The sequence below is a fragment of the Tursiops truncatus genome, chromosome 8, assembly GCF_011762595.2.
Source record: "Tursiops truncatus isolate mTurTru1 chromosome 8, mTurTru1.mat.Y, whole genome shotgun sequence".
Taxonomy (NCBI): Eukaryota; Metazoa; Chordata; class Mammalia; order Artiodactyla; family Delphinidae; genus Tursiops; species Tursiops truncatus.
Genome location: NC_047041.1, coordinates 96,472,287 through 96,591,921, shown reverse-complemented (window position 1 = coordinate 96,591,921; position 119,635 = coordinate 96,472,287). Strand labels below are relative to the sequence as shown.

The following is a 119,635-nucleotide window of genomic DNA, read 5'->3' as shown; positions in this document are numbered from 1 at the left end:
CATCCATGCCTGACAAGGGGACAGGAAGCCAACATCCTAACACTGCCCTATTTGGACATGCAGCCCACATGGTCACCTACCCAACCGAGGACTTTTCTATGCTCCACCCTCTAATATGTAATTACCCTTGCCCTACAAACCATGTAAGTATCTTTCATCATCCAACTATTTATCTGCTACAAATGATAGTTTTTTTCATCTGGAAGAGGGGCTGCACATCCCCCCACCCCCACCCAGGGCCGTGTGTGATTAGATGCAGTGCAGAAAGGGGAAAGGATATATGCCTCTGAGTCACACTGACTTGGAGTCAAATCCTGTTTTTCTACTTATTAACTGTCCGGGGGGAACTTAATGTCTCTGAGGAGTCATAGTTTCAGAATCTAATATGGGGGTTGTGCTGTCTCCCCTACAGGGCCATTCTGAGGATTAAGTAAGGCAGGTGAAAAGTACGTAAAATGTGCTTGAAAAGGTAGCAGTTTTTGAGTGGTGATGACTAATTTCTCATAAATTCCAGAAAAAGGAATCATTTTTGTTTCCCATTAGAGTGGTCATAAATTGCGCATTCACGAATGGAGTTTTACATCAAGGCAGGTGTTCGTTCTTGAGCAAATCATCCTTGTAGGCCCACCTAGACTTTTCATTTCGTTTTCCGGTGAAACACATAAGGCACAAGGCATCTGCCATGGCTGCCCAGCGTCTCTGTAACATTAAACAACAGCAACTATAAAGAGTAATTCATAAAGAAAATTACATAAAATAAATGTACAATTTAACAAAATATTATACAGTTCACATCCATGTAACCACAACCCTGTTCAAAAAAATAGATTATTACTGTCAAGCCATAAGCAGCCACCGTTCACCTCTCAATCACAATTCTGTTTCCCTACAGGAAACCATGGTCTGAATGTTATAGTAATTACTTCCTTACCTTTCTTTATACATTTGCCACCTAGGTCACTGTTCCTAAACAATATCGTGGGCTTCCCTGGTGGCGCAGTGGTTGAGAGTCCGCCTGCCGATGCAGGGGACACGGGTTCGTGCCCCGGTCCGGGAAGATCCCACATGCCGCGGAGCGGCTGGGCCCGTGAGCCATGGCTGCTGAGCCTGCGCGTCCGGAGCCTGTGCTCCACAACGGGAGAGGCCACAACGGTGAGAGGCCCGCGTACCGCAAAAAAAAACAAACAAAAAAACAACCAAAAAAAACAATGTTGTTAATTTTGCCCATTTTGGAAGTTTATATAAATGAAATCACGCAGTATGTATTCTTAAACATCTGGCTTCTCTCACTCAACATTACGCTTTTAAGATTTGTCCATATCAGTGCAAGCAGCTGTGGTTTGTTCATTTTCAGTATTCTATAGAATTCCTTTATGTTCATATACCACAATTTTATCTTTTCTAGTATTGGTGGACACTTGTTTCCAGTTTCAGGCTCTCCTGTATAATGCATTTATGAATATAGCTGTGCGTGCGGCCTGTTTCTCTAGGGCCGACGTTGCTGAGTTAAAAGATGTGAGCACCTTCAATTTTTCTACCACATCCAAAGTGATTTTACCAATTTAAACTTTCACAGCGGTTTATAAAACTGTTGTATTAGACCTTGTGATGGTTAATTTTACGTATCAAATTGGCTGGGCCATTGTGCCCAGGTATTTGGTCAAACATTATTCTGGATGTTTGGATGTTTCTGTTGAGGTTGTTTTTTTTTTTCAGAAAAGATTAGCATTTAAGTCAGTGGACTTTGAGTAAAGCAGATCACCCCTATAATGTGGACGGGCCTCATCCAATTAGTTGAAGGTCTTAACTGAACATAGACTGACCACGCCTAAACAAGAAGAAATTCTTCCAGCAGACAGCCCGTGGACTCTAACTGCGATTCTTCCCTGAGTCCACCCTGCCAGCCTATCCCATCAGATTTGGGACTCACCAAGGCTCCACAATCATGTGAATCAATTTCTTTTTTTTTTTTTAATTAATTAATTAATTTATTTTTGGCTGCATTGGGTCTTCATTGTGGTGCACCGGCTTCTCACTTTAGTGGCCTCTCTCGTTCCGGAGCATGGGCTCTAGGCGCACGAGCTTCAGTAGTTATGGCACGCAGGCTCAGTAGTTGTGGCTCGCGGGCTCCAGAGCACAGGCTCAGCGGCCATGGCGCACGGGCTTAGTTGCTCCGCGGCATGTGGGATCTTCCCAGACCAGGGCTCGAACCCGTGTCCCCTGCATTGGCAGGCGGATTTATAGAGAATATTATATATATATATATATTTTTATATATGGAGAGAGAGAGGAAGCCAGTCTTTGTTCTACTGAGGCCTACAGCTGATCAGATGAGGTCCACCCACATTACAGAGGGAAATCTGCTTTACTCCAAGTCCACTGATTTATATTTGTATATGTATGTAGTATACACACACACACACATCCTGTCGGTTCTGTTTCTCTGGATAACGCTGACTTATACAGACCTAAAATTAAGGCTTATTATGCACTGCCTTGGCAGGTGGCAAAACAGAGAGGGCCTTTAGAGGCCTAAGTGCAAGTCCATCTCCTCACTCTGTTCCGTTGGAAAAGGTCCCCTAGCCAAACAACCCTCCTCATCCAGGGGACCAGGCACAGTTCCTGATTACCTCTGAGTACTGGGATCCAGTTTCCTGTCAGCCTGTAGAATTATTCAAACGAATCAATCATATCTTACCAGGGGAGCCAGAGGGCACTCCATCTTCCTGATACCACAAAGCCTGCTTCCCACAGCCCCTCTGCTCTGTGTGGCCCTGTATGGCATGGGAGGTCCTCATCCCTCAGGATGTGAGTATATGTGACCAATAAGCTGCTGTCGATCTTATCTGTCCAAGTGTCAAGTGTTGTGTGTTTAGTGATCCCCCTAACTATAGGGCAGGAATCCCTCCCTCACCAGTGGAATGGGAGGCGTTTAAAACAAAAAGCTAGTATTCCATCAAATTCTCACCAACACCTGGTATTGCCATAATTAAACTTTTAGTCAGTCTATTAATATCTCATTATAGTCTTAATTTTTTTCATTGAAGTAAAGTTGATTTACAATGCTGTACAGCAAAGTGATTCAGTTATACATATATATACATTCTTTTTTTAATATTCTTTTCCATTATGGTTTATCATAGGGTACTGAATATAGTTCTCTGTGTTACACAGTAGGACCTTGTTGTTTATCCAACCTATATATAATAGCTTACATCTGCTGACCCCAACCTCCCACTCCATTCCATCCCCAAACCCCCTCCCCTTGGCAACCACCAGTCTGTTCTTATGTCCGTGATTCTGTTTGTTTCATAGATAGCTTCATTTGTGTCATATTTTAGATTTCACATATAAGTGACAGCATATGGTATTTGTCTTTCTCTTTTTGACTTACTTCACTTAATATTATAATCTCTAGTTGCATCCGTGTTGCTGCAAATGGCATTAGTTCATTCTTTTTTATGGTTGAGTAGTATTCCATCGTATACACATACCACACCTTCTTCGTCCATTCTTTTGTCAATGGACACTTAGGTTGCTTCCATGTCTTGGCTATTGTGAATAGTGCTGCAATGAACATAGGGGTGCATGTATTTTTTTGAATTATAGTTTTCTCTGGATATATGCCCAGGAGTGGGATTGCTGGATCATATGGTAATTCTATTTTTAGTTTTCTGAGGAACCTCCATACTGTTTTCAACAGTGGCGGCACATTATGCTGTTAATTTTTATTTCCTTGATCACTAATGAGACCATACACTTTCTCATGAGCATTGTCCGTTTGTGTTTTTTTCTTTGGTGAAATGTCTTGTGGCAGAAACCGATTGGCTGTTCATCAAAGTTGTTTCCTTTTTCTCCTGACTGTACGGCTCGACTGCATTTCCCTGCTTCCCTTGCAGCTATGTGAGCCAGGTGGCTAAGATCTAGCTAAGGAAATGCTAGCAGAAGTGACATGAGCTATTTCTAGGCCTGGCCTTGAAAAATTCCCCACCCATGAAACTCTCCTTTCTCCCCCATCTACTGGCTAGATGTTGATGTCCAGGTTGCCTTTGGAGACCTCATGATGAAGACAGCTGAGTGTCTGTCAGCCTGGGTACGCAAGTGACTTTGTGGCGCAGAGCCTCCTGCGGTCAAGAACATCAATTTTGGACCTCACCTAAGCAAAAAATAAACTACAACTTCTATTGTATAAAGCACTGAGATTTGGGGGTTGGTCGTCATAGCTGTTAGTCTATCTTTATGGATACTTGCTGATTTATCTATTGAGAATTTTAATTTAGGAGTTCCTTTTGGGTATAAGTCTTTTGTCAGTTACCTGTGTTGCAAATATATTCTCTTCTGTGGTTGGTCTTTTCCTTCTATTAATACTGTCTTTCAAAGAATAAAAATTATTCATTGTAATACGGTCAAATTTATCACTCTTTCCCCTTATGATTAGCATGATTTTGCATTTGTTCATAAAATGTTTCCACATGGGGTTAATAAAGTATTCTCTTGTTTTGTCATCCAAACTTTTTTTTTTTTTTTTAGGTGGGGGAGCTTTCATATTTAAGTTTAGAATCACCTGGGACTCATTTTTTTGGTATGATGTGAAGTAGGTGTACAACTTGCTTGTTTTCCTGTGTGGATCTCAAATTGTGACGTCACTTATAAGTTTTGGTATCTGGTAGACCAAGTCCCCCCACTTTTTTCTCCTTCAAGAGTGTCATTGCAGGGCTTCCCTGGTGGTGCAGTGGTTAAGGATCCGTCTGCCAATGCAGGGGACACGGGTTCAAGCCCTGGTCCAGGAAGTTCCCACATGCCGTGGAGCAACAAAGCCCGTGCACCACAACTACTGAGCCTGCGTTCTAGAGCCCACGAGCCACAACTACAGAAGCCTGCGTGCCTAGAGCCCATGCTCTGCAACAAGAAAAGCCACCACAATGAGAAGCCCACACACCGCAACAAAGAGTAGCTCCCACTCACCACAACTAGAGAAAGCCTGCACGCAGCAATGAAGACCCAATGCAGCCAAAAATAAATAAATAAATTAAAAAAAAAAAAAAAGAGTGTCATTGCTTTTTTTTTTTTTTTGCGGTATGCGGGCCTCTCACTGTTGTGGCCTCTCCTGTTGCAGAGCACAGGCTCCGGACGCACAGGCTCAGCGGCCGTGGCTCACGGGCCCAGCCGCTCTGCGGCATGTGGGATCTTCCTGGACCGGGGCACGAACCTGTGTCCCCTACATCGGCAGGCGGACTCTCAATAACTACGCCACCAGGGAAGCCCCTCATTGCTTTTCTTGATCCCTGCATTTCTATATGTATTTAGAATCTGTTCGTCATGTTCCACGAAAAAAACAAAAAAATCTATTGGGATTTTTGACTGGTATTAATTTACATCTATAGATTATTTGGGAGGATAATTGACAACTCTTCCAATTAATGAATATATTATAGTTTTCCAGTTATTTGGGTCTTCTTTAATATCTCTCAGTATAGCTGTTAATTTTTTTCTGTAGATGTATCCCACCTGTTTTTGTTCATTTTTTTCCTAGGTGCTTGATACATTTTATGCTATTAGACGTAGTTTATATTTTAGTTTGATCAATGTCACTAAAAATCTTATTGTGTCTAGTTTCCCCTTTCTTCTGTTTATGTAACAAGGCCTAGTTTTATCACTGACTAGCAGTCTTAGATTTTGTATCTACTTTACAGCTCCAGTTACATTGAATTTGGTTGGGTTTGGGTCTTCAATCTTAGATCCTAACCAACAAGGACTTACTGTACAGCACAGGGAACTCTGCTCAATATTATGTAACAATCTAAATGGGAAAAGAATTTGAAAAAGAATAGATACATCTGTATGTATAACGGAATCACTTTGCTGTGTACCCGAAACTATCACAACATTGTTAATCAACTATACTCCAATATAAAATAAAAAGGTAAAAAAAATCTTAGGGACTTCCCTGGTGGTCCAGTGGTTCACACTCCATGCTCCCAATGCAGGGGGCCCAGGTTCGATCCCTGGTCAGGGAACTAGAGATCCCGCATGCTGCAACTAAGACCTGGCACAGCCAAATAAACAAATAAATATTAAAAAAAAAAAACCCTTAGATCCTAATTTGAACCCTCTACCTCCACGTCAGGTTCTGTGTGTGAGGCTAGAAGGTGGTAGAAGACTGACTAACCTCTCACCAGAGGGTCTAGGGAAGATTGATCTTTCCTTACATCCAGCCCATTAAGCAAGCCTTCCAGTAACATCAGAATGTATCCTGAATCCACTCCTCTCCTTCTCTGAGGCATGACCCCCAGTCTAGCCACAGTCATACCTCATCTGGACCACTGAATAGCTTCCTAACTGGCTTCCATGCTCCCACTCTGCCTCTTCCATGCATTCGCCATGCCACAACCAGAACTGTAAGAATATGAGTTGATTTTCCATGGGAGACCATTCTGATGGGAAGCCATTTCAAAGGCTTCCTCTCCACACTTCTAATAAAATCGAAATTCTCCAGCCTCTCTGGCCTATGAGACTGGTCCCAGCTTACCTCTGTCTCCCTGTCCAATCTCCTCTTGTGTTTCTCAACACCCCCCTTATTCCATCCGGCCCCCAGCCTTCTGACAGTTTCTAGACTATGCATACTCTTTCCTGCCTCTCTCCTTGTTCTTCCTGTGCCAGGACTTTTCTTTCACCAACTTTCTGTGTGGCTGGTTCATCCTTCAGGTGGGTTTGAACCTTTAAATATTCCTCCTCAGAGCAGGCTTTCTGACCACCTTCACTGTTATTCTCTGCCATACTGCCCTTTCGCTTTCCTCGTTACCTTTATCACAAGAGGGCTATCATTTTGTTTGCTCCTTGTTCCCTTGATCGTTATTTGTCTTCCCCTCTAGACTGTGAACCAGCTGAAGGCAGCGACCCCACCTGTCTTGTTCACCATTCTATTCCTGATACATCATACGGTGCTCACCATCTAGAAGAGATTCAGTAACTGTTTGTTGAGTAAGTGGATACATCTTGCCTAAATTAAAAGACAGAAGTCCTGAGGGTGGGGACTCCTCACAGGAGCTGGATGAGCTGCTGAGAATCTCAGATGATTGTGTGTAGTGATCACTGACAACCGTGTGTGTGACTGGGATAGGAGATGGGTGAATGAGTCTAGTATAAATGTTCTTCACCCAGTGAGAGGGTGCTAACTAAAAATTGACATTCGCCATCTGCCTGTACAAGGATGAAGCCACTAGCCTCTGCAGCTGCTGACCTTCAACACACCCAGAAGGGAGTTCAGGGTGGACATTAGGAGCGAGGCACACTGCTCTGGGAAAAATTGGCAGAGCAGACTTTCAGCAAGTTAGATATTTTCAGGAGAAGATTTTATGAGCCCAATGCTTGCATTTCCTCCTATCTAGAAAAGCACTGAAATCATTAAATGTGACATCTGCTCCTCGTGACAAGCAGCCAGCCTCTGCCAACATGTATCTTGACTGTACGTGCCCCCTTCACTAAAATCATAGAGAACACTGACCTTCCCTCTTTGAATAAAAAATATTGCCGCCATATCTGTAGACAAAGGATGTCGCAGCCATCAAGCTATCGCATTACAGCCGCCCCGGATGGTGAGCCCTGAGGGAACTCAGGATGGAAACAATGCCTGCTAATGCAGCCACCCCCTAACAGTACACCCAGAGGAGACTCAGGATGAGAGAACACAGGATACTGGCCCCAGACAGCCTAGGTGCACACCAGAGGAATGATTTCAATGAGCCCAGATTTTGCATCTTCCCTTTACAAAGAAAAGCACTCAATTCCTTAACTTCAGATACCTGATTTTCTTTAATTAACAGTAATCTTTTGATGTTCTGACTACCTGGTCTTTGTTGCAAAAAGTCCTATGTAACCTTCCCTCGCCCCCTCGCCTCTTCAGAGCAGTCCCTCAGAGTGATCTGAGAGTCCTGTCTCCTGGGCTTGAAGTCCTCAGAATGTCCACCAAATAAAACACAACTCTCAGCTTTTAGGTTGTGCATTTTTTTCAGTCAACACCTTCTGCCTCTTTGGAGCAGTTTCTCAGAGCTATCTGAAATGCTATGTCCCAGGCTACAGTCTTCATTTTTTTTTTTTTTTTTTTTGCTGCACTGCGTGGCTTGTGGATCTTAGTTCCCCAACTAGGGATTGAACCAGATCGGGTTGGAAGCTCAGAGTCCTAACCACTGGGCGGCCAGGGAATTCCCTACAGTCTTCATTTTACCCCAAAGAAAACTTAACTCACATTGAGCTTTTTTTTTTCAATCAACAAGGGGATTCCACCCGTTGGTCCCTAACAATTCCATCTTTCTGATCCCTTTCCATCCTTCATCTCAGTGAGTTAAAGGACGAAAACTACCCACAAACAGGAAGAACGGGCATGAAAAGAAGCACACCAATGGCACACTGGTATCAACGGCTAACTTCTGCTGTGGCTGGGGGCTGATGTGACACAGCCTCAGGGTTTGCAATCACAGTTCTTGCCTGCCTTGTGAGAGGCTCAGATTCCATTTCTGCTTCATGCAACTTCCTTTCAGCCCACCACCCAGCGCACAGCAGAAACTCAACAGATAGTTGTTGACTGATTGGATGACTCCTTTGACATGGGCCATCAAGGACACAGATGAGGGACTTCCTCGGTGGCGCAGTGGATAAGACTCTGTGCTCCCAATGCAGGGGTCCCGGGCTCGATCCCCGGTCAGGGAACTAGATCCCACGTGCATGCCGCAACCACGGAGCCCACGTGACACAACTAAGACCTAGTGCAACCAAATAAATAAATATTAAAAAAAAAAAAAAGGACACAGATGAAATGGTCCTACCATGCCTTCTAGCAGTTATTTCCTCCTGCACACCCACCCAAGTAGGCACCTTTGGCCGCTGCAACCAGGAGGCTGGGGATGCCCATTACCTCCTCTAAAGAAGTGATGAGGCTAAGAGAGGAGAGACACAAAGATATTACATGGAGGTGGGAGTGGAGCAGAGGAGAGCAAGCCCTCTCCCAAATTCCAGAGAAACAGCTACCCCAGGAGCACATTAACCATTCAGTGCTGTGGAGGCAATGCTCTAGATCCCACCCTCACCCCAACATATTTCAGTCATGCTTTCCTTGTAACTGCTAGCCCCAAGTTACTCTCATTTTCATACCTTACTAAATACATAGAAATTTAAACATTAACATTAATTGCCTTCATTTACCTGTGCGCTACCATAAAATGATCTTTTGGTAAAATTTTCTTTAATATTACAAATAGGGCTAGATTGATGCTTTCCATCCATCCTAACTGAATTCTATCATCGCTTCACCTCATCCCAGGGTATTCGTTGGGGATCCAAACCCCGCTGTCTTTTCATTTAGTCAGAAGCTCCCTAGGGCTTCTCTGGGCCACGCTTCCGGCCACGGTGCAGCTCAGACAAGTGGCAAAAGCTCCCACCTCAAAGAACTCTTGTCTTGTTTGCATTTTCAAAGACTACCCTTTCATCCGCAACGCCATTCTGATTTGCCATCCAGAGAGCTGACCCGGAAAGCTGGATCCATCGGTGGATTCTGGCTCTCCTGCTAGGTCTCTGGACCTTCCCCTCAGCCTCTTCTCCTTTAGGCTACAATGGAAAAGGAAGAGGGAACAAAACCCTGGGAGGATGGGGTAGCCAGGGCCCTTCTTTGCACCTCAGGATGTGTGCTCTGATCAGGATGTGGCTACCTGGGTGACCAGAGTCGGCTTTCAGGCCTTTGAAGAGCCCCCTAGTCAGAATGCTGGTTTACTCTTCTTCAAAGCTCCTTCATTTCTTTTTTACTGTTTTTTTAACAAGGTGCCGCCGCCTGGATTTAAAGGGACTTTGTCCTTTTTTGGCCTCTCTGAATGGTTTTTAAAGCAGTGTTCTGATGGAAACAAAACCTATCTCTTTTTTTAAAAAAATATTTATTTATTTGGTTGCTCCAGGTCTTAGCTGTGGCATGCAAACTCTTAGTTGCAGCAGGCATGTGCAACCTAGTTCCCTGACCAGGGATTGAATCCAGGCCCCCTGCATTGGGAGCGCAGAGTCTTATCCACTGCGCCACGAGGGAAGTACCAACAAAACCCATTTCTGATGTAATTTCCTGGTAGGGTCCTCTGGGCAGTGAACTCCCCAGGCCCGAGGGCTTGGCAAGGGCAGGCTGTGGGGTAAGTCCTGCATCCCTGTGCAGACCACCTAAGCCAGTGGGGAAGGGATTATCCTATTCCCAGGAAGTGCCTTGTCACAAATTGTCCTGAAGGGTGGACAAAGCTTAGGAATTCCGGTCCTGGCTCCACAAGGCTTTATATTCCCAGACCTCAGTCTCCTCATCTGTAAAACAGTGGACTTTTTTTTAAAATAAATTTACTTGTTTTATTATTTATTCTTATTTTTGGCTGCATTGGATCTTCATTGCTGCACATGGGCTTTCTCTGGTTACTACGAGTGGGGGCTACTCTTCGTTGTGTTGTGCGGGCTTATTGCGGTGGCTTCTCTTGTTGGGAGCACGGGCTCTAGGAGCGTGGGCTCAGTAGTTGTGGCACACGGGCTTAGTTACACAGCCGCATATGGGATCATCCCGGGCCAGGGGTCGAACCCGTGTCCCTTGCATTGGAAGGTGGATTCTTAATCACTGTGCCACCAGGGAAGCCCCTAAAACAGTGGACTTTTATTTTTGCCATATTCTCACACCGCTGTACTAGTATGTACTTTCATATTTGCTGTGGACTGAATTGTGTCTTCCCGACACCCTCCAAGTTCCTATGTGGAAGCCCTAACCCCAATGTGATTTTATCTGGAGATAGCCTTTAGGAGGTAATTAAAGTTCAGTGAGGTCATAAGGATGGGGTCCTAATCCAATAGGAGGATGGCCTTCTAAGAAGAGGAAGAGACACACACATATGTTAGGGCAAACACTGACTGAAACTGCCTGCCCTGGACAGGCAAGGTAGTAGCCACTTGCATGAGGTATCTTAAACAGGAGGTCCTGGTAAGGAATGCTGAACTAACAAGCTACCACCAACCAGAAGAATTCGGGAAAGGTCAAAAGGAGAGAGGAGACTCCAGTCTATATGTCCTACCAACCTCTAAAAGGCTTCTCGCTGGAATCCATCCTGGCTGAGTGATGTGTGCGCCACCAGGACAGACCCTGAGCCAGAGTCATTGGCCAGAGACAACCCGGAAACTGAGTCCATTCCCATAAACCCGGAGACAGTGAGCCACGTGGCAGAGCAGTCCTCCTGGCTTCCCTTACCCTCCTGGACCCCACCCAGGTTCCGCTTCCCGAAAAAGTCTCCTGCTTTGTCAGCACGTGTGTCTCCTCGGACAATTCATTTTCGAGTGTTAGACAAGAGCCCACTCTTGGGCCCTGGAAGGGGTCCCCCTTCCTGCAACACCTACACCTCCTCCACGTGAAGACACAGAGGAGAGGGACCTCCCTGAACATTCTTCTGTGCTGGCGCCCTGATCTCGGACTTCCAGCCTCCAGGACTGTGAGAAAATGAAATTCTATTGTTTAAGCCACCTAGTCTAGGATATTTTTATGGCAGCCTGAGCTGACTAATGGACTCATTTTGTTTACTTGAATATACCTATATAAAAAGGAAACTTGAATTCTCCTCTGTAAATGGAAAATCGGTAGCCCTCACCATATATAGAATGAATCAGGGCCAACCAGACACAGGGCCTTGAGCCCAGAGTACTTTTAGGGGCCTATGAAAATGCTTTAATTTTAATTTATTTTAAAATCAGAAGAAAAAATAAATGCAATAACGAAACCAGTCTAGATTATATTCTTATTTATACCAATAAAGTCTTGAAATGTAATTTTTAATTTTTTTTAATGCAGGAAGGTGGCTCACCAAGGCAAAAGTGCCTAGGGTCCATGAAAGTCAGAATGCAGCCATGGAATGAACGTACCTATAAGAGAAATGCAATGAAAACAAACGATGTTGCTAAATTCTAGCAGATTCCGCCTGCTGAAGTCTCTGTACTTCCTTCTGTGCCTCCTCATTCCTTGTTAAAAATGGAAATTAACACGTGTTAGGTATTAAACACTGATTAGCACCAAACTGATACTTTGTCCTGGAGAAATCAAGAAGGATCAAAAGAAGTTGAAAAGGGAAATGTTTTCTCAGCTTATGATTTATTGTTATTTAGTACCACCTAAAATTGCTTGACATCCCTTCAGTGGGTTCATCCTGTACAGGCGAGACACTGGCTTTGATGATGATGGTGATGATGATGATGACGTTGACCATCATACTATTGTGGTCCAGGTTTGTTAGGAATGCTTACCATGTGTCAGGTCCTTGGCTAAAAATTTTCATATTCAAATCTCACTTAATGTTCACAGAGACATTGGGAACAAGGTATTATGAGAAAATGTCAGAGCTTTAAATCCAGCCCCGATTGACCCTAAATCCCATATTCTTTTTTGCAGTATGCAGGCCTCTCACTGTTGTGGCCTCTCCCGTTGCGGAGCACAGGCTCCGGACGCGCAGGCTCAGCGGCCATGGCTCACGGGCCCAGCCGCTCCGCAGCATGTGGGATCTTCCCGGACCGGGGCACGAACCCGTGTCCCCTGCATCGGCAGGCGGACTCTCAACCACTGCGCCACCAGGGAAGCCCATAAATCCCATATTCTTAATTCCTAGGTTATACTTCCTATGTTTGTTTCCCTCTTTTTAATTGTCTTTAAAAAACACATTGTATTTGTTTATAGTTTTGAACGGATAGTTATTCACACAGTAGGAAATTTTAAAAATACAAAATAATTGAAATTAAGTCTCCCCACCCCACCCCAAGACACTCAGTTTCTCTCCACAGACTGATAAACCACACATCAGTTGCATCCTTCCAGGTTAGTCTGTAACTGTTTAAAGATAATTTCCAGAAAAAGATAAAACCATGACTTTCATACAGATATAAAATGGACACATGTTAAAGATTTCATTCTACTCATTAATCAACAAGGGAAACAGGCAGGTGTTAAACTCAAAAAGAATCTGGAAACGGACACATTTATAGTTCAAGAGTATTGAAATGAACATACAAATAAAGGCAAAACTGGTTTTTCCATGGAGTGGGAGAAAGAAAGTCAACTAAACCTCTATTGGACAGAAAAAATTTGCATGTCCCTAAGAATTATTTTGCATCAGTTACTACAAATTACAGAATTTCAAAGACAATGAAAGGCAGGCAGTCTGAAAAGGGTATGCTGTTTGTAGATAAAATTTTTTTCCCTCCCAAACTGATAACTATTCTATCAAGTTCTTAAGTATCCTTTCAGGTGAGTCTCTAACCTGCAAACATAAATGTATACACTGTAGTCTTTAAGGAGACAGCTGGGATGTCATACTGTCTATGGTGTCTGAAAAGGTTTTTTTTTTTTAAATTTATTTTTGGCTGTGTTGGGTCTTCGTTGCTGCGCTCGGGCTTTCTCTAGTTGCAGCGAGCTGGGGCTACTCTTCATTGCAGTGCACGGGCTTCTCATTGTGGTGGCTTCTCTTGTTGCAGAGCATGGCTCTAGTTGTGTGGGCTTCAGTAGTTGTGGCATGCAGGCTCAGTAGTTGTGGCTCGCAGACTCCAGAGCGCAGGCTCAGTATTTGTGGCACACGGGCTTAGCTGTTCCACGGCACGTGGGATCTTCCCAGACCAGGGATCGAACCTGTGTCCCCTGCATTGGCAGGCGGATTCTTAACCACTGCACCACGAGGGAAGTCCTGAAAAGGTTTTTTTGTTTTTGTTTTCATTGTTTTTCATGTATTAATGTATTTCCTGACTCTTTTTTCAGATGATCTCTGAGACCCCCTGTCAATGACAGAACTGTCAGGAAGGAAGGTCCTGGCTCTCCCAAGGGTGGAAGATGACTATTCTCACCTGAGAAGTGCCTGGAGGGGTCCTGAGGAGGGACCAGGCACTGTCACACCTCCCAGACAGGTACACATCTATGTCTCTGACCCTGGGGAAGAAAGGAAAGGAGAGGGTCTGCAAGACAGGAAGGTAGCAAATTCAAAGAGACTCCAGAGCAGGGGTCTCTTACAGGGCTAGGCAGCTAAAAAAGCAAGTGAAACTGGCCCAGCCAGGAGCAACAGGGAGTGGTGAGAACTGCAGTAAATGAGGGCAAGTTTTCCTGCTCGAAAGGGGCAGCCCCTACTCAGCTCCAGCCAACCATTGCCATAAGCAGGTGTGGGCCTACATATTGCCAACGGCCTCCTTTTCCAAGAGAAGTCAGAAATAAAAACTTTAATGTAAAAATATTTCCTTTATAAAGAGAGAATATTTTTTATTTATTATTTTCTTAATTAGTATTTTTTAAATTGAAGAATAGTTGATTTACAATGTTGTGTTAATTTCTGCTCTACAGCAAAGTGATTCGGTTATATACATATATGTATTCTTATTTTAAATTATTCTTTTCCATTATAATTTATCATAGGGATATTGAATATAGTTCTCTGTGCTATACAGTAGGACCTTGTTTTTTATCCATCCTATATATAATAGCTTACATCTGCTAATGCCAACCTCCCACTCCATCCCTTCCCAAATCCCCTCCCGTTTGGCAACCACAAGTCTGATCTCTATGTCTGTGATTCTGTTTCTGTTTCATAGATAGGGTCATTTGTGTCATATTTTAGGTTCCCCATATAAGTGATATCATATGATATTTGTCTTTCTCTTTCTGGTTTACTTCACTTAGTATGATAATCTCTAGTTGCATCTATGTTGCTGCAAATGGCATTAGTTCATTCTTTTTTATGGCTGAGTAATATTCCATTGTATATATGTACCACATCTTCTTTATCCATTCATCTTTCGATGGACACTTAGGTTGTTTCCATGTCTTAGCTATTGTGAATAGTGCTGCTATGAACATCGGGGTGCATGTATCTTTTTGAATTAGAGTTTTGTCTGGATATATGCCCAGGAGTGGGATTGCTGGATCATATGGTAATTCTATTTTTAGTTTTCTTTATGGAATCTCCATACTGTTTTCCATAGTGGCTGCACCAGTTTACATTCCTACCAACAATGTAGGAGGGTTCCCTTTCTTCCACACCCTCTTCAGCATTTGTTATTTGTAGACTTTTTGATGATGGCCATTCTGACCGGTATGAGGTGATACCTCATTGTAGTTTTGATTTGCATTTCTCTAAAAATTAGCAGTGTTGAGCATCTTTTCATGTGCCTATTGGTCATCTGTATTTCTTCTTTGGAGCAATCTCTATTAAGGTCTTCTTCCCATTTTTCGATTCGGTTGTTTGTTTTTTTGTTGTTGAGTTGTATGAGCTGTTTATATATTTTGGAAATGAAGCCCTTGTTGGCTGCATCATTTGCAAATATTTTCTCCCATTCTGTAGGTTGTCTTTTCATTTTGTTTGTGGTTTCCTAAAGAGAGAATATTTTTAAATTTAAATGTTATTTATTTTTGAAGAGGTAGTTCATTCACACTGTTCAAAAATTTAAAAGGCAGTAGGGTTTATAATGAAAGGATTTCCTCCCCCTCCCATACCCAGTCACCTAGTTACCCTCCCCAGAGAAAATCAGAATATCTTGTAACCTTCCAGAGATGTTGCAGGCATGCAGAGGCAAATATTATTTTTCCTTTACTTATACAGATCATAACATACTTTTCACTTTGTACTATATTTTGCTTTTTTCCTTAAAATTTATCTTTAAGAGTCTTCTCTATCAATACATAAGCAGCTTCCTCATTTTTTTAAAAAAAATTAATTAACTTATTTGTTTTTATTTTTGGCTGTATTGGGTCTTTGTTGCTGTGCGCAGGTTTTCTCTAGTTGTGGTGAGCGGGGGCTACTCTTCGTTGTGGTGCGCGGGCTTCTCGTTGTCGTGGCTTCTCTTGTTGCAGAGCACAGGCTCTAGGCACGAGGGCTTCAGTAGTTGTGGCTCGCGGGCTCTAGAGCGCAGGCTCAGGAGTTGTGGCACACAGGCTTAGTTGCTCCACGGCCTGTGGGATCTTCCCGGACCAAGGCTCGAACCCGTGTCCCCTGCATGGGCAGGCGGATTCTTAACCACTGCACTACTAGGGAAGCCCCTGCTTCCTTATTCTTGCTTACAGCTGCCTAATATTTCTTTGCATGCATGTACCATAATTAACTTAATCGGACCCCTCTTGATAAATATAGATTGTTTCCAAAATTTTGCTCTCATAAGTAAACCTCTATTTATATTATTTCACACATTGATAACTATATCATCTATAGGCAAAAATCCTAGAAGTAGAACTGATGGATTAAAGAAATGTACATTTATGATTTTGATAGTTACTGACAATTTTCTCATCAGAGAGATTGTACAAATTTACATTTCAACTAGCAATATATGAGAGTGCCTGTTTTTCCAGACTCTCCCAAAGATGTGTATTATCCATCTTTTTTATTTTTCATCAATCTGATAGGTGAAAAATGGTAACTTAGTATTGTACATATGTATTTCTCCTATTGTGAGCATAGTTGCTGGTCTTTCCACATGTTTAAGAATAATCTCTACATGATTTTCATTGAATTATCTTTTCATATCTTTCATCTGTTTTCTACTAGAGTTGTTTTTATTTTTCTTTATTTGTGGGTGCTCTTTATATATTAGGGGAATTAATACTTTGTTTGGAATACATTGCAAATGAGTTTCCTAGTTTGGCGCTTATAGCTCTCATTTTTAAAATGTTGCATTATAGTTAAAAACTGGCACAAACCACACAAACAATACCTGCAAAATCGACCTTGTTTCTGAGCCACCAGTTACCACTTCCATTTGCTAATCCTAAGAAAATGAATGGGAAAACCGAGGTATGGAGGCAGTAAATTGCATTGACCAGAGTCATGTGGCCATGAGCATGGAACTCACCATATTCTGGTCTGGACCAGGGAATGCTTCCTAAATACCAGTTGTCCCTGATGGCAAACCAACAGTGAAGCGTGACCCCTTTGCTCCCATCAAAAGGTTCAATTCAGAAAATGTCAGAGACTGAGGCTGGGGCTGAGACAATTAGAGGAAACCTACAAAGAACTCACTAGACCACGCATAAGGATATCTGGGTTCTGATCCATGACTTGGGTAAGCCATTTCCCCTGTCTGGGCCCCTGTTTTCTCATCCACACTGTGCAACGTTGCAGAGAGTGGAGTGGTTAGACAACCCTAGATAATCTCAAAACTCCTTTCCAGTTCTGGGTTTAAGGGGACCTGAGGCTAATTTGAAGGTCCTGGGGCAGGCACATTCTAGAGGTTGGTCCCTGTTAAGAAAGACAACTTACAAGTACCCATCCCTTTGCAGGAATCAAATTCCTGAGTATAACCTAATGAAGCAGACAGGACAGAAATTTTCACCACCATCTTTAACATGAGAAACTGAGGCCCAGGTAGACATAGTGGTTAAGAAGTGAGAAGTCAGCAGTCTGTGTTTAAGTTCCAGCTTAGAGACTGGACAGATATGTGACATTGGGCCAATAACCTAGCCTCAGTTTTCTTACCTATAAAATGGAGACAATTGGGAATTCCCTGGTGGTCCAGTGGTTAGGACTCCATACTTCCACTGCCAGGGGCCTGGGTTCGATCCCTTGTTGGGGAACTAAGATCCCACAAGCTGTACAGTGCAGCCAAAAAAAAAAAAAAAAAAAACGGAGACAATAAAATAACTTATTTTATACAGTTAGAGTGAAAAGTAAGTGAGAATGATGGGACAGATCAATTATAATAACACATACCAAGCACTTAGCACAATGCCTGTGCTATGGATTGAATGTTTATGTTCCCCTAAAATTCATATGTTGGAGCCCTCACCCCACATGTGGCTGTATTTGGAGATGGAGCCTTTAAGGAAGTAATTAAGATTAAATGAGATCATAAGGGTGGGGCCCTGATTCAACAGGGTTAGTGTCTTTATAAGAAGAGACACAAAACAGCTAATGTTCTGGGACTTCGCTGGTGGTGCAGTGGTTAAGAATCTGCTGCCAATGCAGGGGACGCGGGTTCGTGCCCAGTTACGGGAAGAAACCACCTGCCGCGGAGCGGCTGGGCCCGTGAGCCATGGCCGCTGAGCCTGCGCGTCCGGAGCCTGTGCTCCGCAACGGGAGAGGCCACAACAGTGAGAGGCCCATGTACCGCAAAAAAAAAAAAAAAAAAAAAAATGAAGAGACTGACCACCTGAGCTGAGATGAAAGGAGTACAGGACCTGCACACACCCTAGTCTTGTGAGCAACCCCGCCCTTGGACTATTGCTATAAAGCTCCTCATTAAATCCTCCCAGGTGGACACACACAATTTTGAGAGGCACAAGCCTGCTGGGTCCCCCTTTGCCTGGCAAAGCAATAAAGCTGTTCTTTTCTACTTCACCCAAAACTCTGGCTCTGAGATTTGACTCAGCACCGGTACACAGAGGCTGAGCTTTCGGCCTCACTAGCAAGTGCGTGAGTGGCTGAGCCAGGCTGAGGAAGCGGGTTCCTAGACTCAGCAGGCCATCTTCCTGCTCTTGGGGCAAGAACCGCCCCCCCCCCAGCTCCCCTCCTGGGCCTCCTTGTCTCCATGGCTACCTCTGCTGACGCCCTCCACCTCACCCGCAAGGGCAGGGCTTGCCTTCACGGGGGTGCAGCCTATCAAGAGAGGTTTGTTTGTGTGCGTGTCTGTGCGTGTGTATGAGATTTACCCAGGAGAAGGAGATGTGTGAGGGGGGCAGGAAGAGGGAGTCCTTCCTCAGTCAAAAGAAGCAGGAAATTCCTTTCTGCCTTTGGTTCCTTGAGAACTTCTCTGGGCTGGATGGAGACAAGGGAGGGCTAGGGTGATTCTGAGATTAACCCTCCCTGTCCCAGACAGAAAGGAGCCCAGGGAGAAGGCCTGGAGGACAACAACTGCTCCTTTCTAACCCAATCTTCCCCTCAAAGACGCTCTGAAGGGTCCTGGTCCCTTCTGAACAACTTGAACCTTTGGCCCAGAACTCTGCATTATAAACAGGTAAAGTGCTTTGGTACCTACAAGGTGCCCCTCATGTATACAATCTCATTTTGTTCTTTTTTTTTTTTTGGCCACACCTCTTGGCTTACAGGATCTTAGTTCCCTGGCCAGGGATCCCTCAGCAGTGAAAGCGCCAAGTCCTAACCACTGGCCGCCAGGGAATTCCCTAATCTCATTTTATTCTTACAATAAACAGACAATAAGTCAAACCTAGAGTTTGTTGGGGGTATATCTTCTTTATTAAAAAAAATTTTATTGAGGGCTTCCCTGGTGGCGCAGTGGTTGAGAGTCCGCCTACCGATGCAGGGGACGTGGGTTCGTGCCCCGGTCCGGGAAGATCCCACATGCCGCGGAGCGGCTGGGCCCGTGAGCCTTGGCCGCTGAGCCTGCGCGTCTGGAGCCTGTGCTCCGCAACGGGAGAGGCCACAACAGTGAGAGGCCCGCGTACCAAAAAATATATATATATATTGAGATATAATAGACATATTATACTAGTTTTAGCTATACAACATAATGGCTCACTGTTTGTATGTACTGGGAAATGGTCACCACAATCAGTAAGGCAAGTCACAAATTATTTTTCTTGCGATGAGAACTTTTACCTCGCCCCTGGCGAGCAATCTGTTCTCTGTATCTATGAGCTTGGTTGGTTGTTTGTCTGTTTGTTTAGATTCCATATATAAGTGACTTAGAGGCCTTTCTCCTCCAACTTTTGTTGTCTATACAGACATATGTACCTTCTACTCGATGGTAGAGACAAAGGGTTGGCCTCCCCCTTCCCTGCGTCCCGCAGAGAGCTCAACAGAGGGCCTTGCAGGAGCAGGCGCTTGGAAATTTTTGTGGACTAAATGAATAAATGCCGACTCGATCAGGGAGAAGTAAAAAGAGTTCTCCTACTCAGGAAGATAGTGTTGCCATTGCTCTAAGGGAGCAAACTCAGGCATCTCCGTTCCTCCAACCCAGCACATTCACTCCTGAGCGGGCACTGGACTTCATTTTAATACTGATTATTATTGTTATTACAATATTTTTACTGTTATAACTGTCACTTCTTGTCCAAATATAAGCACATTACTCCTCACATCCACTATTACTAGCCCCATTTTACAGATGAGGCACTGGAGACACAGAGAGGGGAAGTAATTTACCCAAGGTTATTCAGCCAACGATAGTGCAGCTGGGATTCCATCCTGATTATTTATATCTTGAGCTTGAAACTCAGCGGGGCCCAGTGGGGCTCCCAGGCACAGAGGTCTTTTTGTCTCCCATTTCTTGTACGCAAGACTCCAGCCTCCATGACCTTTCCTGAGTTCCAAAGGGCAGATTCTAACACTTGCTAATCAAGGGAGGAGCAGCCAAGAAACCACCTGAGGCGAGATTAAAGGGAGCAGAGGACTTCCCTGGTGGCGCTGTGGTTGAGAATCCACCTGCCAATGCAGGGGACACGGGTTCAAGCCCTGGTCCAGGAAGATCCCACATGCCGCGGAGCAACTAAGCCCGTGTGCCACAGCTACCGAGCCTGCGCTCTAGAGCCCGCGAGCCACAACTACTGAGCCCACGAGCCACAACTACTGAAGCCCGTGTGCCTAGAGCCCTTGCTCCGCAACAAGAGAAGCCACTGCAATGATAAGCCCGCTCGCCACAACCAGATAAAGCTTGCGCAGCAACGAACCATTGCAGCCATAAATAAATAAACAAATAATTTAAAAAGAAAAAAGATTAAAGGGAGCAATCAGGATTAGGAGACTGCCCACCTGAGCTGAGATTAAGGGAGTGCACATCCTGCACACACCCCAGCCTTGTCAGAGACCCCGCCCTTGAACTATTGCTATAAATCCCCGCATCAAATCCTCCCAGGTTGGGACACACAGTTTTGACAGGCATGAGCCTGCTGTGTTCCCCTTTGCCTGGCAAAGCAATAAAGCTCTTCTTTTTAACTTCACCCAAAACTCTGTCTCTGAGGTTCGATTAGACACCGGTGTACAAAGGCTGAGATTTCAGCATCAGACTTACAGTTTTCAAAGTTCCTCCGGGGCTGTGAGCTTAGCCTCGCAGTGGTCCTGGGAAGCAGGTGGCAGTTTCCACAGCTCACCAAAGGCCATGCTGCACTGGGGGGCAGATATGGAACTAGAATCCAGGTCTAATAGGCTCATTCTGACACACAAAGGTCTGCCTTGTGTGAGAATGTGAAGGCCACACCTGTGGGCCTCCCAGCTGGGTGAGGGTTTGGGGTCCACCCCAGGATGGGGAGGCTGGGCTAAGTCCATGATCCTGAATTCACTTTGGGGCCTCGGGGCTTCTGTGAGAGAAAGGAAGGCGAACCACAGAGTGGAGGACAGACTTTGCTCCACATTACGGAACCACTTTGCGTTTCCATATTCACAGCCAGGCACCTTTGCTCATGTTCCCTCTTCTTGGAACGCTCTCATCCCACGTTCTATTCTAGCTATAACTCATCGGGCTTGCAATTCACCTGGATCTTTATCTCTTCTAGGAAACCTCTGCCCCTCTCTGAGGCTGGAACCAGTGACCCTCCTCCCAGCTCCCACAGCATCAGTTGATTGCCTATAGCTTAATGCTGACCACTTTGCATTAGAAATGCAGGGGCTGCATTCTTTCTCTCTGTCCCAATAGCCAGAGAGCTTCTCAAGCGCAGGGACCCCACACTGTGGTCAGTGCCTGGCACTCTGTAGTAAATGCTTATTAACTAGATGAATGACTGGAGGTGGGTTCAAACGCCTTAGTTCTTTCATTGCTACCTATGTTAAGGGATTGTGGACAGTGTCCTATTCATTTTTGCCATATAGAAGATGTCCAGTTTGGGACTTCCCTGGTGGTCCAGTGGTTAGGACTTGGTGCTTTCACTGCTGTGGGCCCGGGGTTTGATCCCTGGTCGGGGAACTAAGATCCCACAAGCCGCTGTGGGGTCTAAAGAAGCAGAAGCAGCAGCAGCAGCAGCCGAAGCCCAGTTAAAGTTTCCTGAATTGGGGCTTCCCTGGTAGTGCAGTGGTTGAGAGTCCGCCTGCCGATGCAGGGGACACGGGTTCGTGCCCCGGTCCGGGAAGATCCCACATGCTGCGGGGCGGCTGGGCCCGTGAGCCATGGCCGCTGAGCCTGCGCGTCCGGAGCCTGTGCTCCGCAACGGGAGAGGCCACAACACTGAGAGGCCCGCGAACCGCCCCCCCCCCAAAAAAAAGTTTCCTGAATTGAATTAAACAGAATTAATCATCCTGCAAATACAGTACATCCCACATCTGAGCAGAGAAGTTGCTTGGTTCCAACACACTTAGATAAAAAGTAAGTGAGGGGACTTCCCTGGTGGCGCAGTGGTTAAGAAGCCGCCTGCCAATGTCAGGGCCATGGTTTCGAGTCCTGGTCCGGGAAGATCCCACATGCCGCAGAGCAACTAAGCCTGTGAGCCACAACTACTGAAGCCCACGTGCCTAGAGCCCGTGCTCTGCAACAAGAGAAGCCACCACAATGAGAAGCCCGCGCATCGCAACGAAAACCCAACGCAGCCCAAATAAATAAATTAATTAAAAAAAAAAAAAGTAAGCGAGGGAGTGCACTCAAAATATTTTCTGATTTCCTTCCTCCTCTGGACTGGGGATGGGGGTGAGGAAGATGGGTTCAGTCCTCCCAAAGAGTCTCATTATTACTAGGAGATTCTTCCCCAGATGCTGCTGCATGCTCTGGGGCTGCTAGTCCACAATGGCCTCAGCTTCGTGCTGGGGAAAAGGCCCTCTGCTCTTGAACAGGGGTGGAGACTCCGGGCTGTGTTTTGGGGCACACAGTAGGCCTGCAGTTTGTAATGGAGTGATGGTAAAATAAGGCAGGCCCCTTAAGTACATCTTGGGGCTCCCAACACCCCAACTGTCTCCCAAATCTAACATATAGTAGGCACTTGCTAAGTATTAAACCTAGTAAAGGATTGAAGGGTCTACCAAACCCCAAAGCAAGAGAACGGATCCAACAGCGCCCCCTTGCGGTGCTCTGCATCAAGAAGTCACCTGGGAGAAACGTCTGCAGTTCCACCACCGAATGCTGGACAGCACAAAGGATTCCAAGCTGCCAGGGGAGGGGTCCTTGTCGCGGATATAGTCTACGCTGTCTCCCACCCATTTTTAGAGATGGGGCACATGGGCCTAGAGAGGGGAAATGATTTGCCCAGGGGGCTCTGGGAATTCGCTAGAGGGGCTTAGGGCGGCGGTCTGACGGCGGAGACCCCCGCGCGACCTGTCGCGGAGCTGCGCGTGCATAGCGAGCATCCTGTATTTGCTTAGAGCTAGTGTGTGTTTGGGGCGGCGGCCGAGAGGAGATGGTGCAGCCCCCGGCTGGGCCTCTAGCGGCGGAGCTGGAACTAGAACCCGGATGGGCGGACCCCGGCCCCGCGCCCCCTCGCGCTCGCTGCCTGGTGCAGGGCGCCGCCTAGCGGGACGCCGGGATCCGGCAACGCCGCGCTCTCCCAGGCCCGCCTGGTCTCACGACAAAAGAGCTCAAGTTCCGGGGATCCGAGCCCACCGCCGTGGGGACCGGGCGGGTCCTCCCCTCGGTGGCCTCGCTGTCTCAGCCGAGGCGGCGGGGAGCAGGTCAACCCGGTCCCCGCGGGTGGAACGGAAAGTGGGCGGGGCTCCCGGAGGTGGTGTCCCCGGGGCGGGGTGCGCGGAGTTCGCAGTCCGGTGCGCACTCTAGCTGGAGTCCGTCGGAGCTTCACACTCGGTCCCGAGATGACGGCGAGCAAGCGGGTGGCGAAGGTAACCGCGAGTAGGATGACCCCTTTGTCACGGTTCCGGTGACTTTCTATTCCGTCCTCCCTCCATCCCTCCTCCAGCTCTCCGAGCGCATTTGTTTGTCTGGGTACCAGGGCTGGCTGAATCCCTGCATCCCTGCCCCCTCCCCAGTGGAAGAGTGGGTCTACGAGAGGGGCCAGAGCTGGAGTTTGGGGAGCTGAGGACGTGTCGAACTGGGGTGTCGCTGGCTCCCTGAGCTGTGCTGGGGATGGGGATGAGCCACCTCCCCCCAGATTGGTTTCAGTTTCATTTCACTGCCAGAAACTTGTGATAACAATTACGTGCGTCTCAGGTGCGGGAAGGGTTGGTTCCTTGGCGTCTTTTTTGGAGCCAGGCGTTCTGTTGGGGGTGGTGGCAGGTGCCTTTTGAACAGAGAGAACCAGGACAGGGTCCTTGCCTTGGAATAGCCCATGGCCCGCCCCATAGTTTCGTACCCACATTAGAGTCCCGAGAAGTATGCGATGCTGAGTGGGAGTTGAAAGCAACGTTCTCAGGGTATTCTCGGGAGGAAAAGATGCCAGGGAGAACCTAGAAGGTGTCCTGGAGCAGGTGGCGTGTATTCATTTGTTCTACAAATGTTGTTGAATGCCTCCTATATGCTGGTTCCTGTTCTAGGAGATACGGAGGCAGAGATAAACAAACCTACCCCTTCTGAGCTTTCATTCCGATCAGAGACACAATTTGAAGTGAGGTCGGGAAGGATGGGGAGTTGACGATTTTCCCCAGGAGGTGGGAAAACCCAAGGTGTTTGGAGGACTGAGATGTGGCTGGGACTGGGGACAGATGGGGAAGGTAGAGCAATCCTGGGTCGGACACCCCTCAGGCTTTGAGGCTCTCAGAAGTGCCCCTCCTATGTGCAGGCTTGAGGGGGGTGAAGAGGGAGTGCTACCCTCAGCCTCTGAGAAGAACATGATCTGAGATTGGGGCACCCAGAGCAGGCTCAGCCCAGAAGGAGTGAAATCTAGAGGTTGGCAGCAAAATAGGGCAGAGAGTCTTTCCAGCCAAGTGGGAAAGAGCTAGGAGCCAGTATTTACAGCACTGGCACCACTAAATGCCAGGTAGTTTACATGAGTTATTTCATCTCATTCTCACAGCAACCCTGTGAGATAAGTCCTACACCCCCATTTTACAGATGGGGAAGTTGAGGCTCAGAGAGAATAACTTGATTGTCCTGGGTCACCCAGTAGGGAGTGATGGGGCTGGGATTAGAGCCCAGATTGGTGGGGCTCCAACCCATAGGCTCTTTCAGTGGCTTCCCTACTTTCATTTTCTGTTCCTCTGAGTCAGGTGATTTCCTAACAGGCCTCTGGAACAAACTGTGTGTCCTAGCTTGGCTTTCAGCAACCCCAAGCTTTGGAAAAGCCTTGAGAGAACTCATATACAACCAGTAAAGTCCAAGTTTTTTCAGTTATAGTAAACTTGGGGAAAATGTCCATTCCAGAGCTTCTCTGTTCAACCTGGGGCTTCATTCTTGCTGAAGAGTCACAGATGATACTGGAACTAGGACTTGTAGTAGCAGATGCTTCTAGTTTGGGGCAAAAGATAAATGACGGGTCATAGATTCTGGGCAGAAGGCGCAAGAAGCAGTTTGTTGGCATGAACAGAGTTGGAGTATGGAAAGATAAGAAACAGGAGATAAGGGTGTGTCTGTATGTTGGGGGGCAGAGAAAGTTTAGATGGTGCGCAGTGGGAAGGGACCTCTCCCCAGCGGTGGACTGGCTTTGGGGACCTTTCTCTCTGCCTTTGTTTATACCAGGGCTTGCCAGCCTTGTCACTATTGACATCCTGGGCCGGATAATTTTCCGTAGAGTGTTTGTCGGCATCCCTGGCCTCTACCCACTAGATGTAGTGGCACTCCTCCATTTGTGACAGCCCAGAATGGTCACAGACATTGCCAAATGTCCTGGGGGCAAGTAGGTAAAGTAACCCCCCAGTTGAGAACCACTGGTTTATACCATTTGGTGTTCCAGAAAAATATGACCTGCCCTTGAAAGTCTTTTTTTAAAAAATACTTTTATTTATTTACTTTTTATTTTGGCTGCACCATGTGACTTACAGGATCTCTGTTCCCAACCAGGGATCGAACCCACGCCCTTGGCAGTGAAAGTGTGGAGTCCTAACCACAGGATTGCCTGGGAATTCCCTGAATGTCTTTTTATCTGTTGCTGTTTTTTTTTTTTTTAAATAAATTTATCTATTTATTTAATTTTGGCTGCTTTGGGTCTTTGTTGCTGCACGCGGGCTTTCTCTAGTTGTGAAAAGCGGGGGCTCCTCTTTGTTGTGGTGCGCGGGCTTCTCATTGTGGTGGCTTCTCTTGTGGCAGAGCACAGGCTGTAGATGCACGGGCTTCAATAGTTGTGGCACATGGGCTCAGTAGTTGTGACGCACGGGCTTAGTTGCTCCGCGACATGTGGGATCTTCCTGGACCAGGGCTCAAATGCGTGTCCCCTGTATGGGCAGGCGGATTCTTAAACACTGCACCACCAGGGAAGTCCCGCTGTTGTTTTTTTTTAAAGGTCTATTACAGTGGGGAGAGGCAGCATAGGGGTAGAGGGGTAAAAGGTACAAATCATTAGGTATAAAATAAGCCACAAGGATATATTGTACAACATGAGGAATGTAGCCAGTATTTTATAATAGCTATAAATGGAGTATAACCTTTAAAAATTGTGAATCACTATATTGTACACCTGTAACATATAATATTGTACAGCAACTATACTTCAATTTTTAAAAATTTTTTTAAAAAGAAAAGGAAGTATATTTTTTAAAAAGTCTATTGTTCCACAAGATGGACCCCAGAATGGAGAGAGGGGTTCTTTGGTCTAATACATTTGAGAAGTACTGCACGCTTGGGCACATACCTTGGAGAATCACAACACACAGTAACGTATTAAAGGCTTTGGGAAGTCCTGCAGGAAAGAAGTCTGTTTAGCCTAGTGTTTCCCAGTGTACTTGACCGTGGAGCCCTTTTCCCGTAATGACTATGAATCTTGCATGGGACGCACCGTATACATTTGCTCTTACTGGGCCCTCTGCCTTGGTACCTCTCCAGTTCTCTGCATGGTAGATAGACTCTTATTCATTCCGCATGACCCAGCTCACAGTGTCACCCTGTGTGAAGCTTTCCTGCTCCCCTCTCCTCTCCTTCCCTATTATGTGTCCACACGTTATTCACATAATCACATCCGTGTTTCTTCCATGACTCCAATGAAGTTCTCGAGGGCTGGGCCATGTCTTAGTCAGGTGTCAGTAGAGGGTGCTATTGAGGAGACGGCTGTTGGGGGAACTCAGTGATGTCCAGTGACTGGGTCACCTTTCTGGGAAAGTGACACTGTTTGTCCTCTTGTTTCTCTGCTTGGTGTGTACAGTTCTCCTCTGCTATGGTCTGCCTGAGGCATTTCCCCTCCCCAGGCCTGGTCTGGAGCAGTTTGACAGGCACAGGGTGATGTCTTTGCTGCCTGTTCTGCCCTGAACACTGTAAAGGCACATCGTCATACTGGGTGCTATGGAAGGGAGGGAGGACCTCGTGACTCTCTAGGAAGAGGACAAGAGGACAGACATTAAGTACCTCGGTTTCAGGAGAAAAGGCTCCTAAGAGAGTTTACTCCCAAGTTGTAATATCTGGAAGCAGTGATGTGCGTGCTCCCTCCACCTGGTACTTACGGAGCTGGGGTGAGGCTAAAATTGGGTGATTCAGTCAAAGCCCTGAGCACGGTGCCTGACACGTACCAAGTGCTCAGTGAATGGGGGCTATGACTCTGCCACCTTCTGTCCCCTGGGCGGTCCTGTTTGGGACTTGGACAGTGTGCTGGGGGGCGGGGGGGAGGGGGCTGAAGTAGGGGAGACGAGGCCAACTGCCCGTGCTCTGTCCCCCTGCAGGAGCTGGAGGACCTTCAGAAGGAGCTCCCCAGGTACCTGCGGAACCTGTTCAGCGATGATGCCAACGTGCTGGTGTGGCACGCTCTCCTCCTGCCTGTGAGTATCCACAGGACCGTGGCGGGGGACTGGGGTCACTTAGGCCAGGAGCCTGGGCAGGGAGGGTTAGGACTGGGCAAGAATCTTCCCTGCCTTCGAATCCTGTTTTGTTTTGTTTTGTTTTGTTTTTGTGGTATGTGGGCCTCACACTGTTGGGGCCCCTCCCGTTGCGGAGCACAGGCTCCGGACGCGCAGGCTCAGCAGCCATGGCTCACGGGCCCAGCCGCTCCGCGGCACGTGGGATCTTCCCGGACCGGGGCACAAACCCGTGTCCCCTGCATCGGCAGGCGGACTCTCCACCACTGCGCCACCAGGGAAGCCCCCTGAATCCTGTTTTTCACTGGAGGTTATCATTGGCAGAGGGGGTCTCTCTCTGGATTGATTGCTTCTGAGGTTCAGGCCGACTGATGAAGAGGCTAAAAGCCTTTTGGATTTAGTAAGGGACCCCTTCTGCAAGCCAGTAGCTACCACGCCCACCATGGAAGCTTCAGTAGACAAAGGGCATTAAAAAAAAAAAAAGAAAAAGAAGAAGAGATCTGTTGGGTCTTTGTCGAAGGATAGGGATGAAGTTCCTGTTTCCCACAGTTGGTAGAATTTGCTGCCTTAGACCTAAAATGTGTTTTGTTCTCTTTTAAAAATTGTATTTCAGAAAATTATTGTTACATATGACAACACAGATAACTCATCTCTACTATTCTGCTTTTTCTCTGTTTATTATTAAAGATCATCTCGATAGAATCTCCCTTTGAAAGTAATATTCCAAAGGACCTATCAAAGTGCAAGATGTCTATTGTATCATCTAATTATTAGTGACCACAGATATTTTCTTTGAGAAGTTCATCTATATACCTTTGGATACTAGGAAATAAAAATGAAAACAATTGAGCTTTTTATTAGCTCTTTGGAATTTAATGGGAACAATTCATTTGATTATTTAGGATTTGAACTTCTTACTGACAAGGCAGTGGCTTGGGTTGTGCCATTTTCCTTTATTTTTTATATTTTTAAATTTATTTATTTATTTATTTTGGCTGTGCTGGGTCTTAGTTGCGGCACACAGGATCTTCGTTGCGGTATGCGGGCTTCTTATTGCGGCATGCATGCGGGATCTAGTTCCCGGACCAGGGATCGAACCCAGACCCCCTGCATTGGGAGCGCAGAGTCTTACCCACTGGACCACCAGGGAAGTCCCTGTGCCATCTTCTCTTTCAACTGACCTGTAGCCCAGAACAATGGAGAACGGCTTGAGTCAGGGCAACCCTTGACCCTCTGTCATGTCCTGTGGGCTGCTGGGTTGAAACAGTCCACCACACCTGCTCTGGGCTGGAAGAATAACAAAATGCTTTATTTAACTCAGGACTTCGGAAGAAGTAGGGCTTTCTCAGCTGACCCTAAGGTGCAGTGTGAAGCCCTCTGTCTGGTCCAACTTCCTCATTTTCATAGATGAGGAAACTGAGCCCCAGAGCTGCTCAAAGCCACACAGCAAGCTCGAGGCGGAGCCAGGATGGGTTCCCAGGACCCAGGGCTCTCACCTTCCTGGCTCCGCCACCTCCTTCCTCTGATAAGACCCGGGCAGCCCAGCCTGCACCCCCTGCAGGACACACAGACGCTCTCTCGTCCTTTTCTGAGGCCTCACCCGTGGCTTTGTGTCTACTTCCCAGGTCCCAGCCTCTTCTTATTATCGAGAACATGAAAGCTAAGGCATTTTCTTTATCTGCCCAGCATTTGCCCCAGCTCTTATCTCAGACACACCCAGGACCCCTACGGCTTCCTTTCTGCCTTCTGCTGAGGAAGAGGAGCTCTCTTAAAACCTTGAGTCTACGCTTGCATACCTGTGTCATTCGGACTGTCTTTGTCCTGTCTTCTCTATCACGAAGGTTCTGGAAGGTTTTGGAGCTTTGGAACCAGCCTGAAGGCCCCTGTGCTCTATGCGGGGGTCACCCAAGTCCTGAGGTTCCGCCCCACTAGGGTTGTAGAGTACTGCCCATGTGTGGAGAAGTCAAGTTGACAGTGCTGAGATCCCATCCTAGCGCTGTCACTGTGGCCCTGGGCAAGTTACTTATATACATTACACTTGAGTTTCCTCATCTGGAAGTGGAGATGCTAATACTCAGGAGTTTTCATAATACTTATCCTAATAGCTGACATGTACATAGTGCTTGCCATGTGCCAGGCCCTATTCTAAGCTCTCAACATAAATTAGCTCATTTAATTCTTACATAAACCCTATGAAGAAGTCTGTTATTTGTTCCATATGGAAAAGCACAGAGAGGTTGAGTTACTTGCCTGAGGTTACACAGCTAGGAAGGGGCAGAGCCAAGAGTCACACTCAGGCAGAGGGGCTCCAAAGTCCACGTAACCCCTACACTGTGCTGTATGGGCTAACGTGTGCGGAGCCCTTAGCACGGGGTGGCACAGAGTAGATGCCCAGGAAAGCCTTCTTGTTGCTGGAAGTCTAGAGCGTCTTCTACTGGCTCCTGGCAACTGGTCACTCCAACTCCCACTTCTTTTTTTTCTTCTTTTAACATGGCAAAATACACATAACAGTATGTACCATCCTCATCATTTTTATGTTCTGAGTTCAATGACACGAAGTACACTCACATTATTGTGCAGCGATCACCACCATCCATCTCTAGAACTGAAATTCTGTGTCTATTAAGCACTGACTCCCCGTCCCTCCTTCCCTCCAGCATCTGGTAACTAATTTTCTAGTTTATGTCTATGAATTTGACTATTCTAGGTACATCACATAAGTGGAATCATACAATATTTGTTTTTTTTTTTTTTTTGGATCTAGCTTATTTCACTTAGCACAATGCCTTCAGAGTTTACTTGTGTTGCGGCATGTCGCCATTCATGATTCTTCCTAGGAGTGGAGCAGAGGATGCCTGGGACCCTGGGGTGGGGGCGGGGAGAGGGGGAAACCAGATCGAGGTCCTAGAAGGAAATGAGCAGCGGTGCCTCGGCACAGAGCTTGATCCCTCTCCTGCACAGGAGAAACCTCCCTACAACCTCAAGGCCTTCAACCTGCGCATCAGCTTCCCTGAGGAGTATCCATTCAAGCCTCCGACAGTGACATTCACAACCAGGATCTACCACCCCAACGTGGACAGCAACGGGCGGGTGTGCTTGCCCCTCATCAGCAAGGAGAACTGGAAGCCTTTCACCAAGACCTGCCAAGGTGGGCCTGGGCCCTGCTAGAGGGAGGGACCTGGACTGGGTGGGGGAGGGGGTCATGGCACCGATTTTCACTTAGAAAAGCCCAGAAGAAAGGAGATAAAAATTGTGAGTTGGGCTTCCCTGGTGGCACAGTGGTTGAGAGTCCGCCTGCCGATGCAGGGGACATGGGTTCGTGCCCCGGTCCAGGAGGATCCCACATGCCGCGGAGCGGCTGGGCCCGTGAGCCATGGCCGCTGAGCCTGCGCGTCCGGAGCCTGTGCTCCGCAACGGGAGAGGCCACAACAGTGAGAGGCCCGCGTACCGCAAAAAAAAAAAAAAAAAAAAAAATTGTGAGTCTCAGCTGAGGCTGTCATCAGATAGAAGGGGTGTGTCCTGAGATCCTGGGCTGGCTGACCTGCTCCTGCCTCTGTTCTCATACCTGGGCAGGTGGGAGAGAGCAGCGTTGCTCTGGGTCAGGGGAGAGAGAAGCAGCTGGGCTATAGAGGGAAGGGCTTGGGATAAGAAGGCCGCATGCCCTGTCTGGGGACCCTGGTGAAGTCTTCCTTTCCAGGGCTCAGTGCCCTAAATGACAGCTGAGGGGACTGGCCTAACAATGATAACATACATCACTTAATTAGGCACCTGGGCACTGTGCTAAGAGCTTCACATGCCTTTTGTTTTTTTTGGCTGTGTTTTGTAGCTTGCGGGATCTTAGTTCCCCGACCAGGGATTGAACCTGGGCCCCCAGCCCAGTGGAAGCTCGGAAGCTCGGAGTCCTAACCACTGGTCTGCCAGGGAATTCCCACATGCCATTTTTTAAAAGTTCACTTTTTTCTTTTTCTAAAACAAATTTATTTATTTATTTTTGGCTGCGTTGGGTCTTCGTTGCTGCACGTGGGCTTTCTCTAGTTGCGGCAAGCGGGGGCTACTCTTCATTGTGGTGCACGGACTTCTCATTGCAGTGGCTTCTCTTGTGGCAGAGCACGGGCTCTAGGCACGCGCACTTCAGTAGTTGTGGCACGTGGGTTCCAGTAGTTGTGGCTCGCGGGCTCTAGAGCGCAGGCTCAGTAGTTGTGGTGCACGGGCTTAGTTGCTCTGCGGCATGTGGGGTCTTCCCGGACCAGGGATGGAATCCGTGTCCCCTGCATTGGCAGGCCGATTCTTAATCACTGCACCACCAGGGAAGCCCCACTTTTTTTCTTTTTAAGATTTATTTATTATTCATTTAATTTATTTTTGGCTGCATCGGCTCTTAGTTGCGGCTCGTGGGATCTTTGTTGCGGCACACGGGATCTTTCCTTGCGGTGTGCGGGCTCTTCGTTGTGGTGCGTGGGCTCCTCTCTAGTTATGGCGTGTGGGTTTTCTCTTCTCTAGTTGTGGCACGTGGGTTCCAGAGCGCGTGGGCTGTGTAGTTCGCGGACACGGGCTCTCTAGTTGAGGCTTGCAAGCTCAGTAGTTGTGGCCGCAGGCTTAGTTGCCCTGTGGCATGTGGGATCTTAGTTCCCTGACCAGGGATCGAACTTGCATCCCCTGCATTGTAAGGTGGATTCTTTGTCACTGGACCACCAGGGAAGTCCCAGAAGTTCACTTTTTTATTTGAAGTGTAGTTGATTTGCAATGTTGTGTTAGTTATACTTATGCACATGTGTTCAGTTATACTTATGTACATATATTCTTTTTCATATTCTTTTCCATTATAGTTTATTACAAGATATTGAATATAGTTCCCTGTGCTATACAGTAGGACCTAGCTGTTTATCTGTTTTATATATAGTAATGTGTATATGTTAATCCCAAACTCCTAATTTATCCCTCCTGCCCCCCTTTTCCCCATGGTAACCATAAGTTTGTTTTCTATGTCCCTAAGTCTGTCTCTGTTTTGTAAATAAGTTCATTTGTATCGTATTTTAGATTCCACATACAAGTGATATCCTATATTTGTCTTTCTCTGTTTGACTTACATTACTTAGTACGATAATCTCCAGATCCATCCATGTTGCTGAAAATGACATTGTTTCATTCTTTTTTATGGCTGAGTAATATTCCATTATATATATGCACCACATCTTCTTTAACCATTCATATGTCGATGGACATTCAGACTGCTTCCATGACTATTGTAAATAGTGCTGCTTGGAACATTGGGGTGCATGTATCTTTTTGAATTAGAGTTTTCTCTGGATATATGCCCAGGAGTAGGATTGCAGGACCATATGGTAGCTCTATTTTTAGTTTTTAAAGAACCTCCCTACTGTTCTCCATAGTGGCTGCACCAATTTACATTCCCCGCCAACAGTGTAGGAGGGTTCCCTTTTCTCCACACCCTCTCCAGTATAAAAATTCACTTTTTTATTCCATATTACGTTTTTGGTATCTATCCATTGATGACAAATTGAAATTATAATGGAGTAAACATAGTTCAGGCACACAAAGATGGAGTTGGGTAGCCATTGAGGACCTGGTCTGAGACATGTCCCTGCACCACTGAGAACTTGAACTTTCTAACTCAGGGACACCAGCCATTTTTAACCCACCAACTTCATTTAATCCCCTCAGAAGCCCCCTGAAACAGTGCTCTCGTTAGCTCCATTTAATAGTTGAGGACACCGAGGCGCATGAGAGGAGAAGCGCTTGCCTGAGCTGGCAGGTGGCAGAGCTGGGATTCGGAGCCTGCTTGGGTGCCTCTGGAACAGCACCGTCCAGCAGAACTTTCTGCGGTGATGGAATCCTTCTGTAGCTGCCCTGTCCAATGCTATGGTCACTAGCCACGTGTAGCTTTCGAGCACTTGAAATGTGGCTGATGTGACTATGAACTGCATTCCTAATTGTAGGGAATTTCCATTAATTTAAATTGAGATAACTCCCTGTGGCTGGTGGCTACCATAGTGCGCACTATGGCTCTAGAGCCTATGGACGTAATCGGTGTGCGATCAATCCTGCCTCTGGACCAGCTCGGGAGTTCTCAACCCTGGAAACAAGAATCCTGGGGGCAGGGATGGGGAGGACTGGTCCTTGGATGCGCTTCAGGAGGTCGGTGAAGTGCTCTGGACCCAGAACCACACGTCTGTGTGTACGCGTATGTGCACGTGCCTGGGGAGGTGGGCCACTGCCTTCACCAGGATTCCAAAGTCGCCCGTGAAAGATTTCCAGCCACGGGGCAGCAGTGGTTTCCAGTCTTAAGCCTCAGAATCCTTTTTCCCAAATAAAAGTTGTTTTAGAATCCTAATAACACAACCGAGAAAAGCAAAATGCTTCTTCTCGAAAAGGGAATAGAACCCAGAAACCCTGTTTATCTCACCAACCCCCATGATGGGTAGCTTCTGTGACACCGTGAAACATAGTTTGAAAAGCACTGATGTAACTGGTTATGGCTTTGGGCATCATCAGTGAATGTGGTAAGAGGCATTTCATTTGGTTGTAGCGTCATCCTAAGACATGGAACCTCCTGGGGGGCTCTCCCAAGGAGTGAGTGTGACGTTTCGGGGGATCTGGGAGTGGGCAGCCATCGCTTCCTTCCCAGGATTTTTTTCCTTCCATCCTGATGTCCTGATCTGACCTCTCTCCCCAGTTTTGGAGGCCCTCAACGTGCTGGTGAATAAACCAGATCTGGGGCAGCCCCTTCGCTTGGAGCTTGCCGACCAGCTGACACAGGACCCGGAGCTATTCAACAGAAGGGCCAAAGAGTTCACCCTCCAGTTTGGAGTGGACCGACCCTCCTAACTCTGCCTCTGGCCCGTCTCTGCACTGGATGCTTTCTGTGTGATGGACGGACACATGTCATGGGCTAGGGGCCAGAGCCCCTTTGTGGTCCATTTCCTGCTCATTTCTTCCAAGTTTTCCTTCTTAGATTGTTAGTCATTTGTGTGTGCGTGTGCGCGTGTGCGTGTGTGCGTGTGTGTGTGTGTGTGTGTGTGTGTGGTGGGGGGGGGCCGCAGTTATGTGTGTGGTACGGGGATCCGCTGGCCTCAGGTGTGCTTTCCCCACTTCCTTTCTCTGCCCCAGAGCCAGGGGCATTTAGGTTTGCGGGGTCGCAGGCCAGCTCTCCAGCGCTCTGTGATGTGGGAAGCCCGATCCTTAGAGACTCAGGCTGCCTTGCAGACCGGCTCGCAGGAAATGAGCCCAGCAGCCAACCAGAATCCGCTGAGGGCCCAGGCATGGGGGGTGCAGGGAGGGCAGAGGGGCAGGGGGGAGTATGGGAGGCAGGCAGGGCACAGGGAGGAGGGACTCCTACTTACGGTTGAGTGTTCTGTTGATTGAGTGATGGAAAACAGCCAGACCGCTGATAGACATGTATAGATGCAAAACCTTTTCTCTTCCACGGATGAATCATAAAGTGAAGAAACTAATCTCCGTCCCAGAAATCTGACTGCATGGGTTTTTTTGTTGTTTTTTTCCTTTTAATTTATTTTTTGGCCACACAACCAGGGATCGCACCCACACCCCCTGCAGTGGAAGCGCGGGGTCTTAACCACTGGACGGCTGGGGAGGTCCCCTGACTCCACGGTTTTTAAACCACTTGCTATCCCATTAGGTTGCTGGTTCCTAGGGACCAGGCTTTAGGCGGGGAGGTGTTTCCCCTCCAGCTTCCAGTCCACGGGAGCCACGGAGACCATGTGTTTGCCCAGCTATTAAAGCCACAGAGGGACCGTGGAGTCCAACAGTGTTCACTGAGGGGACGGGTGGTTAATCGGGAGAAGAGGAGGCTGGGGATTTAGCTGCAGCCTAGCTAAAGGTGTGACCCTGCTCTCCATCAGCTGAGGGCTCGCTGGCCACGAGGACTAGACAACCCTTGGCCTGAGCGGTCGTCGACACGTCCACAAGGATAACATCCCCATTTTTATAGAGGAGGCAGCCAAGGCACAGAGCGCTTCAGTGGGTTGCCAGGTCCACTCTGCTGATCGGGGCAGAGGCCACCCCTCCAGCTGCAGTGCCGAGCTGGTTGGGTTTTGTTTTTGTGTTTTTCATGAACTGTTCTCATCAGCGCACATGCTCCAAATGGCTGATAAAGCCAGACAAGATTGTTAGCGGGAAGCTATACTCAGCTCCAGGGTTCATCTCTAGTGAGCCGCAGAGAGACAAAAACAAGCCAAAACTCTGGCCAGGGTTGGAGGGATTAACTTAGCACAAAGGAGGAGCTTTCTGGGTGCAGTGGTTCTAAGCTCCTAGAAGACCACTGGCTTTTAAGAGACAGAATATGGGGTATCTTTGAGTCAGGGGAATCACTCCAGGCCCCACTAGCCTAGTTGGGGTGAGATTTGTAGAGAATCTTCTACTCTAGTCCCTGCCCTGGAATTCCCTAATCTGGGAGAAGTGTGGAAAAAGGGAAGAGAATTGGGAAAGTGCCACCCATGGCTGGAAATGTAAGATGTGTTGTTACTTTGGGCCACCACTTAAAGAACACTTACGTGACAGGCCCCGGGCCAGGCTGTTTGTCCTTTTCATGATCTCATTTAACGCTCACAGCACCTGCATGATTTTGAGCTCCTATCATCCCCATGCAGACGGTAAACTGAAGCTCAGAGAGGTTCACTCACTGGCCCAGGGACACACAGCTGGTTAGTGGTAGGACCCAGCCCACTCTCCTTTCCCAAATGCCTTTCATGGTTGTTGAGAAAATCATGTCAGATGAGGAACCCTGGCGGCAGGGGTTTATTATCCAAGTGAGAGATGTTCCTGCTGGGTTAGGGAGGGAGCACTAAGGGGCTAGACCGGATTTTACAAAAGAACTTTTCATGTAGTTAAGACTGGTACCATCTGCCCTTGTCTGAGCCCCAGCACTGCTGCCACCATGAGCAGGAGTGAGCCTCTGGGCCACGGCTGGTCAGCTGGGCTCCCTGCCCGCCTCTGCCCACAGGGTTGGTCAGCCCCTCATTTCTTCTTGGTCTTCACCAGTCCCTTCTGCACGAGGCTGCGGTACAGCTCCTGGATGTAGGTGTAGACGCACTTGGAGTCGGGCACTGCCAGCCGCACCATGTCATCCACTTCCAGCAGCTGGGCACAGTCGGCCAGTTTCCTGAGGGGCAGGTTGGGGAGGGGTGAGGAGGGGTGGAGCAGAGAGCCAACGGTGAAGGATGCGGGGCCTAAGGGGACAGCCCGGCGAGGATGAAACCCACAGAACTGTGTGTGGCAGAGCTGGGAGGTCATCTAGGGCAACCATCCCATTGTACAGATTAGATAACTGAGGCCCAACAGAGTCAAGACTCAAACTCAGTGGGGTCTGATTCCTAAGCCCCGGTTTTCATTGCACTGTGTGCCTTCACGTAGGAGCGGAACCTTCTGGTCTATAGTTCTGCGTTAGCCCACCCCTCCCACGTGCTCATATACCTGTCCTCAGGGAGAGTTTAAAAGACAGAACACCAACACTAGCCAGAGTGTTGCCTTGTAGCTGCAACAACTCCAGCTTCAACCAGTTTCCGTGTATGTATTGAGGGGTACTATGTGCTAGGTACTTTTCCAGGGAATTCAGCACCGAACAAAATAAAAATTCCCCACTCTCATGTCACTGACATTCTCACTGCAGTAGACAGTAATCAAACAGAAATCGATGGTACATGAGATGATGAGAGGTGCTGTGGAGAAAAATAAGGCAGGGAAGGGGGACAGGGTATGTTTCTGTGTTCAAGGGGATTTTTAAAAAAAATATTATGTTAGTAATGGCTTTATTTTTTTATTTTTCATCTATTTATTTATTTATTTTGTGCCAGCGCCTCGCAGCTTGTGGGATTTTAGTTCCCCGACCAGGGATTGAACCTGGGTCCTTGGCGGTGAAAATACGGAGTCCTAACCACTGGACCGCCAGGGAATTCTCCAAGGAGAATTTTAATAGGGAGCCCAGGAAAGTTCTCTTAAAGAGTGTAAATTGGGGACATCCCTGGCGGTCCAGTGGTTAAGACTCTGCACTTCCAGTGCAGGGGGCACAGATTCAATCCCTGGTCGTGGAACTAAGATCCCATGTGCCGCGGAGCAGCTAAGCCCGTGCACCACAACTACTGAAGCCCACGCACCTAGAGCCCGTGCTCCGCAACAAGAGAAGCCACCGCAGTGAGAGGCCCGTGCACCACAGCAAGGAGTAGCCCCCGCTCGCCACAACTAGACAAAGCCCGTGCACAGCAACGGAGACCCAACACAGCCAAAAATAAATAAATAAAACAAATTTATTAAACAAAATTTAAAAAGAGAGTACATATCTGCGGGAAGAGGATTCCAGGCAGAGGAAACAGCATGGGCAAAGGTCCTGAGGCAGGAGTGCTTAATGTGTTTGAGCGACCGCATAGAACTTAGCAGCAAGTCCTCTCTTTCTAAATTCCCAGCTGCTCTTTGGGGCCACGTGCTACTCCTGGCTTTGCTAAAGCCGATCTTCTGATCTAACCGCTGTTGGGACCTTGCCGCCATGTGCCAGGAGTTTTATCAAGTGCTTCCCTTCCCCCCTTTTTTTTTGGTTGCGCCACACAGCTTACAGGATCTCAGTTCCCCAACCAGGGATTGAACCCAGGCCACGGCAGTGAAAGCCTGGAATCCTAACCACTAGGCCACCAGGGAACTCCCCAGTGCTTTCCCTTGAATGGTCTCATTTACTCCACTCCTCTGTGTTCAACCAGCAGAAGAGGAGCTGGAGACTCGGAGCATTTTGGTGATTTGCCCAACGTCAAAGTGAGTGACACAGCTGGGACTCCACCGCAGGCCTGCCTGATGCCTCTGGCATCCCTGCCCTGTAGCCGGGTCTCAGCAGTCCCAGCCTGCCAAACCGCCATGGGTGCTGGCGTAGGAGAAACCAGGGTCCCAGCGGAAATCCTCTCTTAGAGCTGAGGCAGCTGGACCGAAACCCAAGCCGGGCTGGCCTGGGAGCGGGAGGCAGGAGCACAGACTGGAGGATTTCGAAGAAGGGGACAAGCTCCCTGCAACCGATGCGGTGATCTTGGCTCCTGGATGTGGGTCGGGGTGCTGTTCCCATGCAGGAGAGGCAAAAGCTTCACTCCCACTGGGCCTGGGGAACGGGGTCAGGCTCCTCGAGCAGCACAGCCGATCAAGCCGCCTGGGGGCCCCAGCGTTGACTGTTCCGTGGGAATCAGAGGCAACTTCTAGAAGGGAGCCAGCTGCAGCAGGGGCTCCCTTACTTTGCACGCTTCATCTGCACCCCAGGCCCTAAAAGAGGTTAAGTCAGCTGCCGAGGTCAAAGAGCTAAGAAGGGGGACTTCCCTGGAGGTCCAGTGGTTGGGACTCTGAGCTTCCGCTGCAGGGGGCACGGGTTCGATCTCTGGTCATCACTGGTCAGGAAACTAAGATCCCGCATGCCTCATGGCGTAGCCAAAAAAAAAAAAAAAAGAAGAGCTAGGAAGAAGGAGGCACCCCCCCCACCTCTTCTCCCTCCAGTCTCCATCCCCACACATCCCCTGCATATCCTTCCCTTTTCACTGCTGCCTGATGCCTCCTCTCAGCCCGTCACCATCACCTGATTATTCCTTCTGCCTTTCTGTGGCTCTGCAGGCTGGCAGCCAAGGCAAGGCAGCTGCGGGAGGACCACGACCCCGCCCCACAGGCCGGGGATACCTGGTCAGGGCCAAGCCACGTGGCCTTCTGATGTTCACCAAGAGCTCTGCCCCGACTAGGAGTTTCACTTTCCAATCCTGGTTCATCACCATTAAAGGTGCTTCTGGGGCTTCCCCAGTGGCACAGTGGTTGAGAGTCCGCCTGCCGATGCAGGGGACACGGGTTCGTGCCCCGGTCCGGGAAGATCCCACATGCCGCGGAGTGGCCAGGCCCGTGAGCCATGGCCGCTGAGCCTGCACGCCCGGAGCCTGTGCTCCGCAGCGAGAGAGGTCACAACAGTGAGAGGCCCGCGTACCGCCAAAAAAAAAAAAGGTGCTTCTGAGCCCAGAGCAGGACATGGTGCTCCGGATGCCCTCAACCCACCACCCCAGGGCACTCCCCCCACCCCTTGGCGGGACCAACTGGAAGGGATCTTCTGTAGCACCAAGTCTGGTGGATTTCAAACGGCATCCCTGGTGCCCTAGGGCCCTATAGACATGCTTCAGGGACCATCTTGGGAAGCAGAGCTGGAGTGCTCCAAGAACCCCTCCCAACCTCAAAAGGCCTCCCTAAAATCTGTCTAATATGTTGGGCATTCATTTAATATTTTGCTTGAGGAATCTGTCAGGGGGGAAAAAGCATCTGAAAAGCACAGATCAATACCGGCCATCTCGTCCATCTCGTCTTGCCGATGGGGACACGCAGGCCCCGAAAGGGGAAGGTTGCTGCCCAGGCTTCCCTGCAGGCTGGCGGCCAGGCCTGGACTAGACCAAAGGGCTCAGCCTCCTGGACCAAGGTGCTGCTAACATCCCCAGTGACTTATTCCCTGCCCCCGGGCTTTAGAAACGCACTCAGCGGGAAATGCATTCCCGGTCTCAGAGCTGTCCTCGTGGACCACTCCCTATGCATAGTCCTATCTCTACCAGGCGGCTCAGAAGCCCCTCCCAGGTGGGAAAGGACGGGCACTCCAGGCGTGAGCTCCTTGGGAGCCCCAAGGCCATCAGGTCATGTCTCTCCGGTGGGCGGAGATGGAGGCCTTTGGCTGAGTCCGGTTTTGGTGCTTTGGTGGGGGGAGTGCCCCCTCCTCCCCCGCCACCTGGCAGCCATGTCCTGGTCTCTTAGGTTCTTCCTTGGGCCACACTGATCCTCGCAGCCCTCCTGCCTGTGTAGTCCACCCCTGTCTCCATCCCTCCACCACCCCGGCACCCAGCTGTGTGAACCCCAGCAATAAATGCCCTCCAGGTCCCACACTGAATAATAATTATCATAACAACTGTGATATCATTCATTATAACATAGGAGCTAAGATTTTTTTTTTGAAGTGTTTGCCATGGGTTAGGCACTGTTTATAGGGACTTTACTTAATTACTTACTTAATTCTCACCATAGCCCTGCCAAAGAGGAAATGTCATGCCCATTTTAAAGGTTAGAATATGGAGGCTCAGAGAGGTGAAGGAGCCTGTCCAAGATCACACAGCTAACAAATGGCAGAGTCAGAATCTGGCCCTAAATCCCAGCAACCACCCTGCCTGCCCCTCCTCTACCCCTTACCCTGCCTGCATTTTCTTCACGGCACCTGTTCCCTTACATTATATTTCACACGTGTGTGTGTTTATGATCTGTCTCTCCCTTTAGAATGTGTCATAGGCACGCAGGGATTTTGTAAGTTCCACCCACTGCTATGTCCTAAAACAGTTCCCAGCAATCAAAAAATATCTGTTGGGGACTTCCCTGGTGGTTCAGTGGTAAAGAGTCTGCCTTCCAATGCAGGGGACGCAGGTTCGATCCCTGGTCAGGGAACTAAGATCCCACAGGCCGTGGGGCAACTAAGCCCACGCGCCACAACTACTGAGCTCGCGCGCCTCAGCTAGAGAGCCCACGTGCCACAAACTACCGAGCCCGCCTGCTCTGGAACCCGCGCGCCACAACTACAGAGCCCACACGCCACAACTAGAGAAGAGAAAACCTGCATGCACAGCTAGAGAGAAGCCCGCGCGCTGCAACAAAAGATCCCGCATACCTCAGTGAAGATCCCGCATGCCGCAACTAAGACCCGATGCAGCCAAAAATAAATAAATAAATCGTAAAGAAATATCTGTTGAATTCATGAATGTGTGGTGACAGCCTCCACCTGACCACCGCACTACCCGACCCCTGTGAATCCGGCCCTCGATTCTGTGTAGGTGAGCCGAGCTCCCACCCGCCTCTGCATCCCCTGGCATGGCTTACTCGGCTGTGGAGAAGGCCAGGGAGAAGTTGTGCCGGCGCTTGGCGGGGTCCAGCGCAGCGTAGTCAAAGGCATCGGGGAAGAACTTGTGGATGAGGGCGCAGAAGGCCATGCCACTGCTCCAGCTTGAGGAGAAGTTCTGGATGTCCACATGCTGCGGGCAAGCGGGGCCCAGAGGCCTCAGTGAGCCTCAGCCAGAGGACCCGGACTTTGCCCCCTCCGGACCTGCCCCCCTCTGGGCTTTGCACCACGCAGAGCCTCCCAGCACTGCCGCCCTGGGGAAGGGTCCCTTGCCCACCATGCACCTCGTAGCTCCTCGTCATGGCCCGACACCACTCCAAGAGCATGTTCTTAACGCCGCCGATGGCTGCCCCCGCGGCCTTGGTGTTCCGGAACAGGGCCGTGGGGCCCGAGGCTGCCCTATGCGTGAGGGACAGAGAAGGTCAGGCCAGAGAGGTGGGAGGGTCCCATCAGGGAGGAGCCCCAGCCCCAGATGTCAGTCCTCCTGCCGGGGCTCGGGCTGTTCCTATTGCCCCTCAGGACTCCCCCCCACCGACTGTCCAACCAACCCAGCCCCACCGCTCCTCGCCCGCATCTTACCCCCCAAACTTGTCTACGATGGCTTTGCGGTTCTGGGCACGGGGCCCCCGGGGCCGGGCAGGGGCTGACACCCTGCGCTCTGGCGCCTTGTCTTCCTTCTTCTCCTGTGAGGGAGGGGGCTCCGTGGGGCTCTGGGACACGTCGCTGGGTGAAGATTCACTGCATGGAAAAGTTCGGAGCAGGGTGAGAGGGGCTGGGACCAGCCACTGAGGAGGGAGGAGGCCGGCTGAGCGCGGCCCCTGCAGTCTCAAGAGGCATACGAAGCTGTGGTCCCTACTCTCGCCACGTTTCCTCTGGGCCCAGCACCGGGAGGGGCTGGGAAGAAATAGTGACGCTCAGTCTCACTTTGGTGAGCACGTGGTCTGGTGGCATGTGTGGACAAACCTAGGGCACATCTGAGGTCTGACCTGGGGCTGGATCCTGCCTTTGCCTCTTAGTTGCTGTGTGATCTTGGGACTGTCGTGTCACTCCTCTGAGCCTCAGCTTCCTCATCTGTAAAATGGGGCAAGAATTGCTACCTGACAGGGTGGTTCTAAGGCCTGCGTGGGAGGGGGAATGTAGCCCACGCTCCACGAACGTTCAATCGGGTACCTTCCTCTAAGAAGGTGACACGGAGGTGAGCTTCAGCTTGAAATAAAGGAAGACTCTTTAATGACGAAAGTTGTGCCCTGGCGAGAGTAAGGCTATCGTGTTATCCAGCACCAGCCAGGCACCAGGCGCTGGGCTGAGGGCTTTACACACAGATGTCGTTTGAGCCTCACAGAAGTCCTACGAGGTAGGTACCGTGACTGTGCCCACTTCACAGGGGAGGAAAGGGGCAGTGATGTGGCCAAGGTCACACAGCTGGTAAGTGGCAGTGTCACTGTCCAAACTCAGGCTTTCTGCTCACTCGCTTATGGGTGAGGCTGACACCGCGGAGGCAAGCAAGACCAGGAGGCTTCAGCAGTGAGTGAGAGACGGACCAGGTGTGCTCCACGGCCCCTTTGCTCCCACACTCCGGCTCCTTTTGTCTCCTGGGCTCTGCCCTGGGCTAGAGGGCTGAAAACCATAATTCCTGGCATATCTTGAGACCAGCACTGGGGAGGCCCAGGCCCAGGGGATGGCAGCCTTTAAAGGAAGCAAGCGGGGGCTTCCCTGGTGGCGCAGGGGTTGAGAGTCCGCCTGCCGATGCAGGGGACACGGGTTCGCGCCCCGGTCCGGGAAGATCCCACGTGCCGCAGAGCGGCTGGGCCTGTGAGCCATGGCCGCTGAGCCTGCGCGTCCGGAGCCTGTGCTCCGCAACGGGAGAGGCCACAACGGTGAGAGCCCCGCGTACCGCAAAAAATAAAAAAAAAAAAAAAAAAAGGAAGCAACTAGTAGCAGGGGCTGGAGCTGGGGCTCCAGAGTCTGACATTACCTGGCTGAAGGACTGGTCTCTCCGGAAGCTGCGGTGTCTGGACTCAGCCCATCTAGGGGAAAGGAACGGGAGGGAGGCAGGCTGGGGTGACCCGTGGTGCGCGGCCCGCGTGCTCCCTCAGGGAGGCCCCTGCGATGTCCGCGGGCTCCTGGGCTCTCACTCACCTGGGCTGAGGCCGCTGCCCTCCTCCGTGGGGCTCTCGGGCCATTCCTCGGCGGACCGGGGAAGCGCTCCTGCCCCTTCCTCTGCCCCTTTCTCCGCGCCCTGGTCCTGCTCTTCATCAGGACAGCCTGGCTCCTGGAATGAACATGGGCTGTGTGGGCCCGCACCTGCCTGAGGCTCTGTGAGGGCTTCAGAAAGATCTGGAAGGCAGCCTGGAGCGCAGCGCTGCATCCCCCACCCCAGGCTCTTGATATCAGTGGGTGGAAGACTGGATTGTCCCAAAGGAATAAAGCAGGGGAGGGGCTTGCTTGGGGGAAGGCTGGGCAGGGGGCTCCGGAGAATCGTGGGGCCTCCTCCCTCCTCTCCTCTCCTCTTCCAAACTCACCACCTCCTCCTTCACCTCCTCCTCCTGTGGTTTAGGCTTGGCCTCATCTTCCACGGCAGTCTTCTGAGAGTCCGACTTGGCCTCTGGGGCACTGGCTTTCTCTTGGGTTTCAGCCTTGGGCTCCTCCGTCTTGTTGCTCACCTCCTGAGAGGCCACTGTGGCCTCCTGCTTCCCAGCAGCCTCCCTGCCTCCAACCTTGGCCTCCTCCTTCCCAGAAGCCTCCCTGTCTCCAGCCTTGGCCTCCTCCTTCCCAGCAGCCTCCCTGCCTCCAGCCATGGTTTCCTCCTTCCCAGCAGCCTCCCTGTCTCCAGCCTTGGCCTCCTCCTTCCCAGCAGCCTCCCTGCCTCCAGCCATGGTTTCCTCCTTCCCAGCAGCCTCCCTGTCTCCAGCCTTGGCCTCCTCCTTCCCAGCAGCCTCCCTGTCTCCAGCCTTGGCCTCCTCCTTCCCTTTGGCCTCCCTGCCTCCAACCTTGGCCTCCTCCTTCCCAGCAGCCTCCCTGTCTCCAGCCTTGGCTTCCTCCTTCCCAGCAGCCTCCCTGTCTCCAGCCTTGGCCTCCTCCTTCCCAGCAGCCTCCCTGTCTCCAGCCTTGGTCTCGTCCTTCCCAGAAGCCTCCCGGTCTCCAGCCTTGGCCTCCTCCTTCCCTTTGGCCTCCCTGCCTCCAACCTTGGCCTCCTCCTTCCCAGCAGCCTCCCTGTCTCCAGCCTTGGCTTCCTCCTTCCCAGCAGCCTCCCTGTCTCCAGCCTTGGCCTCCTCCTTCCCAGCAGCCTCCCTGTCTCCAGCCTTGGCCTCCTCCTTCCCAGCAGCCTCCCTGTCTCCAGCCTTGGCCTCCTCCTTCCCTTTGGCCTCCCTGCCTCCAACCTTGGCCTCCTCCTTCCCAGCAGCCTCCCTGTCTCCAGCCTTGGCCTCCTCATTCCCAGCAGCCTCCCTGTCTCCAGCCTTGGCCTCCTCATTCCCAGCAGCCTGCACCTCATCATTCACATTGGCTTTCTCCCTAGATCCAGGCTTGGCCTCTTTCTCATCAGCCTGCTGCTTCTCAGAGGCCAACGTGATCTCCTCTTTTCCCTCCGTCTCCTTGGGTTCGGAGTTGGTCTCTTCTTTCCAATCAGCCATCTCCTGAGGAGCCACAGTGGTCTCTTTCTTCCTGCTGTCCTCCTTTTGAAGTTCAGCCTCCCCTTTGGATTCCCCCTGGAATTCAGCTGTAATGCTATCCTCAGCTGGTGCCCTCTCCTGCTTTCCTGCTCCGTCTGGAGGCCCCTCTGTGATGGTCCTCTCAGCTGGGCCTGTGGCCTCCTCCTCAGCAGAGGCTCCCCCTCCCACTGTCTCCGGGACCTCCGTGGTTGGGGACACAGGGGTTCCGTCCTCAGAGGGCTTCCCTTCCTTCTGCTCCATCTCTGAAAAGAGAAGACAAGCAGGCCTGGTCATGCCCCCTTTCTGCCGGTGAAGGCCCTGGAGTCTGGAGACGTGCGATTCAGTCCTGGGTCCCCCACTGCTCGGACATGTGACACAAGTATCCACTTTCCCTTCGGCTAAATGAAGCGGTAGAGCACCACGTCCCCCACAATGGGGTGCTGGGCCAGCCACGTTTACCTGATGTTGGGTGACGTTCACCTAAAGGCCCTCTGCAGGTTGTGACTTGGGCTTTAAGGAACACTGGGTTCTGTGATGCCTTGTCAATGATTTGGCCTCTTTTTGAATAAGCCAGTGAGGTGGTTAGAGTCTGACTAGCCTCCTAGACCCCCATGGAGCACTTGCTATTTTCCCCCTTTTTTTTTTTTTTTTGCGGTACGCGGGCCTCTCACTGATGTGGCCTCTCCCGTTGCGGAGCACAGGCTCCGGACGCGCAGGCTCAGCGGCCATGGCTCACGGGCCCAGCCGCTCCGCGGCATGTGGGATCTTCCCGGACCAGGGCACGAACCCGCGTCCCCTGCATCGGCAGGCGGACTCTCAACCACTGCGCCACCAGGGAAGCCCCTATTCTCCCCTTTTGATGGAGATAGCTGCCCTCATGCTCAGAGCCCAAAGCAGACAGAAGTCTCTAGATAGAACTTAATAATACTGTTTTTTGTTTTGTTTTGAGTGTTTACTTTATTTATTTATTTTGGCTGCACCGGGTCTTCATTGAGGCATATGGGACCTTTTAGTTGCGGCATGCATGCAGGATCTAGTTCCCTGACCAGGGATCGAACCCAGGCCCCCTGCCTTGGAAGCTCGGAGTCTTACCCAATGGACCACCAGGGAAGTCCCTAATAATACTGTTTTGATTCAATTGTATTTATTTTTACAGTTACTTTCTGTTTCTGGCCAGTGATATCGAGTTTCCATTTCCAATAGTGATATAAAGTTTATTTTATGAATACATTTATGGAAGTAAAGTAAGTTAATTCAAAGGAAGACATTCAGGAAAGCGGAATACAGGATACAAAATACCTAAATCATGGAGGTGGTGTTAAAATGCCTGAAATTTGGGAAACCCTGGGCCAGCTTGGTCGCTGGGTCTCTGCCAGCACTGCCCGCCTGTGTGTGTGGTTCTCTGAAGAGCTGGGCCTGGGCATGGAAGAATTTCTTTTGGTGAAGAACGGAAGATACTCTCCCTCACTAACCTCTGCAGGGAGATCTGATCCTCCAACTTTATCATGAGGTTTCCTATTCAAGTACTGTGTATACAGTCAGCCTTCCTTTTCCATGGGTTCTGTGGATTCAACCAACCTTGGATGGAAAAAATTTGAAGAAAAAATTCCAGAAAATTCCAAAAGGCCAACTTGAATTTGCTGCCACTTCAACTATTTACATAGCATTTACACTGTTATTAACAACTGTTCACATGACATTTTCATTGTACTGGGTATTATAAGTAATCTAGAGATGATTTAAAGTATTAGAGAGGATTGTAAGGTTCTATGCAAATACAACATTTCATACGAGGCACTTGAGCATCCGCAGATTTTCATATCCACAAGGGAAGCTGGGACTAATCCCCCACAGACATCAAGGGATGATTGTACTGTCCGATCTACAAAAACAGCTGTGTGGGGGGGGGCTTCCCTGGTGGCGCAGTGGTTGAGAGTCCGCCTGCCGATGCAGGGGACACGGGTTCGTGCCCCGGTCCGGGAGGATCCCACATGCTGCGGAGCGGCTGGGCCCGTGAGCCATGGCCGCTGAGCCTGCGCGTCTGGAGCCTGTGCTCCGCAACGGGAGAGGCCACAGCGGTGAGAGACCCGCGTACCGCAAAACAAAAACAAAAACAGCTGGGGGGAGTGTGTGTGTGTGTGGTGCGGACAGGGTCAGCTCCTTCAGCCTTCTGCCCTTCTTGGGGGCGGAGGGTCTGTTTACAGAGAAAATAATCCCCAAATAACGTGTTCAGGGCATGACTCAGGCAGTAAAAGAAGTACACACTCCTTGTCACTGACTAAAAATACCTCCTGCCCTCTGCAGGGCCATCGTTCTGGATACAGTACCCAGGGTACCTGAGTAATTGGGACAGAGGCAAGAAGACAGGCATATGAGGGACAGGGCTCTGTTTCTGCCACCCATTCAGGTCTTACTGCCCCCAGATCGAAGTCCTGGTGTCCCTGGATTTGGTCTCCCACCGTTTCCTAGGAAGTCGGCTGGGATTTTCAAAGATGCTCATGCTGCCCTCCAATTCCACCCCTCCCACCAGAGCCCCTTCATGGTTCAGCAGCTCTGGGAATCTGTTAAAGTTAGAGGGAAACCAATGAGCCTGGGAGATGGAATGCACATCTGCAGGGAGCTAGGAGCATGCCTTGACCCCCACCTCCTGGTCTGAGACCTGAGCATGTCTCTTTGCCTCTCTGGAGAGAGCCTCGGTTTCCAATACAATGACAGGATTGGTCTAGATCAGGTTTGCAAACTGTGTTCTGTGGAAAACTGGGGTCTCCCAAGACCTTATTAAAGGCTGCGGTGGCGGGGGAGGTGTTCTTTGGCTAAGGCTGTTCCAGAAACAGGCTACTCTTGACCCTTTTAGAGTCTTACAACTTCATTAGCACTTAAATAGATTCCAGACACCCCATGGTAAAGGAACCTTAATTTTGCTCAGCTCTATTTAACTCGCTTTTCTCCCAACTCATGTGGCCATGGATTGTTTTTTTCTTGCTTCGTTTTCTTTTCGCTTTATTTTCCCTGAGGTGCATCTATTGCCCTCTTGAGCGATGCCACCTTTAGCGGAAGAAACTATGTCAAGTGCCGGTCTAAACGATCCACACCACCCACCCCTGCCTTGCACTCTTGTTCGGAAGGTGGTATGGAGGAGCGGTGAACGTCATTGATTCCGGAGCTTCCTATGATGGGATCCCAGCTCCCACTTCTTCTCCCACCGTGACCTTGAGCAAGCTACTTACCCTCCCTGTATTTTGATTTCTGGAGATAAAAATAGGTCTCACCTCACAGGGACAGTGGAGGGTTAAGGAAGCCAATGCACAGGAAGTATTTTGGGGTGTGCCTGGCCTGGAAGGAGCACTCAGTATACATCAGCTTGTATGGTGTAGGCTGGCCTCTGCCCAGCCCTGTGCCAGATTAAGGTCCTGACTCAGCCGTGAGGGCATTTAGTTGGTAAAAGACAAGGCAAGCAGAACTGAACACCAATGAGATGATGAGCCCTTTTTTTTTTTTTTGCGGTACGCGGGCCTCTCAGTGTTGTGGCCTCTCCCGTTGCGGAGCACAGGCTCCGGACGCGCAGGCTCAGCGGCCATGGCTCACGGGCCCAGCCGCTCCGCGGCATGTGGGATCCTCCCGGATCGGGGCACGAACCTGTGTCCCCTGCATCGGCAGGCGGACTCTCAACCACTGCGCCACCAGGGAAGCCCAGCCCTTTTTATTTATTTATTAAAAAATTTTTTTTGGCTGCGCCGTGCAGCACGTGGGATCTTAGTTCCCCGACCCGAGATCAAACCCGTGCCCCCTGCATTGGGAGTGCGGAGTCTTAACCACTGGACCGCCAGGGAAGTTCCGACGAGCCCTTTTTATACCTCAAAATGTGGGAGTAGGGCTTCCCTGGTGGCGCAGTGGTTGAGAGTCCGCCTGCCGATGCGGGGGACACGGGCTCGTGCCCCGGTCCGGGAAGATCCCACATGCCGCGGAGCGGCTGGGCCCGTGAGCCATGGCCGCTGAGCCTGCGCGTCCGGAGCCTGTGCTCCGCAACGGGAGAGGCCACAACACTGAGAGGCCCGCGAACCGCCCCCCCCCCCAAAAAAAAAGTTTCCTGAATTGAATTAAACAGAATTAATCATCCTGCAAATACAGTACATCCCACATCTGAGCAGAGAAGTTGCTTGGTTCCAACACACTTAGATAAAAAGTAAGTGAGGGGACTTCCCTGGTGGCGCAGTGGTTAAGAAGCCGCCTGCCAATGTCAGGGACATGGTTTCGAGTCCTGTTCCGGGAAGATCCCACATGCCGCAGAGCAACTAATCCTGTGAGCCACAACTACTGAAGCCTGCGAGCCACAAGACTGGTAAGTCTCCCAAGGCCCTCTGTGCCCGTCAGGTCCACATGGATGGCCACCTGCAGGCTGCTCGGTGGGTGACCTCAAGTTGCCCAGCACCGCAGGGCTGAGTCCCCGAACTCTGGCATTGAAAAAGAGTGGACATAGTGATGGAGAGACTTAGGAAGGAGCCTGGATTTCTCCAACTGTGGGGCCCTGCTTGGAGGCTCCTCAGGTCCTTGGAAGATGGGAGAGGAGTTGGCAGATGGAGGGGGTGCCTTGAAAGGGGCCCAGGGCCTCTCCTACCTGTCGGGCCTCTCCCTGAGGGCTTGCAGTCGTCTCCTTCCTCCAGCTGAGCGGCTGCACTCCCGGGCTGTCTTCAAGCCCCTGTGGCTTCTAGCCCCCAGGTCTTCAGTCCCCGCTTCCCCTCCCCCTTCCCCTCCCCCGGCCCCCCCCCCCCCCCCCCCCCGCAAGATCCTGGGGCTACAGACAAGCATTGTTTACTGCCCTGTTGGTACAACACTCTTCCCTGGACTGGGAGGCTCGGATTTCCCGTGGAGATCTGGCAGGTGGCACCTTTCAATCACAGCCAGTGCCTCCCGCCTGACGCCGGGCAGCACGCATCCTGCGATCATCTCCCTTCCCCATGTACTCGCCTGGCCCTGGCAACTGCCCAGACAACCTGCAGGCCCATTTGGAGCATGGTCACCAGCTGTCTGGCCTCCCCTGCCCATCCAGAGCCCAGGCTAGGCCTTCTCTGCATCCCCACCACCACGTTCCTTTAAATAGTCCCTTTTACCCTTCCTCAGACTAAAGCAGCTGCGGAAGGGTGGGCTAAGGAGGGGTGAAGGGGCCAGCTGCGGAGGTGGCGATGTCTCTCAGGGCTCCCACTGCACGGGGAGCGGCTGGGGAGAGAGAGAAGAGTGATGGCCCAAGCTGATGGGTCGCTGCGCTGAGAGTCTAGGAAATACAAAGCCGAGTTCTATTTGGAGCTGAGGCGACGGGTACACAGGAGGCTCTCAACAGATTTTTGTGCTGAATCGAGATTTTGCTCAGAAAGACGAAACACCTTTACCTCCTGTAGGTGTCCTGTGATCTAAGAAAGGTACTACTTTTGGAGAATGTGTGAGGGGCTTGTGACTCCCCCTCCCCCTCCCCCTCCCCACTGCTTCAGCAACACTGGCCTCCTTCGTATCCCTCCGATGAGTCGATTCCTTTCCATACTCAGGACCGTTCTGCTTCCGCTCTTTGCAAGTCTGGTTCTTTCTCATTCTCCTGCTCTCAGCTGAAATTTCATTTCCACAGAGAGGTCTCCCATGACCTTGAGATCCTCTCCATCGCTTCTGCATATTTTATTTTCTTATGGAATATGGATTGGAATCCAAAGTTTCCTTATTTATTTCCTTGTTACCTGACTTTCTCTCTAGACTCTAAGCTCCATGAGGGCAGGGACTTTGTCATGTTCATGGCTGTATGCCCAGGGCCTAGCAAATTGCCTGGGTCATATGAAGTGCTCGATAAATGGATAGAGAATAAATAAATAATTTAATTAGTTAGTAGAAATATGGAACGGGAATTTGGGGGCCTGTTCCTGGGATGATCTGAAAGCCAGGTTTGGGTACCAATGGTTGAACAGTGCAATATTGTTGATTGCCAGCTGCATTTAGTGATAAGATGTCTGTGATTTTAAGGGCATTGTGGGGGGCTTCCCTGGTGGTGCAGTGGTTGAGAATCCGCCTGCCAATGCAGGGGACACGGGTTCGAGCCCTAGTCTGGGAAGATTCCACATGCCGCGGAGCAACTAAGCCTGTGCACCACGACTACTGAGCCCGCGTGCTGCAGCTACTGCAACCTGTGCTCCTAGAGCCCGTGCTCCACAATGAGAGAAGCCACCACAATGAGAAGCCGGCGCACTGCAATGAACAGTAGCCCCTGCTCACCACAACTAGAGGAAGCCCGCGCGCAGCGAGGACCCAATGCAGCCAAAAAAAAAGAAAGAAAGAAAAACAAAGAAAAAAAATGTCATTGTAGAAAAAAGACTTCATCTGTTAGCGATACAATTAGATGAAGAAAATATGGCTAAATGTTGACAACTGTGAAATCTTGGTGATGGGTGATTAATATGTGGAAGTTCAATATATTGTGCTCTCCACTTCCGTGTACTTTAAAAATTTTCCCTAATAAATAAAAATCTAAAACAAAAAGATTCATTTTTATTGAGCATCTGTCATGGACTAGGTGCTTTAAATACGATATCATTTTTATCTTTTTGTTTGTTCGTTTGTTTTGTAATGATTTTTAAAACTTTATTTTGAAATAATTATAGGTTTATAGGCAGTTGCATAAATAGTACAGAGAGGGTACAGAAGGTTAAATTTTACTTAAGATTTATCCACTGAAGGCTAAATCTTTCATAACTATATGCAATGTCAAAGCCAGGAAACTGGCATTGGTACAATGGCATGTATACTTCTATGACAGCTTAGATTTGAATAAACACCTTCTCCCACAATCAGGGCACAGAACCAATTTCATCAACACAAAGATTTCCCTTGTGCTATCCCCTTAGGCACACCTCCTTCCCTCCCCCCACCAACTCTAACCCTAGGCAACCATTAATCTCTTCTCCCATCTCTATAATATTGTCATTTTGAGAATGTGATTTAAATGGAATCATACAGTATGTAACCTTTCATAAAACCTAATAAAAATCCCATCTAGGAAGCAGATTCCTCTCTTAAGAACCCACCTCCTTTTTCCATGCAATTTCTTAATACTCCATAATATGTTGACTAGATTCTCAAAAGTAAAAACCAGGATAACATATATACAATAATATACGTGGCAGCATTATCATAATAGCCCCAAACTGGAAACAACCCAAAAGTCCATCAGTAGGAGAATAGATAAATGAACTGTGGCTTATATATACAATCAAACACTAGACAGCCATAAAAAAGAATGAATAAGAGATACACACGACAATATGGATGAAATCTTACGGATGCTACACTGAGCTAAAGAAGTGAGGCACAAAACGGAAAACAATGTATAATTTCCTTTACATGAAGTTCAGGAGTAGGCAGAACTAACTGATGGTGATAGAAGTCAGAATAGTGGTTCACTGCAGAAGAGGGAGTATTGACTGGGAAGGAACATGAGATAACTTTTTAAGGTGCTGGAAATATTTTGTATCTTGATCTGGGAGATAGTTATAAAAATGAATATATATTTAAAAAGTAAGCTTGTGTATTTTACTACTTTACTATCTGAATGCTATACCTAAATTTTAAAGTATCAAGGCACAGGGTCTGACAAATAAGTTTGAGTCCTTAGAGCAGTAATGAGGCCGAAATTTAAAATTGGGACTTCCTTAGGGAAGCATATGGTGACCAGCCATATAAAGTGTCTAGCCCACCTTCTGCTATGGGCAGTGTACCACTGCATTATTAATTTGCATCTTCTAAATTTCGTTTACTGGGAAATCCCTTGAAAAATCCAGGGATTGAGGTGGGTTTTTCTTGGGGGGGGGGGTTGCGGGAGGGGGGCGTGCAGACCCGAGGAATACATTAAGTCTTGAAAGATGAAGAGTTCACAAGTACCCTCTGTCTTCCTCACCCAAACACACTAGGTCAGTTCTGGTGGCAGCCACAGTGGCCCTATTCATCTCTTTAGGGCCCAGGGCGTCTAACAGAAGCTGACTAAAACATATTGTATACTTGACTCATCTTTCTGCAAGCAGAAACCGTGCCTCGCTTGTCTCTGCAACCCCAGAGAAAGTTTAGTGACCTACACACAGCTGTGTTCACACAAAGGGCCTCTGAGCATTGGTCCTCAAACTTGGTTGCACATGGGAATCACCTGGGGAGTTTTAAAATGTACTGATGCCTGAGTCCTACTCCCAGGGATTCTGATTTAATTGGTACGAAGTGAGCCCTGGGCTTCGGGATTATTTTAAGCGTCCCAGGTGACCTTAAGTACATCACAAACTGAGAGCTGCAGTTTGGCGGCATTCTTCCTACTCCGCGCCTCATTGGCGCTCTGGCCTCGGCTCTCCGGAGGTGAGGACGAGGTTCACTGAGTTCTGTGGTCCTGCCCCTCTTACAGAACCAATAAACTCAAATCTCTCCGTGACACCCCTAAAGACAAGAATTCTAACCAGTCTGCAGGCGCTCTGCGCCCCGCTCAAGCCTCTATGGTATTTTGGAGTCCTCTCTAGCATTTGGGAGACGCCTTAGGCGGGGCCAGCAGCTCCCTCTCTATGGTAGCGGATTTTCCCGCGCCGCCTCGTTGGTACTTCATTCCGGAAGTGCGTACGGATCAGAGAAGAGGCGGGATTTCCCTCCCGGAAGTGACCCCGGTGCGTCCGACCTATCCTACCTGAGCGCCCGGTGAGTTTGTAGTGTTTACCCGAAGTTGGGGACATAGGGGCCGTTGTGGCAGGCCCCAGGCCGTGGTGAGTGACGTCTGACCTCAAGGTGATCCTGATGATGGCGCCGCCATTTCAGAGGTGTAGACCCTGGGCTGGGGCCCGGGCGCCTTAGTCCCGCGTGTGATCGAATTCTTAGGGCCCCGCAGGTTCATGCTCCGTTCCGGTCTCCCCTTCTTCTCCTGGATAGAGGTGACCTAGAGGGATTGGGAGTCAGGGCTCTGGGGCTCGATTTCCAGACCCGCCATTGACATGTTCTGTGACCTTGGGCTAGGCAGTGTTCCCCTTCTTGGCCTCAGTTCCCACATCTGTGAAATGGGACGTTTGAATTCACTGAGGTCAGTGGCCCCTGCTGGTCTGATGCCCTCTGATTCCTCCACATCCTCCAGCCCCTGCGATGGGAAGGTGAATGGGGGGGCTGGGTGCTGACCATGATGTCTGCCCCCAGGATTAGGAGGCCAGAGGGAGATCTCTTCCACGGTGCAGGGCTGAAATGGACCCGCTTAGGGCCCAGCAGCTGGCGGCAGAACTGGAGGTTGAGATGATGGCTGATATGTACAACAGGTAAGGGCTGATTCTGCGCTGCCTTGTCTTAGAGAATGATCCCAGGTCACTCTTGCCAAGGCAGAGGTGGATAACTTCTGAAGATTATTTTCCTCATTCCGGGGAAACCTGAGGCCCGGGCTTACCCTCCCAGCACCCCCAACTCCCGCCCCATGCTTAAGGGCTAATGCAGACGCAGTGTGGGGTCACTAGAAGGAACTGGGCATTTAGGTTGGGATGGAATTGGCGACGTAGGAGCTGAGCAGGAAGAGAAGGTCCCGCCTCGGCTCTGGTTGTGTTCCAGGAAGAGTAGAGCATTTGCCTTGTGGCAAATAGGACGTAGCCCGCTTAGTAGTCAACATTTCTTAGACTCTTAATCCATCTCAGACACATGCTGAGCATTTTATATGCATTATCTTTTTTTAAAGGTAAGGACATTGAGGTTTCTAGAGGTTAAATAACTCTCAGGGTCCACAGCTGGTCAGTAGCAATGTCAGAACCAGTAACTCAGTCTGACTCCTAACTAGTGCCCATAACCATCTGGCAAATTTGGGAACAAATCGTAGCTGCACCAACCACCACTACTATGGCCTTGGGCAAGTTACATGGACGGTTAGACCAGTGGTTTCCCCATCTGTAAAGTGGAGTTAATAATAGTACCTTCCTCACAGAGACATTAGCAATATGAAATGTAAAAGTATATGACAAGCTCTTAGCGTTAAGCCCAACACAAGTCGAGTAAGCAGTCAACAAATATTTGCTATTTTTATTGGCTTAAGCTCTCTGGTATCCTCCCTAGATTCGTTGTTTTATCTTGGAGGCTATTTATCAGAATAATTTTTAAATGTAGGCTGTAAAGTCAGGCTACCTGGGTTCATAGCCCAGCTTTATGTGGTCCTGAGGCTCTCTGTGCCTTCATTTCCTTATCTGTAAAAAGGGGGATAATGATTGTGCCTACCTCTTAGGATTATCGTAAGAACTGCATGACAGAATCCCTGTCAAGCACTTAGCACGACGTCTGGAACATAGCTGGTACTCAGCTAATGGTTCCTGTTTGATTAGTCATAAACATGGCTAATGGTTCCTACTCTCAAGGATCTTCCAAGATAGTTGAGGTGCAAACTGAGGATTTACACTGCCTTCTCGGGGAGGTGAAATCAGTATAGCAGGGCAGGAATGGCTGAGGGTTCCTGGTATGCCACAGGAGGCTGCTGACCTGACCTTGCCCTTCCTTCTTTCTAGAATGACCAGTGCCTGCCACCGGAAGTGCGTGCCTCCCCACTACAAGGAAGCAGAACTGTCCAAGGGCGAGTCTGTGTGCCTGGACCGGTGTGTCTCCAAGTACCTGGATATCCATGAGCGGATGGGCAAAAAGTTGACAGAATTGTCTATGCAGGACGAAGAGCTGATGAAGAGGGTGCAGCAGAGTTCTGGGCCTGCATGAGGCCCCAGGCAGTACACCGTAAGGTGCACCCTGTCCTTTCCCACTTGTCTAATAAAAGTGCCCCCATTGGGTGTCATCTGTGAAGACTGCCAGGCCTAGGCTCTTTCTGGAAAGTCTCCAGGAGCCCAGGGTATGATGGAGCTCTTTCCCGGTCGGAGAAGGGGTGTTTGTCACACTGGCATGTGACTGTGTGTTTATATATATTATATATTAAAACAAGTTTGTTGACACCTACAGTGTGCAAAGCAGTGTTCCTGGCACTTGGGAGTAAAGGCAGCAGACACAGCCTCTACCAGCAGAGGGAGTCTCACGTAGTGTTTAAAAGCATAGACTGGTACCACGGCTTAAGTTTACCTTCCACGTCAGCCACTTGCTGTGTGACCCTGAACGTGTCATTTCACTGTGCCTAGCTTCCTCATCTGTAAAGTGGGGAGAATCAGGGCTGTTGTGAAGATTAAATGAGTTAATATGAACAAACTATTTAGAATAATGACTAGGCCATAGAAAGTGCCTAGTATATATTATTTATGTCTAACAACTTAAAATCAAGTGCAGGCAGGCATTTTCCTCAATGATATAAAGGAATGATTTAGAGGAGAGAGTGGAAAGTAGATGGAACCTAAGCATGAAGTAGCCACAACCTCTTGGTTCTAAACAGCAGTATCGAAACATGTGAAGGGACCCAGCTTCATGTGTGATGTGTGCGATCCAGGGAGGGGACCGAGTGATAACCACTGCCATTCAGTGTTCACCTGAATCTCAGTCAGGGACTGCGCTCCTCACTCTTCATGGGGTATCCAGTCTCATCCACTCAGCAGGCCAAAGGCCCTGTTAGGGAAAGGGAGCTCAGAGAGGTGGTGGTTTGCTGGAGGTCACAGGCGAGGAGCAATAACGGAGGTCAGGGTTGACTGCTCGTGGAGGAGAGCCCGCATCTACTTCCTGTCCTGAGGGTGCTCTTGCAGAACTGTGCAGTTCTCAAAACGTAGGGTTCACTGCAGAAGGAATTTTGGTTGACGCCAGTGCCCCTGGTAGCAGCGCCTTCGCAGCAGAGGGAGGTGTCTGGGGTGTAACTTCACCAGGTCATTGGGCTCACAGGAAAGGAGACGGTAGAGGCAGTGAGTTTCAGGCTTAAAAGTACAGGTTCAGGGAATTCCCTGGCGGTCCAGTGGTTGGGACTTTGCGCTTTCACTGCCTAGGGCCTGGGTTCATTTCCTGGTCAGGAGCTAGGATCCTACAAGCTGCGCAGTGTGGCCAAAAAAAAAAAAAAAAAATCCAGGTTCAAGTCAGACCACCTGGGATGAAATTTTCTGGCTGTGTGATCTTGGGTGAGGCATTTGACTACTCTGTGCCTCAGTTACCCTATCTATAAAGCGATAAAAGTACCTACTTCATTGAGTGGTTGTGAAGATTAAACGTGTTAATAACTAAAACACTTAGGAAAGTGCCTAATTCTCCCACGTTAAATACTCAATAATGTTAGCTCTTTTTTTTCTTTTTTTTTTAAATTGCTAACTTTGATGTAAGGAGTCTCGAGATAGACCCCCTGAAAACTTCAAAACTTGTCCATCTACCTTAAGCGTGGGCAGAGAGCTAAGGCTCCTTTGTAGGTACTGAAGTGCCAACTTGCGTCAACAGGTGGCGCTGTCTGCCCACGGGAATCAGCACTGCTGTGGCCAGTTCTACAAATGTGTATTATTGGTGTATTCCTTGCGGCCGTTGTACTAGGAAGAGCAGAGTGGTGAGGAAAACAGATATTGTACCTGCCCTCAGGTTTAGCAAGGAACGTCAGGAATTTTCAGAGCACATAGCTGGAACATCTAGAAGGGGTGGTAGAGAATGGAGAGAAGAGGTTCCAGCTCGACAGAGAGCACTTGCAAAAGCTTTGGAGTGGCAGAAAGTGTGGAGCCGTGAAGAAACAAAGCTCTGGCCTGCCTGGAGTGCCAAATGGGAAGGGAGGTAGTGGTGAGAGAGGAGACCTGCCCGAGGGCTGCGCAGGCGCATCTCCAAAGCGCCTGATGAGCTGAGTTAAAAGAGTTTGGATTTTCTCCAAAGGGCATCGGCAAACTGTTGAAGGATGTAAACCCTGGCACTGAAAATGACAGATCTGCATTTTAAAGCTCCCTCTAGCTGTCAGCCAGGTGGATAGTGGTAATGATGGCTTAATGGATTCAGGGGAGACATGCCAGGGAGCTGGTGAGGAAACAGGGGGATGATGCCAGTAAGAATAGCTATCGAGTTGCTACATTGTGCTAATAAGTATATTATTTCAGTTAAAACTCATAACTCTGAGGCAGGTACCATTATTGTTATAGGTGAAGAAATTGAGGCTCTGAAAAGTTAGTAACTTGCTAAAGGTCATACATCAAGCAAGTGCTAGAGCCAGGATTGCAGCTAATTCAGACATGAGCGGCCACTTTCACCCGCCCCTCTAGGACTGGAGCGCGGGTGTGGGTGGGGCACGCTCCCTGATGTCAGCCATGACATATTCTCTTCAGCAGTAGTTACTGTTGGCTTGCTGCGTGCAGAGAGCTGTAGAAAGTGTGCAAGTGAATTAACTAGGTCCCTGCCTTCAGTGAACGAGTGTGGCGGTTGGGAGGGTGGGCATAGGAGAGATGGAACAAACATATAGAGTAGTAGAATAGGTTAGGCCTTTTCTGCCATCGAGAAGAGTCAAAAACTGCTCACATGTGTGTTTGCTAGATTATCAGTTTCATTTATTTATTTTCATAAATTTATGTATTTACTTATTTATTTTTGGCTGTGTTGGGTCTTCGTTGCTGGGCGTGGGCTTTCTCTAGTTGCGGTGAGCGGGGGCTACTCTTCGTTGCGGTGCGCGGGCTTCTCATTGCAGTGGCTTCTCTTGTTGTGGAGCACAGGCTCTAGAGCGCAGGCTCAGTAGTTGTGGCACACGGGCTTAGTTGCTCTGCGGCGATTATCAATTTTAAAAACCGGGAAGTGTCTCATAAAAATCAGGACTTTGGCTTCTTTTGAAAAGTTAGAAGATCTGACAAATCAGCCTACATTCCTGCTTGGCAGTGGTCTGCTGCTGGAGGATGGGTAGAGGCTCAGCTGTCCGCCAAACCTCCCACCTCTCATTTCTTCCCTGTCACCATCTGCTTGACCTGTAGGCATTTGGTCTGCACCTTCTGCTCTTTGGGTTTTCAGATGAGCCAGACACTATATGAGAACACATGTAATGATCCTGCCACTGCTGTTCATTCCTATTCATTCCTAGTATAATCTCCTTCCCTTGAGTGTGCACTAGACCTAAATAGAGACTTGCTTCTAACAAACAGAACAGAGCAAAGGTGATGAAAGCTGCTTCCAAGGTTAAGACACAAAAGATTGTAACGGCCATCTTGTTATTGTCTCTCTCTCTCTCTTCCTCCCTTTCTCCTCTTCTCCTCCTCCTTGCAAGATCTGTTGAAGCAAGCTTCCATGTTGTGAGCTGCCCTTTGAAGAGGCCCATGTGGTGGGGAACTCAGGGCAGCCTCCAGCCCACAGCCAGTGAGGAGCTGAATCCTGCTGGCAACCACATGAGTGAGCTCAGGAGCAGATCCTTCCCCAGTCAAACGTTCAGATGACTACAGCCCTGGCTGGCACTTTAGAGCCCTGTGAGAGACCCTGAAGCAGAGGACCCAACTAAGCTGCACGCTGACTCCCAGCCTAGAGAAACTGAGGTGATAAATGTTGTTTTAAGCCGTTACATTTTGGGGTAATTTGTTATGCAGCAATAGTTAACCACTACACAGTTCTCACAACTGTTACAGTCATCAAAGACTATGTTTGGTCATTCTACACCCACATCTGGAAGGGACCAGGCACCGTTCCAGGCATTTGGGGGTACACCAATGAACAAAATAAAGATTGTTGCCCACTTGGAACTTATATTCTAGGGCAATGGTTTTGCATAGAAGTCGGTTGGCAGGGCTGTTTTGAAGGAAAGACAGCCCCTTCAGCTCCTGGGAGAAGGTTCTTAGCCTTTCACATCTTGGGCCCCTTTGAAACGCCAACAAAAGCCACAGACTGGTTCTTCAGAAAATTGTTCATGCACAGAATTTTGCATGCAGTTTTAGGGATTTTCATAAGAATTCTTGTGGGCTGACCTGGGGGGAGTCTTGTGACAAGCATTTTTTTAAATGCTGGGGCAAAGAGAAACAAGACAGAAAATCAAAGGGGGGAGACATATTAAAATCAGTCACTTTTACAGCTGTGATAAGTGCTGTAAGAGATGCCCAGGGAAGTGTGGGGCTCTGTAAACAGATGACCCCCCCAAGTCTGGGTGCTCAGGGAAGGCTGTCCCCTTGAAAGCGATGTAGGTGAGTGAGATTTGAAGGATGGGTAGGAATTTGCCAGGTTGGGGGCAGTGGTGGGTGGTGGCTTCTTTGTTAAGTGGTGGGAGGATAGTGGTGGGGAAGGTGGGCTCAGGTTCCTATCCTCTGGCCCATACAGTCTATCAGAGGAAACAGACACGTCGTGATGAGTTTTATCAAAGGGTGACTCGAATGTTGTACGAGTCATATAGCAAAGGGGTTTATTGCTGGAGTCAGGCAAGGAGCCTTCCTGTAGGAAGTGCCCGTTAAGTCAAAATCTGAAGGATTAGATAGGCCAGGGTGGGGGAATGTTCCAGCCCAGGTGGGAGAACGCGGGGTTTTAATGGATGAGAACAGGTCACAACAGTGAAAGCATAGAGAAGAGAGAGGCCAGAGGGAGGTGGGGGCAGCAGGAGGGCCCGGATGGACTAGGGGGCATTGTTGGGAGTTTGTACGTTTGCCCAACAGTCGTGGAAACTTCCAAGGGGAGAGGCCTGGTTGAAGCCAGGATCATTCTGACTGGAAGGTGGACTCACTGGCACGAGTGGAATTGGGAAGGCCAGGCTGAAAGGGTCGCTGGAGTCCAGGCGGGAGTTGATGAAACCTAGGCTTGGGGGCCAGCAGAAGATGGAGAGGAGAAGTCTTTAAAGGCAGCAGCCACAAGCTCACTGGTAGGTTGGACGTGGAAAGTAAGGCTGGGAGCCGCGTCTGGATAACTTGGCTTTGAGCTTAAGCAACTGTGTGCAAGGCGGTGCTTCTACCGACACAGGCAGCAACGGAGGTAGAGCGAGTTAGGGAGGAAGGAGGAAGGTCATTTTCTGTCATCATTGAGCACTTCTTTTTATTTTAATTTTTAAATTAAAAAATTTTGGGGGGCTGCGCTGCGCGGCATGTGCAATCTTAGTTCCCCAACCAGGGATGGAACCCACACCCCCTGCATTGGAAGTGTGGCGTCTTAACCACTGGACCACCAGGGAAGTCCCACTGAGCACTTCTTATCATCTTAGAAGGTACGGTGCAATTGGCCTGTATCTACTTTTCCAGCTGCAGCTTCATGCCACAGCCCGCCTCATTCTGTGTGTTCTTCCATTCAGGCCCTCCTTCAGTTCCCTGAATGTCTCAGGCATCCTCCTGTTGTAGGGCCTCTGCATGCTGTGTCCTCCTCTTGGGGGTTGGTAAATCCTACTGATTCAGACATGGGAAGTCTTCTATCTTCAGACTGTGGCACCAACACCTTTAAGGACTCCTCCCTGCCCTCCAGTCTAGATCAATGCCCCTCCCCAATGATATGTTACTTCTCTTCCATGGCGCTTCCTTTATTTTTTTTTAATAAATTTATTTATTTATTTATTTTTGGCTGCATTGGGTCTTCGTTGCTGCGCGTGGGCTTTCTCTGGGTGCGGCGAGTGGGGGCTACTCTTCGTCGTGGTGCGTGGGCTTCTCATTGCGGTGGCTTCTCGTTGTGGAGCATGGGCTCTAGGCGCGTGGGCTTCAGTAGTTGTGGCATGTGGGTTCAGTAGTCGTGGCGCACAGGCTTAGGTGCTCCGCAGCACGTGGGATCTCTCTGGACCAGGGCTCGAACCTGTAACCCCTGCATCGGCGGGTGGATTCTTAGCCACTGAATGGCGTTTCCTTTAGATGTAATTACACTTACTATGTGATAATTTGATTCATCTACTCCTCTCCCCCACTGGACTTTATGTTCTCTGAGGATGGAGTCTGTGTCTTATTCATCCTTCAATCCCTAGTGCCTGATGCATGTGAAAGCGTTTAAAAATTTTTTTTAACTGATATAATTCACATATCATAAAATTCACCCTTTTAAGTGTACAATTAAATGGATTTTAGTACATTCACAGGGTTGTACTGTCATCATCACTATCTAACAGTGTAACATTTTCACCACCCCCAAGAAGGAACCCCATACTCATTAGCAGTCACTTCCCATGTCTCCCTCCTCGTTTTTGGCAACGACTAATCTACGGTCTCAGCATAGCTGCCTATTCTGGGCATTTCCTGAGTGCACCCCTACAATATGGGATCTTTTGCATCTGGCTTTCACTTAGCATAACGTTTTTAAGGTTCATCCATGTTGTAGCATATACCAGTACCTCCTTCCTTTTTATGGCCAAACCATAATACGTTCACTGTTACTATACACATTTTTTTTTTTTTTTTGGTCACACCTCGCGGCTTGTGGGATCTTAGTTCCCCAACCAGGGATTGAACCCGGGCCTTCAGTAGGGAAAGCGCAGAGTCCTAACCACTGGCCCACCAGGGAATTCCCACTATACACATTTTGTTTATCCATTTGTTAACGGACAATTGGGTTGTTTGCACTTTTTGGCTATTATGAATAACAATGTTATTAACATTTGTGTCCAAGTTGTTTTTTTTTTTTGCAGTACGTGGGCCTCTCACCGTTGTGGCCTCTCCCGTTGCGGAGCACAGGCTCCGGATGCGCAGGCTCAGCGGCCATGGCTCACGGGCCCAGCCGCTCCGCGGCATGTGGGATCTTCCCGGACCAGGGCACGAACCCGTGTCCCCTGCGTCGGCAGGCGGACTCTCAACCACTGCGCCGCGAGGGAAGCCCTGTGTCCAAGTTTTTGTGTCCACATGTGTTCTCAGTTCTCTTGGGTATACACCTGGGAGAGGAATTGCTGGGTCATGTGGTGACTCTCTGTATAACTATTTGAGGATCAGCCGAACCGTTTTTCCAAAGTGGCTGCACTATTTATTTACATTCCTCACGCAAGGGTTTACCATGACTATCTGTTAGTCTGAATAAATAATTTCTTCATTGTGAACTGGATACTGTTATTTCCAGCACATGATAGACTAGAAGAGTAAGGCTCGGAGTGTGAGTGCCTTGGGCAAACTGCGCAACTCATCAGCTGCAGAGCCAGGACTGGGACCCAGCCTGTGACTCACGAGCCAGTACTCCTGTTCACTCAGCTGTGAGGCCAACTCCGGCCACCGGCCTGCAGGAGATCCAATGTGATAGCACTGTTCTGCTCAAGCTATGGGTAGTGTCAAGGGAACAGAGTCTAAAAAGGGATTATTTGGGGGGACAGGAGGAGGGGTTGGTAAGTTCTATTGATTCTGATATGGAAGTGTGTCTTAAGTCTCTTTTCTGGGACTTCCCTGGGGGTCCAGTGGTTAAGACTCTGCCCTTCCAATGCAGGGGGCGCAGGTTCAATCCCTGGTGGAGGAACTAAGATCCCACATGCCATGTGGTGTGGCCAAAAAAAAGTCTCTTCTTTCCTCTATTTTTTTTTAAATTATCTGAACTATTACAGTGGCCTCTTAACTGCTTTAAAGTCCCTCTCCTTTCCATTCATTAAACACACAAACCCGACCATATCTGTCTCCTCCCTTAAAAACAAACAAAGTAAACCAAAATAAAACAAGAAAACAAAATCCAGGCATTCCCATCACCTATCTCACAACATGGGAAATCCTTGGCCTGGCAGGGGTCATTCCAAACTGACCACAGCCTACCTTTCCAGCTCCCTCTCCCACTGCCCTCTTCCACTTATTCCATAAATGTTTACCACAGGCTGTTACAGGCCAGGTCCTGGGACGGGTAGCAGACATACAAATCACCTACAATGTGGTTCCCAAGGTGCCCCCCAGAGATTTATAGCTCATGGGGAGGGAGCAGGCAACTAAACTGATGATTCTAGATCAGTGTGAGGGCTTCATTTCAGGACAGAATCGCGTTTGGGGGGAGTACATGGGCAGGACCCCTAACCCAGCCTAAGAGATCAGAGCTTCCAGAAAAAGGTGAAATTGAGGTGAGTTGTGAAGGATGAGTGCATTAGAAATGAAGAAGGAGGGACTTCCCTGGTGGCGCAGTGGTTAAGAATCCGTCTGCCAATTCAGGGGACACGGGTTCGAGCCCTGGTCAGGGAAGATTCCCACGTGCTGTGGAGCTTAGAACTAAGCCCATGTGCCACAACTACTGAAGCCCACGTGCCTAGAGCCCGTGCTCCGCAACAGGAGAAGCCACCGCAATGAGAAACCCACGCATCACAAGGAAGAGTAGCCCCCACTCACCACAACTAGAGAAAGCCCATGTGCAGCAACGAAGACCCAACGCAGCCAAAAATAAATAAATAAATTTGTAGGGAAAAAAAAAGAAATGAAGGAACAGCAGGTGCAAAGGGCAGGAGGTGTGAAACCAGCTGGCTTCACACTTCATTCCACAGGTATTTACTGAATGCGTCTTAGGTGCCAGGTGCTGTTTTTGGTGCTGGAGATACAGCAGTGACCACAGCAGACCAGACCCTTGCCCCCACGGAGCTGACGGTTCACAAGGGGAAAATATCACAATGTGGGTTGGAGATAAGGAGCGGCAAGCATTTCAGCCACGGGGGCCCATGGACCCCTAGAGTCTGTAGAGGGGTTCCACAAAACCCTTGGAAATTAAATGTAAATATATGTGTGTGTTCATGTTCACACAGGCATTTTCATAGGGAATGGACTCATAAAACTTTATTGCATTCTCAAAGGGATCCATCCATGACCGCCTTGGGCATGGGGGTCCTTATTCTAGGGCCCCTTGTGCAAAACTAAGGAGTTTGACCTTGATGTGGAAGTTCTGGGAGCCAGTAGTTCATTTTGAGAAGTGAAAGCATCAGAGCCTGACACTGTGCTCCTGCCAGAGAGAACTCCGTGTGCATTTTCTGCTGCTAAGCCTTTGCTCTTGCTGTTTCTTCCTGACCTGGAGGAATGGAAAGGGCCACACTTTCAAAGCCAGACAGACCTGACTTTGCATCCTGCTTCTGCCCACCATTTTCCAGCTGCCAGCCTCCAGTCTTCTCCCTCTGTGAGAAGCTCGGAGGTTTAGATGAGCCTGTAATGTTTGGACGATTTAATGATAATTTTTGTTTGGAAAGTGCCCAGCATATAGTAGCCACTCGGCAAATGTAAGTTCCTCTCGTGGCTAGGTGGCTCAGCCGTTCAGAGAGCCCCTCCTGTCTGGGGTCTGGAACTTCCTGGGCAGTTGCTCACATGCCCACAGAGCTTTGTGAGTATCACGAATATCACTCTCAACACACTAATAAACTCACATCTGTATTTATTTGCCCTTGACCTCATCCCATTAATCCACACCACAGTTCACCCTCTATTTTACAGATGAGGAAACTGAGGCTCTGGGAGGTTGAGAGATTTACCAGGAATCAGTAAGTGACTGGAAGCATCCCATCACCACATCTTCTAAAATAATAATAATGACAGTAGTAACAACAACAGTGAACATTTATTATGCTTACTTTGTGCCAAGCGCTGTGATGAGCACTTTACCTGCCTCACAACCCCCAATTCCAGCCCCCACCTCTCGGCAGTACTATTGTGGGTACTGCTGTAAGGTAGGTACTATTGTTATGAGAACCGAGGCTCAGAGAGGTTAAGCAACTTGCTCAGGATAACCCAGGCCAGTTTTCAAGTCCACTCTCAGACCTCGATCTAATTCCACAAAGAAACCCGGGTCATTCTGCCTCTCGGAAAACTATACTCCCAAGTGCACAGTTCAAAACCCCACCCAAGGCTGCCCTGCATCGCGGTCAGTCGGCTCCAGCCGAGTTGTTCTTTGTTTTGACCAAGGATACAGAGGGCGCTGCCCCGATTCTGTCTGGGGGGCCGAGGGGGAGGGGAGGGGGAGGGAGTAAGGGTGGACATTTTAGGTGCAGGGGCGTGTGCCGGGGAGAGTATCTGGGGACCAGAGGACGAGTCACGTGCCCGTGAAACTCGACCTAGGGGGAGGGTTAGGGAAGGGAGCCCCCGCCCCTACCTCGGGGTGCAGCCCCGGCCGGTTGTAACTACAACTGTTCACTCCGTCGATCCACTTCGTCCTAGCCTCATTTCGCGGATTGGTGGCGCCCGCCGGGTTCCCGTTCCCCGACTTCTTCCGATGGGACCGAGGCGGTGAGAACACCAGGCGGTCCGGCAGAATCTCCGAGGCCGCCCAGACCCGGCGCGCAGAGAAGCCCCGAGCGCCGCTGCGGTTCCGAGCTGGGCCCGCCGGACGCCGGACGCCGAAATTGTGCACGCGCCGCTCCCCGACCGGTCGGCGGCTACAGGAGGCGCGTTTGCCCCGGATCAGAGGTGAGCAGCGGGTGCGGCTGGGGTCCGGGTCCCGGGCTGAACGTTCTCTGAGAGTCACCCGGCTGGCTCCCACCGACACTTCCAGGCTCCCCAAGAAAGACCCGTTACCTGAGCCCGTGGGTCCCGCCTCTCCAAGCGCGTCCCTCCTTCCCCTTTGGTCTGGCCCCTCGGCGCCCTCTCTTGCCGCACTGCCTCCGTTTAGAGAAACACTCTTGTCGGAGTTCGAACGGACCTGCGGCAACTCCTAAATGCAAAGCCCCATTTCACAGATGAGAGTACTGAGGCCCTCCGGCGAAGGCATTCGTGCTTTGCTCCGCTCCCTCGCGCCCTTTCTCTCTTGCCTTTCCTGTCCCTCTCCTCCCTGCTTTTCTCGGTCTCACCGGCCGCTCTACGCCCCCGCGCCGCCCGCGCCCCGTCTCCTCCCGCGGCGGCGGCCGTGGCCTAGGCGGAGGGGGTGGGGGTGGGTGCTCGGGCTCCTTCTCTCTCCGGTAAACCCACCCTCCCGCCAGCCCCTCCGCCGCCACTGCTCTTATAAAGTCAGCGGCCGTCGGACTTCCTGCGGGTGCCCGAGCCCCCTCCCCGGGCGAGAGAGGGCGGGCATGTTCCCCGGCTCGCAGCTGGGTGCCCGTGTGAGTGGGTGGCGCCGGCGGCGCTGGAGGGCCTGCCTGGGTCTCCTTCCACGTGGCAGCTGTCGGCTTAGACCGAGAGACTGTAGGGACTTGGGTCGCCTAGTGCGGAAAGGGGGAGGGCTTGCTGAAGCCCGGCCCCAGAGAAGAGGAGTGGTCTTATAGGGGCAACAGGAAGAGGGGAGGGTGTCCTTGAGCTAACATCAGACTTCCCCTTCCTCCCCCTGCTTGCTTCTGGGGGTCCTTCCTGGAGCGGGAGGCCGGATACTGGCCAGCGGTTGCTTCAGAGCGCGCCCTGACCCTTGCTGACCTTTGGGGACTTGGGGAAGTGCGGGATTGGTCCCCGGGAGCCGGGCTCTGCGTGCCTTGGCCAGGGTGGAAGAGCCCGGCAGCGCGCCAAGAAGCTGTTGCGCACAGACAGGACCTTCCTTGTCTCTGATAGCGACACGGCGGGAGCCCAGCGCCTCGTGCGCCCCTGGCGCTGCCAGTGCGCCCAGAGCCAGCTCGGCGGCACCCGCTGGGAAGCCCAGGGCTCTATGGGGCCTCCGTGAAGGCCCCCTTGCGGGCTGGCTCGAGGGGTCTCGGGAGCCATCATGATACAGGATGCTTCTCTCGGTCCTCTGGGCCCTTCGCTCAGTGCTCTGCTCCTGGGCAGGCTCGCGACCAGTATGGCCCCCACGCTGGAGGAGGCGTACCGGAGGCGCTGGTGGATGGCGTGCACGGCCGTGCTGGAGAACCTCTTCTTTTCCGCGGTGCTCCTGGGCTGGAGCTCCCTGCTGATCATGCTCAAGAACGAGGGCTTCTATTCCAGCATGTGTTCAGGTATGCCCGAGAAGGGGCCGGTGGGGCTCGGGAGGGGCAGCAGAGGGGGAAGGTGGTCGCCGGCAAAGGAGACAGAAAGCCGGGCTGCTCAAGACCGAGCGCTCCGCAGGGGACTGGGCGGCCCCACTTCTTGACCTCTTCAAACTTCCTCTAGAGAATGACCCACTCTACCTCATTCTTCGAATCCAGTTTTCACTGAACGCCAGGTGTCCTGCGGGCGTCCAGATCCTGGGACTGATCCCTTTGCAGCCTCAGGTCTCGAGCAAGGTGGCGACTCCCAGAAGTGCAGCAGCTACTAGCTGGGTGAGGGATTTCTTTCTATTGTAAGGCTGAGTGAGGCAAAGGAGAGCCTGCAAGCTGGATTTGATTGTAAAGGGAGGGGGAGGCAGTGTGCTTCTCCTTTTCCAGGCCACTTGAGCCCCCAGGTCTTCAAGGAACCATTTGTACAAAGTTAATGGCCTCATTTCCTCCAGGCCCCCACTTGTGGACGGTCCCTGTTTTCCACTTTGGTCACCTCGGCTTTGAATCAGGGGCTGTGGATGCAGGAGTGAGAATTCTAACAATCCTTGGGAGCAGTAGCCACATCCCTGCTGTCTTCAGGTGCCTGGAGGCAAGGAGTCGCCCTTCCTAGTGTCTGGGACTTGAGGCTCTCGTGATCTGATAGGTATCTTTCTTTTCTGGGAAGGAGAGAGCTGTGTGGACAAGCTCAGCCTAAGGAGCTCGAGGGATGTGGAGTTTGGCCCTCCCCACCCCCCATCCTCTTCCTCCAACCTCCTTGCTGTGGAACAGGCTTTGGAAGGAGGCCAGCTTGGGTTAGAATCCCAGCTTCCACCACTTTTAGCAGCTGGGTGACATTGGCGAGTTCCCTAAAACATTGAGCTTCAGTCGCCCGGCCTGCAAAATGGGAAGAAGAGTAAGTTATCTGTGCTGAGTGTCAACAGCGCTTGATCCATGTTAGGGTCATTCCTGGCTTCTGCTGGCTTCTCCGAGCTTGTCCCAACTCCTCAACTCCACTCCCTGCAGGCGTCTGCCTTGGCTGTGGGAGAAAACCGTTGCCTTGGGGGGTGGAGCTGGGGTGCTCTTGATCTCTGGGCAGCACCCACTCTGCTCCAGCCCCCCGCCAACCTTATCTGTAAGGAAGCAGCAGGTGGCCCCAAGGGTGCAAGGATGCACGTGCATCTCCTGGCCCCAGTGACAGGGCGCTGCGGAGCCTGAGGAGGTGGAGATTAGAGTTGGCAGCTGGCCAGGGAGGCAGGTTGGGTCGGGAGGAGCTGGCTTGGGGCGAAATGCTGGGTGCCCCAGGGTGGCTGAGAGAACCAAACAGAGGGGTGTGGGATCCCTTTGCCAACAGAGGCCAGGAGTCCAGGCCCCCTCTGCGTTGTTTACCCTGGAGGCTGGAGAGACCTGCCCTGTGCCGCCTGCTGCTGCCCATCCGGTGGCTTCTTCCTGCCTTCTCCACCTGTTGTTTTTTTTTGCGGTACGCGGGCCTCTCACTGTTGTGGCCTCTCCCGTTGCGGAGCACAGGCTCCGGATGCGCAGGCTCAGCGGCCACGGCTCACGGGCCCAGCCGCTTCGCGGCATGTGGGATCCTCCCCAGACCAGGGCACGAACCCGTGTCCCCTGCATCGGCCGGCGGACTCTCAACCACTGCGCCACCAGGGCAGCCCCACCTGTTTTTTTAATCAACTTTATTGAAGATTAATTTACATCACACATTTTGAGGAGGTTTGACAAATTTACACACCTCAGGAACCGTCACCACAGTCAATATTTAGAATATTTCCATCATCCCCAAAGCTCCTTCCTTTTTGCTGCCCACCCTTCCACCTTTTTAAAAATATGGATAAGAGCTAGATTAAGATACAAGTCACATATGTTACAATTCACCCATTTAAAGTATACAAGTTAATGGTTTTTAGTTTATTCAGAGTTGTACCACCATCACCACAACCAATTTTAGGACATTTTCTCTACCCCAAAAAGTCACCCTGGACGCACTAGCAGTACCTCTCCCCCAACCTGTTCTTTTACCCTCAAGCACTAGGCAACCAATCCTCTACTTTCTGTTACAGGTTTGCCCATGACAAAAATAGATTTGCCTATTCTGAACATTTCATATAAATGGCATCTTATAATAGGTGATCTTTTATAACTGGCTTTTTGTCACTTAGCATGATGTTTTAAAGGTTCATTCATGTTGGCAAACGTATCAAGCCTTGGTTCCTTTCCAAGTCCTTTGCTACCACATTTTATTTATCCACTCAACAGTTGATAGACATGTGGGTTGTTTCCACTTTTTGGCTATTATGAGTAATGCTCCTGTGAACACTCATGTTCAAGTTCTGTGTGGACATATGCTTTCCTTCCATATGGAATTGCTGGGCCAGAGGGTAAGTCTATGTTTAACATTTTGAGGAACTGCTAGACTGTTTTCCAAAGTGGCTGGGCCATTTTACATTCCCACCAGCAGTGTAGGAGGGTTCCAGTTTCTCCACAGTCTAGACAACACTTGTTATTGTTTATCTTTTTTATTACAGCCCTTCTCGTGGACATAAAGTGTTATATTTTCGTGGCTTTGATTTGCATTTCCCTAGTGGCTAATGATGGTGAGCAGCTTTTTCATGTATTTATTGGCCATTGGTATTTCTTCCTTGGAGAAATATCTATTCAGATCCTTTGCCCATTTTTTTTTTTTTTTTTTTTTTTGCGGTACGCGGGCCTCTCACTGTTGTGGCCTCTCCCGTTGCGGAGCACAGGCTCCGGACGCGCAGGCTCAGTGGCCATGGCTCACGGGCCCAGCCGCTCTGCGGCATGTGGGATCTTCCCAGACCGGGGCACGAACCCGTGTCCCCTGCATCGGCAGGCAGACTCTCAACCACTGCGCCACCAGGGAAGCCCCCTTTGCCCATTTTTAACTTGGGTTATTTTTATTATTGAGTTGTAAGAGTTCTTTGTATTGTAGATACGAGTCCCTTATCAGATACAGTTTTTGCAACATTTTTCTCCCACCGTGGGTTTCTTTTCATATTCTTCATGGTGTCCTTAGGAGCACAAAAGTTTCTTTCTTGTTTTGGATTATTTTTTAAAAATTGAAGTATAGTTGATTTACAATGTTGTGTTAGTTTCTGGTGTGCAGCAAAGTGATTCATATATATATATGTATATATATGTACACACACATATATGTACATATTCTTTTTCATATTCTTTTCCATTATGGTTCATTGCAGGATATTGAATATAGTACCCTGTGCTATACAGTAGGTCCCTGTTGTTTATCTGTTTTATCTATAGTAGTTTGTATCTGCTAATCTTAAACTCCTAATTTGTCCCTCCCCTCCTTTACCCTTTGGTAACCGTAAGTTTGTTTTCTAGGTCTGGAGCATAAAGGTTTTTAATATTGATGAAGTCCAAGCTGTCTTTTCTTTTGCCGTTTGTGTTTTGGTGTCACGTTTAAGAAACCATTGCCTAATCTAAGGTCACAAAGATTTACGCCTGTGTTTTCTTCTAAGAGTTTTAAGGTTTAAGCTCTTATATTTAAACCTTTGATCCATTTGGAGTTCATTTTTGTATGACCAGGGATTGAACCTGTGCCCCCTACAATGGAAGCGTGGCATCTTAACTGCTGGACCACCAGGGAAGTCCCAAGTTCATTACTGAGGTGCTCATTAGTGTCGCCTTTGGGGTTCCCTGGCCATACCCTCTGTCTTCTCAGGTTTCTGCTCTCCCTCTTTTGAGGTACACCCTGGGGTAGATGGTTGACCCACCTGTTGGGGCATCACAGCTAAAGAGGACTCTTACTCAGAAGTAGGCAGGGGCAATTCAGCTTCTCACACACAACTGCATATCCAGCATAAGTGCCAAAATAATAAAACAGTAGCTAAAGTTCATCAAGCATTGACTATTTGCTAGTTAGATCTTTAGTCCTCACAACAACTCTTTTTATAGAAGGGAAAGCTGAAGCTCAGAGACGCTAAGTAATTTCCCCAAGGTCACACAGCTAATAAATAAGGAGCCGAGTGAGTATTCAGCCCCAGAACCTTTCTCCGAGGCCTTAGGATTAAGAGTTCCCCTGGGGGAGCCCCGTCACAGAGAAGACAAGTAGCCAGAGCCCAGTTCTGCGGGTGTTGTGGTGAATGTGGCTATGTCAGCTGTAGGAGAATGAATGATGGGGCAAGGGTGGGGGATGGTGAGGAAGGGCTCAGAGACCTGGGATCATTTTGTGAGTACTGTGTGTGTGCAGCAGTCCTTAGAGCCCACCTTTTACATGGCTGCAGTCACTATCCCCATTTCACAGATGGGATAGCAGAACCTCTGAGTTTCAGCAGCACAGCCAGTGGAGCCAGAATTTGGACACGAAGAATGCTTAACCATGATCCTCTCTCCCATGTTTCCTAGACCTAGTCATTTGCAGTTCACCTTCATGATTTTACCATTTCTGTGTGCCATAGGTACTATTATTTACTTAATACTTCCTTTTAAATCAATCCACTTTTTAAAAAATAAAAAGCCTCATTTTAAAGTGTTTAAAGTGTTTAAAGTATTCTTGGGACTTCCCTGGCGGTCCAGTGGTTAGGAGTCTGCGCTTCCACTGCAGGGGGTGAGGGTTCATTCCCTAGTCGGGGAACTAAGATCCTGAAAGCTGTGCGGCGTGGCCAAAAAATAATTAACTAATTAATTAAATTAAATTAAACTAAAGATCCTGTTTAAAAAAAAATGTGTACTACTCTTGGAACCTTGAGTTTGATGTTACTCAGACACACATACATCATACGTATATATTTCTAATACATACATATATGTATATATGTGTCTGATACACATTCAAATAACTAATAACTATGAAACATCAAAAACCATTACCTGTACAGTTGACCCTTGAACATGGGTTTGAACTGCTTAGGATTTTTTCCAACAGTAAATAGTACAGGACTACACGCTCCGTGGCTGGTTGAATCTGCAGCTGCAGAAACGCAGATACGGAGGGACCCCACAAAGGGACGGCTGACTAAATTACAGGCGGATTTTCCAAAGCACGGGGGAAGGGTTGAGGCCCCTAACCCCCTGAGGTTCAAGGGTCATCTGTACCTCTAAACCCATCTTGAGTGCGCACATGCTGTGCGTACCACACTTTGAGAAACGCTATTTTCTCTGGCTTCTAAGCCCACCTCTATCACTAACTTACTGCATATGTTTTCCCTGTTGCACCCCATGCTTCACCTGTCTATAAAATGGGAGAGGTTAGGTGTCAGAGACCTCTCCTGTTGTAATGGACATGGACAGAGGTCTTTGCATGCTGGCTTGGCTTCCCTCTTGGTTCAGAAGTCTGGCTTCATCTATAAAAAGGTACAAATGAACTTATTTACAAAACAGAAATAGAGTCACAGATGTAGAAAACAAACTTATGGTTACCAAGGGGGAAAGGGAGGGGGAGGGATAAATCGGGAAGTTTGGATCGACACATACACACTACTATATATAAAATAGATAACTAATAAGGACCGATGTGACATTGTAAATCAACTATACTCTAATAAAAATTAATAAAAAATAAAAAGTACAGGGCTTCCCTGGTGGCGCAGTGGTTGAGAGTCCGCCTGCCGATGCAGGGGACACGGGTTCGTGCCCCGGTCCGGGAAGATCCCACATGCCGCGGAGCGGCTGGGCCCGTGAGCCATGGCCGCTGAGCCTGCGCATCCGGAGCCTGTGCTCCGCAACGGGAGAGGCCACAACAGTGAAAGGCCCGCGTACCGCAAAAAAAAAAAAAAAAAAAAAAAGTACATTGCAAAAAAAAAAGAAGTCTGGCTTTATCCAACCACTCAGAGTCATCAGGCCTTAGGAACTAGCTCTTATTAGTCAAACTCACAAGAGGCTGATCAATTTAAACCAGAGAAGTGAATGCATTCATTGACCTTGGGTTATTCGCCATACACTAGGCTGGAGTTCTCCACCAATAGAAGAACACATTTCCTCGCCAGCACTAGCGCAGGCTTTGAAAACTTACTAAGCTGCCCTGTTCAGGATAGAGGGGCCCACTGGGGGAACGGGGAAGTGTTGGCTTTGGAGCGGGTCTTGAGTGTGAATCTAGGCCTGCCTGTAAGAAGTTGTGTAACTGACGTACCTTGCTTCTTGGAGCTTCATCATCTATAAAATGGGGATCATTACACTCACTTCGTAGGTTGTGAAGATTAAATGATATACTATATGGAAAAGCGTGGCACAAAGTAGGTATTAATTAGTTGAGGGCTAGTGAGGGAAAGTGTCATTTGATTGTGAAAGACTGAGGAGCAGGGACCGTGTCTAATTCAGGGGCTGCAAACTCAGATGCCAACAGGGGCCGGGCAGTTAATAACAATTGGGTGGTAATGTCCAATATGAGAATACAGTCAGTAATAGTACATCTGGTGGGTAACTAGACTTACTGTCGTGATCATTTTGTAATGTATACAAACATCAAATTACTATGTTGTACACATGAAACTAATATATTACGTGTCAAATATACTTCAATAGAAAACCTAATAATAATAGGGCCAATCAGGGCAGATAGAAGATGGCAGATGTCTGAGAGCTCATGAAGAGGTGAGGACGTGGGTGACTTAGAGAGGGCAAGCCCTGGTGGAAAGGAGTGGTCTCTCCTCGGCTCCAGCGATGGCCAGATCTTCGGACTTACTAAAGAGAAGCCAGACTTCTGGATTTTTGGGTGATAACTCCTGATTTTAAACTGGCACCCAATTAAAATTTGCAAGCCAAGCAAAATATGGGTGGGGTTCATTGCTGGTCACCTGTTTGTAGCCTCTGGTCTAAATTAGCATTGCGCTTCTTCCTGCTTTACCCAGTGTCCCGACACAGTGCCTGTCGTACAGTAGATGTCGCTTAAGTGTATGTAGATTGAATGAACAGGTGCAGACAAACCTGGTGGAGAAATGAACAGTGACGATGAAGATCACTAAATTTGGGGGGGGTGGCTAGCCTGAACCCCAGAGGCTGTGTGCTTTAAACCCCTAACCCCTTCTTTCAGGTACCTGAGCACCCCATTGCCCAAGGGGCTTTCTCCTCTGGTTGGCCAGCACTCATGCTTTGAAAAGAATTCATTCTCTTCTTCCTTATGTCAGCTTTCTGCCGTCTGCATGCCCTTTGGATACCTGAAGTCAGGGGTCGCTGTCACCACGGAGGGCAGATACTTCCCCTTCCCAGCATTCAGCACTATCACATCTTCCTGTTTTGTTCTCTTCATAGCACCTGTGACTCTATATCCGTGTCCATTTGTTTCCTTGTTTATTATCTAATACAAGCCCCAGGAGAGCTGAGAGCTTCCTGTCTTACTCACCGTGAGTTCCCCGGCACCTAGAGAAGAGGCTCGCCACACCGTGGCTCCCCCAGGGGGCCATCATCTACCCCTTCATCAGCTGTTTCAGGACACCCTCTCTGGGCCAGGACCCTTCTCCAACTGAATCTCCTAAGGAGCCTGGGTTAGGCATTCTCTGCTCCGTTTTACAGGCAAGGGGCCTGAACCTCAAAGAGAGGAAGTTACTTGTCCAAGGTTGCACAGCTAGTAGGGATGGTGGTGGGAATTCAGACCCTGGTCTGTCCACCTTCCAGGTGCACCCTGACTTTGCCCTTGGCAGTGATGCCTAAGTAACAAGTAGGAGGCAGGGGAGCCGCCACCTCGTGACTCACCGAGCATGGGGTGAAATGAAACCCGCCTCCTTCCCACGCCGCCAGCCTTTTTCATTAACTTGACACAACTCCAAGTTGGCCTTTCACCTGGAGGACGCGTCTTCTCGGAGGGGGACTTGCAGAGGAGCACCGGAGGGCAGTGCCGTGGTCCTAATTCTGCGCCTCAGTTTCATTACCTGGAGAGTGGGGACACTTTATTAGCTGACTCCTGGGGCTGTCGTGAGTTAACACAGTGACCGCTGAGAACGTGCCTAGAACACAGTTAAATGCTCAACAAACAGTAGCTCTTATTTTATCAGAACGTCATGTATGGGGAAGCGTCCTCTAAGTTTTAAGGGAATTCTTGTTACATCATTTGAGCATCACCCACTGATGTTGTCCTGGATTCGAGGGTGCTTCCTATTGGATCCTATTGGAGATCCTCAACCCCTTAAGCTTGGACACTGAGTGAATATTTCAGTTTGGTAAATACTTCGATGTCCGTGATTCCATGTGAGCTAGTTGAGGCCTCAGGTTGGGTGTATGACTCTCCCTGGGTCAGATACTGATTGCTGCCGCTTATGGAGCCCCTTCCCCACCAGAGGAGGCATAATTCCAAAGTCACCAGTTAGCAGCCAAGCAGAGGCATGCGACTTGAGTGCAGGACCCCCGATCCCAGGCCTCTGTCCTGTGCCCAGCTGCTCCCGCGGTCACGTGCTGCCTTTCCCTCCCCCTCCTCAGCTGTGAACACCACCAACACCAGCCAGGAAGAGCAGCACCCGTGGCTGAGCTGTAACCAGCAGGAAGAGATGCTCAACCTGGGCTTCACCATCGGCTCCTTCGTGCTCAGCGCCACCACCCTGCCGCTGGGGATCCTCATGGACCGCTTCGGGCCCCGGCCCATGCGGCTGATTGGCAGGTGAGGTGGCTGGGCTGTGGGGAACTGGAAGGGGCTTTGGGGAGCTGCAGGGCAGGACTGGTGCGGCAGGGGGAGGGGAGGCACAGAGTGTTCAGCCCCTCCCCCTTCCCCTGCATCTCCACAGCGCCTGCTTCGCTGCATCCTGCACCCTCATGGCCCTGGCCTCTTGGGACACCAAAGGTGAGATGTCTGGCCTCTCGTGTCCCCACAGGAAGAGAATGGGTGGGATGAAGGTGGGTGTTACCCCAGCTCCTGCCTTTAGCCTCCCACAGCTCCCCAGTGCCTCATTCATCCCTCTCCGCTTCCCAGTTCTGTCTCCGTTGATATTCCTGGCCCTGTCCCTGAATGGTTTTGGTGGCATCTGCCTAACATTCTCTTCACTCACAGTGAGTATGACAGGTCCCGACTTGGCAGCAGGTCACCCAGGAGTGAGTGAGAGTGAGGGTGGGAGAAGGGCCTGTGGACGCAGATCAAATGCACGTGTGTGTGTGTGTGTGTGTGTGTGTGTGTGTGTCCCAGGCCCATACATCTGTTGAACTCTGTCCTGGGGCCACAGCACAGAAAGAACTGACAACTTCTTCACCTTTCTGGAACTTATATTCAGGAATTGGGGGAACAGACAACCCTAAAAACAAGTAAACTAATAAATGATATCCCTAGTCGTAAGTGCTGGAAAGAATAAGACTGGGTAATGCGAAAGTAAGGGCGGTGGGCAGCTTGAGACAGTGGGCGTGTGTTTGTTTGCCACGTGTATATGTGGTGCTGTCCATGGGTAGGTAGCTGTATTTGTGAGTGTGTTAGGTTGAGCCATATGATACTGCCGACACTTGACTGTGCTTGACCTACAGAAAGGGCTTTTTCACTTGGCTTGACCTCTTACATGTGTTACTCTAAGTGTATATGCGAGTGAGTGTGCAGAAGGGTTAAGGGCTTCAGCGTGTGTGGTGGGAGGAGGGGTTCCTGGCCGGCCAGCCTCGGGCTGTTTATCTCAGAGGAGGGCCGCCTGACCGCCAAACTGGGTGTTTTTTGGCTGGATTTCACCTCGCCCAGCAACTGCCTTTAATTCCAGCCCAGGACATTTCACAACTTTCTAAGGAAGCGGATCGCTTCATCCCCGCCTCCCTCCGCAGCCCCTTCTCCACGCTGCGCACCCTGGCTCAAGGCCCTAAAGCCTTTCTCTCCCCTGCCCTCCGGGGCCTAACCTTGAACCCTGCCCTGGGGCCTAGGGGGCTCTCCGCCCGCAGCCCGCCCCCTGCTCCGCCACCGTAATCTCCAACCAATGACAGGACCCGGCTCCGGTCCCGCCCCCGGCTCCTGTGCCGCCCCCGGGCCTAGGTGCTCGCGGGCCAGGGCCAGGACAGATCCGAGCCGGGACGGCCAGCGCCCTGCCGGTCCAGCCAGGCCGGCCTGGGCCGTGCTGGGCGGAGACAGCGCTCTCGGACCCTGGCGGGGGGTAGTGAGGGGCGCCAAGGCCCCCGCCGCTCCCCCGGCCCTAGCGCTTCTCCATGGCGTCCTTGCAGCCCGCCTCGCACAGACAGGGTGCCAGGGGGTCAGGGCGGCCGCAGCTGTTTTTCATAGCCGCTTCGAGGTTGATGGGTCAGTCCTCTGTGTTTATTCGCCTTCCCCTCCAGAGCTATTTGAGATCCCCTTCTGGAGCCCCGTTCTTCCCTCTGTGGAGAGGGTTTTAGCTTTGCATGGCATCTAAGATGCTTCCAGCCGTGGGATCTGTGGACTGGGGGGAGGAGGGAGAGGTGGGAGCACACAAAGGGCTGGGTGACTTTGCTTTCCCCTCCCCTGAGGGCCCGGCTCAGGCCAGTGAGTAGAACACACGGTCAGTTCTCTACTGGTAGGAATTCTGGGTCTGCCCTGTGGGTCAGAGCCTCCTCTTCTGGACACCTGGCCTGGCCCTGTTTCCCCCCTACTCCCACCCTCACCTCCCTAGTCATCCTGTTACTTGTCCTGGCTCAGTAGAAACCATGGACTGGGGGCCTCTGGGGCCACCGAGAAGGTTAAGGGGCACCATCCTGTTACAGAGCCAGCCATGGTCACAGCCTTGGGTTCTGGGATAGAACTCGGATGGCCAGGACAGGGGAGAAAGTCAGTAACGTGCTCTGTGAGCTTGAGTACGTTCCTTTCCCGCTCCAGGCCTCAGTGTTCTCATCTGTCAAAGGAGTTGCTGTAGGTTAGTGTTTCTTAAACACCTAACCCATGGGTTATTAAGAGGCGAGTCATGATTAAGGGGTTCCATAAATAAGTAACTTGGGGGCTTCCCTGGTGGCGCAGTGGTTGAGAGTCCGCCTGCCGATGCAGGGGACACGGGTTCGTGCCCCGGTCCGGGAAGATCCCACATGCCACGGAGCGGCTGGGCCTGTGAGCCATGGCCGCTGAGCCTGCACGTCCAGAGCCTGTGCTCCGCAACGGGAGAGGCCGCAGCAGTGAGAGGCCCGCGTACCGCAAAAAAAAAAAAAGTAACTTGGGAAACCATGGGGTTAAACAGAACTTCTCTTTGTGAGCACTTCTTTGTGTGGGAGGGGAGCACAGCCCAGTTTCCGACCCTGATTTTGCCTTAGAACTTTTCTGTTGCGACTCTGGGGCTGGTGTTCCTGGAGCTCACGTTGAGGACTACTGGGCTAGAAGCTTCCAAGCTTGCTCGGGTGGAGAAAGGGGAGCCCTGGGCAGGTGTCGGGGTCTCCCTGCTCACTGACACTGCTCTCCTCTCTCAGCTGCCCAACATGTTTGGGAACCTGCGCTCCACTTTCATGGCCCTCATGATCGGCTCCTATGCCTCTTCTGCCATCACGTACCCGGGAATCAAGGTACGGAGCTGCCTGGGGAGTGGGCAGCTGGTGGGCAGTGAGGTCGCTTGGCCTTCCTTCTGCCTTGATGCAAGACCTGGGTGGGGCTGGGCGCATAGGGTATCTGGTGACCTACTTCCTGCCAGGCGGAGGTCAGTTCCCACCACGGCAGGGCAAAGCACTGCAGCATCATGGGAAGAGCCCAGGTGCTGCTGTGGACCAGTGGGTCTGACTTCTCTGCTGCTCTGTCCAGGCCTTCATCCTCGCTCCTGGGCCAGTGCTTTCTCAGCTGATCTCCCTGCCTCCAAGCTTTTCCCTCTCTAAGCTGCCATTCACGTGACTTCCAGAATGACCTTAGTTGGAGGACTAGCTCATCCACCCACTCTGCTTCGCCTACAGAATCAGGTCCAACCCCTTCACATGCCTTCAAGGCCCTCGCCTCTTTGGCCTCAGCCCACCTTTCAGGCCATATCTCCTTCCCCAGCCCTGAAGAAGCTGGATGACTTGGGTCCAAGGTCACCAAGCTAGTTCAGGCCTGGCCAGCTCCTAGACAGGTCAGCCTGGTGGACCTAGAGCCGGAAGGCCTGAGTTCTAGCTCTGGGCAAGTTTGGGGCCTCTTTCCTCCCTCTGATATCAAAGTACCCTTCCAGCTGGGCCGCACCATGCCCCTCAGATTCTGCCTTGGGCAGTTAATTTATTGGTTTAGAAGGCACCCGCTCAGCATCCGTCGCCAGAGGAGGTGGAGAGCACACTGATGGGGGTGACCAACAATTGTTCAGGTAGGAGCAGGCCTGGAGCTGGGGGTCCCCGTTCCCTTGACTAAGGCAGTGGGATTTGAGGAACCAGATCTTGGCGGGTGTGGCCCTTTGAAGTTCTGTCCTGCTCCCGGGGAAGAAAGAGCCCCAAAGCCTGCGGCCCAGGAGGAGCAGTTTTCCCAGGCAGCACTGGAGCTTGGAGCCTGCGTGGAGGGGGGACAGCAGCCATCCCAGGCAGAGGGTGGCAGGCAGGACATTTCTACATACCTGGCTTCCTCTCTAGAGCAGTTGCAACGTTGGCACAGAATCCCAATCGATAGAGAACCTGCTTGTCCCGGGGTTGGGAGGCTGTGGGCAGAGTGCTTGCACACGCCCCTCCCCTTTCAGTTGTCACACCTGTGCAAGGTGAGATACGGCTTCTCAGACTGGGTTTGTCTTTCCCCCACAGGGAGGGCGCCCAGAAGGGGCAGGAAAAACACGGTTAGGCGCTTTCATCGTCCTCTCTCGTACATAAAATGAAATGACTTTCATGTGAAAACAAACGTGTATGGAGTCAAAGGCAACACTGGTGTGTCTTTTTAAGATAATAATTGAGATTTCAAAGACATTTTGAGCTTGTGGCCGTCCCCTTCGGCACCGTGTGCGAACTATTTCACACCTCTTGAGGGGGGCTGGGGTGAGAAAGGAAGAGGATGGTGGGGCTTCTAGATCCAACTCTTAACTTCTGGTCTTGGTTTCTTTGTCTGCAAATTGGGTACAAGGAATGGGGTAGAAGAGACCTTCTCTAAGGTCTCTGGGGCCTGGATTCTACCTCCAGCTGGAGGACGCGGGCCTGGGGCTGGGCAGCCTCCTCCATGGCCCGTCCCCTCCCCCGACAGCTGATCTATGATGCCGGCGTGTCCTTCATGACCATCATGTTTACCTGGTCAAGCCTGGCCTGCCTCATCTTTCTGAACTGTGCCTTCAACTGGCCGAGTGAAGCCTTTCCCTCGCCGGAGGAAGTCAACTACAAGTGAGTGACCGGGGTGTGTGGGGTGGGAGGGTGACTCCCCCGCTGCAGATCTGGAGGCCGGGGTGTGGTGGTGTGAGGGACAGAAGCAGCTGTGGACTCAGAGCAACCAAGATTTGCCGATCATCTGAGCTTTCCAAGTTCCGCTTTCTCATCTGAACCGTGGGCCTGATCCCACCCACCTGCAGGTGTTCTGAGTAGATCAGGCATAAAGCAGGCGGCCAGAACGTGGGGACTGTCTTCCTCTGTCCAGGTTTGGAGGATGGGATCAGAGTAGGAGGGACCGTTGCAATAGTACCATGTGCTACGGGGACCCAGGAAGGGGGGGAACAGAGGAACGAAATCCCACCCTTTGTGGGGCAGCCTGAATGCCAACTTTACCTACCCCCCAGTCAGTTCCCCAGGGGGCTGGAGTGATGCCCCACAACCAGGCACCTAGGGTGCCAGTCAAATAGCTGATACTGATGGAGCATCTCCTGTGGGCCAGGCACTGTGCCCAGCGCTCATTCTCAGTCAGCTCTGTGACGTGGGTTGTGTTATTAACTCCATTCATAGCAAAGGCACAGGGAACAAAGTGACCTTCCTAAGGTCGTACCACTGAAGGGGGGAGGGGGGAATCTAAGGCTGGAATCAGAACTCCAGAGTCTGAGTTCTTTTTTTTTTTAATTTATTGAAGCATAGTTGATTTATAATGTTGTGTTAGTTTCAGGTGTACAGCAAAGTGATTCATATATATATATATATATAGGTACACTTTTTCAGATTCTTTTCCCTTATAGGTTATTATAAATATTGAGTAGAGCTCCCCGTATTACACAGTGGGTCCTTGTTGGTTATCTATTTCATATATAGTAGTGTGTATATGTTAATCCTGACCTCCTAGTTTATCCCTCCCTCCGCCTCCCCACCCCGGAGTTTGGGTTCTCAATGCTGCCTCCGTGGCTACAGCCCAAGTGGAAAACGGCACATCCATCCTTCACTCAGCGTGTGCTGAGCTGGGCCCTGGGCCGGGCTCTGAGACACACAGACACAAGCCCTGCCCTTGGGAGCTTGTCAGTGGGCCCGTCAGTGCTGGTTAAAGGGGGGCTTGGCACCCCCTAGAGGCAGGCTGTTGAAGGGGGGCTCTGTGTGGCTGGTTCCCACGTGCTGTGGCCTGGCTACTGGCAGGGAGAAGATCAAGCTCAGAGGGCTGGCCCTGGATCACAAGGTGACAGGTGACCGCTTCTACACCTATGTGACCACTGTGGGCCAGCGGCTGAGCCAGAAGGCCCCCAGCCTGGAGGAGGGGGCAGACATCTTCATCTCGTCCCAGGACGTTCGTGACATCTCAGAAAAGTCTGCTGAGAGTGAGTGTCTGGTCAAGGTGCCGGCCGTGGGGGACGGAGAGGGTGGGTCCTTGTGCGTAGCGAGCTCATGCCCAGGTGCTCATCCTCTCCTCTTCAGTTCTCACCACACCCCCTCATAGAGGTGGGCCTGCTCCCTGTTTCTAGAATGGGGGCAAATCAAAGTCCCAGGGAACTCTGGGAAGCTCAGATTCAGGGGTACTCTGCGGGATTTCTGGGATGAGGGAGGGGCAGCTTCCAGAATGAGGCAGGGTGTCCAGGCCTGTGGGAGGGCTGGTTTCCTCAGGGCTCCCTGCAACCTTCAAGTCTCTTGCATCAGATACTGCAGGTGAGCCAGCCTCCAGTCTGGGTCCTCTGACACCTGGTTGCTTGGCGCCTCCTGCTGGCTACAGGAGGAGCTGCACCTGCCTTCAGCCTGGGCCACTTTGCAAGGTGACAGCTCTGTGACTAGTGGAAGGATGATGGGCCTGGGCGTCAGGAGATGGGGGTTTGAGTCCTGCTTCCCAATTGCAGGCCATGTGGCTTGGGTAGATCACTTAACCCTGCTCTCACTTTCCCTGTCTCCTTTTTTTTTTTGCGGTACGCGGGCCTCTCACTGTTCTGGCCTCTCCCGTTGCGGAGCACAGGCTCCGGACGCGCAGGCTCAGCGGCCATGGCTCACGGGCCCAGCCGCTCCGCGGCACGTGGGATTCCCCCCGGAACGGGGCACGAACCCGTGTCCCCTGCATCGGCAGGCAGACTCTCCACCACTGCGCCACCAGGGAAGCCCTTCCCTGTCTCTTAAACTAGCAGTAAGAACACCCACCTCACAGGGAAGTTAGTTGTGAGGATTGAATGAAGACAGGGACGTGGAAGCTCTTTGCAAACTGAAAATGCTGTGAAGTTATGAGTCTGATCCCCACTGCCGATCCTCCCATGGCAGAGTTGTTAACAGGCGTGAGCTGAGTCCATCCCACCTGCATCCCACCTTCCAGCCCCATGAGCTCGGGCAAGTCATTGCGCGTTCTGAGCTGCAGTCTCCCCGTCTGTAGAATGTGCTGCAGATAGGGTTGTTGTACAATTTGATTACATGGGATAATATCTGTCAAGTGTGCAACACACAGCAAGTGCTTAATAAGTAGTAGGTCGAGTTATTATTACCACGCCGAGCCTACGGTGCACACCTGGAGGTCCCCTGAAAATGTTCTAGTGAGGGAATTCCCTGGTGGTCCCATGGTTAGGACTCCACACTTTCACTGCTGAGGGCCTGGGTTCGATTCCTGGCTGGGGAGCTAAGGTCCCACAAGCCATGCAGCGTGGCCAAAAAAGAAAAGAAAATGCTCTAGTGAGATAGTGATAGAGCTGGGCAAGAACTCGGAGGCCAGTAAAGCTGAACCCTCGTTTTTGAAGAAACTGATCCCTCGCCGAAGTCATAGCGTCAGAGCCTCTGCTAGAACCGCACCCGCTGGGACACGCAGAGGCAAGTGGAAGGTCTGGGGCTCAGGGGCGCCTCCTGCTGTCTCCCCAGAGTCTGTGCCCTTGCGCAAGAGCCTCTGCTCCCCCATCTTCCTGTGGAGCCTCCTCACCATGGGCATGACCCAGCTGCGGATCATTTTCTACATGGCCGCGATGAACAAGATGCTGGAGTACATCGTGACTGGCGGCCAGGAGCATGGTGAGGTGCAGCCGAGCCCCCCGGGGGATGGAGGTGCAGGGGGTCACCCTGGCTGAGCTCCTCTCACCTGGCTTTCCCCCTCCACCCCCAACAGAGACGGACGACCTGAAACAAAGGGTGACAGAGACAGGTAGGGGGACAAAAGCTCGGGTCCTTGCCCACACCCACCCCGCCACTGCCTGCTGTCGGGGGAGCCTGGACCCACCCTTGTCACCCTGGGCGTTTGGGGAATCTAAGAATTTGGGGGTGAAAAGAAGGTGATTTTGTCATTTTCTCTCCTCTGCTGGGCGTGGGTGACAGTGCCCACTAGGCTGCTGGCATCTGTCATGTCAGCTCCTGACCCCACTTCTCTTCCTGCCCTGCCCAGTTGAGTTCTACTCGTCCGTCTTTGGGGCCATGCAGCTGTCGTGCCTTCTCACCTGCCCTCTCATTGGCTACATCATGGACTGGCGGATCAAGGACTGCGTGGACACCCCCACTGCTAGGTGACCTGCCCAGGGGTGGTGACAGCTTTGTGCTTTCACGTCCAGCATCTTATTTCATTCTCCCAAGAGCCCTGGGAGAGAAGGGGTACATCCCCATTTTACAGATGAGGAAACTGACACTAAGAGGGGACTTGGCTGGCTTGATAATAAGTAGAGCTGACGTCAATGCTGACTGTGCACTAGGCACTGGCATTGTCCTATTGAGTCCTGCACCAGCTCCCGGAGGTAGGTACCTACATCATTATCCTCGTTTCACAGGTGAGGAGCTGAGATACAGAGAGGTTGACTAACTTACCCAAGATCACACAGCATTTAGTAGTAGGTTCCAGAACCTTTGTTATAAAGGGTACGCTCTAAAGCCTTACGGTTAGAAAGAGATAGAGTTGGTGTATTAGACATCTCTTGCTGTATAACAAATCACCCCCAAACTTGGCATCTTTAAACAACAAACATTTATTATCTCATAGTTTCTGAGAGTCAGGACTCTGGGGATGACTTAGCTGCGTGGTTTTGTCTCAGAGTCTGTCTGAGTCTGTTCAGACTGCTATTAACAAAACACCACAGACAGGGTAGCTTATAATCAATGGAAATTTATTTCTCACAGTTCTGGAGGCTGGAAGTCTGAGATCGGGGTGCCAGCATGGTCAGGAGAGGGTCCTCTTCTGGGTGTAAGCCTTCTCGTTGTGTCTTCACATAGAAGGACCTAGGGAGCCCTGTGGGGCCCCTTTATAAGGGCACAAGTCAAATCCCGGAGGCCCTACCTCTACCTCTATTTTTGTTGTTGTTGTTTTCTTTTGGCCCTGCCACGCGGCTTGTGGGATCTTAGTTCCCTGACCAGGGATCGAACCCGGGCCCCCTGCAATGGAAGCTTGGAGTCTTAACCACTGGACCGCCAGGGAATTCCTGGCCCTACCTCTTAATACCATCACATGGGCATTAGGATTTCAACATAAAAATTTGTGGAGGACACAAACATTCAGACCATAGCAGGGTCTCTCATACGGTTGTGGTCAAGCTGTTGGCCAGGGCCACAGTCATCTAAAGTACTGACGGGTTGGACAGTCACTCCTAAGCTTACTCGTGTGCCCATTGGAGGAGGTTCGGTTCCTCCCCACCTGGGCCTCTCTATAGTCTGCTCATGACACGGCAGCTGGCTGGCCCCAGAGCAAGACAGCTGAGGGGGGGACACCAGGACAGAAGCAACAAGGTCTTTCATGACGTCATCTCAGAAGTGACATACACGAGTGAGGTTGTCTTCTATAGGCACACAGAGTAACTCTGGAACCTTGTGGAAGGGGACTGTACCAGGGTGTGAATGCAGGATGCGGGGGTCATCGGGGCCGTCCTGTGGCCTGGAGACCACCAGTGGGTCTTTTTCTCCCCACCACATTTTATTTATTTATTTATTTTTGGCTGCATTGGGTCTTCGTTGCTGCGCGCGGGCTTTCTCTAGTTGCGGAGAGCGGGGGCTACTCTTCGTCATGGTGCACGGGCTTCTCATTGCGGTGGCTTCTCTTGTTGCGGAGCACGGGCTCTAGGCGTGCGGGCTTCAGCAGTTGCAGCATGTGGGCTCAATAGTTGTGGCTCGTGGGCTCTAGAGCGCAGGCTCAGTAGTTATGGCGCATGGGCTTAGATGCTCCACAGCATGTGGGATCCTCCCGGACCAGGGCTCGAACCCGTGTCCCCTGCATTGGCGGGCGGATTCTTAACCACTGCGCCACCAGGGAAGTCCCGCACCACTGGGTCTCGCACGAAGGTCTTCTGACTGCTTGTGTTCTTTTTGTGTTGATCCAAACGGTCCTGTTTGTCCTGAGAGGATGGGAGAGGGAGACTAGGAGAGAAGTCACTAAGGATGTGGCTTCCCTCCCCACCAGTGGTACCCTGGCCCTGGTACCCAGCCTTCCTCCTCTACGCTCTGTTCTGACGGCCATGGTCCATCAGCAGGGCCCTTCTCTCGGACCAGTGGGGCGGCCTGTCTTCATCTGTCTCAGCCTGCTGACCTCTCCTTTGGGCCAGACTCAGAGCCCTTGATTATGCTACAGGGAGGGGCTTGCTGGGCAGTCAGGGGCCAAGCGGCTGTCCCTAGAGTATCATCTACTTTTGTCTAGGCTGGTGGGCAGGGACACTTTTGTTGGGGAGCTTCTGATGAGAGATGGTGTGAGAGCTCCCCATTCTCCACCTTCCTTCCCATCCTCGATTCTCAGACTTCAGTGTGCTTATGAAATAGGAGATCGTTTTTCCAAATGCAGATTCCAGGGCCCACCACCCGAGATTCTGATGTTTGGGGCAAGGCCCTGGAATCTGCATTTTAAAGAAAACCTCCGGATGATGCTGGGGGAGCCATGCTTTGAGAAACACAGGGCTGGAGGAATGACTCTCTCCCTTTTCTGCTACCCTGAAAGGGGAGGGACCAGGCTGAGAACCCAGGGGGTGGGGAGGGCTGCCAAGGAGGTCGGGGCAGCGGCCCGTGACGGCCTGTTCTCCTCAGGGACGGCGTGGCCACCAAGTCCGTCAGACCACGCTACCGCAAGATCCAAAAGCTGTCCAATGCCATCAACGCCTTCACTCTGACCAACCTTCTGCTCGTGGGTTTCGGCATCACGTGCCTCATCGACAGCTTACACCTCCAGGTACCGACTTCCACCCTCCCCGCTCTCCCCGCCCTGCAGAGTGCCGCCCCAGGCGTGTGTCACCCGGCAGGTGCTTTGCAGGTGCTTTCCAGGAAGCGGGGCTCCCGTCCTCTGGGTCTGTTTTCTGGGCCGTCCAGGAAGTGTTTGTAGGAGGTCGGGTTGGGAGGGGCAGGCGCGTGCAGGCTCCTCACTGTCACCGCCTCCCTCCTGTGTCCACACAGCTCTCAGCTCTCCCCGCTCTCTTTTTGGTTTCAGTTTTTGACCTTTGTCCTGCACACCATGGTCCGAGGCTTCTACCACTCGGCCTGTGGAGGCCTCTACGCGGCAGTGTGAGTCAGCTGGGCTCCCGGGCTCCCCTGAGCGCGCCCTTCCGCAGCCTCCCCGGGCTGCTGCTGTGTCGGGGCTGGTGAGGCTCTGGAGGCTGCCTGGCTCGCTGCCCTCGCCCCAGCTTCCTAGTGGCAGGGAGCTCCCTTCCTCAAAGGCAGCCCGCCGCACTGTGGGATAACCCCACTGTCAGAACGTCTTCCCTTAGGGGCAGCTGAGGTCCTTGGCTGCGTGACACTTGGGTCCTCTGTCTGCTCTCGGGAGCGGCCCCTGGAGTGGCCTCTCTCCCCGTGCCAGCCCTGTCGAAACCTCCAGAGGGCAGTCTCGCTTGCCTCCTGACTTCCCTGCTTCATGTCGAACAACCCCCTCCCCTGCCCCACCCCCCTGGCCCTGTTCCCTGTTCCCTTTTCCTCCTGGTTTCCACGGCTGAGGGTCTCCCCAGTGTGTGATGGAGTAAAAGAGCGGTGACAAAATTGTAACTGTCCTGGAGCGCTTATGACTCCATCGTGGGCGTGGCGTGACATGCTGACCCCACGCCCTCATTCAGACCTCAGAGGCAGCCCCAGCGGGGCCTTGGAGTCGTCCTTGCTTCCACGCCCTCATTCCTCACAGCCCACATCCAGTCCACCAGCGAGCCTGCCCGCTCCGCATTCCACAGCCTCCAAACCCAGCCCTTCCGAGCATCTCCAGCGGTGCCACCCCCTGGCTGGGATTATTGCCGCTGCTGCTGCCTCCTGACCGTCCCTGCGTCCGCCCTTGCTTTCCCTCCGTATTTTTAACACAGGAGCTGGAGACACCTGTTAGGACATAAGTCTCTTCACATCACTCCACAACTGCCCGTCTTATCTCACGTAGAGAAGAAGCCAAAGGCTTCATTATGGCTTAAAAGGCCCTACAGGGTCCACCCCCCCGCCAGGGACCTCTTCCTTCACCTCCCCACCTTGCTCACCTGCTTTTCCCACATGGCTGCCTCATGCCACAGAAACCCTATGTGTGTTCCCTCCTCAGGGCCCTTGGACTTGCTGTCCTGTCTTCCTGGCACGTGCTTCCTCCAGATATCCACAAGGCTCCCAGCCGTCTCACCTTCTCCAGGCCTTTCTCCAGCTGTCCTTGTCTCAGTGGCCTCTGCGGGCCATCCTGTCTACAGTCGCAACCCCCTAGATACCCTCACCCCCCTCTCTCTGCTGAGCTTCTCTCCATAGCACTTACCACTTTCTAACACACTGTGCGTTTTTGTTTTGTTTTGTTTTTTTGGCCACACCCGGCATGTGGGATCTGAGTTCCCAGATCAGGGATCGAACCCGTGCCCCCTGCAGTTGAAGCACAGAGCCCTAACCACTGGCCCGCCAGGGAAGTCCCAACGGTGCATTTCTCTTGCTTGCTGTGTGACGACCACCTGCGTGCCGCCCCCCAGCCCCCACCCGTCGCCAGAATGCCACCTCCGTATCTGTTAGGTTCATTGCCGTATCTCCATCCACCTAGAACAGTACCTGGCGTCACAGGAGCTCAATAAATATGTGTTAAAAGAATAAACAAACAGCCCAGTGAGGTTAGTGCTGTCCCTGTTTTTAGGGAAGAAAGTGAGGCTCAGAGAGGTTGAGTAACTTGCTGTTATCACACAGACAGTAGGTGTCAGAACCCAGCTCAGTAGCCGTGAAGTCACAGCCTACACCCTCGAGGCCAGGGCCCGTGCAGAGAACCTGAACTCTTAAGCTCTGCCCTGCCTGGCTAACAAAGAGTGATATCTAGGGAGGGACGGGACAAAGGGTGGGGCTGGAGAGGACCACGACCCTCACGATGCGCCCTCCCTCCTCTCATTGACAGGTACCCGTCCAACCACTTCGGGACACTGACGGGCCTGCAGTCCCTCATCAGTGCTGTGTTTGCCCTGCTCCAGCAGCTGCTTTTCATGGCCATGGTGGGACCCTTGAAAGGAGAGCCCTTCTGGGTGAGAAGTCGGGGTGGGGGGGTGGCATGGGGGCAACAGGATCCCCCTTCCTGGTTACACCCAAGGAGTTGAGGATGGGGGCTCTTGTATGTGATGGGATCCCTCGCTCTTATCTCAGCCAGGAGGCACCTTGGAGGTCTCTAATCAGGGGGCCCCCAAGCTGGCTGTCCATCACACCCGCCCGCAGATTCCCCAGCCTACTGAATCAGCATCTCTCGGCCTGGGCCCAGGCAGCTCCCAGGTGATTTGTACAGTGACCCAGTCCTGATCCAGTCCAGTTCCACCCGATGCAGGGATCTTCTCTCCAGAGCCCCTAGAAAGGGGTTCCTCCAGACCCTCTTAGTCAAACGCCCGCGGCGATGGGGTGCCGGTCCTGTACAAGGAGGCAGCTGTGGGTCTTGTCGGAAAGGCTTTTCTTTACATCGAACTGACCTCACCTCCCTAAAGCTGATATCTGCCTCGAGGGCCCACCCACTCCCCACAATGATCCCGCCACAATGATGATGAAGTGACAGCTGCCACTTCCCAAGTGCTCACCCGGTGCCAAGCGCACCGTGTGTTTTGTACTGCACGTTGCCACAATGGCCCAGAGAAGGAGGTGCGTCAAATTAGGATGACTTGCCCAGAGCCACACCGTGAGTAATGCAGGGTGGGATGTGCGCTGCGTCCGAGCCCACAGGAGGTGGGCTCGGACCCAGGCCTTCTATCCCAGGATGCACCCCAGTGCTGTTGACCGCCTGGGAGCACCACTCCCAATGGAATCCCATTGCCAACGCCCTCAAAGGTCGAGGTTCCCAGCCCAGGCTGCCCAGACAGCACCAGATCATTTGGGCACCAGCATTAGCTGGGGTTCAAACCAGGCTCTGACACTTTCTAAGGCCGCCAGACATTCAGTGAGACACTGGTGGAGAGTGAGTGCACACAGCGAGTACTGGCTCTGTCTGTCATTCTGGCCCAGGACCTGGACTAAAAATGGCTGCCTTCTCCTCCCTGTGGGAGGCTAAGGAGGATCCCTGAGGGTCATGAGGGTGAACAGGTACCCACTTGACCCGCTTTTCTCTCTCTCTCTCTCTTTGCCCTAAAGGTGAATCTGGGCCTCCTGCTGTTCTCACTGCTGGGATTCCTGCTACCTTGCTACCTCTTCTACTATCGCACCCGGCTCCAGAGGGAGTACATCACCCACTGGGAGGGCCCCCTGAAGGTGCTTGGCAGCCCTGAGGTGACTGCCTAGGCCTCTGAGGGGCCTGGGTGACAGGCAGTCAAGGCCTGAGCAGCCAAAGGGAATGCCTCGTGGCTTTTCTACTTGTAACCTCCGCACAGAGCCAGGCGCCGGGGACCTATAAATACCAAGAGAAGTTCTATTTTTGTAGGGACTTGATAAAAAGGAAAAAAAAATCCCCAAAGCAGCGCTCCGTGGACTGAAGATGTCCCCCGTGCTAGGATCAGACCTTCTTGCTCCTGGGATTGGAGGAGACCAGGGTGCAGCCCTGCCCTTTCTCTGGGCCTAGGGGTCTGCCTGCTGCTGCCTCCTGGGGGCTTGTGGGATCAGTGAACAGGTGACCCCTAAGATCTCAGCCGTGCAGTGTCCAGAGTGTGCAGGCATGTGTGTGTGCATGTGGGTATGAAAATCCCTGCCCCTCAGAGGAGAGGGGCCTGAGGTGCTGGCTGTGTCCTGAATGCTGCCGCGTGGGCGGTAAGCCCCTTCCCGAGGCTGGAGGGTGGGTTCCCTCCCTGCTGCTGCTGCTGCTGCTTGCAGATCTTAGAGGAAATAAAAAGGGAAGCGAGAGGCTGGCTGGTGTGTACCTGCCTGTGTCTTGGGGGAAGGGGGTGTCTTCCCACACCCCATCCCTCGTCCTCAGCCAGGCTCAGCTGGGCGTTAAGTAGGACACCGGAAGTGCCGGCCTGTCCACCTGTGGCTGTCTGGCTCACCTCCCTGTTCTCAACCATACCCTGCCCTTAGTGTCTGGAGGGAGTCCAGATCCTGCCCTCTGCTCCTGCCCGCCACTTCTCAGGGTTTGGGGTACATCCGGGAGGTTGGCCTTTCTCCCTACAGGGGATAAGGGCAGGATGCTTTGGAGAGAATGCTAAGGAATGCCTCTCAAACTTTCCTATCCGGGGATCCCTGGAGGGAGGTCTGTCACAAGTAACATTCTTTATAGTGTTTTATCATAAAACTTCATGCAAATTTTGAGCTTCATTTTATGCTATTTTCATATTTACTTTTAGCAATAAATGAGGCTTTAAAATTACCCGCATCAAGGGAAGACACTGTCTTTGAGGACAAGGGACCTTCCAGGAAGCTGTACCTTACTTATCCCACTCCTGCATCTCTTTCTGTCCTGGGACATAAACCTTAAAGTCACAGAATGGAGGGATGGGGCAGGGAGGGACCACTAACATTTGTTGAGGATCTGCCTGTCCTAGCTACACAGGTATCTCATTTCATCCTAACTGTAGAAGTTGGTGTCTTCGGGTTGTTTCATAGATTGAGGAAAGCTCAGACAGATTAAGGCACGAGACCCAAGGGCACACAGCTGGTAGGTAGGTGGTGGGGCTGAGCTTGGAACCTGGGCATTCTAACCGCTGAGTCCTAACCCCAGGGCTGCCAAGGCAATCAGCGGCAGAAAGGAGGTCCCAAGATTCTGAGCTCAACTTTCTGCTGCCCTCTCAGGGCTGAAAGTAACCACAAAAGCCTTATCTTCCCCCCCCACCCGCCACACACACGCCGAAAAAACCCTTGGAGAACCCCCAAATTTTAGCCCTGGAAGACAGTATTACAAATAAGCCCTCCCTTTGTCTTAAACTGTCTTTAGGAGTTGATAAAACAGACTGACCCACCCATTTTATAGATGACCAGAGGGGTCTGGACACTTGACAAAGTTGCACAGCAGATACCTGGCTGCTCTGAGCCCAGACTCCTGGCTGGCAACACTGTGCCCTTTTCGCAAAATAGAAACCAGAACTGGACAGCAGCCACCAACGGGTTGGACGGGCTCCCAGAGGCCTTACCCTGGTCTCACTACACTCTCTGTCCCAGACCTTGAGTTTCCCTACAGTCTGTTGGAAGTTGATCACAAGCGGTGAACAGAAGTGGGGCGGGCGGAGGAAGCAAGGCGTGTGCGCCGGGTGCTCGGTGTGCCCAGCAGGCGGCGCTGCGTGGCTGCGGCTGGGACGGGGTGGGAGGGTGGGAGCCGGCGGCGAGCCAGGAAGGGAACCTCGACACCCCTCCACATACACCCCTTACCCACTAGTCTGCCCTTTCCTGGGTCTCGATCTCCAGACCCCTACCCTGGCTTGCTCTGCCCTCCTTCGCCGAACATCCTTTCAGGCGTTATCCCCTGCCCCACTGACCCTCGAGGCTGAAGGAGGGGGTCTCGACTCTGCCCCTGCCCAGCTGGGGCGTGGGACCGGGTGGGAGATGCAGGCAGAGATCTCGGCCTCCTGGGGGAGGGGTGTCTCCTCCCTCCCCGTTCCCGGGGTGGGGAGCTTGGGGAGGGGGCTGGGCAGGGGCGGAAGCGAGCTGCAGCCGCGTTTGCCGCGGCGCTGCCGAGTGGAACAGATGGCTGGGGAGGGGAGAGGGTACGTGGCGGGGAGGAGGAGGGGTGCGGGGGCCGCAGGATGAGGAACGAGGAATTTCGACGCCCCGAGTCTCCCAGGAGAAGCCCCCCTCCCCATCTCTTCCCAGAAAGAGGGGCGGGCAAGCGCCTGCCTTTTTTCCCAGAGAGCCCCGGCCTCTGGCCTGCGGCAGACCCCGCCGTCCCCCTGGGTCGCGCCCCTCACCCCCTAGACTCCCGGCGCGGACCAAGCCGGCGGGGTCCAGACCGCAGGGAGCAGCCCGGGTCGCAAGGATTAATGGGGCCACACTCCGAGGGGCGAGGGGGCGGCGGGAAGCGGGCTCCCGAGCCGGGAGCGAGTTCAGGGATCGTAAATAGCTGAGGGAAAACGTGTTAATTGGAACTTTATGCAGATGAGCTGGGACGCGGGCTGGGGAGGGCCGATGGAGGGAGAAGAAGGTCTGACGGACGCTGGACCCGAGGGGAGGGCAGGAGGGCTCCGGCCGGGGGAGTGATGGGTAGATGTGTATCTGTTTATCGCTGCGTGGGACCTCCGGGGAGGGCCGCTGGTCTCCGAAGATGAGGGCTCCTCCTTGACCCTACGCCCCAGAAACAGGGGACTCTTCCAGAGTCTCCACATCCCGGGACCAGAAGTTCAGGGTCTCAGATCGCCACGAAGGTGGGGGCAACGTGCAAGTGGCTGTTTCCGCTTGTGGCTGCTTACCCTGGGTGTCACATTCACTGCATCCCCCCGCCCCCATCTGTCTCCATCCTTTTTCCCCATCCCTGGCATCACTCTCTCCTTGCAAGAGTATTGTCTGTAACTTCCACCAAGTGAGTGGGGGAGGGGAGGGAATCTAACTTTTCTTCCTTTGCTTTCTCCCCTCTGCCCCCCAAGGACCACCCCACCTTTGAGGAGGTGTTTCTCAGCCTTTAGAGAGTTTCATAACCCACCCCTACGTGTTAAAATGCAGATTCCAGGGCTCCCTTAGAGATCTGCTTCAGGGGCTCAGGAATCTGCATCTTAGCAGTTTCCCACCTAAATCGGATATAAAAGACCTTCATTTTCAGAAACATTGTGCAGGGAATTGGTGGGCTGGAAAGACTGGACAAGTCTTCATCAACGGCCCCCCCCACCCCTCCTCCATGCTCCTGACCTCACCTCTGCTCTGTATGGCCATCTCTGCTTCCGTGTGAGAGTACCAGGGGATGGAGAAGGTGCCAGAAAGGAGGGAAGGAAGGGAGGAAGGGGGGGCGGAGGAAGGAGAAAGAAAGAGAAAGGAAGAGTGAGGCTCACCTGGCTGTCCTCTCTCTGAGCAGGGTCTTACCCTTCCTCTCTCTGCTACCTTCTTCCCTCCCGTCTTCCTCAGCTGCTCCATCCATCTTCCTCTCTCACTTCCCTTCCCCCACCTCATCTGAAGTTTCTAAGGCCAAAGAATCTTGGGGTAGGCAGTTTGGATCTTAGGGAGTAAGGGCAGAGCCAAAGTCCCCACCTCCAAAAGAAAGAGGCAAAGCACCTATCTCTGGGGTAGGAAGAAAACAGGAGGGAGGCAGGGCTTGAGGAAAGATAAGGGTGACAGCAAACATATAGGCCACCTTTCCACGGGCTATTGCACTTACTCCCCACAACAGCTCAATTTAGGCAGGCGCTATTGCCCCCAGGTTATACATGCAAAACAAAAAAAGGATGTTCAGAGAGGTTAAGTGACTTGCTCAAGGTCACACAGTAAGTGGGAAAATAGATAGGTCATTCACCCTTCTATTTCCCCCAAATCATTTCTCAAGAGGCTGCTGGGTAGCTGACCCAGGCCCCCCCTCCCCCCGGGGCAGTGGGGGTGGGGAAGGGCATCATGTACAGAGATGAAAGGAGATGCTCGGGTTTCGGAACATCTGACAAGTCTGGCTGGAAGCATTAAAAATTCATTTAGAAACCTGACCCCAGCTGGACCTTGGGTCTGCCACCTGGACTGTCCCTGGCCTGGTGGCCTCTCAGATCCTGGTGGGCAAATTTCCCTTCAGCAGTGTCCTGGGAACCCCCGAGTCCGTATTTCACAGGAGGGGGCTTCTCTCATGGATTAGGGAGCTAAAGTCAGAAGCCAGCAGCTGAGAAAGCAGGGCTGAGAACCCTCCCCCCACTCTGAGTGTAAGAACCTTAGAGGTTTCAGGGCTTATAAACCTTGTCATCTGGCGTCCTTCTCTTCCTCTCCCCAGGCAGACAGATACTCACTCTCAGTTTAGGGTAACTCAGCCTGGCTGTGATACCCGAGGTGGCCAGTGGAGGGCAGCTATCTCCTATGAGGGAGCCCTAGCCTGAGCCTCTACCGAAGCTTTGAAGGACAGGAAAAGAACCCCATGGATAAGGTCCCGGAGATGCAGTTTTGGCCTTGGGGAAGGGCTCTGGAGTCTGTCATCTGAGGACAGGGGGAGAGGGCTCCTAGTCTGGGGGAGATTGAGGAATTTTGGGGAGGGTTCAAAGTAGGTTTGTGGGTTTCAAGTACATGGTAACTGATGGCCAGCATGATACAATCTTCCTAGCTGGAGTGAAGGTTTGGGAGGAGGCCACGAGAGAGAAAGCTAGAAAGGCAGTTGGGACCAGACTCTAAAGGATCTTTGATGCTTTGCTAAGGTGTTTTATCTTTAACCTGTAGGCAACAGGGAGCCATTGTAAGTTCCTGAGTAACAGAATGACATAATGCAAATGCTGGTCAGCTGAATCTGGCCAACGGGGGCCCGTGAGTGGGAGGGAGAGAGAGAGTGAATGGAGGAAAACCAGAGAGGAGGTTATTGCTATTTTCTTCTATATTCTAGGCATGAGGTAATGAGGAGATGAAGCAGGGAGGTAGCAGGAGGAATGGAAAGGAAGGGCTGGATGGGGGCTGCGAGGGGGACTGGGTGAGCAAGCAGAGACAGGACATGAAAGAAAGGGAGGAGTTAACTACCACTGGTGTCAGGCAGACAGAGAGAACTCAGCATGTGGGTGTACACTCAGGATGCAGGAGTGAATGAGTTTTGTTCCTCTCAGGGCTAAGAATCTTGGATACATCACCTCCCCTCTCTGGGCCTCCGCTGCCCCCCTCGGAGCATCGGTGGGGGTGGGACTGGATGGCCTTGAAAGTCCCTCCTATCTCAGGGTGTGTGCTCAGGGTCATCAGTCTGGGTTGTTTGGGAGAGGCTGGGGTCTGTGTGTGACATCTCATGGGCGGGGACCCATGTGAGCAGCTGCACATGCATGTCGGTATTTGGGGGTGCATCCTCCTGTTTGTGGGACCCGTGGGTGTTGGCATGCCTGCACGTGCTCTCTAGCTCCGCTCTGTGTTAGTGTGTGTGAGGGAGCGTGTGAGTGTGGGTGTGCACGTGATGGGCGTCCGTGGGTCTGTCTGGGCGGGGGTGGGGGAAAGTGGCATTGCTGTGGGCTGCTTCCTGAGGCTCACACACTCCTCTTGCTTTCACTGCTCTGAAATAGCATCTGGACCAAAGGCCCATGAATATTTCACAACGAAAATTCTGTGACCTGGACTGCCTGCTTCTGAGTTCCCAGCATCTTCCCTCCTCCCCCTGCCCAGGCCCCAGCAATCCCTCTCTCAGAGCTCTTGCCTGGCTGGCCCCCTAGGCCCCCTCATTAGTCTCCTCAAAGCCAGCCTGACACAGGCCCCCATGAGACCCCAGACTTGGGGGGGCACTATCCCCCCACCCCAACCCCACATCTTTATCCAAAGTCCACCAGCTTCAGGCCTTAGATGTTCACTCTGTCCCGTTTCTGCCTCCTCTTCCCACTGTCCTTCTGACTTGTCTGGCCAGGGCCACAGAATCGCAGCATCCTTGAGCCCTGGCACCCAGGTACCGTCTCTTTCCATCCCCAGATCCCAAGTTAGATTTTTTTAACCCTAAATTTAAACCATCAAATGTCTCCCCAGTTGCTTCTGTTGGATGAGACTCAACCAAGTCCTTCTTAGCCAGGGCTCTTCCCTTTCCCCAGCCTCCCCTCCACACACTGGAAAGATGAAGCTTCTGATCACACCTCAAGCCAGCAAGACACCCCAGCTTGGGATTCCTGTCCCTCTTATCACCCTAGCCCCTTGCTTTCGCCTCTAACCTGCTTGGAGAACTGCTTCTCTGACCTGATTCCTCCCTGATGACTTCTACCTCACAGGAGCCAAGGGAAAGAGACCATCTGTCTACAAGGTTGCTGTGTACAGCTGTGCAGGCTGTACACTGCACAAGGGCAATCAGGTGAGGGGGCAAGTGTGAGCCTTATGCTCTGTTTGCTGTGGTATGGGGCTGGGTTCCCCTGAGGAAGAGGTGCCTTTCTCAGATTTACCCAAAGTCATGTTTGGGCTGGCTGTGACCACGGCTGTCCATGTTACTCCTCGTTGCAGGGGAAAGAGGGAACTGCTCTCCCTTCCTGAAGGAACAGAGCCTCAGAGAGAACGGTTAGCCAGGCTGGAGGCCTTCCCCAGGCTTAGCTCCTCAGGCATAGACAACTCAGGGTCGCATGTAGCTGCTTCTCCTGGACAAATGAGGAGCTGAGGTGCCATTAGCACCCACTCCTGGCTATCAGATTTCACCGGTCCTGCCTGGGACTCCAGGGTCACAACCCTGGTCCTGAGGCTTCAGCTTCTTGTCATGGGAAAACAGCAAGAAGCACTTGGATAGCATGGAATGGTTCCCCTTTTTGAAACCCTCCTGGCCCTGAAAGCCTGATGGTTCTAAGCCTTCCTCCCACTTTTGAGGACCTGAGCCAACAAATCTTACAGAAGATAAAATAATAGAATTTTTTAATAAATTTTTTTTTTTCCCAAACAACTTCTGTTGATCTTCACCACACAGGGGCCACGGTGGAGAGGAAAGCTCTCTCCAGGCACCCTAAAAAGTGTCCAAGGTAGACAGGAGAAAAGTATTTCTCCAGTGTCGGGAGGTTGAGGGGTGCTAGGATGAGCAGGGGCCTAGGGTTGGCCTGGCCCCGACTGAAGCATCCCTCCAAAGGGCTCCTGGGCAGGGCTCCCTTCCCGGGAGCTTCCAAAGGCTCTGCTGGTGGAAGATGCTCTGCAGACAAAGCCCGTCCCGAGTCCACTGTGGGCACTGGGAGAAGTGGTCAGCGGCTGCCTGGGGTGCCCACCCCAGCCTTGGGATGGGAACGGGTTAACGGCCAGAGTCGGGGAGAACAGGGCTGAGCCACCAGATGTGTCCTCCTGGGGCTGCCATAAGCCAGCAGCCTGGGAGGCAGGGAGAGGTGGCCTGGTCCCAGGGGAAGAGAGGAGCTGGGAGCGGAAAGAAGGCAGCAAGGCCGCAGGGCCAGAGGGCGGGGACTGGGGCCGGAGCCGCAGCTGGGGATGGGGATGAGGGAAGAGGGGGAGCGAGACACACCGGCCTCTTCAGTCTCAGCACCGCAGTCAGAGGTGGTGGGGGACCAGGAGCAGGACGCAAAGCAGAGGGGTGGGGAGCCCGGCCGAGAGCGCGGGGCCGCGGGAGTCCGGGGTCGCCTGGCAGGCAGCGCCGGGGCACGTCTGCTCGCCCCGCTGGTCCTCGCCCCCGTAGCTCTCCCAGTAGTCGTCCTCGGTGGGGGCGTCCCCGCCCTGGCGCCCCCGCGGGTCTTCGGCTGGCAGGTCTCGGTAGAGGGTGGAGGGGTCGGCGGGGGGCGCCCCGGCCTCGGCCACCCCGTACAGGTGGTTGGACGAGCTGTTGCCGCGGGCGCGGCTGCCGGGCCGCGTGGGCACGGCGGGCGGGCAGGCCTGGAAGTCGGCCTCGCGGAGGGAGCGCAGGTCGCGGCCCTGGCGCTCCGGGGGCGTGGCGCACGTCACGTCGGAGCTGGACACGCGCGCGCGCTGGAACCAGGCCCAGAGCGGCCGCGCGCGGCAGTCGCACGCCCAGGGGTTGGCGTTGAGCCGCAGGAACTCCAGCGCCGGCAGGTCAGCGAGCGCCTCGCCCGGCAGCGAGGCCAGGCTGTTGTTGAACAGGTAGAGGATGGTGAGGCGGCTGAGGCCGCGGAAGGCCGCGCGGTGCACGCCCTGCAGCCGGTTCCCGTGCAGCAGCAGCCGGTCCAGACTGCCCAGGCCGCGGAACACGTGCTCCGTGAGCAGCCGCAGGCGGTTCCCGTGGAGGAAGAGGTGGCTCAGGTTGGCCAGGTCCGCGAACAGGTCATCCTGGCGGGGGGCGGGGGGTGGGGGGTGGCGGAGGGGAGAGAAGAAGAGTGGTGAGTGGTTCTGAGACAGGCACCGAAGAAATCTGGGAAAGAAGGGGAGCATTGTGGTGGAACAGAAGGGGTTTGACCTTCTGATTCATAGAGTCCTGGGTTCTAATCCTGCCTCCTCTAACCTATTTAGAGGTTAATGTGAGAAACGCAATATAGTTCTTAAAATTTTGGGGGTGCATCAGAATCCCCTGCAGATCCCTGAGCCCTGCCCGCAGGGTTTCTGATTCAGCAGGTCTTGGAGCGGGGGAAGGGGTGGGCGCGGGGGCGGGGGGAGATTCTGCACGTCTTTACAAGTTCCCAGGTGGTACTGATGCTGCTGGTGGGAGGACCACACTTGGAGAATGAGAACCTCTGATTTGGCTAAGTATGCAGACTTTCAGACTCCCTGACTTTCAAATCCTGGCCTTACTAACTGACACTTGAGCGAGTCACTCAGTATCCTTATGACTCAGTTTCTTCACCTGTAACATGTGGAGATGAAATGAAACAACATGTGTTAATACACGTGGTGGGCATTCTGTGAGTTAGCCATTATTGTGAACTTGGCCAAGCCAGCAATCTGTTTCCTCGTCATTAAAATGGAGGTGAGTGTACCTCCCCCTGGGTTTGCTTTGAGGATTAAAGAAGACAATCCCCATACCTATCAGATGGGTGAAGTGTCGGGCACAGGGCCTGGCACATTGGGGTTCGGTCCAGTGATGAAGCCCACAGGCTCAGGAGTCAGCAGAGCCACGGCTCAAATCCAGCTTGCCCTCTTCCCAGCTGCGTTACTTTGGGCAAGTTATTTAGCCTCATTGAGCCTCAGTTTCCTCAGTGTGTGTAACTCAGAGAACAACTCTTTCAGCAGGCTGAGGGAGGGCTAGATGAGATCCTGTAAGGATGTCGTACCCGGTGGGCACACAGACCATCAATAAATGGTGGTTATTATGACAATAGTGTCTTAGTTAGAATTAGGTCCCATCCATTTTCCTCTAATAGAAGAGCTTCCTGGGACCCCAAAGTTCTGCTACTGGGCTGGGACATTAAGGGGACCATATCAGCTCCACCCCACAGAGGCAGCAGGGGAGGGGAAGGAAGCCTGCTGCCCCATGCCCTGCATCACTGTCCCCTTAGAGGGGCTGTCCCACCTGCCCAAGGCTGGGGAGTCTCTGAATCAGACCATATTAGTGCTGGAAGGGCCTTGAACTGTGGTTCAGGGGAGTGGAGGAGTGGGTATGCTCCATGGAGGGGAGAGAGCAGGGGGCTGGCGCTGCATTTTAACCAGTTCACCAAGGTATTTGGGAGTTAGTGCTTTGGGGGGCACCAGCCTAGCCTACGTTTTTGCAGAGGAGAGCACTGAGACCCAGAGAGATGAAGGGCCTGCCAGAGAGGGGACCGGAGCCCCAGTACTGAGGTCCTCCCCTCTTGTGGAGGACCTCATTGTGGTCAGCAGACCCGGGGGGTCTGGTTCTGGGGGACAGGGGCATCCTCTGTGCTCAAGCCAGCTCACCCTGGATTCCTGTTTCCTGGCGGTGTCCCTCCCACCCTTCCCTGCCTGGGGAGATGATCCCCCCACCTCACCCAGGAGCCTGGTCTCAGGCTCTCAGGTGGGGGGAGGGCGTTGACTCCCAGCCCACACTCACAGCCTCCGCCTTCCTGTGCTCCTGCATTTTCTCGCCCCCTCCCATCTGGCTTCCGCCCTCTCTGCTACAGGAACTGAGCCTGCCAAGAACCCTCCTCTTGGCCACATTGAGATCCGTCCCCCTCAACCTTCTCGACTGCCTATGACACCAGCTTTCTCCACCTCCTGCTGCCACGGCCCCGTGCCCAGCTCAGGTCTCCAGCGGAGGGCTCCCCGCACGTCCGTGGCCTCAGCCTGGCCCAGCGTGGCCTGGTGTCCTTGTCCTTTTCTTTTTGGTCCCCCCAGGGCGTGGGCTGAATCCCTTCCACTCAAACACCTAATTAGGGTTTCTCTTTTTAATGGAGTGTCAGCAAGAGTAGGACACACCCAGAGGTACCTGGTCAAAGGATAGATGTGGGGTGGGGTGGGGTATAGAGGGAGCAGAGGCAATCGGCACTTTGGGGACTTCCGGAAGTCAGGAAGGGAAGACCGAAAGTTCAGAGATGTTAGGGAATTCAGGCACCTTTGACCTACAGCCCCAGTTCTGGGGCTACAGGATTCCTTGATTCCAATCTCCTCCTCCTTCCCCTGGCAAAAGTCCTGCCCCTCCTGCTCTGAGCCTCAGCCTGGGGGTCCATTCCCCTAACCCCCATCCACGCCGTTGCCAGATCCTGTTGTCACTTCCTAGGCTGCAGGTCTCAGACCGGGTCCTTCCTCTAAAATGGTTCTCTGTGCATTAATAAGCGCTTGACCTTCACAGCCTTCCCCCTCCCCCACCACACTCCCTATCACGCCCTCCCTCTGGGCAGAGAGTGTCTGTTAAAGTCATCCTCTTCCATTTTGAAAACCACATTTCCCTCACCTCCCCTGGCCGGCTCACAGCTCTCGGAAGCCATTCGGAACCTCAACGCAGCGTCCCTGCCCCCTTCCCTGGACAGCATCCTGTTCTTCACCTTGTCTCCCTCCAGCCTCCCATCCAGTCTCTGGCGCTGGTCAAATCAGCTGCGGGGCTTTGTGACCTTGGGCAGCTCTGGGCACCTCTCTGAGCCTCAGTTTTTTTTTTCATCTGTGAAACAAGGGCCTTGAGATCGTTGATCATTAAGATCCATCCTCATCTGATATTAATGAGAAAGTGAGTCCTGGAATGTACCTCATTCATTCAAGAAAGCTGTACTGAGTGTCTGCTCCGTGCCAGGCACCCCACTCACAGCGCTCACCGATCTACGCTGGGTATCATCGCCATCGTTTGCGTCAGCAGCTGACTAACCGAGCTCTTGCCATGTGCCAGGCTCTGTGCTACACAGATCCCATGTAGTAACCGAATCATCACAGCCCCATGAAGCAGATAATTTTTTTTTTTTTGGCTGCTCATGTGGGATCTTAGTTCCCTGACCAGGGATCGAACCCATGCCCCCTGCATTGGGAGCGCGGAGTCTTAACCACTGGACCGCCAGGGAAGTCCCGTGAAGCAGATAGTATTATTCTCCCCCTTTCAGAGGTTAGGAGAGGGAGGCTCAGAGAAGGCAAGTGACTGGCCTAGAGTTCGAGAGCCAGTATGTAGTGGAAGGCAGACGTGAACTCTGGAGACAGAGCTCTGAACAGTTGCACTTTGGAGTCAGACAGACCTGGGCTAATTCTAGGCTGTGCCCTTTACGAGCTGGGTGACCTCGGGTGGGCGCCTTAACTTCTCCGAGCCTCAGTGTCCTCAGCCATTGAATGGGGGAAATGATGCTTACTCTGGACTGGACACACTAAACCCCTTTCAAGCAGCATCTCCTTTAATCCTCACAACGAACCCCTGAGTTACAGGTCATTTTTTTCCATTTCACAGATGGGTCTACCGAGACTCAGAGTGGTTAAGTAACTTGCCCAAAGCCACAGAGCAAATCAGATCTGCCTGAATGTAAAGACTGCACTTTTATGCCATGCAGGCTGCTCTAACAGTTAGAAGAGAGACAGATGCCTCCATCATCTGGTTCCACTCTAGTAGGAAATATGCTCCAGGAGAGCAGGGACACAGTTTTTGTTCACTTCTGAATCCCTGGCACCCAGAACACTGCCTGGCATATAGTAGATGCTCAGTAAGAATCTGTGATGAACGCACCTGGCACAGTGCCTGGCCTACAGCACACAGTCTGTGAGAACCTCCACTCTACCCCATTCCCCTTTCTACCTTCCTTATCCTGAAAAGCTGTGGTCCTCCTGCCTCCTCCAGATCTCCCCTCTCGGGGCAGCCCCGGTGGCATCTTGGGTCACACCTGCGCTCTGCGGATCTCAGCCCGGCCCGCGTGCTTCCGCACCTGCCTGTGGCATCTTCCAGCCTAGTTTCTCCAGGCAGTTCACAGGCAGAGGCTGTCTCTTTCTTTCTCTTCTATATAGGGCCAGGTGTCAAGATGTTTCCTTCCCATGATGCCTCCTACCACTCATGCCAGGGGTGTGCAGAACCAACACTTCCCATTGCAGAAGACCCCAGTGTCCACTCGAGGTCAGTATCCACTGACCTTGCCCAGGTCTTTCCTGACCCCAGGCCCTGGCTGCCACTTGTGATGGAGGATCAGGTCATGACGACAAAATTTATTCAGCACTTAACTATGTGATTATATACACGAACTCATTGACTCTTCTTTGTTTTTTTTTGAACTCACTTACTCTTTACAGCCATTCTTTTTGGAAGGTATTATTTTTATTATTCCCATCTTAAAGATAAGAAAACTGAGGTTCAGAGGGGGCAGCAACTTGTCTAAAGTTACATAAGTCAGAAAATAGCAGAGCAGGGATTCAAACTCAGGCCTGCTGACCCCAGATTCCTAACCTGAACAACTAATATATGTTGATGAGGAGGTCAGGATCTCAGTAGTAGTGGTTGTTGCACTACTGGTAATAATTAACAATACTAATGACAGCGCCCATATATTGATGTGGCCCTGTGCTAAACTTTAGTCCTTACAAAACTTCTTAGCTAAGTATATTGTTAATTACTATCATGATTTTGCCATTTTACAGATGAGGAGATGGCAATGGAAAGAGTAATTTTTAATGAGTAATTTGTCCAGAGTCGTATAGGAGCCAGGATTTGAACTTAGGTCTGGCAGACCCCAAAGCAGGTGCTTTCAGGGACCTCCCTGGTGGTGTAGAGGTTAAGATTCCGCGCTCCATTGCAGCGGGCGTGGGTTTGATCCCCGGTCAGGGAACTAAGATCCCACATGCTGCGCAGTGGAGCCAAAAGCAAACCAAAACAAAGCACATGTGCTTTCAAAAGTGAGCCTGCCCTGCTGTCCTTCTGAGAACCATTGCCCCTGCACCTGGTCAGCCCCCAGTGGAGAGTTCTGAATGATAAAAACGGCCTGAGGTGTCATCAGGCTACGAAGGCTGAAGTGCTACCAGCTCTTCCTGGCTGTGTGGCCTCAGAAACTTCATTTTCTGTCCCTACTGCCCCTAAGCATCCCTACTGCCGGCCTGTTGTAGGTTTGACGTGATACCGAGAACACGTTAAGCCCCCAGGCACACGGACGATGATTTAAGAGACTTTGGGACCCTTGGTCTCAGCTTCCTCGTCTGTAAGGGAGTATAAACCGTCTCCCAGCAGGGCTGTAGAAATGAGGTGACTGAGCGCACTCTGGAAACCATGAGGTGCAAAGTTAGGAAGAAGAAAAAGGAGGGAGTGTTCTGGGACCCACCCATGGTCTCAGCGTAATCCTTGAAGTTGACCCATGTCTTCAGGATGGGGTCCAAGATGGGCCATTTCACTGAGACCAGTGTTAAATGAGGCTCGTCTCTCTTTTTAAAACAGTATCTTAACAAGCCTTGCTAGCGTGCCCGCCGTACGCCAAGTGCTTTACAAATTATTCATGCACTTGACACTTACAAAATCCCTAGAAGGTGGGTGCTATGGCTGCCTCCATTTTACAGATGGAAAAACTGAGGCTCAGGGAGGTTAAAAAATGCCACACACTTGTAAGTGGCAAAGTCCTTAGCACAGCGCCTGACGCACAGTGTGCCTGCTAAGTGCTAGTGGGCTATTATTATCATTACTTATGCCATAATAATAACACACAACATATTTTCCCAACATACTGTACACTTTACTTCTTGTCTCTCCCCGCCGCTAGAATGCTCTCTGCGAAGGCAGGAGTTCGTCTGTTTTGTTCGCTGCCCTTTGCTCAGCACCAAGAATATTCTGGGTGCTCGATAAATGTTAAATTATTATTGCTATTGTTGTGTTATAATTATCAGCCTCAAATCCACCCGTTAGGCCTCATCCTGGGACGGGGAGGAGGAAGTACCTTCCAGGTTGGTGTGGGGAGAGGGGAGGGTTTGGATATCCAGAGGCTGTGTAGCCGAGGGAGAATTTTCTCCCAGAGTGGCTTGGAGGGTGTGTTATTGCTTCCTGGGGAAATAGAATGGGAGGATTTGACTGTCAAACAGTCAGCATGACGACGATAATAACCAATATTTAGATCAATAATAATACCAATAAATAGCAATTACTGTTATTCCTTCCATTTTCAGAGCATCCGTTTTCCAGCTGCTTAACAGCTCTTTACCCTTTTTTTCCCTTCACCCGTTGGTTGCACTGAGACAACAGATCTGGGGGATAGGTTTGGGGAACGGAATCTAGAAAGGGTAGGGTTTCCCCTTGTCCCACGACCCAGTGAGGTGGAGAGAGGTGGAACCTTCTATGGGATACCGGTTGCAGTGGCTCCGCCCTCTTGCTTACCTCCCCGTGTTGCGGGAGGGCATGGGGGTGGGTGAGAAGAGCCGCCACGAAGCCCTTTGGGCTGGGCTGCCTGGGGAAAGGCAGAGTCCCCGGAAGGCAAACAAGGGGGAAAGGAGGGATCACAGAAAGAGACACACACATACACCCAGACAGACATGGGGGTGTGTGTGTGGAGTGGGCGTGTGAAGGGAGACAGACAGAAGAGGCAGAGGGAGACAGATGGGGGAGGCAAGTTAGTGAACGAGACAGATAGGGACAGAAAGGGAGAGACAGACAGACAGGGGCAGTCAGATGGGGGGTGGGGTATTAGTGACAGAGAAAGATGCAGGAGACAAAATAAAGAAAAGCCCCTGGAGAAAGTGGGAGGGACAGAAACCTAGGAAAGGGACAGAGAAATAGAGAGAGGTGCTGAGACAGAGGCGGGAAGGGTGAGCAGGGACAGAGGGGCCGAGAGGCCCCAGGGAGAGAGGGAAGCAGAAGAGGGCTATGTGTGTCTCTGTGTGTGTGTGTGTGTGCGCGCGCGCGCGCCGGGCTAGGGCCGGCTCACCTGTAGGTGGAGCAGGCTGTTTTCCTGGAGGTAGAGGTACTGCAGGCTGACCAGGCCGCGGAAGATGTTGCCCGGCAGGCTGCTGAGCTGACAGCGGTACAGATGTAGCGACTGCAGCCGCTCCAGGCCCTGGAAGGTGTCGGGCTCCAGAGAGCGCAGGTGCCGGTTGTCGCCGAGGTCCAGCTCCTCGAGCGCCTGCAGGTGGCGGAAGGTGCCCGGATAGATGGCGGAGAGGTTGTTGGAGAAGAGCCACAGAGTGAGCAGGTTAGGCCCGAAGGTGCCGGGCCGCAGCGTGCGGATGAGGTTGTTCTGCAGGAATAGGCGCTGCGTGCTGGGCGGCAGGGACAGCGGCACCGACGAGAAGTTGTTGGCCTGGCAGCTCACGGTGGGCGGGGACGAGTAGCAGGTACAGAGCATGGGGCAGCTGGGGGCAGCTGGGGGCAGGGCCAGGAGCATCAGCAGGAGGCAGGCCGGGGCGGGACCTGCGGGGAGGGCGCGGGGGAGATCTCTCTGGGCGGCTGCGAGCGTGGGAGTGCCAGCCAGGGGCCGGGCCCACCCACCCCTAAGGCGACCCTTGCTGAGAGCCTTTCGTTTCTAGCTTGGGTGGGGGGTTCTGGGTGCAACCTCAGAGTCGCGAGAGGCCGTGGCCACTTCCGCTTTTGGAGGCTCCTGGTACATTAAAGAATAAAGAAATGCCAAGAGGACATCGTAGGAAGCACTGTGATAGGTTGAAAGTTGTTTGACGAGTGACGTCTACTTTCATTCCTGTTTTCACTATGGTAGGTTTGACCGTGACTTTGGTCTTGAGACTTGGGCTGGACAGTGCTCCGTTGGAGGCAGTCCCGTACAACGATGTCCTATATAGGGGTGTTTAGCAGCACCCCTGTCCTCTACCCACTAGATGTGTAACACCCTTCCCCCTGCCGTTATGATAACCTATGACAACCGAAATGTCTCCAGACGTCGCCAAGTATCACCTGGGGAGCAAAATTGACTCCATTTGAGAACAGGTGGCTCTAAATTGAGACCCTCTGCGAATCTGAGGCCCATGTAAAGTGGCCCTGTGGCTGCCTCCGGGGTCTGGTCCTGCTGGCCCACAGGTGAGCACAGCCCTCCTCCCTCATCTCTCCACACTGGAAGGGATCTTAGGAACCAAGGGACAGGGGGTCTCCAGGCACCTGCAGCAGAAGCATCAGAGGGTTCTGGAAAGAATGCTGCTTCCTGGGCCCTGCCTGTGCAGAATCAGCATCCCTGGGGGAATAGCCCAGGAATCTGCATTTTACACCCCAGGCTCTTCTCATTCAAAGTCACTTAAAAATTCTTTTTCAGGACTTCCTTGGCAGTCCAGTGGTTAAGACTCTGCGCTTCCGCTGCAGGGGGCACTGGTTCGATCCCTGGGGAACTATGATCCCACTTGGTGCGGCCAAAACATAACAATAATTTTTTTTCAAAGTAACTTTTGAAGGTGGGCCGTGATCCTGCCTTCTTGTGATATAGATGGAGAGGCAGGCCCAGGGAGGCCCAAGGGCCTGGGGGCTAAAGAGCCTTGTCTAGGCCTCCGTATCCCTGAGCTATAGCAGGGGCTCTGGGGCCCCTCATGCATCCCTGTCCCCTGGCCTTCTGACCCTCAGGGCAGCTGATGCAGGTTCTGGGCTGGAACTAGCTTGACCTCTGCCCTTTATCATGACTTCCGGATGAGTCTCGGGACTTTCATCTAGCGGGTTTCGCGCTCCAAAAGCCAGGCGGTCATTCTCTGGGCACACATGGAATGAGCACCTTCTGCTCCAAACAGTGTGCTACGGCCTGCGAAGGCAGAGGAAGACCTTTGCCCTTGGACCCGAGGACCTGAGATCCTGGGTCCTCAGGGCAGACCCTGAGGGCTCCGTGACTTTCACTGACGCCCGGTGTCAGAGGTTGCTGTGTGTGAATGCGCGTGGGAGACGGGTGCCCTCTACATGAAGTGCTGCTGAGCCCGGGGTGCGCACATGGCACCGACAGGCTCCGCGTGTGGCGCGGACATCACGGAAGCTGGGCTGTGCCTCCTCCCGCGGGGGAGCGCAAAGGCGCAGGGTGGGGACTCCGGCGCCACGCCACCCGGCCCACGGCGAGCGCCCCGGCCCCTCCCCGCGCCGCTCCGCGCAAGCGTGTGCCGGTGGTCCTCCGCGTGTGTGTGAGTGCCGGGCCCCGTGCGTGTGTAGGCTGGGTGTGATGTAATACTCGGTGACACAGCGGCTGCTGTTCCCTTCGTTCACACCACCTCCGCGTTTCTCGGCCCTTCTCACCCCTCCCCCGTGCGGCGTTTCACGATTACTTTCTCCTCCCGAGTTTTTCCACATTGGGTGGAAGAGCATGTCTCTCACCCCTCAACCCAACCAGGCAGGGGCGGGGTGCAAGAGCCCTGTAGGGAGCCCTGGGTGGGTTTCAGGAGGGCTGAGGTTTGAGGCTTAGAACAGGAGATCTTGGAGGTGGAAAATCCTCCGGGTTCAAGCTCTGGTTCTACTGAGGTGATGGCTGGGGCTCAGAGAGGGAAAGTGACTTGCCCAAGGTCACACAGCAACGTGATTGGCAGGGCAAGGACTAGAAAGGAGTCTCCTGATGACTGGCCAGAGCACTTCCCTTCCTGGTGGAGTCACCCTCTGAGCTCGCTTCCCCAAGGACTTGACACCAGGGAAAGCCAAATCCCTCTCTGATCCCTTAATCCCACCCCTTATCCACAAGCTCACAGGGTGTTCATTCAGAAGGCTGCCAGCCCTGCAAGGATTATGGAGCTCTTTCCTCAGCCTCTAGGGCCAACTGTTAACCCAGGAGAGGCAGAGGGAAGGACACGTGATCCCAGAGGGCTCCGGAGTCAGGAGGCAGTCCCCTGGCACCAGGGTCTCTTCCAGCCTGGAGGCCGAGCTCAGCAGGGGCTGGCAGGGGCCCCACTCATTCCTCTAGCCCACAATTCCCTGGCCCCCTGCTTGCCCTCTTTAGGGGGCTTCTCTCTTATTTCCCCACAGCCCCTCCCTCTTGCCCCCATATCTCCCCCCATCATGGCCCACCTCCCCAAGGCCAAGATGGCGCTCCCTGCGGGCTCTTTGAGGGGGGGACCCTGAGCAGGGGGCCCCTCCGTGACAGCTGCTGCGTAACAGTGACTCTGTTGCCATTTCTGGTCCTCGCTGCTGCCAAAGCAAAGCAGCTGTAACCCGAGGAGCCTCATCCATAATTCAGGCTGCGGCTCGCACTGGAAGCGAGCGGAGGAGGGGCAGGTGGGGCTCTGGAGGGCTCTGCCCCCGGGCCTGGCTGGAGTGCTCCTGGGCAGAGGCAGCAGGGCCCGGTGAGCTGTGCCTTTCTCTCCCTCCTCCGCCCTCAGCCCCTGCCCAGCCTGTGCCCTTTTCCTTCCCACCACCGTCGCCTCCCCACCCCCTGCTCCTCCTGGCTCTTCACCATCACGCCTTCCGCCCAGGCCCGGGTCTTCCCTCTCTCCCCGAGGACCACGGTTCCACTCCCGGCCCCCATTTTGTGAATCCCTGGCAAAGACGGGGTCCAGATGCACAGAGTGTCAGAGCAGGAAGGTGGGGGACACCTCATCGGCCATCAAGAGCAAACCCCTTATTGCACAGGCCACACCACTGAGAACTGGAGAGGGGAAGAGTTCATTTCGCAGGGCGCAGCCCAGGCCCTGACCGAATCTCTGTCAATCCACCTTGGGTTATCTTTCTCGAAGGCTTCATTTTATGCCCCCTCTACTATCTGGGCCGATTCTAACAGCCTCCCCACCCTCTCTGCTCATTCCATCCATCCTCTTTTTTTTTCCCTCAAGTCAGCAAGTGATGGCTAGAGTTGCAGGGGAGCATAGAGCGAGGATGGGCAGAAACCATCTGTTATTAAACACCTACTGTGTGCCAGCCACTGTATTTGTACATATGCCTTTATGTGTAGAATACAACATAACATAGCCCCAGTGAGATCAATCTTACGGCTCCCAATCTGCAGATGAAGGCAGGGAGGTTCACAAACATGAAATGAGTTGCCTCAGGTCATGCAGCTAGTACAAGGTGGAACCCGGATTGGACAAGTGCATGTCAAAAGGGACTCTCTGACCTTTCTTTGGGAGACCCCACGTCATCCACAGACACCACCCCCGAGTGTAAGAGTTACTGCGCTCGGGGTGGGGTAAAGGGAGGACAGAAATTGCACCCAGGTGCACAGGGCTGGGCCAGCAACGACACCGGCTCTGTTTGGCTATTCAGGGTCAAGGCAAGGTAAAGGACCCAGGTTCTCTCCAACTTTCCCCTCCTGGGCTCCAGGCTGTGGTTGTTCTAGGGGACGGCCCACCTGGGAGTCAGGAAGAGATGACCAGTGTCCAGAAGATGTGGCCAGAACTGACCAGGGGAGGGAACGGAGAGAGGCCAGAACATGGTATTGATCCCAGAAGACTGAGGTGCCCAGAGCCAAAAAGTATCCGCTCACTGAGGGCCCACTGTCAAGGACTCTGGGCTGTCACCCTGGAGCACCAAGGCTCACAAAGTTCTCAGCCCGGGAACCACCATTAAGTCCAGAGATCCCTGTGAAAGAAGAAACTTGAGAAGGAAGCAGATGGACCCGGTGTAGAGGCAGGAAACAGGGTGCCAACCCTCAGGGCAGAGTGGCCCCAGGAGAAGTGCTCCCTGGAAAGAGAGTCAAGGCCTCTGGTTTTGAAGGAGGGGCACAGGGTCCCAGACAAGAAGCAACAGCTCCACACCCAAAAGGGCTGGGCCTGCCGGGCAGATGCTGAGGTGGAAGGGGCTTGAGGAGGTGGGAGCCGCGGAACAGAACGGAGGTGGTGATGATACCAATGACGCAGGGGCCTGGGGAGGCACTGACGCGGGTGATGGAGGTTTAGAGCTGCTGCAAACAGCTTCTCACTCTGCCAGAATGTAACACCCCAAAATAAGCAGCCACCGTGGCGGCGGCGGCAGGATCCCACGACGGGGCCCAGAGATATAAATGGCAGCACGGAGCCAGCCAGGGCGCCCACCCTCGGAGGCTGCCACCCACTCGAATGTCTTCCCCCTCTCCCCCTCACAGCCACCCACGAGGCCCTGAGCTCAGAGCCCAGGGTCTGGCCCACTGGCCACTCCCTGAAAGAAGGGAAGTGACAGGCAGGCGCTTTGGAAATGGAGGGCTTCCCACGTGGAAGTGGTTACCAGAAGTCTCTTTGTCTCATCCCTAGGCCGCCCCCCCCAGTCTCTCTCTCTCTCTCTCTCCCTCTCCCCTTTCTCTTCCTTCCTCCTTTCCTCCCTTTCCAGTCCCCATCCCCATCCTGATCAACCTCAGGCCCTCTCCTATCTCTGGTTTCCCATCCCCAACCCTAGAGCTCATCCCAGTCGTCTTTCCCTGTTCCTGACACCCCATCTCTGTCCACCATCCCCATCCTCCTCTGGTTTCTGGCTTTCTGATCTCACTCCCCGTTCCTTCCCCATCCCTAGGGTCCCAGCCCTCATTCTCTTTCCTATTTCTCCCACCGCCAGGTTCTGGGTCCCTGGCCCTGGTCTTCTCCCCACCCCTCCCCTAATCTGGTCTCCCCTCTCTTTCCCTCTTCCTGTGTCCTCGCCAGGGTCTCACTTCCCTCCAAGCTTTTCCCGTCTAACCTTTATTCCTCCTCCTGCCCCGCCTTCCTATCGCCCTCCCCTGACCGCTCTCTCCATCTTCCGCTCTCTTCCTTCTTACCCCTTCCCCACCCCACCCCCAATCTCTGGCCCACACCCTTGTCTGTCCGTCACTCAGTTCGTGGAACTATCCCTTTTCTAGCGCCCTCCATCTGTCCTACCGCGGAGGGCCATTTGGATCTCCCTCTGCTCCCCCATCCTCCCGGACAGCCCCCTACCCTCATCCCTCGTCCTCCCTGGTGACTGGAAAGTGCTGAGGCACGGGGCACGAGAAGTTGCTGAGTCGGCGCTTCCCCAGCCGGCCCGAGTCCTCGGCGTCCCCCAGAGCAGGTGGAGCCGGGACAGCAGAACCTGAGCCTCCCTCCCCACCCCCCGGGGCCGGTCCGCCTGCCCCCTGCGTCCCCCCTCGGTCACGAGTTCCCCGCACAGCCCAGCAGGCTCCGAGTCGGGTGCGCGGCTCCTGCCGGCAGCTCTGGGGGCGGGGGCGGGGCCCGGGGCTAAGCGTTTTTCCTCCCAGGCTACCCCCACCCCCACTACTGCCCCACCCTCGCGCCCTGGCGGAGGGGGCGCCCCGCTTGCCTCGGCAGGATGCTCTCTGCCTTCCCGCAGGCTGGGGTCCCTACCTTGCAGCAGGCTCCTGAGCCCGGGCAGCATCTTGTCTCGACGCTCGGGGGAGGGGGCGGCGGGGAGGGAGGGCGCTCCCACTCGCTCCCTGAGCCGGCCAGACGGACGGCGGGGACTCCGCGGGGCTCCGGGAGGGCCCGGGAGTCCCCGGGCTGTGTGGCCGGGCCGCGGCGCTCTACCCTGCGCCACCTGGGCTGCGAACCTCGTGAGGAGCCATCGGCCCCGACGGGACGGGGTGGGGCGCGGCGGGACGGGGTTCGAGCTGGCCGTCGATGCCCGGTGCCCGCGCCCCCCAGCACCGCAGGCAGCGCGCGGTGTCCGTCAGTCCGTCGGTCCGTGCGCGCCGGCTGCTCGCCGATGGAGAGTGGGGACAGCGAGGATGCTCTTCCCAGCCACCCCCCTCCTTCACGCACTCGCTGGCTCCTCCCTCGCTTCCTAGCTTTGCCGATTTAACCGCTTCCTGGCCACTAGGAGGCGGGAGCCGCTTTCTAGCCCCCTCCATCCAGTCCCCCTCTCTTTCTTGGGGGATCCGGAGGACTGTGTTCGATCGCCTTCACGGCGCCACGCTTCTAGAGAAATCCCTTCCGGGGGGGGGGGTGTGCGGTAGTGTAAGGGAACCCCGTGGACTTGCCCAGTTCCCCCCTCCCAACTTTCTGGGAGGAGCCGGGCTCCTGGGTCACCTCCTCCTCCTTGCCGGACCCCAGGCCCCTTTGCCCAGGTCTCCAACGTTCCTCTCCTCTGGGAGACCTCCAAGATTCCACTTTCCCTTTCGTTCCCAGACCCCAAGCCCTGAGTGTGTGCGACTATAAGAATAGTATATGCAAGAGTTTGTGGGTGCGAGATCGATTGCATATGAGCGTGCACGCGCGCGCAAGGACGCTTGTGCAGGTGTGACTGAGTGCTTACACGTTATGTTTTATACGGGCCGGGGGAAGCAGGGGCTCGTGAGTGTGCGAATGGATGAGCCGCTGTCAGCCAGCGCGCGTGTCTGCGCGGATGGGAAACGTGTGAGGGTTTGGCGCAAGCGAACTTGGGGCTGGGTGGCCGGGGTATGTGTACAGTGGTGTGTGTGTGCCCCTTAACGCATCTGCAAGCGGGTGCAAGTTTGGGTGCCCGTGAGCGGGATAGAAGACTCCAAGGTGGGAGGGGAGCGTTGGCTTCACGGGAGCTTCTTCTGCTTCCTTTTAAAGAGGGAGGCATTCTGGTCTCTTCGGGACCCCTTGCGCCCCTCGTGGCCTCGTTCAGGGCGATACCTGCAGGCCCGCGACCTAAGCGTCTCCTTATAAAGGGGAAGATGCGGATCACCCTGGCCTTGACCTGGTCCAGGGCGTCGGGCATCCGGACCTTGGGAGCCGCCCCGGCGCGGGACAGTCGCGGACCCTCGGGGTAGCCGCTTCGGGGACAGTGGCCAAGCGGCGCAGGCCGGGTTGGGGCTGCTGGAGCGGCGCCGACGGCCAGAGCCAGGGAAATCTGCGCGAAGCCGGCCCGAGGAAGCGCGGGAGTCCCGGGCGGCCGCTCCCGCGAGCAAAGAAAAAGAACCCCCCTCGCTCCTCCACCTGGCTCTCTGGCTCCTTCTCTCCCGTCGGTGCCAGGGCCCAACGCAGCGCCTGGCATACAGTCGGCGCTTTATAAATGCTGATCTCATTTTCCCATTCATTTTCTGTTCCATCCATAATCTCATTCTTCCCTCGTTCTCGTTCGATTTCTCTCATTTTCTCCTCCCTCTCTTATTCATATTTTATGGTCTCCGTCTCTCTGTTCCCTCCCTCCCCTCCTTACTCTCTCCCTGCCACTTCCTTCCTTTATGATTTATCTCTTTGTGTCACTGTCTTCTCTGTCTCTCTCGCTTTCTGTCCGTGTCTCTGTCGCTTCCCTTCTGCTCTTGTGCCTCCTTCCCTCCCTGTCTTTCCATCTCTGGGTCGGATGTCTGTCTCTTGTCTTCCTTTCCACCGGGTTTCAGTAGCGGGCTCCCAGCCCTCTTGCACCTCGACGCTCGGGCGCCCCCTGCTGGTTACATCCTCTGCCCTTCTCGGGCTCCCAGGCCCTCCCAGCAACTAAATTTCCTCTTCCGGCCCGTCTTACGTTCGGGTGAGGTGGGAGTGAAAAGGGGCGTCTCTGGGGCTCCCCTGTTCCTCTCCCATCTCTAGAAAGCAGGGGCCCTGCGTTTCCCGGGACCCACCCTGCCGAGGGCCCGCGCCTGGGAGGAAGGCCTGGAGGGGGCGGTGGGGAGGGAGTGTTGGGGGTAGTAGGGTGGGATTTGGCGTCCTTCCCCGGAATGAGCCGCGGCACAATCTGTCGCTGGGTTTGTTTGCCGAGCTGCCTCCGGAGCGCAGTGGGGCTGGCTCCCGGGGAGCGAAATATCACAAGATGCGGAGACAGACGCTGAGGGGCGGGTGGGCGGCGGGCTGACTCAGGTGTGTGCTGTCATCCGTTCCCAGGGCTGGCGCTCTTCTGGGTGGGGGGGGCTGGGACCCCAGGCCCCCAACACAGGTGGGGACCCGAAGCTGGGAGGGGAGCCCCCACCCCGGGGTGAGCTGCAGGAAAGGGGGCGTCCCCGCCAACGATCCTTGGCTCCAGTCCTGTCCTTCAGCCCTGGGAGCCCCAAGAGACGCCCCGAACTTGGGTGTGCTCCAGACGGTCAAACATTCCCCTGCTTATACCCCGCTGTACAGGCGTCGGTTTCCTCTAGTTATCTGCTGACTCACTACTTTCCCCTACTAGACTGACAGCTTCTTGAGGGCAGGAAATTCCTCTCATCCATCTTTGTGTCCCCAGCGTGTGCTCAATGAACACTGTTGGATGGATGAATGGCGCGTGGGTGGATGGCCCAGGGTCTTAGTTTACAGGAAATACCACAATGCATTTGATATTCCCAGTAGAGCATCCTGACCCCTTGTTCCTCCTCTCCCTATCCACATTTGCAGTCCCCCCAACCCCTATCCCCTCCTTCAGACAGGCAGGGAATTGGAAACAGCTCTCCCCGAAGACCAGAGTCCTCTAGGTGACCCGAAGGGAGTTACTTCCTTTCCTGTTTGCCTCAAGTTTCCTCATCTGTACAATGGAATGTACCACTCACGCATAAGCTTCCGCTTACCCAGTAAATCTCCAGCCAGTCGGGGTATGAGAAAATGCTTCATAAAATGAGGTTCTAACCAGTGTCTGGAGTGGCAGCTGTTGTCATTACCGTTTTGCCGGTGATTCTTAAGATCTTTATCTCAGTAGAATCAGACACCACGTCTGATCGAACTGAACTTCTGCAGTTGGACTTTTTGAGATCTAAGGGAGTAAACTGATGTACCCGAGGCAAAGTGTAACTGAGAGCTGTGCCGCAGGGCATCTAGGTCCATTCCTGGCTGGACACTTGGGGGAGGGGGCTGGTGGGCAGCTTACTGTGTCCTCAGGACTTGCCGCAGAGCTGGCCCACCCTCTGGTGGCTGTAGGTGGACCTGCAGTCCCAAGGGAAGCCAAGGATCTCGGGGAAATGGGCTGATGGATGGATTTTCCCTGAGAAGGCAGATTCGTTGTGTGGAGAACTGCGAGCTTGGAAAGGAGGTCATGTCGAAGAAGCAGGACATTGACACAAACTAGATGACTGTTGGCTTCGTCTACCAGTTCCCGCTTATTAATAGCACCCCTACTCTCAGTGTGACACCTGGGGCCGCTCTTCCTTCTTGGGGGCCGCTTTAGTGAGTCTGCAGAACTTCCCTGGTTCTTTTCTGTTTGGAGGAGGTGTGGGTGGAGCTTGGACATGTGGGTGCGATATTCCCGTGCACGTCCACGAGGCCCCTGGTTTGCGGTGGAGCTGGGTTTGGGAAGAGAAGAAGAGATGGCTGGATTTCTGTACAGCACTCCGAGGAGTTGGATCATTTGAAATTTGAACCTAGCCTTCCAATGTTGAGTCCCTTTGAAGAACACAAAAGAGCAAAGCTCTGTGCTGGAGGCTGGGGTACCTTGTGGGCACGGGTTGCCCGGCGTGGACTGGTGGGGCGAGCAGGAACCTCTCAACCTAGGGTCCCAGAGCCTCTGTTTGCATCCCGCCCTGGCCCCTGCAAATATTAAGGGCAGCTGGACCGAGAAGTCACATGGCTTCATCAGAGGGGGGTAGGGCGAGGAAGCTGTGGAGGCAGGTTCTGAATCCAGGTCTGCGTGACCCTCTCCTTCTTTCACGAGGCTCCATGCCAGTCTTGACCGTAAGTCAGAATTTTGGTGCCCTGGAGGCCTCTTGGTTAGAAAGTGAGGCCCCGTTGTGTCTGCTGGAGTGCCCTTCCCGGTGCAGAGAGCCTCCCTTTCTCACGAGACCATGAATTCACTGAGTGCAGGGTCCATATCTTTTTTGACTTTGCTTTATTTTGTGTGCCTGGTACAGCCCGGTCCAGAGTAGGCACTCAGCACAAGTGTGGCTGACCTATTGGACCCACCGACTAGTGGGAAGATGCTAATCAGACAATCTTGGTGCAAGGTGCTGCCGGTCACGCTGGTATCCAGCAGTGCGTGAAGAGTCTGGGGTCGGGGGGGGGGGGGATGGACTGGGACCCTGGGATCGACATATACACGCAACTATGTATAACATAGATAACTACTGAGGACAGACTGTATAGCACAGAGAACTCTATCAATGCTCTGTGGTGACCTAAATGGGAAGGAAGTCCAAGGAAGAGGGGGTATATGTATACACGTGGCTGATTCACTTTGCTGTACAGCAGAAACTAACACAACATTGTAAAGCAGCTATACTCCAAAAAACAAAAAAACAAAAAAACCCCACCTCGATAGCACATTTTAATAACACCAGACTTTGAATCTTGTGATACCATGGTGAACTCACAGAGATAAACTAGTTGTGAAATGTAATAAAATAATCAAATGGAAAACAAAAGTCTGGGGTGGAGGTGGGTATGAGGAAGTATTGGGAAGCCCTGCCTGGGGGTGGCTATGGGATGAGTTGCCTTAGACTCCATTAGTCTGGGAACCCAAATAATAGGGCAAAAGACTCTGGTGATTCCCCCTTCCCAGTTGCACTAATGCTGCAACCCCTCCCCCACCCCCTTGGAGACCCCAGATGAGGAAGGCGCTTGAAGCATCCCCTCGCTGTGTGGTCCTCCACACACAACGCTTCTTTTTCTTTTTCTTTTTTTTTTTTTTTGCAGTACGCGGGCCTCTCACCGTTGTGGCCTCTCCCGTTGTGGAGCACAGGCTCCGGACGCGCAGGCTCAGCGGCCATGGCTCACGGGCCCAGCCGCTCCGCGGCATATGGGATCTTCCCGGACCGGGGCACGAACCCATGTCCCCTGCATCGGTAGGCAGACTCTCAACCACTGTGCCACCAGGGAAGCCCCACACACAACATTTCTTATCTGCAGAGTGAATGAACAGGACACAACAATCCCTTTCCCCTCCAATTCTGTGGGCTGAGGCCACTGAACTTGCAAGGGAGCATGAGGGGGCATTGCTGGAGGCAATGCAGAGAACCACAAGCTCCAGTATGGGGGCCACGGACCCTCCTGCCCATTTCCACTCCTACTGTGTTGTTCAGGTCCCCGCTGTGGGATCGAGCCCGGCAGCCTACCGACAGATTTCTCTGTCTCTCAGCCCAGTTTCCTCAATCAACCTAACTATTAATCTTCCCAAGCTGTAGTTTGATCATGCACTCACCTGCTCAGAAGCCTCCAATGGCCAAATCTGGCTGGCAAATGATTAATATTTATCGACTCTAAAATGCTCATTCAAATTGATAAGAAAGGCCTCAAGACTCCAACAGATAAACGGGTGAAGGATGTGGACCCACTGCTTCACCCAAGAGGATAAGCAGAGAGTAAACAAATGCTTGGAAAATAGTTCAACTGGTTAGTGATCAAAGAGATGCAAATGAGAGCAGTATGGAGATAGCATTTCCTACTTATTAAATGAGCAGAATTTACAAACACCATTACCCGGTGCCAGCCAGATTGGATGAAGTCTGTGCTCCTCGGTCTCTGGAAGCAGTGTGCAAAACTCTGGAAAACAATCTAGTACAATGTAACAAGAGCCTTGAAAATATTATTACCTTTTGACTCATTAATCTCACTCCTGGGAATTGATCTTAAGACCATAATTCAGCAGAAGAAAAAAGCTCCAGGCATGCCACTGGCATTATTCTCCTGTATTTCTCCAGGCAGTGAGATGGTTAAGAAAACCATACCTAATCTAGTCAATACAATATTATGCTGCCACAAAAATGATAATTATAAAGGATATGCAGAAGCATGGAAACTGTTTATAACATCATGTTTGTTGAGAAAAAGCAGGATACACAATTTGCATGAACACTGTGATTGCAACCACAAATAGTAAGTATTCATGTTGACAAAGTCTGGAGGAGAATATGCAAAAATGAAAATTATTGAAGGTTGGGGAATTGATGAGTGGTTTTCCTTTTTGTTTAAGAATCTTCTTTTTTGGGACTTCCCTGGTGGCGCAGTGGTTAAGAATCCACCTGCCTGTGCAGGGGATACGGGTTTGAGCCCTGATCCAGGAAGTTCCCACATGCTGCAGAGCAACTAAGCCCACGAGCCACAACTACTGAGCCCACACGCCGCAACTACTGAAGCCCGTGAGCCTAGAGCCTGTGCTCCACAACAAAGGCAAGCCACCACAATGAGAAGCCCGTGCACCACAATGAAAAGTATCCTCCACTCGCCGCAGCTAGAGAAAGCCTGCGCGCAGCAACAAAGACCCAACACAGCCAAAAAAACAAACAAACAAAGAAAACGCTTAGAAAAATAAAAATAAAATGCACGTGCTCATGGATCTCAAAATTCACTGTTTAGGAAATTATCCTGCAGTTATTCTTTTTTTTCCTCCAAAGAGTGCATCTATTTATTTATTTAAGTTAATTTTCCTCTACGAATTTATTTTATTTTTATAAATTTATTTATTATTTTTGGCTACATTGGGTCTTCGTTGCTGCGTGTGGGCTTTCTCTAGTTGTGGTGAGCGGGGGCTACTCTTCATTGCGGTGCGCGGGCTTCTCATTGCAGTGGCTTCTCTTGTTGTGGAGCACGGCCTCCAGGCGCATGGACTTCAGTAGTTGTGGCTCACGGACTCTAGAGTGCAGGCTCAGTAGTTGTGGCGCACGGGCTTAGTTGCTCCGCAGCATGTGGGATCTTCCCAGACCAGGGCTCGAACCCGTGTTCCCTGCATTGGCAGGCGGATTCTTAACCACTGCGCCACCAGGGAAGCCCTCCTCTACTTATTTATTTATTTATTTATTTAGCAGCACTGCATGGCATGTGGGATCTTAGTTCCCCAGCCAGGGATGGAACTTGTGCCCCCTGCATTGGGATCACAGAGTCTTAACCA

The 119,635-nt window shown here is 52.0% G+C and overlaps 5 protein-coding genes across 12 annotated transcripts; 3 read left to right on the top strand and 2 right to left on the bottom strand.

The window, feature by feature from the left end:
- The first annotated feature begins 23,478 nt into the window (after positions 1 to 23,478).
- UBE2L6 (ubiquitin conjugating enzyme E2 L6) lies at positions 23,479 to 35,254 on the top strand. The gene is made up of 4 exons (XM_004315553.4): positions 23,479 to 23,717; positions 27,636 to 27,731; positions 30,729 to 30,915; positions 34,462 to 35,254. Exons 1-4 carry the CDS (start codon positions 23,691 to 23,693, stop codon positions 34,611 to 34,613), a joined length of 462 nt encoding a protein of 153 aa, XP_004315601.2. The 5' UTR covers positions 23,479 to 23,690; the 3' UTR covers positions 34,614 to 35,254.
- Positions 35,255 to 36,761: 1,507 nt separating this feature from the next.
- SMTNL1 (smoothelin like 1) lies at positions 36,762 to 50,242 on the bottom strand. The gene is made up of 9 exons (XM_073809440.1): positions 49,933 to 50,242; positions 45,048 to 45,580; positions 44,190 to 44,411; positions 43,807 to 43,939; positions 43,643 to 43,694; positions 42,247 to 42,405; positions 41,952 to 42,066; positions 41,649 to 41,800; positions 36,762 to 36,906 (listed from the first exon to the last, which is right to left on the bottom strand). Exons 2-9 carry the CDS (start codon positions 45,576 to 45,578, stop codon positions 36,762 to 36,764), a joined length of 1,509 nt encoding a protein of 502 aa, XP_073665541.1. The 5' UTR covers positions 45,579 to 45,580; positions 49,933 to 50,242.
- Positions 50,243 to 53,911: 3,669 nt separating this feature from the next.
- Positions 53,912 to 56,272, top strand: TIMM10 (translocase of inner mitochondrial membrane 10). Of its 4 annotated transcripts, none has more exons than XM_019948491.3 (3): positions 53,912 to 54,017; positions 54,504 to 54,619; positions 55,841 to 56,272. In XM_019948491.3, exons 2-3 carry the CDS (start codon positions 54,549 to 54,551, stop codon positions 56,040 to 56,042), a joined length of 273 nt encoding a protein of 90 aa, XP_019804050.1. In that variant the 5' UTR covers positions 53,912 to 54,017; positions 54,504 to 54,548; the 3' UTR covers positions 56,043 to 56,272. The 4 variants fall into 4 exon arrangements, with proteins under 4 accessions (XP_019804050.1, XP_004315598.1, XP_019804052.1 ...); XM_004315550.3 differs by having other exon boundaries at positions 53,982 to 54,082; XM_019948493.3 differs by having other exon boundaries at positions 53,993 to 54,104.
- A 9,971-nt stretch (positions 56,273 to 66,243) lies between these two features.
- SLC43A1 (solute carrier family 43 member 1) lies at positions 66,244 to 91,690 on the top strand. Of its 5 annotated transcripts, none has more exons than XM_033860722.2 (15): positions 66,244 to 66,466; positions 67,748 to 67,914; positions 76,315 to 76,492; positions 76,617 to 76,672; positions 76,802 to 76,878; positions 79,216 to 79,308; positions 80,921 to 81,054; positions 82,219 to 82,397; positions 83,902 to 84,048; positions 84,143 to 84,178; positions 84,416 to 84,533; positions 87,022 to 87,163; positions 87,419 to 87,492; positions 89,312 to 89,435; positions 90,520 to 91,690. In XM_033860722.2, exons 2-15 carry the CDS (start codon positions 67,761 to 67,763, stop codon positions 90,664 to 90,666), a joined length of 1,659 nt encoding a protein of 552 aa, XP_033716613.1. In that variant the 5' UTR covers positions 66,244 to 66,466; positions 67,748 to 67,760; the 3' UTR covers positions 90,667 to 91,690. The 5 variants fall into 5 exon arrangements, with proteins under 5 accessions (XP_033716613.1, XP_033716614.1, XP_033716615.1 ...); XM_033860725.2 differs by lacking the exon at positions 66,244 to 66,466 and adding an exon at positions 68,104 to 68,217 and having other exon boundaries at positions 67,809 to 67,914; XM_033860721.2 differs by lacking the exon at positions 66,244 to 66,466 and having other exon boundaries at positions 67,288 to 67,914.
- A 6,064-nt stretch (positions 91,691 to 97,754) lies between these two features.
- RTN4RL2 (reticulon 4 receptor like 2) lies at positions 97,755 to 109,541 on the bottom strand. The gene is made up of 3 exons (XM_073809439.1): positions 109,446 to 109,541; positions 106,044 to 106,637; positions 97,755 to 99,129 (listed from the first exon to the last, which is right to left on the bottom strand). The coding sequence occupies exons 1-3, from the start codon at positions 109,539 to 109,541 to the stop codon at positions 98,380 to 98,382; spliced, it is 1,440 nt and encodes a 479-aa protein (XP_073665540.1). The 3' UTR covers positions 97,755 to 98,379.
- Between the last annotated feature and the right edge of the window lie 10,094 nt (positions 109,542 to 119,635).

Excerpts from the sequence above, each read along its gene's own strand:
- SMTNL1 (XM_073809440.1), bottom strand. The coding sequence starts at position 45,578 with ATGGAGCAGAAGGAAGGGAAGCCCTCTGAGGACGGAACCCCTGTGTCC. Across the intron at positions 43,695-43,806 it reads GGGCAGCGGCCTCAGCCCAG|ATGGGCTGAGTCCAGACACC; the intron begins GTGAGTGAGAGC and ends CCTTTCCCCTAG. Across the intron at positions 36,907-41,648 it reads CTGGCCTTCTCCACAGCCGA|GAAACTGGCCGACTGTGCCC; the intron begins GTAAGCCATGCC and ends CCTGCCCCTCAG.
- TIMM10 (XM_019948491.3), top strand. The coding sequence starts at position 54,549 with ATGGACCCGCTTAGGGCCCAGCAGCTGGCGGCAGAACTGGAGGTTGAG. Across the intron at positions 54,620-55,840 it reads ATGGCTGATATGTACAACAG|AATGACCAGTGCCTGCCACC; the intron begins GTAAGGGCTGAT and ends CCTTCTTTCTAG.
- RTN4RL2 (XM_073809439.1), bottom strand. The coding sequence starts at position 109,541 with ATGGGGGCCGGGAGTGGAACCGTGGTCCTCGGGGAGAGAGGGAAGACC. Across the intron at positions 106,638-109,445 it reads AGAGCCAGGAGGAGCAGGGG|AAACGAAAGGCTCTCAGCAA; the intron begins GTGGGGAGGCGA and ends CACCCAAGCTAG. Across the intron at positions 99,130-106,043 it reads ACAGCCTGCTCCACCTACAG|GATGACCTGTTCGCGGACCT; the intron begins GTGAGCCGGCCC and ends GCCCCCCGCCAG.
- SLC43A1 (XM_033860721.2), top strand. The coding sequence starts at position 67,686 with ATGATACAGGATGCTTCTCTCGGTCCTCTGGGCCCTTCGCTCAGTGCT. Across the intron at positions 67,915-76,314 it reads CTATTCCAGCATGTGTTCAG|CTGTGAACACCACCAACACC; the intron begins GTATGCCCGAGA and ends CCCCCTCCTCAG. Across the intron at positions 87,493-89,311 it reads GGAGGCCTCTACGCGGCAGT|GTACCCGTCCAACCACTTCG; the intron begins GTGAGTCAGCTG and ends TCTCATTGACAG.
- UBE2L6 (XM_004315553.4), top strand. The coding sequence starts at position 23,691 with ATGACGGCGAGCAAGCGGGTGGCGAAG. Across the intron at positions 23,718-27,635 it reads CGAGCAAGCGGGTGGCGAAG|GAGCTGGAGGACCTTCAGAA; the intron begins GTAACCGCGAGT and ends GTCCCCCTGCAG. Across the intron at positions 27,732-30,728 it reads GGCACGCTCTCCTCCTGCCT|GAGAAACCTCCCTACAACCT; the intron begins GTGAGTATCCAC and ends TCTCCTGCACAG.